Source organism: Notamacropus eugenii, chromosome 2 (assembly GCF_028372415.1).
Source record: "Notamacropus eugenii isolate mMacEug1 chromosome 2, mMacEug1.pri_v2, whole genome shotgun sequence".
In the NCBI taxonomy this organism is placed as follows: domain Eukaryota; kingdom Metazoa; phylum Chordata; class Mammalia; order Diprotodontia; family Macropodidae; genus Notamacropus; species Notamacropus eugenii.
The window spans coordinates 204,861,567-205,005,745 of record NC_092873.1 but is presented as its reverse complement, the minus strand read 5'-3'; the positions used below and the strand labels follow the sequence as shown (position 1 = coordinate 205,005,745).

General features: G+C 36.9%; 1 long non-coding RNA gene across 1 annotated transcript; it reads left to right on the top strand.

Moving 5' to 3' along the window:
- Window positions 1-71,295: 71,295 nt before the first annotated feature.
- LOC140523797 (uncharacterized) lies at window positions 71,296-117,277 on the top strand. Its single transcript, XR_011973476.1, has 3 exons — window positions 71,296-71,380; window positions 73,881-73,942; window positions 117,215-117,277. It is a non-coding gene; the product is annotated as an uncharacterized lncRNA (long non-coding RNA).
- The last annotated feature ends 26,902 nt before the right edge of the window (window positions 117,278-144,179 follow it).

The window sequence follows — 144,179 nt, the reverse complement described above, 5'->3', positions numbered from 1 at the left end:
TCCCACTTTCCCTTGGCTCTTTCCAGTATGATATGAAAGGATTCTATGCCTGGTAATATTTTTTGTACTTGACTGTAGATTTTTGTAAAATGTTTTGACTAGAAAAGCGTCTAGCTATACAGAGCAGATCTTAAGTCTCTGAATCATGGCATGATTATTGGGATATGTAAAATAAGACATTCTGGCATTTTCTCCCCCTCCTTCCTCCAACATTTTGATCTGGAAATATAGCATCCAAATTGACAGGAGATATCTAGTCCACAAGAAGGATGAAGTTTTTTGAGGTCTGATATGTCTGTTCATGGCTGTTCCCTCTCCTTTCCTTTCCTACAGAGACAAATGCTAAGCCTGTGTATTTGGATTACAGTAGATTCACAAAAATAAACAGTGCTATTCAAAGGGTTTGAGGATAAATAGGCAGTTGTCATACAAAACATGGGGAGTGCAAATAAATGCCATATACTTTTCTTCTCCTTTGGCTTCATTTTATTGGACATGAGTATCAGTACAACTTTGTAGTATTTGCTTTAACCATCTGTGTTCTCTTAGCTCAAGAATATTGGGAAACAATGGAGGTAGGGGTATGTTGAAGAGTGGAAAGGACTTTGAGAAATGTGGGCAACATATCAAAATAATGTGGGCTATTATGAACTTTTTTTTGAAAATCTAATGATTTTAAAAAAAGAGTGATTGCAATTCTATGCTAATGAAAACACAAGTCCCATTCTTAGGAATAGTAATTGGCATTTATATTGCACTTTAAGATTTACAAGTATGCTATTACATACATTATTCATTTCATCTTCACAACAATCCCATCAGTATTTCATAAACTAATAATATGTTGCTATCAAATATTTGTACTTATATCTATATACAAGTATATATATATGTATATGTATATATATTATGGGTTAATCAGAGAGATTCTGCCCTGATTGTGAGTGTTAGATCCTCTAGCCTTAAAGAGTAGGGCAAGAGTAGGTATTTGAACCAGTTTTGTACAGCATTAAGTGCTGATGTAGCCTGGTCAGGCAAGCCCAACTCTTGTGGAAGTTGTGGCATGATAGGAGGGGATGTTGTATTTTGGCATATAGGGAAATGAAGGCCTCAAGAAATTTGCAGCATCTCATATGGTAAACTCAGAGCTGTTATATTTCTTTTTTAAAAAAACTTAATAAACAATTTCAATTTATGAAATAAAACAAGCATTTCCATAGCATAGTATAATAAAAAAGATTGCACAAGAAACTGCAAATCTATTTTGTACAACTTGCTGTTTCTTTTAAATATATAATGAAGTTATCATCTAAAATTCCCTCACCCTTTTTTGTCTTCCCTTCCTTCCTCCCTAGAGATGCTACCATTAGACACAAATTCTATTTATCAGTTTTTTTTCCCTTGGAATGCAGATAATGTCTTTCTTCATATGTCCTTTATAGTTAATTTGGGTATTTATACTTTTCTAAATGACTTATTCTCTCAAAATCATTCTTAAGATAATATTGCTGACACTGCATACAATATTCTTTTGTTATAGTTCCATGGAAGGCTCATGTCTCATTCCTGGGAAGTCTTGAACAATGTACATTTTCATGGCAGAGTCAGAGAAGCTTCCAGTTGTGGGGGTTCTGAAACTTCTTTCTGTTTCCCTGTCGTTGTGTGTATGTGAGAGAGATCTTTGCCCCCCCAGATCCTCCCCTGTTTTGAACTTTCCTATTGTTGTCAAGGGCACCACCAACTTTGTAGTCATCCAGGCTCACAGTCTTGGTGTCATCCTTAACTCCTGACTGCCATTCACCCCATATATTCATCCTACTGACAGACTATTTTTACTTTCACTACAGATTCTGTCACACAGCAAACACTCTAGTACAGGTCCTCATCACCTCGTGTGTAGACATTACAATAGCTTTCTAATTGATCTTGCTCTCCAGACTCTCCTCATTCCAGTTCATCTTCTATTATTGTTGTTTAGTTGGCTTCAGTTATGTCCAGCTCTTTTGGGGGATTTTCTTCACACAGATAATGGAATAGTTTGTCATTTCCTTCTCTAGCTCTTTTTACAGGTGAGGAAATTGAGGCAAACAGGGTTAAGTAACTTTCCCAGGGTCACACAGCTAGTAAGTGTCTGAAGTTGGATTTGAACTTGGGTCTTCCTGACTCCAGGCTCAGCAGTCTATCCACTATGGTGCCTAGCTGTCCTAATCCATCTTCTACTCAGTTACAAAAGTTATTTTCCTAAAGTGCAGGAAATGGTGGGTGCACGTGCATGTGTGTGTATGTGTGTGTGTGTGTGTGTGTGTCTTCCTGGCTAGTAGGGAATCGCAATCAGGAGATCATGTAACATGTCTGTATCCTGTATTCCCCTGGTGTCTGCATGTGTTTCAGTGGTCAGATCTTGTGCATCAGGAGAACCAGAAAGTACATCATGTCAAACTTGTATATTACACCCCCTTCCCTTCTACTCAATAAACTCCAGAACTATATCCCTGTTACAAACTCCTTATTATGCCAGAATCAAATATACAATCCTCCGTTAAAGCCCCTTGCAATACGTTCCCTTCTTTCCTGCCTTGTCTTACCTCTTATCCCTTTCACATACTTTACAGTTCTGCTACCCTGGCTTATTTCTGTTCCTCACACAAAGACACTCCAACTCCTGACTCAGTGCTTTTTCTCTGGCTCTCCCAAATGCCTAGAATGCCCTCTTTCATCATTTCCATCTCTTAGATTTCCTGGTTTCTTTCAAGACAGCTCAAATACCAGTTTCTATAGATAGGCTTTCTTGATTCCCACTTTGCCTCATTGCCTTGCCTCTCGGAGTTACCTTCCATTGACACTTTGTCCTGTGTAAACATAGTTATTTTTATTTGGTTGCTAACCTACCTGTATCCTTAGTGCTTATCATAGTACCTGGAATGTAGAAAATGCTTAGTAGATGCCTGTTGATAGATTCTGTGTATGTGTGTGTGCGTATGTGTGTGTGTATGTGAGTGTGTCCCTGGATGCTGGGGAAGGCAGTCAGGAGATCATGTGGCACATCTGTTTTCACCTCATTTCTGTGTATGTTACTATGGTCAGATCCTGTTTGATGAGAGCAAGTTTACAGAATACATTGAACAAGAGCTCTGACTAATGATGATGTGTCTTGCTGATTGGGCCCAAGAGTTGCCTATCTGTTTCTCTGTGAACAAACTTCATTCTCCATCTCCTGCAAGTTGGCATCACACATGACAGTTGCTCCTTGTTGTCTGTTGACTGTTTAATGGCAAACTATTGCAATCTTCCTGTCCTGTGTCCCATCCTCTAAGTTTGTTTTCAGATTATGTACCATTAAAAACTAATTTGATAAATTTATTTGTGTTTTAGTGATTATTAATAGTTCAATGTACTTGTTTTTAGAATGACAACTTGGCAGAAATCCTGAAGACTTAGTGTCTTAAAACAAAGTAATAGGCCATTAATAGTGTAATTTCATAAATCAGAGATAAATTTGAGGCAAATGCCTGAGAGAGAGTCATTATTGGTGACAGCTAGATAGCACAGTGAACAGAGTGCTAAGACCTGGAGTCAGGAAAACCTGAGTTCAAAACTAGCTTTGGATACTTACTAGTTGTGTTAACCTTGAACTCCCTCTGCCTTAGTTCCCTCAACTGCACTATGGGGATAATAACAAGATATACCCTGAAGGGTGGTTGTTTTGAGAATTTTCTTCCCTTTCCTGCCCTTCCTTTCCCTGAGGATATTTCTTTCACATGATGTCAGTTGTTCTGCCCAGCACAAGACCAGAACCCATTGAAATTTTCCTTTATTGAAGGATATATTGAAAGAATTGGTAAATGTGATAATTGAGCCACTGCGTTAAAAGATTGTGGTGAACCACAGAGGTGCTACAGGACTGGAGATGAGTAAATATTGTCCTGATTTTTCCAAAAAGGTGAAAGAGTTGAATGGGTAAACTATAAACTAGAGAGCTTGTCTTTGTTTCCTGAAGAAATTCTAGAACCTATAATTAAAGGGGTAGTTACTGAACAACTAGAAAATGGAGGAGTGATCACAAAGAACTAGTATGACTTTGTCAAGAACAGGTGAGGTTGGACTAGGCGCCTTTCTTTTTTTCTTTAACAAGGCTATTCAACTGGTCAATCAGGGGAGTGGTAAAATATAATTTGCTAGAGTACTTTCTAATGTTATCTTAAAAGAGATCTCTAATGGAGTGTTCCAGAAAACTATACTTAGTCCTATTGTTTGACACAGAATCATATCTTACAGATGAATGTCAAGACAAATTAATCCAATTATCTCATTGTACAGGTAAAGAAAATGAAGTTCAGAGATATGTGCTGTCACACATATAAGTGACAGAATCAGTTCGAACTCAACTCCTCTGACTCCAAATCCACATTAATCAATTATTTAAGCAAAGACATAGAAAATATATTTGTCAAATTTGCCATTGGTACAATATTAGGACGTGCAGCTAGCAATTTAATGACAAAGTCATCGGACTTTTAAAAGGCTAAGATGTCAGGTTGAATAAAAAAATGCTATTTCATAGGAATAAGTGTAAAGTCACAGTTCGGTTAAAACATCAAAATCATGAGTATAAGTTGGTGGAGAATAGGCAACAGTTCATCTGAAAAATCCTTGGTGTTTTGGTAGAGTGTTAGTTAAGTCACTGCGAAATTCTGGGTCAATTTTATGATATGACAAACACAAAACATAATAGAATCTTGGAGTACAACAAGAGTTATTAGCTCTGGGCACCATTTTAAGATGAACATTAGTGATCTAGAGTATGCCCAGAAGAGAGTGTCCAGGATAATAAGAGGACTGGACATTAGGACGTATGAGAATCAGCTGAAGGAACTAAGGTGGTGACTACTCTTATGGTGTGTATATGTGTGTGTGTGTGTATGTGCGTGTGTGCGCATGTGTGTGTGATGATTATTTTCAAGTATTTGAAGGGTTCACATATAGAATAGGACATGACTTAATTTTATTTGGCCCTGAGGGTCAAAAATAGAAATAATGGGTGGAAATGTTGAAGAGTCTGCTTTTGACTCAATGTAAGCAAAAATTTGCTAACAGACCTCTGTATAAGTCGATTAGGGTGATGTAGTTGTTTCTTCTTTATTTCAAGTGAAGGTTAAATGATTCCTTTGAATATATGCTGTAAAAATGACTTACACTCACCTATGTATTAGAATAAATGGCAACCTGAGATCATGGAGAGTCTGTGATACTGTGATTTTCCTTTGAAATGTTCACTATCACTTTAGGAAATCTATGGCTTTGGAAAAACAGTGTTTTCAATTTGTGTTCCCAGTACTTAGCATAGTCTGTTGCACATAGTAGTGCAGCATATATACTTTTCCATTTATTTATTTGTTCATAGTGGTGTTTGGAACTCTCTAATGATGCTCTTTCTCCTGTTTTATCTCCTTCCATTCTTCCACATTAAGACATATGGAAGAACACTTCCTGTGCCCTTACTTTGGAGCTGTTCCCAAAGGTCAGGATCAAGCTTGTGAGGATAAGAGAAGAGTAAATATTTTATGTTGTATACAATCTCGCAGAATCCCTAATTTCCCTTACATTGTCTTTCAGGAGTGAAGACAAAAAACTTTACAGAAAGCTTTTACAATGGTTTAAAAAGTGGAATAACCTTAGGCAGTGGATTCCAGGGCTAAGAACAACATTTCTCCCCTCACTTTCGCTTGTTCTGCTCTGACAATGGAAATATTCCCAACACGGAGGGCCATGCTCTTTGTCTTTTTAGTCTAGGTAAAATATTGTTACAGCAATTCATATACCCACATAAATATTATAGCAGATGAATTCATCCCTTCCTTTGAGGTCATCTGCAACAGTAAACGGAACCAAACAAAAGATATTGGCATGCTTTTACTTAAACATATTTGACATATTAAAATCATAAATCTGAAAAAAAGTCAACTTCATTCCAGTGAGGAAAAACTGAACCTCCATTCTGGACTTAAATGATTGAAATCAAGCAAAAGAAATTACAAAACTCACATTATTGACCTTTTCTCAGTTAACTGAGTTCTGTAATATAAATGGCAGACATATGAAGTTCTGTTCCGGGAAGATGTTTCCCAACACATGACATTTAGTCACCTGGAAAAAAATTACATGATGTGAAACTTTCCTGTGAAGTAAATTGATGGTCACTCTACTGGATCTTCAGGAAATGGTAAAGCTAGCATAGAAATGGTCATTAATGATAGTATTACCTCAAAATGATAGTAGTACTTCAAAAAGTGATAGCTATATGCCCAATCAGACAGCACTATACTTGTCACCATACAAAAGAAACTGCAAAGATCCAGTTTCTGTCCTTTCTTAGGCTTATAATTTTTTTTAAAAATTTATTTATTTAACTTTTAACATTCATTTTCACAAAATTTTGGGCTCCAAATTTTCTCCCCCTCCCCCCACCCCAAAACACTGAGAATTCTAATTGGCCCTATCACCAATCTGCTCTCTCTTCTATCATCCCTTTCTGCCCTTGTCTCCATCTTCTCTTTTGTCCTGTAGGGCCAAATAACTTTCTATACCCCTTTACCTGTATTTCTTATTTCCTAGTAGCAAGAACAGTATTCGACAGTTGCTCCTAAAACTTTGAGTTCCAACTTCTCTTCCTCCCTCCCTCCTCACCCCTTCCCTTTGGAAGGCAAGCAATTCAATATAGGCCAAATCTGTGTAGTTTTGCAAATGACTTCCATAATAGTCGTGTTGTATAAGACTAACTATATTTCCCTCCATCCTATCCTGTCCCCCATTACTTCTATTCTCTCTTTTGATCCTGTCCCTCCCCATGAGTGCTGATCTCAAATTGCTCCCTCCTCCCCATGCCCTCCCTTCCATCATCCCCCCCCCCCCGCTTATCCCCTTATCCCCCACTTTCCTGTATTGTAAGATAGGTTTTCATACCAAAATGACTGTGCATTTTATTCCTTCCTTTAGTGGAATGTGATGAGAGTAAACATCATGTTTTTCTCTCACCTCCCCTCTTTTGCCCTCCACTAAAAAGTCTTTTGCTTGCCTCTTTTATGAGAGATAATTTGTTAGGCTTATAATTTAAGACCAAAGGCACTGATATGAACACACATCTATAGGATAGCATGTCTGTTTGGTTTTTGTTTTTTTTTTGTTTTCTTTGGTCTTAGTTCATTTTCATATCTTGGTTTCCTCATCACTTAAATAGAATAGGTGGCATTGACTGATAGTATTCTAGATTGTGAAAATTAACTAGTGAATGCTGAGAATTTGGAAAATTTATCATGATTTTCATTGTTTTACTGATAATATTATTGTGAACGCTCATCATAAGAAAGTCAGTCACTGGGTAATATATTGTTTCAGCCACCATAGCTTATGGAATTATCTACTGAGGCATGAGAAGTTTGTGATCTACACAAATGAAGTCACAATTATTGAAATGTTTAAGTAACATATACTCCAAATAGTATGGTCAGGTCACATATCAATGGACAACCCATGTGCTCCATTGGCATATTGTTTTAAAAAGAATAAAAGAATGATTCTAATATAATGGATGGACCCTATGTAGGCATGTGAATCATGGATGATTGCATGTGTTGGATAGTCATGGATGGACTTTAAAGGGAATATTTGCATTGGTACAGTAATTTAAGTATTGCTCATATTATTCCATTATTACACCACAAAACACTCCAATGGAGTAGTACTTCAAATATTTTAAAGTGAGGTTGAAATTATTCTATTTCCTTTTGCCATGATATAGGGTATCCCAAAAGTCTTAGTGTAGTTTTAGGCTGTTAAAATTTAATTAGCTTTAAGCCTAATAGCATAAGGTAGCAGTAAAGCTTTCAGGACACCGTATGTATTAAATGTTATATCTTATTAACAGCATGTAATATTTTTTTCTTAATTTCAGTTAAATTCAATAATATTTAGTAAACTAGGCACTTGGAATATAAGGATGAAGAATATGTGGTCTCTGTCCCCAAGGAGTTTAGAATCTAAAAAAAATATGTGATATGTGTAATTGTAAAGAATGTGTTCAGGAGGTAGTCTTCTCATTTTTTTCCTCCTTAATAAAGTGTTACTACTTTGAGAAAGTTAACTCTTTAATTAGATATAAATTTGCTTGGATGTGGGCATTCCCTTTGCCCCCTTACTATTACATTAAGAGTTATCAAATCTCACCTAGCTTGTATATCTGGGTTTATCCAGTCCTATCAAACACACAGAGACTCAGACTAGGTTCTCCAGAAGAGAAGTCTGTGTTTCAGTGAGGCCTTTCCACGGAGTTGTGTGTCCCCAGAGGTGGAAGCAGATGGAGGTCATGGCAGTGGAGCAACGGTTTCAGAGCTAGGTTGGGAGCTATAGAAATTCTTGGAATTCTTAGGCAAACAGAAGAATTTCTGGTCTAAGCCTCTCTGACCCAAATGAAGAGTTTGGGGACAACACTACATTTTTGGACCAACTGGAAATTAGATCTTTGGAGCAGGAAGAAAAAGAACTATGATTAGACACAGCAAGTACAAAACTTGTCTTCCACTGGTACTTTGAAAATTTGGATGAAAGGGCCCAACTCTCTGGCAACCCTCACTGCTTCTTCCATGTCTGGAGGACTGTATGATCTCTGGGAGAGGTAGGCAGCTAGGAGGCATGATGGATAAAGAGCTGGACTTGGAGTCAGGAAGACTGGAATTCAATCCTGCCTCAGACACTGTTTGCCTCAGTTTCTTCATCTGTAAAATTGGAATAATAATAGCACCTACCTCCCAGGGTTGGTGAGGGGAATCAAATGGTCCTTAAAGGAAAAAAAAGATCTTAACAGATGGAGATGAGGTAGGGGTGAATTTCTAAAAACCTCACTCTGGAGGATAACATCGATTCCAACCTTTAATTACAGTGGGTACCCATATGTACAAAAATATTTATAGCAGCTCTTTTTATGCAGCTTTTTTTTTTATGGTATTAAAGAACTGGAAACTGAAGGGAAGAGAGTCCTATCACTTGTGGAGCAAAATTGTGGCATGCACATGTAATGGAATGCTATTAAACTATAAGAAATGATGAAGGGGATGGTTTCAGAGAAACCTGGGAAGGCTTGTGTGAATTGATGCAGAATGAAGTGAATAGAAACAGAAAAATTTATGTAAGAACTTATATCTTATAAAAACAAACAACTGAAAATTTTTGATAAATTCTGTTGTCATTTGGAATGAATTTGCTATCCTAGTCCTATCATGTCCAGGGCTACTGGGATATTAGTTTACATCCTGATGGATGGAATCCACAGGGGTCTGTGAATTCTTTTCAGCACTGTCTCTCATTTATCTTGTGATGTCTTTTTCAAAGTGACCTATGTATTCCTTTTTACCTATAAAGTGATCTGCCAGGTTTGCGTCCTTTGTAATCACTCAATAGGAGAGCCCTACTTGGCCGAATCACTTGTTTTTTAATGCCTTAGTAGCCTTCAAGATGAAATTATAGGAAGTTTCTTTAGTAAGAAATCATTTTGGAGGAACATTAATTCAGTGAAAAATATATACATATGGTCTGTATCAGATTTCTGTTATGTAACAACTGTTTCCTGTTGACACACTTTATGGATTAAACTCTGACTTAAATATTAATGCAATTTTCAATGAGATTGCATTTCTGAGGATTCCTTGAAGATGTAGAGCACAATATTATTTGGTTTAAGCTTCAGCTTTGATAAGGTCTTCATAGTTATAGTTCATAAACGTCGAGTTGAAAGGTATCTCAGAGATCATTTGGTCTAATACCCTCATTTTTTAAAAAATATATTCATTTTATTTATTTTTAATGTTCTATAATCACTACCATAAAACTTAGATTTTTTCCCCCTACCTACCCAACACAATCCCACCCCCTCCCTGAGACGGCATACAATCTATATAGGATCTACACATACATTCCTATTGAATACATTTTCATTATAGTCATGCTGTGTAGAAGAACTAAAATAAATGGGAGAAATCATGTAACAAACCAAAACATAATACACACACACACACACACACACACACACACACACAATGATGTGCTACATTATGTGATTGAATTCCATAGTTCCTTCTCTGAATGTGGAAGACATTTTGCCTTAGAAGACCATTGGGAATTTTTTTTTTTTATGTCCTTGTATTGCTATGAAGATCCAAGTCTACCAGAAAAAAGCTCTTGCACGCTGTGGTCGTTGCTGTGCACAAGGTTCTCCTGGTTCTGCTCCTTTTGCTCAGCATCAGATCATATAAGTCCTTCCAGGCCTCTCTGAAGTTCTCCTGTTCATCATTTCTTATGGCACAATAGTACTCCATTACATTCATATACCACAACTTGTTCAGCCATTCCCCAATTAATGGGCATCCCCTTGATTTCCAGTTTTTGGCAACAACAAACAGTGCTGCTATAAATCTTTTTGTACATGTGGGACCTTTTCCCATTTTTATGATCTCTTTGGGATACAGTCCTAGAAGAGACATTGCTGGGTCGAAGGGTATGCACATTTTTGTAGCCTAATACCCTCATTTTACATATTGGTTATGGAACCTGAACTAAACTGACATGGTTTCTTCCACTGGCCTTATGTAGCCCAATACTGAACGATTTGATCACTTTGGGATGAAACAGTAAACTGTGATGACTGAAGTGGAGGGGCTATATAAAATCTGTGTTAGAGATAATTGTCCTTTAAATGGGGTGGGGTTGCCTACTCAGTGGGTCTTAATGGAAATGATCCCCCCTTCCCCTGCCCCTTTCTCTCTTTCTTCCCATTTGCCAACCATGTTGGACCTTTTCATTCTGTTCCTTGAGGGGTGAAGGAATTGCTGCTGCCCTCCCTCATTCAGGCAAAATGACAGCTTTGAGCAAATGGTGGCCAAACTTGTACCGGCCTGGAAACTGAACATCAAAGCCCTGGCCAACGCTTATGCCTCATACTTCTTGCCTGAGCATAAGTGATTAAGTAGCAACCCTGAACGGAAAGGAGGGGAGGCAACCTTGTAAATCTGAGAGCTCCTTTGTCTTCCCTTGGTATTGCTTATACTTCCAGAGATTTCTCCCTGTCCTCCCCCTTCCCATCCCCAAATACCATGTGTTTCTTGGAGAAGATGACCCCAGACTGGAGGAGGAGGAGGCCAGCTTTTGGCTTGGCTTGTCAGAAGACATGGACCTATAGGGAATTGTTTAGACAGTACTGAATTATACAAAACCTTTCTTGATGTTTTAAAACTCAAAGAGAAAAAAGAATACTAGCAATCACAAGTTATTACTGTTCCTCATTTAAGTATTTGTTAATTCATTCTTGGGTTAAGCACTTCTTAGATCTGATTAATATTTGTATTGTCTCTTTTTTGCGGAGTCTGTGGACATGAGCTAAACCTAAATTTTAATTGATTTTTTTCTCAAGGTTCTAGAGTGGGAATGTTCAAGAAAAAGAGTTTGACCCCTTGGTGTAAAGGACAAACTCCCCCAGGACTGACTGGTTCATATATTTGAATCTAGAGATAAGATGGGTCCTTTAGTTTCAAAGGAGAGGCTGAGATTACTGGGCTCAACAGTGGAGGTTATAATTATTACATACAAATAAGAAAAAAACCTGAGCTTAGAGAAGGAATAGCTAACACTTACCATGTGCCAAGTACTGTGCTAAGTACTTTACAAATAATATCTTACTGATATCCACAATAATTCTGGGAGGTACATGCTATTATTATCTGCATTTCCTCAGTAAGAAAACTAAGGCTTGTGACTTGTTCAAGGTCACACAGATAAGAAGTGTCTGAAGCCAGATTTGAACTCAGGTCTTCCTTGACTCAAGGTTCAGCTTTCTATCCACTGTGTCACCTAGCTGCCTCTGACACCTTCATTTGCCTCGGACAAATGATTTGCCCAAAAGCGCACTAAGGAATGGAGGCATTATTTCACCTCAGATTCTTTTACTTCAAATCCAGTATTCTTTCCACTGTGCCATGCTATGTTTATAATTCCCCTCCTTTCCTAGAAGCATTTTCTATTGATGTCAATAGCTCAGAAAATAAAGAATGCCCAAGTTGGGAATCTGGGAAGGACATCTCTGAGTAGTTGGAGGAAAACATCTGAAACACCTGGGACCACTAATAAATTGTATAAGTCTGGATGAATAATTTGACCTCAGAGTATCTCAGTTCTCTAATTTTCAAGTGGAACAGCTAGACTACAAAATCTCTAAGGTCCTTTCCAGCTTTGAACTTCTGTAATTACTGCTCCAGAGCCTGAGAAGATGGAGGTTTTCTCTTTTTTTTCTGAAAGAGCTGGAGAATTGTGGTGCGGATCATGTGGGCATCCAAAATCATATTTATCTTGACCATTCTTCCTGATTGGACAACCATTCTTGTCTCTGGAAGTGAACAAGGTATATATAGCAGAGAGAACTCATTTAGGTGACAAAGACTATTATGTACTTATCATGTATAAGTAATAATAACAATAAAAGTTGGTATTAACATGGAGGAGGCATCTAGGTGACTCAGTGAACACAGCAGTGGGTCTGGAGTCAGGAAGACCAGAGTTCAAATACGGCCTCAGACATTTGAAAGGTATATGACCTTGGATAAGTCACTTAAGCTCTGCCTTAATCCATTAGAGAAGGAAATGGTAAACTGCTCCAGTATCTTTGTTAAGAAAATCTCATGGACAATATGATCCATGAGATCACAAAAAGTTGGACATAACTGAACAACGATTGACATAGGGCTTTAAGGTTTCTAAAGTGATGTACGTCTTATCTCATTTGATCATGGATTATTTTGTAGTCTGGTCATTTTTGCATACATTATCTCCTAATGGAATAAATTTCATGAAAGCAGGGACTTAATCTTCCCTTTTGTCTCTCACAGCACATGGTAGGCACTCGGATATTTGTGGAATTTGATTGAATGTGTTGCTATACTCAACACCTAACTCTAATTAGATCTATGTGAGTGACCTAGAGTAAAGTAGGTATCTGATAATTATCTTGTAAATTTGACCAATAAGAGATAATGAAGGGAAGCATAACTATATTTTGCTAAAATTAATTAAGCAAAACTTTTTGTTATTGTTTGTCTTTCATTCTCAAAGAAGACCATGACATCAGGGAGGTGACGCCATGATGTACAAGTGAATTGGATTTAAGTGAGTGAGGACTGTGCAAAGTCACTTTCTCTTCTGGAACTATCTAAGTCCAGTGGCAAGATATAAATCAGGACAACTGGAGATGGCAAACCTCTTTACACTTTAAAGAAGGAGGAGGATTCTTTCATTTTCATTTTCATTTTTCAGTCTAAGTTTTCCTATCTGGAGATTAGGCCAGCAGTGAAACAGCCATTGTCAGACCTGATCCTACTACTTCTCAGCAATGAAGTTCTGATTTGCTTTGTTTCTGACCTGGGCCAGTTTGCCCTTCTTAAGCAGCTTATTGAGTCCCCTGATTCCAGGGGCTCACCTTATGTCGTCAGCCTTAGCCCACTGAGGGGCAGAATTATTGGGCTCAAAAGATCCATTAGCCTCAGCTTCTTTGATAACAAATTATAAGCATGTTCTTACCAGAATATTAGAATTTATTTATAAAATCTTAGTTTTTATTAAGATAGAGTTAAATCTTTTTCATTGTTAGTGGGATTACAAACCTACAGAATCTATAGGTATGAAAGATATGAGGAAATTTGACAAGACCTTTATGAAATAAGGTGAAATGAAGAAGATTTCAGTTGGTTCAGTTGTTTTTCAGTTGTGTCCAACTTTTTGTGATCCTATTTGGTTTTTTTTTTGGCAAAGATACTGGAGTAGTTTGCCATTTCTTTCAACAGCTTAAAAGGGAAACTGAGGCAAACAGGGTTAAGTGACTTATCCAGGCTCACACAGCTAATAAATGTCTGAGGCCTGGTGTGAATTCATGAAAATGAGTCTTCCTGATTCCAAGGCCAATGCTGTATCTACTGCACTGTCTAGCTACCCTTTTATGAAATAAGGTGAAATAAAAATGATAAGACCAGAAAAAAGTGTCAACTTGCCTCCATCACTGGATGGCTGGATGAGTAATTACTGGGACTTTGTGATGCATATTCTCATCTAGATATGGGTTGGACTGAATGGCCTCCCTATCAATGCCTAACTTGGAGATTCTGTGCTTCTGTAATTCCAACAGATCAGCAGTAGCAGGAAGCAATGGTGTGCCTCCTTTGGAGCCAATGGATTTGGTGATACCTCAGTGTTTGCCCACAGTGGTTGTGGTGGCATGCCACAAAATAGCCTGTGTGCAATGAGTGAAAACAAATTTCAGTCATTCCTATATACCTAGATAGCAAAAATGTCAAGCAGGCTTTTCTTTTTAAACAATGTCTTTTTTAATACATCATTTGAATCTTTCCAATATATCCATCCTATACCAAAGACTAAAAAAAGGGATTTTAAAAAGCATCTAAGTAAAATAGTCAATGCGGAAATTAAGTCTGACAGTATCTTGTGTTCCACCTTCATAGTATTCCCCTTTTGAAAAGTCAGAAATGATTCCATTCTCTCACCTATTCCTTGGGGCCAGTGTTGATTATTATAATTACACAGTGTTTAGTTTTAATTTTTGTTTTTATTTCCATTAAAGATGTTTAAGTCTTTAAGTAGTTTGTTTCCTTGGTTCTGCTTACTTCACTTTGCATTAGTTCTGTAATAAAATTCTTCTTAACACTTGCAGTTGTTTCATGCAATCCCCTATTTTTGGGTCATCTGTAAGAACAAAGTAATGTTTGTTCTTATAGTGACACAAACAAAGTGACTCTTGGCAAGAACTTGGAACTCTGTTCTACCAACTTGGCAACAGAATCAGTTTACAACCTTAAACAAGCTGCTCCAATGACCCCTGCATCTTTTCTTCTGTTGTGAAATCCAGATAATAATATTGTTTAGCCCCAGGATGTTTTGTGACAAATTAGGCATTTAGATCATCACAGATCCTTGTAAATGCTGTGGTTAAAATTTGTTTTTTTGTCAGAGTTGAGAGTAGAAGACCTTATTTCTAAATGAGTCTCTGGTGTCTTCTCTTTCCAACACATTTATTTCAGGGCTACCCCCACAGTATATAGGACTGTGTTTGCATTAGTACGGGCAAGTCCTGACCTTTCCTATGTGGTTTGTGTCCCAGAGCTGGGTAAAACTTTGCAGCTGGAGTGAGCTTGCAGAGGAAAATCAACATCAAAATGATTGTTCATTCATCCAAAAACAAGAGCTTCCAGCAGAAAGGGGTGGAAACAGCCAGGCTTATGAGAAGAAAGGTGACTGCTGACATCTGATAAAAGACATTTGGGGGAGGGGAGGATTTTCTGCTGATATAAGTTTAAAAAATTAATACTTTTTGTTTTGTGCTTACTTTTCTTTTTATTAACAAAAGGCTTCTTGTTTTCCTTGGGGGTAGGGGAAAGGATTTTTATTTCTTAAGAGCTAATCTCCTGCTGTTTGTTCCCTACCTGAAGTTATCATCTCTGATATCCCAGCAGGCTACTCTGGAAATGTTGTATGAAGTTTCTTAGCTTGAGATCACAATTCTGTGTTTGAAAAGCAGGAAAGTAATTCTTAAGGATTAAATATCATGTTTTCAGGCAAATGTTCCCAGTTATTAAATAAAAAGGAGAGATAAACACAAGGAAGTATGTCAACAGATATATTTCTGCAATTAAATACTTTCCCAAGGTTAACTAAAACTTTTTCTATATATCCCAAACATAGAAGACAATTCAAATAATTCGTTCAATTATCAGATATTAACCAAATATTCAGATGGTTAGATGAAAGGTGTAAAAATGTCTACATAATTAAATGTTCGGTTTTTATCTATTGAGTTAGCATAATGGAGACATAGTCTGGGTTTGATTTTCCATACAAAGATATTACTAACTTTCACCGTATTTTCTTGCATTGAGACATTTATGAGAGCTGAGAATTGCTAGAAGGAGAATAGAGTAGAGAGGAGATCACTGGATTTACAAACAGAAACGTCTGAATTTGAATCATGCCTCAGATTCTTAGAAGCTCTGTGATTATTGATGGGAGTCACTTCACCTCCTCGAACCTTAGTGTCTTCATCTCTGAAATGGGCATATTAAAACTTGCAGTATGTACCTCACAGGGTAGTTGAGAGAATCACATAAGATAATGTCAGAAAAGTACCTTGCAAACTTTTAAAAAGCACTATAAAAATGTCAACTATGATTATTGTTTTAGAGATCTCTAAATACCTGGCACTGTAGCTAACCATATTCCAAATACTTAAATTCTAAATATGTGAAAGTGAAAGAACTTTTATCTTGGAGACTCTCCTTTCCTATCCTTCTTAGTCACTGGAATAAAAATGACCTCAGAAAAGAAGGAAAAGAAAGCAAGGAATGAAAAAAAAACACAGAAGAGAATAGAAAGAAGTTTAGGAGATGCATGGAAAATCAGGGCAGTGTTGACACTACTGTATTTAATTTATTGCCTTTTAAAAAAGAAAAATTTAGAATGAGATTCACTTTAAACATAATTTTTTCCCTTTCTTTATTGAACATGCAAATGTTCATGTTTATTGACATTTGTCAAATTCATGATTTAAAGAAAATTTGAAGAAAAAATTCAAAATAAATCTCTTTTTAGAAAAAAAAAGGCTGTATTTTTTTTTTTTCATTTGTATTTTCTTTACATCCTGTGGTTCTAAGCAAAGAGAAACTGAGAATAGAACTTTTACCTAATTGTTCTTAAAAGCAAAGGGGTGAAAACCAAGAATAAATCCAAACCCTCAGGATAAAAAAGAGGATTTTTTTCCTAAATCCAGTAAATAGATACTTTTGAGGTTATTAAGACACACATACCTAAAGGATCTGTGATTTCCTTGGCATAAAAATTCCCTCTATTAATGCAGGTTGCAATCTAAGTTAGCAGGGAATTGCCTATGCCAGCAAGGGTGGGGGAAACTACAGCCTTGAGGCCACACTGCAGGTTCCCCACCTCTGGAGGTTTAGAGAAGTGAAGTGACATAGCTAGCATTGTCAGAAGCCTAGGTCTTACTGATTCCAAGCCTGTAGGCTATCTTTCCATGAAAAGCAACCTTTCTCTATGTGAATGTATTCTGACAAAATATTAGCATAGCAACAATTTGCTTTATGTAAGACCACAGAATTATAGCTGGAAAAGAATGTAAAGAACATTTGGTCTAACTGCCTCATTTTATAGATTAATGAAATGACTTATGGTAAGAGAGGAAGAATTTGAATCTTAGAGTAGCCTCTAAATTCAACAATCATTTGCACCATTTGCCATACAGCTTTGTAATTCATATCTTGCAAATATACATTATATTCTTCTCCAAAGAAAAGAAGCATTCAGAATGGGAATTAGAAAGCTTCTAAAGCAGAAATACTTGGATTGTTTGCATTTAAAAGGTCCTCATTTTCTGTCACCTCACTTAGCAAATCAGTTGGCAAATTTTGCCATGTCTTCCTTCACATCTCTTGCATACGGCCCCTTTGTTCCATTCACACAGATACCACCTTCATTAGGGACCTCATCACTTCTTGCCTAGATTATTGCAAGTCTCAAAATTGGTCTCCCTGCCTCAAATCTCACTTTACTTCAGTCTTTCCTACGCACAGTTACCAAAGTAATTTTCCTTTAGTGCAGATCTGACCACATGATGCCCTGCACAAACAACTATAGGGATTCTGATGCCTCTAGAATAAAATTTAAACTCCAGTGCTTTGGTTTTAAAGCCCTACACACCAGGCCCTGATGCTTTCCAGCCCCATTGGACATCACTCACCATCATGCATTCTATAGAACAACCAAATGGGCCTTTTCACTTTTCCTCACTCATGACACCGTGGCTAACCATGTTCCATAGACTCGAATTACAAGTATGTAGAGTCTACCATCTCCATGCTTTTGCACTGGCCCCTCTCCATTCTTCCCAAATCACTTCTATTTCACAGAGTTCCTCTTTTCATTTAAGATTCTACTCAAATACCATGTTCTGTATAAGTCGTTTCCTGATTCCTTCCATCCCTTTTAGTGCCATTTACTTCCAAGCTATTTTGTAGTTAACTACTGTGTGTGGGTATGTGATATACACACACATATATAATGTATAATACACACATATATATTTGCTAATTTTGTACATATGTTGCATATAGTTTTATGTGCACTTATTTCCTCCATTAGAAGGTATGATCATTAAAAGTAGGGATTATTTCATTCTCTACATTTGCATCCTTGCAGCAGCCAAAAGTCAGGAAAGGCTCATCTTCCTGAGTTCAAATCTGGCCTCAGACACTTCCTAGCTGTGTGACCTTGGGCCAGTCACTTAATCCTGTGACTCAGGATTGCCTCAGTTCCTCATCTGTAAAATGAGCTGGAGAAGGAAATGGCAAACCACTCCAGAATTTTTGTCAGGTCAGACACGACTGAAATGATGAACACTAAAAAATGTGTATTCCTAGTACTTAGCCCTTGGATACAATCTGTTAAGCAGTGTGACCTGAAGCCTTTCACTCTATAAAGGCTACTACTTTCGAAACAGTAAACTCATGTTAAAAAAGGAAGCTGATTAAAACATAAAATGATCAGGTGAGCCTACAAATTCAGGAGAAAAAGAAGACAAAATCCCAAGGTGATTAAAGTTAAAACTCCTGTTGAGTTTCCATACATATAGATTTTGAAAGAAAGTGAGGCCCAGAGAAATGACTAATGGGTTGAGATGAACAGAGCAAGGAATCCCAGCCTCGGCTCCATTATTGCCAGATTTTTCTATAACCTCCCTTTGCCCTGGTTCCCTTCATCTGTCATGTAGTATTAACCATATGGATTTCCCACCCGTGCAGTGGTGATGAGTAAAGCGAGACTTTCCCGAGTGTTCCTCACCTCTCTGTCATCTCCAGCTTTCACCCGCTGCCCTCAAATATGGAAATAAAGTAAGGCAACAATAAGTTCAAGCCCTGCCCTAAGTCTTTGCCGCTGTCATTGTTGGCTCATTAAAGGGAAATAATTTTTGTTTAAGTCATTGGCTATTTATCCAAGAAACATGATTTTTCTAAATAATCACATCATATCAATGAAAGGATATGATATAAATGTAATTGAAGTCACATGAAAGCATTATGTGCGTAGTAATTTGGCCACCGACAGCGCCATTCTGTCCTGTAGTGTGAACAAGTGCATTGTGTTAGGATAGGCATGTGTCCTTGAGCCATAACAGCATAGGGGCTTGGAGCTGGAAGGCACCTTAGGGGTCATTGAGTCTAATCCTTTTATATTCTACATGAGGAAACTGAAGGAAGGAGAGGTTGCACAAGCATAGGCACAAGGGAAGACCAGGATGTGAACCCAGGTCATCGAATTCCAAATCCAGTACTGTATCATGCTGCTTAGTGTCAACTACCAGTTGAGTGATATAGGATGCTAAAGTGTTCTAAATAGAAATCTATGGCTTCTACAGCAACACACTGATAGAGTATTCTTTAAATCTGATATTTATTGGTTTCTTGCTTTGAGCCTTGGAGTACATGAGCTTTCAGGGAGACAATACAACGCCTTTGTTCCTCCACTGAGAGAATGTTAGTGAAACTCTTTCAGCTGGTCCTTGTACTATTTTGATACAATGACATGATGGATGTGGACTTCCCCTCTACTGTGGTGAAGAGAGAGAGAGAGAGAGAGAGAGAGAGAGACAGAGAGAGAGAGAGAGAGAGAGAGAGAGAGAGAGAGAGAGAGAGAGACAGAGAGAGAGAGAGACAGAGAGAGAGACAGAGAGAGAGACAGAGAGAGACAGAGAGAGAGACAGAGAGAGACAGAGACAGAGAGAGACAGAGAGAGAGACAGAGAGAGAGAGAGACAGACAGACAGAGAGAGAGAGACAGAGAGAGACAGAGAGAGACATAGAGAGACAGAGACAGAGACAGACACACAGAGAGAGAGAGAGACAGAGACAGGGAGAGACAGAGAGGGAGAGAGAAAGACAGACAGACAGACAGAGACAGAGATAGAGCACAATTGGGTACAACTGCCTTTAAGCTCAGTGTTCCATTTTGTCCTGCTCGGATTAGGTTTGCTGACTTTACATTTGGTGTAAAAAGCCACGACCAGATTAGGCTGGAATTTCTTAAGGATCTATCTTATTCTTTATGCTTCTTTGTGGCCACTATGAGCTGTTCTTTTTCTCCTAATAGTTTACAAATGTCTGACCTCAGAAAAATTTTCTTTGAGAGCAGAGAGATATTCATGAGGCCAAATGAAACAAACAAAAATCTGAAAAGCAGATCAGGTGTCTCTGAGCACCACATACAGGGGTTTGAGTGCTTTTATACATTGGTTTTCCTAATAGTGTTACCCTGCCCCCCTCCTCCCCCTGAGAGAAAGACAGACAGTGAGAGATACAGACAGAGACAGAGACAGAGACACAGAGAGATATAGACAGAGACAGAAAGATAGACACAAAGACTGAGTCAGAGACAGAGAGACAGGAAGACCGAGTCAGAGACAGAGACACAGAGAGAGACAGACACAGAGACAGAGAGACAGACAGAGACAAAGGGAGAATAAAAGAAACACACACATGGACAATAATGTAAAGAAAGTGAGGACACAAAGTGATGAAGAGGAACACAGAATGAGAATACAGAGAAAGTATGAGAATATGCACAAAGAGAATGAGAACATATAGAAAATAAAAATACAAACCCAGAATGAGAACAGAGATGGTGGGAGAGAATAAGAACAGAGAGAGGAGGTGAAAATGTGAATAGGGACAGAGATCAAGGCAGGCAGAAACAGAGAGAGAGAGGAGAGACACCCAGAGATAGAGACCAGCTGCTGGTCCTCTGTCCACAAGAGCAGCACATCTATTCACTTGTACCCACAGACAATGGGAAGCCTTGATTCTTTTTGCTACTCTAGCCTTTGAAGATGGAGTGCAGAATCAAGAAGCTCTATACTATAATGACAGTGCTATATTTATTTTAAAAACAAAATCCTTAAAATTTCATTTGTAGCAACAGGAAAAAGAATCAAAATTGAATGGGCAAGTCAACAAGTACCTATTATTCCCTGTGTTTATTAAAATATTTATAGCAATATTTTTTTAAGAGAGCAAAGAATTAGAAACAAAGTCGATGCCTATTGATTGTGTTTTGGCTAGACAAATTGTGGTACATGTATTTAATGGAACATCACTCTGCTACAAGAAATGAATATGATAAATAAAGAGAAGTATGGAAAGATCTACATGAACTGATGCAGAGTGAAGTAAGCAGAGCCAAGAGAACAAAATACCCAATAAGTCCAACAATGGAAATGGAAAGAAGTACAAAGCAATCAAAAGCAAATGTTGCATGATTACAAAGAATAAATTACAAAGAAGAGATATGAGAAGACACCATGCAACACCCCTTTGCTGAGGTGGGAGGCTCACTAGTGTGGTACAATGCATATATTTTCAGTTTTTTTAATGTTGATCATTAGAGTTTTCCTCCTCTTTTTTTCTTTAAAAATATTATTTGTTATATGAGACGGCTGTCTCAGAATTGGGGAGAGGGACACTGGGGGAAACTATGACCATGTAGAAATAAAAGAAATGGCATCAATAAAAACTTATTTTAAAAACAGCAACCATACCCCCTAAGAAGTATTAATGAAGCACTTTATGATGTGCTAGGCATTGTGCTAGATTCTGGGGATATGAGTACAAAGAATGAAACAATCCCTATTCACAATGTACAGATCTTTCTATAGCCCAAATCTTTGAAAAGTGATGTGAGCTACCAATATATTCCTTTTAAACTGCTTAAGCCATACCCATTTTTTTTTTGAGCTAGGCAATTGTTTGAATTTCTTTTTAAAGTTCTATACTAAATGCCATTGCCACTGTTTCGGAATTTTCAATGTTAGTTCCTTCCCCAATATTATTCAACTAAAATACAGAAAATGTTCTCTCAGGGTTGAAATAGCAAACATTAATGGAAGCTTGTTGTAGCCCTCAGAGTTTATGATGTCAGGTGGGACTATAATTTGTAAATGCCTAATAAGAGAGATTTCAGTCTTGTTGCTACTTAATTGGTCCTTAAGGGCTATTTTATTTTGTTATTGAAATAGAACCATGTTCCTTGTTAAAGCTTGAGTTGGTCAACCATTAAAAGTTGTTTGGAGACTTAAAGATTTGCCTTATGTGTAAGTGAGTTATTAAGTTTACTACAACATAATTGCTAGTTATGATTTAATGTTATATATTTTTCCCCTTGAAACAGAGATAACTGACCAAAAAACTGTTAGAAGTGTTTTATTTTGTTGTCATAATCTTAGAGTTTATATACAACACATATTTAAGATTTACATCCCATGATTGTGTACTTGACAACTTGAAATTCGATATTTTTCACACAGAATGCTAAAGAGTAGCTCAGAATCTTTGGGAAAGGCCTAGAATTTTTGTATTCCTAAACTCTCCCAGACTTGGAGATGGCTTTTAATTGTATATGTCTTGAACTAATTTCTCCCCACCTCTCACCCTTAAGTCTGAATTTATACGCCCAGAACTTACCATGGGCCTTTTGGAACTTTCCCAAGAACCAGAATATTCACATTTAGCAGTGAGATTAGTAACTGCCAATGCCATGAAGCCCTACATTCTGGGGAAAAGAGATAATAACAGGGAGCTCCCTCTGACCAGGGGTTTTTATCCTTTTTTGTGTCCACAGACCTCATTGGCAGTCTGATGAGACCTCTGATCCCTTTCTCAGAATAATGCTTTAAATGTATAAAATTAGGCACATAAGATTATAAAAGAAACTATCTATATTGAAGTATAGTTATCAAAATATTAAAAAAAAAAAACTAGCTTACTATTGCAAGTTAAGAACCCTGATCTACATGCTCCCATTCTTCTTAGAACTCTGGAGTAAGGCCAGGTACCAAACCCTTTATTCCAAGGCCCTCTGCTGTTCTGTGATGATACTCTTTAGTCTGTATACTCCATGAAATTGGCTGGTAGGCTGTGGAGGTGACCACATCTGCTTTCTGGAGTGAGAGAATTATCTTGCTCTCCTTGAACTGCAATTTCTGCCTGTCTTTCTAACATCTTAAGATATTTAATAGTAGGACATAAAGTCCTTTATCTATGGGGCTTTTAAATATATTAATGAATTCTGTTGTTATTTGATTTCCAACATATTTCCTAGCAAGTAGATTCTCAGCTTTCCTCCTGAGAATTTTAATTCTAGAAACATTTTATTAAACCCTTAGGGTAGACAAAGCACAGTGCTAGGCTGAGAGCAAGGTAGGGTGGAACTCAAAGGCAAGAAGGGTTGTTTCTGCCATCATGCTAACTTATAACTTATTAGAAAGACAGAACACATGCACAAAGGACAATGGTGGGACTTGACCCTGTGATTTCAGTGATAAAGAATCCCACCCATCTTACCAATGTAGATTTTTTTCCCATAGCTCCTAGCTTTAGAGACTTGGCTGGAACACTGCCTGAGAGGTTAAATGTCTGGCTCAAAGTCACATAAGCAGTATGTTTCATGGCAAGACTCGAACCCACATCTTCATAGCTTCAAGGTCAGATTTCTTTCCACCATGTCATGCTTCCTTTCAACACAAACACAAATAAATGTGACCAAATAAATCATGATAAATACATAAGAGAAATATGAACAAAGTATTAAATGTCAGTCCAGGAGAAAAGTCTGTTTGTGATCAGGGCCATCCAGGGAGGCTTAATGGAAGAAGTAGCATTTGATTTGAATCCTAATAATAGTTTAACTTTATATAGTGTTTTAAGGTTTACAAAGCACTTTGCATGTATATTTGATCATTAAATAGCGTTAGGAAGTAGGTTCTAGTACTAGTCCCATTTTACAGGGAGAGAAACTGAGACTCAGATGCTTTAAGTGACATTCAGAATTAAACAGCTAGTAAGTGTCTGACAGGGAGTTAGAACTACAGTCTTGACTTCAAGTTCAGCACTCTAGCCATGATCCCATATCGAAGCATGAATGGGATATCAACAGGTAGAGATTAGAGGGAGAGGATAATTCAGCCAGAGGAAACGCCATAAGCAAAAGCACAGAGACCAGAGATGATGACTCACGTACAGAAATTATCGAAGCAATTAGAAGCTTTATGCATAAAGTGCTTTATTTTCTACTATTAAATGCCTTCAGATCTTAGGAACTCTGGCAGAAACTTGTACTTCAAGACTCTAAGTTAAAGACCAGATAAAGCTTTGGGCACAGTATGTAATCAAATTGGTATTGCCATTGTTTATCGAAAGGGCGTGCCAATGACGATGACTCTTCTCACTTGTGATTCTTGTGAATCTCCAGATTAAAACTCCTTTCCTGCTACTCTCCTATAGGTAGTTTCTTCTTATTAAAATATCAGTCCTTGAGAGAAGAAACTGTCTCATTTTTGTATTTGTAATTTTTGTAGTAACCATGCTGCCTGACACACAGTAAATGCTTAATAATATTTTTCCTCATTCATTAAGTAATCTGTTTTGCTTAGAACATAAAGCATCTTCATGGAGAGGAGTATAAAATAAGCTTTCAAAGATGGGCGGAGGCGGGATGTCAGATTGGAGTAGGTTTGAATGGAGGCTTTCTATAGAAAGGAAGCTAGAGAAACGATGGTCAGAACTACACAGCAGGAATAATAGTGGGGCAGCAACAAGTGTGGTTTGGAGTAGCCAAAAGGAGAGAGAGGAAGAGAAAGACATTAACCTTGAAAAACACTTTCCCTCCAAAGCTTTCTCCCCTGTCTTCTGATCTTAGGATGTTATGCCAAAGCATTTGGGACTTTATTCACTTGCTCATTTGTTTAACTTGACTGTTAATGATAAATATTGCTTGAGAATAGTTTAGCCATCATGGCTATAGCTTCTTTGAGATACCAAAGAAGGAAAAGATGAAAAGCAAAATAGAAGCAATTCTAATGTACATTTAATGTTCATCATCTGACAGAAGAAAATTGATATTTCATAAACATGAACAGAGCAGCAGGGCTATAATGTGCTGTTTATACAGAACCAATGTTTCAGCAAGAAATAGCATCTCGAGTTAATGATTGCAAAACTGAAAAAAAGTCTACTGAGAAAACTTGAGCTGAATGATATTGTACCCAACCCAGAGAATAACACAGTTGTACTTAAAATTCCCCAAAGTTGGATCAGTCGGTATAACAGTTGGTGAAATGACCAGAACTGAAGTGATTACACAGAATTGTGGGCAGACTGGAGAAATAAAATTAGAATGAAAGGACAATAAACAGTTGACTCTAAAGACTATGGTTCCAAGCATAAACCAGAAAGTACTGGGGGGGAGGGAAGTTGTGGGAGCGATAAAGGAAGAAAATCATTTTACAAAAATGTGGGCTTTTTTCTCAATTTGCACCGATTCCATAGTAATAGATGATTTTTATCATAACTGAAAGTGATCTGTCAATGGAGTGCTATTGACTAGGACAAAAATGATCTGTTCTTTATGACACATGCATATTACCAATGCAGATTTCCATAATGGAACTTACAGAGTCAGCATCAGACAGCCTTTGAACCCAGCCATTTCAGCTAATGGGTTGTAGATGACTTTTTCCCCATCTGGACCTGTGATTTTAATCAGTTTAGGAAGTCCTTGGTGTGAAAATTAGCTTGAACGATATAGATCAGCAATAGGCTTGTAACCTTCAATTTTAGAGTATTGCTAAAAGATTAAGTGACTTGCCCAAGGTCACACAGCTTGGAAGCATTAGAGACAGAATTTTAACCTTTCATCTTCTGGGCTTTAAGACTAGCTCTGTATCCACTACATCAGGGTGCATCTTATGGATCACTTATAACCTGTAAATTAAATGCAAGGGCAGAAAACAAGATGTTGGTATATTTCTGTTTATAAGAATGGGATGGTCAAAGACCTAGAAATTTGGAGAGTACTAATTTCCATTTAATTCACCTCAAAAATTCCCTTTTAGACGAGGAGGAAGAGTAATATAGTGGGACTATATTATGCTGGTACTCAGGAGACTTGGAATCCCCTATTCCTAGTCTTGTCATTTCTTAGCTGTGAGAACCACTCTGGATCTTTAATTTCTTTTCTGTTATTAAGAAGGGATTGATAATAAATTCCTTTCTACCACCAACATTCTTTCACTCATAAGGTAATTATATAATTATTGATATATAATATCTACTTACAGAATAATCTATTATATAGAATAAATTATTAATATATTATCTCATATAGTTATATAATTATGATTGCATAATATTATACAATACTGTAATATGTATTTATATACAACTTAATTGACTTGTGGTTAGAAATGACGTCCTTCTTTTGCCTTTTTTTGTCATTTCCATTTGAAGAATTTTTTTTTTGGTGCTAAAAACATTTAAAGTTATAGAAAATCTCCTTTGAAATTCCATGGACCAGACCTCATTATATTTCCCCCTTAAACTCATCCCTCTTCCAAACTTCCTTATTACCTTCTTCACTGTCCCCTACCCTCACAACCTAGGTGTCATTCTCAACTTCACACACTCCTCTCATCTCCCATAGCCAGTTTGTTGCCAAGATCTGTTGATTTCACCTTTGCAACATCTCTCAAATATGCCCCCTTTTCTCCTCCAATACTGCTACCACCCTGGTGCAGACCTTAATCTTTTCACACTTGGCTATTTCAATAGCTTGCTTGTTGGTCTGTCTACCACTAGTCTTTCCCCACCCCCGCCCCCGTTTGTCCTCCATTTAGCTGCCAAGTGACTTTTCCTAAAACACAGGCCAGACTGTGATACCTTTCCTAACTTACTTAATAGACCCATGTGGTTCTCTAGCCTGTGTTTGGCATTCGAAGACCTTCACGATCTCTCTAGTCTTCTTGCACCTGCCTCCTTCTCCTCTTTCCCCCACCATGTACTCTTTGATTCAGGGACACTGGCCTTCTCATTGTTATTTGAACAAAACACTTCATTTTTCTTCTCTGGGCATTTTGCTGGCTGTTTGTCTTTCCTAGAATGTTCTTCTTTTTCATCTCTCTCTCCTAGTTTCCTTCAATTCTCACCTAAAATCCCACCTTCTACAGGGAGAAACCCTTTCTAATCCCTCTTAATTCTAGAATCTTCCCTTTTACGATTATTTTCTATTTATCCTACATTTAGCTTGTTTGCACGTTGTCTCTCCCATTAGAGTGTGTGCTCCTCATGGTCAGGGAATCTCTTTTGCATTTCTTGGTATCACCACAGCTTATCAGAGTGCCTTACATAGTAGGTGTTTAATAAATGTGAATTGATTCCTGTATTTTAATTGGTAGAGGATACTTTCCTCTGTCAATGTAGTATAGGAAGTATTCTACTACTTATATAGTCTTAGAGAATTCCCTGGGGATACTAAGAACTTAGGTGACTTGCTCAGGGTTCCATAGGCAGAGGCATCTCTTAAACCTGGGTCTTCCATTCTCCGAGCCCAGCTGTCTATCCACTAAGCCATGTTCCCTCTCAGACATACTATGAGGCACTTATCAATTCATTTTAGCAATTATTTATTATGACATTATTTATCACGTTCTACCTTGTGATATAATTATTCATGTAAGTCACACCTCCCTTTGTAGATTGTAAACTGCTTGAAGGCAAGGTCTATGTCTTCGTCTTTGTACTCTTCTGGCATCTAGTACAGGGCCCTTGCAAACAGCTAGTGTTTAACCCATGTTGAATGAATAATGAAAATGAAAAGACATTTTATAGGCTCAACAGGTCTTGTCTTTTCTTTGATGCATGGGCCATGATGTTAAACTACAACCCAAATAGTAAGTTGAGGATAGAGTCTGTAATAGCTGGGTGATCTGTGCTCATGAAGAGTAGGGCTGTTCTGCTTTGTGTCATTTCTAGCCTCCAAACAGACTGGGTGGATAGGCATTTCACTAGCTAAGGCTAGATGTAGCAAGTTTATTCAGAAAGGTATCATGGTCTACATATCAAGACTAAATATAGTCCTGGGAATCAGGAGCTCTTACATTACATACTCATTTAGGTCTCTGATTTTCCATGCTGTTTGAAGAAAGGCATCTATCTGATTATTTTTGTTTGACATGGTGGTCCTCATAAATTAGAGTAAATGTCCTTTCATTTTCTCAAGATATTGAATATAACAACTACTTAGATGATAGAAAAAAGAAAGAAAAAAAGCCCAACTGAGTAGGAATAGAATTGTGACCAGGTAAAGAGAAGAAAAGAAGACTAAAAACTATTTTGGATGTAGTTCCTTGAGTATTAAGGGTCTGCCTTTATTGTAAGATTCTGACTCCAGTGGGACACAGGCTGAGCTCTGTGGTCAAACTTGGACGTAGTGATCAAGATAAAAGCAGGCCTTGTGTCACTGATTTACTGGCTGTTGAAACTTAAAAGATTGGTCAGTTGTTAGAAAGGAAAGAATAAGCAAGAAAAACCCCAAATTTCATAAATGTTGAAGTTGATATCCCAGTTGATCAACTGTGTAAGCATACAAAAGTAGCTATTTAGAAAGAATGTGAACCAAGTGGATCTTTACCCACAACGCCTTGGTCATCAAGGTTAGCCAAGAATGTCAGTGCTATGGAAATGAACAACCAAGACAAAAGTCCATTAAAACATGTGGAGAAACCACAGATACTTGCAAACCATAAAATAGCAACAAGAAGAAACCTGCTTCCAAGCCACAAGTAAGATATTTAAGTGGAAAGACTCAGACATGTAGGAGAGCAATGAATCACAAGATGTTCGATAGATAGATCTACTCATTTTTGTACTTGGAATGATCATTCTGTCATTCAGTAAGCATTTATTAGGTGCTTCTTATACACCAAGTACTGTGCTAGGCATTGAAAATATAAATACAGTAAATAAAACAATTTTTATTCTCAAGGAACTCATGTTAAAGTGGGTCTAAAGACAATGAAACATGCAGTCAAAGGCATATGACACTTAGAAAATGCATGATCCACTTTTTTTCCCCAGCATTGTAAAAAGTGTCACCTTAAATCCATCACTGGGCTAACCAACATTAGACACCTACATAGTATAGCTCTATCTAGTGTATGTGGCATGGTGGAAAGAACAATGGACGAGGTCCTGAAGATATGAATTAAAATCCTGTCTTTGATCCCTAGTAGCTGGGTGTGGCCATGGGCAAATGACCATTCTTCTGAGTTTCAAGCAACTCTGTAAGATTCATCTGCTATGTTGTAGATATGGCTTATTCTGTGTTGGTTGAAGAAATTCTCACACTCAAAGAAATTACAGATTTTTGACATAGTTTGGAGTAGAGGTGATTATGGTAGATGGTGGGGAGAAAGAATGGTTTCTTCCATTATTGAATATATAGTTTAGGAAGAGTATTAGACATAAGCAATGGTAAATGTATTACATAGTGATATACAACACACTTTATAGAAGGATTAATCAAAACGCTATTTGTGATCCAAAAGAAAATGACCAAGGAGGAATATCATCAATTGAGACTTTCTGAGAAGGGTCTGTGGAGGCAATGGCTTTTGAATTGGGATTTAAAGGATGAGTAGTAATTCAATGAGCTAGCTCTGGCAATGCATGCATCAACCTCATTGTCAATGTGTACATCCCTGGAAAGTACACTACCAAGGTAAGTGAACTTTTCCACAGCATTCAAAACTTCTCCATTTGTTGTAATTGATAGTTTCATGTGTGAATGGTGTGGTGGTGGCTGATGGAGCACATGTGTTTTTTTGGTGTTAATTATTAGACCAAAATTGGCACAGGCAGCAGAGGATTGATCCATACTTCGTCACATCTCAGCTTCAGAGGCTGCATTGAGTGCACAATCATCTGCAAACAGAAAACCATGCACCAATACTCCCTCCACTTTGGTCTTGGCTTGTAACCTTTTCAAACTGAAGAACTTGCCATCAGTATGGTAGTTGACCTTGATGCCATGTTCATCCTCATTGAAAGCATTTGTCAACATGGCCGAAAACATCATGCTAAAAAGCATGGGAGCAAGCACATAGCCCTGTTTCACTCCATTGGTGTCTGGGAAGGCACGAGAGCATAAAGTTTGGGAAAGAAGAGGTATTATACAATTAGGCTGATTACCAAACCGAAGGTCTACAAAGCTGTTATGCTGACCTTATTGTTATATGCTTGTGAAACATGGAAAATCTACCAGCACCATGCCAAGAAACCGAATCGTTTCCATTTGAACTGTCTTAGAAAGATTTTGAGGATCACCTGGCAGGATATGGTACCAGACACTGAAGTCCTTTCTCAAACTGAACTGCCAGGTATTCAGACAGTGCTTCAGAGAGTGCAACTCTGATGGGCTGGCCACGTTGTTCGAATGCAAAATATGTGCTTGCCAAAAAGATTATTTTATGGAGAATTCACATGGGGCAGGTGATCACATGGTGGACAGAAGAAACAATGCAAGGACACCCTCAACGTCTCTCTCAAGAACTTTGGATTTGATTATGCAACATGGGAGACACTGCCACAGGACCACTCAGCATGGTGTGCCCACATCAGAAAGGGTGCTATGCTCTATGAGCAAAGCAAAATTGAGACAGCACAAAGTAAATGCTGGATGCGCAAATTTGGGATATGCACCCCAAATATTCACACGGACTATCTGTGCCCAAGCTGTGGTAGAACATTCCGAGCTCATATGAGTCTGATCAGCCACAGTTGGACACACTGAAATTTCACTTTATCATGGTGATGTCATTTTGGTCCTCTTCTAGAACGAAGGACAACAACCAACCAGTAATTCAATGGGTAGTTAGGTAGTGCAGTAATAGAGTGCTGGGTCTGAATTCAGGAAGATTTATCTTCCTGAGTTTAAATCAGGTCTCAGATATTTACTAGCTGTGTGACCCTGGGCAAGTCCCTTAACCTTGTTTGCCTCAGTTTCTTCATATGTAAAAGGAGCTGGAGAGGAAATCATTCCGGAATCTTTGCCAAGAAAATCCCAAATAGAGTCACGAAGAATCAGACATGACTGAACAAAACAATTTGTAATTAAACAGTTGAAGAGCAGGAGAGAAGGAATTCTGGCTATTGAGAACAGTATGAAAGGACTGAGAAGCAGAAAAATGCAGCATGTATCCAGAGGTCAGAGTAGTCATATTTGACTAGGGCACAGAATGGGAAGGGAACAATGTGCAAATTCTATAAATAAAGGATGGCACCATATTGCAGAAGGACTTGAGATGCCAGGTGAAGAGTTTGAATTTTGAAATAGGGAGTCTTTGCAGATTTTTAAACAGATGTTAAGAAAGACAATTTTGGAAGCAGTATGAGGAACTGATCGAGGGGACAGAGAGTCAAAGTGGAAAGAACTGTTAGAAAATTGTTGAAATAGTGCAAATAGTAATGAGGGCTGGTCCTAATGTGATTTCAGTGAGAATGGAGAGGATAGGGATGGGTTTGGAAAATATAGATTTAGTAAGACTTGGTAATCAATTTGATATAAAAGGTAAGGGAGATGGGAGAGTCAGAGACAACTAAATGGTCGTACTAGAGATAGAAATGAGAATGTAGTTGTTGAGCTTAAGAGAGAGAACATTATTGTAGTTAGAGTTGGAGTCATTCACAAAGAGTTTAAAGTCTTAAACTTGCCATGGTGGTGAGTCTAGAAAAGGGGACAAAGCACAGACTCTTAAGGAGCATTCATATTAAGGACCCCAGTGAAGAACAAAGGGAAGGAATGGTCTTTGAAGCCCAGGGAAGAGACAATACAGTAGGAGTGTCTAACACTGTCAAAAGATTTAGAGAGGTCAAGGAAGGCTGATAAAAAGCCCTTTGAATTTGGAAATTAGATTGTTGGTGACTTTGAGGGGTTTTTTTCAAGAGAGTTTTGGGAGCAGAGACTAGACTGCAAGATACTGAGGAGACAGTGGGGAGTGAGGAATTGGAAGCAATACTTTCAAGAAATTATCCTTGAAAAGGAGATATATACATAGCTCGATGGCACAGTTTTTATTTTTTTAAAGGACTGAAGAAATAGCATTAAAAAAATTTTTTTTTGGCAGATGGGACAGAGTCAATGGAGAGTGATTTCAAATGTATGAAAGAGAGGAATTGGCTATGGGTCCTGGAGGAGGCAAGAGGTAATTTCCAAGGGTACAAGTAGAGGAAATGGCATTAATGAGGAGCAGGGATTGTTCTTCTGTGACTAGAGAAAAGATTCTTAATCTAGTTTTTTGGTGTAATCAATCCCTTTGGCAGTCTAGTGACACCTATGGGCCTCTCCTCAGAGTAATGCTTTTAAATAATGGAAGGAAATGAGAAATTTCAGCTAGACATAGAGAAAATACACATGTAATTTTTTTCCTCTTCAAGTTCATGGTGTTGTTGTTGAGTTGTTTCAGTTACTCTTGGTAACCCCATTTGAGATTTTCTTGGTAAAGATACTGGAATAGTTTGCCATTTCCTTCTCCAGATCATTTTACAGATGAGGAAACTGAGGTAAATAGGGTTAAATGACTTGCCCAGGGTTACACAGTTAGTATCTGAGACCAGATTTGAACTTATGAAGATGAGTCTTCCTGGTTCCAGGTCTAGCACTATTCACCATACTAAGTTCATGGACATCAATCCACAGACCTCTGTGGACCACAGGTTAAGAACACCCAGACCAGAAGAAGGAAGTGAGAATGGTGGATGCCCTGAGAATTTTTGAAGAATGGCCTGGCAAGTCTAAAGGATTTCATATCAGATCATTCCCCATTTTATCAATGAAGTAAGAAGCTACTTCATCACATGATGTTGTGAGGTAGGTGTGTGGATTCTCTGGAGATCAAAGGAGAAAAAATTTGAAAGAAATGCTCTGGAGAATGAGACAGGGAGTCAATAAAAGTTAGAGTAGGAGAATTGTTGAGAAGTAGCAAGGGCTCTAGGGGAGTAGCTAGGTGGTGCAGTGGATAGAATTCTGGACCTGGAGTCAAAAGACTCATCTTTGTGAATTCAAATCTGATTTCAGACAGTTGCTAATTGTGTGACCCTGGACAAGTCACTTAACTCTGTTTGCCTCAGTTTCCTCATTTGTAAAATGAACTGGAGAAGGAAATGACAAACCACTCCCATATCTTTGCCCAAAAAAACCCCAAATGGGGTCATGAAGAGCTGGGCACAACTGAAACAACAAAAGTGCTTTCTATATATTATCTCATTTGGTCCTCGTCATATACCTGAGAGGAAGGTAATATCCATATGATTATCCTTTCTCCTGGATATTGTCTTCTCCATGGCTTTTGTGATACTGTGCTGTCTGTTCCCCTTTGTTGTAGGTAGTCACAGCTTACAATCTGGGTGAGATCAGAGGCAACTTTACTCAGGAATATGAAGTTATTCAATGTGAAGCTGAAGCAGCAATTCAGAAGGAAGAATCCTCTGCTGAGCACACAGTAGACTTTTGTACTCTAAGACAAACAAGTCGTTTTTGTCTTTAGTTAGCTTTGCCGATGGAATAGAGCAACTTGCTTCACTCTGTGGTTGACCCTGCAAGCAGAACAGGTCTAACTTTCTTTACTCTGGTATGGGGTGAGGTAAACTCAAATTCTAAGCAATAAACATGACTGTTTTATAAGTGGATGCTGGCTCCAGTCAAGAGAGTAGGGAGATATGGGGACCTTCTTTTTGGGTGTACGTACTTCCTACCAGCCTTGCTGTTCCTTAGCCTCCTTTGAAAGCTGTGACATCCATATTTGTTTATAGAAGGAAAGGTAAGGTTAATCTAATTCATTTCCTTCAGTAGTTTGTCCATTTTTTAGTAACTGAATTAAAATCTCCCATTAGGATACCATCTGCTTAAGTTAAATTTATAAATGATTCTTTAGTCCTTCTGCTCTCTTCTTTTTTGCTTCTCTAACATCCCTGAAGAAATGGAAGGGGATTACATAGAACTGTGAACTTTTTTATATTTGTCTTTGTTTTATGGTTGCCTTCACCCAAAAATTCATCCCCAAGTAGCCTATTACTATGATATGCCTCTCTGTATTTAGCTAGGGTGGTCTGGGAAAAGCACACTCAATCTGTTACTGGGACCTTGCCAGCATAGAACCTGCCAGATTTTGGATTCCTTTGAGAATCCAGAGGCATTTCTTTATCACAATGCAACATTAGAATAGGACTTAGCCGAGAAAATGTTTGTTGAAGAAAATAAATGATCATTTTCTTCAATTATTCTTTGTGAGACAATAGATAGGTAATCTGTGTGGTGTATTGGTAGTCCCAAGATAGTCAAAGTAACAAAGGAAGGTCCTCAGTACTTTAGGCGGCTTCTTTGTGGAGGACTGAGGTAGAATGGTGGCTGTGAAAGGAAAGATAATAAAGGGCATTCGTAGAGGAAACACACAACTAATGAAAGCACAGATCTATTGATTCCCTGTATCTCAAGTATTCCTTGTTGAATTAATGATATATGGATGCCTGTCTCATAATGGCTTTCAGTTGTCATTTTTTAGTCATGTCTGACTCTTTCTGACACCATTTGTGGTTTTCTTGGCAAAGATATAGGAGTGGTTTGTCATTTCCATCTCCAGCTTATTTTACAGATGAAGAAACTGAGGCAAACAGGATTAAGATACTTACCTAGGATCACACAGCTAGCAAGTGTCTGAGGCCACATTTAAATTCAGGAAGATGAGTTTTCCTGACTCCAGACTGGGTACTCCATCCACTGTGCCACCTGGCTGCCCCCTACATTGGCTACTTGTGATCATTTGGTCTACCTCTCAGAGGGACTTCTGTGAATGATTTGCTTGAGACCTCTTCCTTTCTGTTTCAAACATAGATTCCAGAAAATGCGTACAATGAATGTTGAATCTGATACAATGCTCACTTCGACTATGTACCCAATAGACAAGTCAACCTTTATAAGGCTTAAGTTTCAAGAAGTCAACCAGGACGTCACAGCAACAATGACATCACTAATCCAGTAAAGGTCACCTGCAGAAAATTATGTTAGACTTTCTAACTTCCAGGTATTGATCCAGGCCATTTTGCAAGCTTTCTGATACACAACATCTTTGTAAATCATTTAAGTGGTTACTCCTTCCAAAAGTGCTGATAGCCACCTGCTGTTTATGTCCTTCTGCCCATACTCTCCTATAGAGAAATCTCTTGAAATTGCATTGGTGTCTTTAGGAAATTTTTCTTCAATTTGAAGTTTGTTTTAAATATTTTTCATGACAATAGCAAACACCTTTGGCAAGCATGTGCCTTCTTTTATTCCTTGCTTAGTAGTTATAATAAGAGGGTTACTGGGTTAGACCCAGGTAACTGAAGGACAGCAGGACATAATGACTAGGGTGGGGGTGGAGCCAGGAAGCTCTCAGTTTAGATCTGCCCTCTGATACTAGATGTGTGACCATGAATCAGTCACCCAAGCTCTATGAACCTTGGTTTCTGTATTGACAACATTGGGAAAATAACCTATTGTATCTTCTTTGCCATATGTTATGACGCTCAAACAAGGGGAAAAAGATGTAAAGCTCAAATGGTGATTTTTTTATTACCCTCTTCCTATTCTGCCATTTTATTGCTTAAGGCAGAGGCAGGTCATAAGATTGAAGGACAATTTATATTTTTTTCTTCATTTCTTGAGTTGAGAAATTCATCACCTAGTAGTCAGTCTAGTGGTGATAAGCCTTGTGGTATTTAGCTAGACTGGTCCTTGGAAAATAGACACAGTACACTGCCAATACTGTTCTCAAACCTTTCCAGCACAGAATCTGGCAGAATTTTTGCCCTTCTGGCATTGCCTTTGAGAGCCAAGAATCATCTTCACTACTTTCATTCTTAATGAAAATGTAAAAACTGGGCAATTCACACTGCTAAAGGGATTAAAAATAAAACAATGACTGGCAGTCTACATTGGAAAAAACTGACTGGACAACTGCTAGATCTCTGTTTCTCTTTATTCCATGTCCACATAGCCCATCATCACAGCTTTGGGAACATGTAACTAGGGCCAATGGAGATCATCTGATAAACCAACAGGTGTTAGTGCTATCATAGCCATACAGTGGAAAAAATAACATAATAATAAAATGCTGCTTCAAAGACAGAAAATAAGTCTAGGAAATCCTTCTCATTTTCACAGCAGATTCACAATTTACATGCCCTTTCTGTTCTGTCCCTTGGCAGCCCCAGGGGAATCTATACCATCTCCATTCCCCATCCTTCTGGTACTTGGTCTTAGTCTGGCCCTTTCATTTATAGGCAGACCTTCACTGGAGGACTCTCTTCAGGAAGCAAAGCTTTCCATAACCAGAACTACATAGAGGAAGAGACTTGATCCTTGCTCAACTTTGGATCAGTTTAATGGCATCTTATGGGGTTGCAATTGGACAGACCACACCAGACATAGATCAGTTCATGGTTGGGAGTGGGGAAAAGTAAAGTAAAGAAATCAAACCAAATGAGTGACTCTCCCCCTAGAGATTTTTCTGAGTCTTCTTTAGTAATCTTGGAGACCTCTGAATTTTGGTTTTTCATTCTGATTCTTATTAGTCCTGCTTGAGAATGAATGTAGAGAACGGCACAGTGTTCACAGATTCTTCTAGATTGTCCAGACTTAGTCCTTAGCAATAGTGTGGGTGGTCGTTAAGGTCATTTTAATGCCACAAAATGTTCCCTTTTCTAATGGGATGGTAACTACTGGCAATCATATTTAACCGCACAGAGTGGTTAAAATAAAGGACTTCAGGATTATTTCACTCAGGATGGGTCAGAAGTGCAAGGTTAAATGGAAAGGTATTTTAGCAGGACATTGAAAGGAAGAATTCTTTCAAATAATTACTAGCCGACAATATTATTGCTTGGTTATAGGGTTTTCTCCTTTTGTTAAGTTTCCCAAGCTAGATTTTACTGACATAGAGGACATAATTCAGTGTTTACCAGTAAACACAGGGAAACAAGGAGGTTTATGCGTTCTTGTTCTGACTATAAACTATTTTCATCATAAGAAAATTGGTTGGATCATTAATCTTATCATGGTAATGAACATGTGCAAATAATGCATTTTTCTCCTATGTATTCCCATGGCTCTGTTTCCCAAGAGTATGGTGATAGGAGCTAGTTGCCCTTGGGTTTTTCCCCCAAATTGCAGCTCATCTTTCAGTAAAATGAAGTTGGAGTGATACTGAGTCATATGTGATTAGGTTTCAAGACCATTTAGAGGTGGTTTTGGCAATGCTGACAATGGTGTGGAAAGCTGACCAGGGCAGTCTCTTAAGGGAAACAGGAAGACAGGACTGACCTCTGTACCAGGCACAAAAACATATATGGGTTGGTAAAGGGCTTGAGGATTGTTTTGGGCTCTTTGTGAAACTTAAGCCTCCCTTGTTTTCCATGATATTCAGTGCAGAGGTCAGAGAACTGGGCTTAGAGTCAGTGTATCTGGGCTCAAATCCCAGCCTCGATAATTCCTGTGGACAAGTCACTTAACTTCTCTGAGGTTTAGTTTCATCATTGGCAAAATATGAATGATGAAGATATTGGCAATGATAATAATACATATACTCAATGTTATTGTCTCCTTCAAATAGACTATAAGCTTCTTGAGGGCAGAGGCAGTTTTTAGTTGTTTTGTTGTGTTGTTTTTTTCTTTTTGTATCCTCTATCCCCATCAATCACTTGTACATAGCAAAAATTTAATAAATACCTTTTGGATTGGGTTGTTTTACCTCTCTCACAAGGTTATTGTGAAGACAGTGTTTCTTTAACCCTACAATACCATGTAAGTGTTGCCAGAGTATTTTATCATTCACCCAAAGGCAACAAAAACATAATTTCATGAGACATTAGGTCATTTTTGTCTTTTGGGGCTCATGATGCATGATGTTTAACAATTGCCATACAGATAATTTCCACTAATGAGCCAATATTTGATATGTTGAGATTTGAACTCGGGTTCTTTCTACTCTAAATCCTTTCCACCCTACACTGTTACCCCGAAAGCATCCATTTCATTGATCTTTTCTCTCCATAAGTCTTCATTATTTATTTTCTTTTGTTTACATGACTTTGAATTTCTATTTTCTTCAAAGATATTATGTGGTTACTATTATTTCTAGAAGAATATATATTTAAAGAGAAGGGATTACTAAAAGAATGACAGAAGCTTAGAAGTTACACAGTAATCCTGAATTGGAAGGAGCTTCCAGAGGAAATCTTTCATTACCAGGTACAAACTAAGATCATATTAGCTTCTGATAGCCCTACTTTCAAAGGTTCTGAAGAAGAGATGTACTATCTTCTCTGGTTAGTCTATCCTAAGAAGGGGCAACATTAAGAACGTGTCAATATTGCATGAAAGCCAGTGTGATTTAGAGAAGAAAGGATGGCTAGACTTTTTGTCAAAAGCCCTAGATTCAGAGTTCTAGGATTGCCATGTCCTGGTCACGAGGGCAAAGCAAATCTCTCTGTAATCATCTGTAAAATGGGGATAATAGTCATTGTACTCCATTTCTTACAAGATTGTTTGGAGGAAAGTTCTTAAAAAACCTGAAGATTGCCATACAAATGTAAACTATTACTATTTAGCATTTTTGTCTGTTTCATGAATCTTGTGACTAAAATAAAAAAATCCACCATGAGCTGTCAACTTTCTGTGATGACCTTCGTTTTACTTAGCTAGTCTGGTGCTCAGCTAGCAGACAGGCTAGTTGGTCGCTTTTTTCCTGGGCCTGTTCTTGAAGCTTTTCTAGTTTGATGAAAAATGACAAGAGTTTATGCTTCACTGGCATAGGTTCCAGGAACCTGAGGTCTTCTCCTTGCTACAGTGAGGCACCAGAGTAGGTCTTCTGGGAATCAAAATAATACATAATCCAAATAGATCAATCAATCAATCGATATTTGAGCATTAATTTAGTGCCTGCTGTGTGTAAGTAAAATGCTAGGCCTAAGATAGGGACAGGAACAGCAACTGGACCTAAGATTTCATTAGTAAGGGGAACTCTCAAGTGAGGAATTCCCCCTACCAACGCAGGTCAATACCTCCTCTGTTAATTATAATCTTATGGAGTTACCTAAAGACACTACGATATTGACTGAATTGCCCAGGGTTGAATAGCCAATTTGGGTCACAGGCAGGATTTGAACCTTCTTGCCTTTAAAGAAAGCTCTCTGGGGATACAAAGAAAAAAATGAAAGTCATTCACTCAAGAAGCTCTTACTCTGTCCAAAGTAAATATAATCAAAATAAATATAGGAATTATTAATCCAGGACAAAGTGCAACAGAAATTTGATAATTCATTATGCAGTTAATCTGTTGGCTTTAGCAGAGATTAATACTGCATAGATTATATCCTGTTAATGTATGGAAAAATTCTTTTCCAGGCTTCAACAAAGAGACTTGGTCCACAGGAAGCTCTTTCTGTGACATAACACAGTTCAAACTCTTTTTCTCTAATTTTCTTCTCAGTGGAGATGGAAAACACCTGGCTGCTATCTTCCTAAAGAGTAGTTTTCTTACCTCAAAAAACTGGGTGTGATACATATATTGAACTCAACAAGAGAGAAAAGAGAAAATAGATACATTTCAGGAAAATAATAAATGACAGGCATCTGATTTTATGGTTGCAAACAAATGGGGTTATACTTACTATGGAAAGTGATAGTTCCCACTGTATTTTATTTTGTTTTGCTCTGAAGATTAAGTGAACTGATTTTAAAATGGATACAATTGCTAGTAGTCTTAAGTTTAGAGCTATAAGAAGTCATCTGATACCAACCAATTTACAGATGAGGAAACTGAGGTCTAAAGAGGTTAAGGTCGTATGGGTACTAAGTGTCAGATCAAGGATTTAATCCCCAGTCAGCTGACACCTAATTTAGCCCTCTTTCCACTGTACTATCCAGCCTCCTAAGGTTATTAGTTATTCTACAGTTGAATGTTTATTTTTTATGCCAAATTTAATAAAAAAATATGAAATTATTTCCCAACAAAGTACTTTTCTAGCAGCAACAACAAAAAGCTAATACTATTCTCATTATTTCATTCCCTAAATAATATTCTTTGGTTATTTATTGACTGTTCTCTGGATTTTACATGTAAAATAGGGGTAACAATCTCTGCAGTACCTACTTCATAGGGTTGTCATGGGAATTGTACGACTTAATATATTAGAGAGTTTTGAAAACTTTAAATACTTGACAAGTGCTAGTTGCTATTACATCTCTAAAATCCATGCTTTCTCTATTTTTACTATTACCATCTCAATGCAAGCACTGACAGTCACTCATATTGTTCCAGTAGTCTCCTAACTTGTCTTCCAGGCTTTCTCCCCTCTAATTCTTTCTTCGAATCAATGATACAACAATACTTCTTAGTCACACATTGAATTATATCACTCCTTTAAAAATGCAGTGTCTTTCTATTGTCTGCATTGAAATAAAAATCCATAACTGCTTCCACCTCTCTTTACCAGCCCTACTTGATATTACTATCCATCAGGTACTCTGTTTTGCAGCCAAAGTGAATTATTCTTTACCCCCAGAAATGTATTCTGTTCTTTCCTGTTTCCATGCTATTGCTCATACTGTTCTCTGTGTCTGTAATATCCTCCCTTTTCCTCATTGCCTGTTGAATTTCTATCCATTCTTTAAAACTTAATCCCTTCTTCCCCAGAAAGTGTTCCCTGATATGCTGATTAACTCTAATGGGAAAAGTATAAAGTCCTTCATTTGAGTTAAAAATAAAAACAAAAACAAAGCTACTTAAGTCTAGGATTGGGGTGATGTGACTTATCCACATTTGATTTGAAAAAGAGTCAAGGGATGCAGTCTTATTATATAAGTATGAGTGTTAAGTGACAACCTAAAAATTCCTAGTCTGGCATAAAGTGAGAAAGTGGAACGGTGGTTTGAGTGTTAGACTTGGACTAAGGAAAACCTGAGTTCAAATCCTGCCTCAGACATTTAATTGTGGGACCTTTGGAGAGCTAATTAAATTCTTTCAGCCACAGTTTCCTCAACTGTAAAATGGGGAGAGTAATAGCACCTACCTCACAGGCTGTTGTGAGGACAAAAATGAAATAATATATGTAAATCATTTCGCAATTCTGAAAGTGAAATGTGAATATATAGAATGTAAAATTATTAGCTATGATAACTGTATTGCCATAAATTTATGCCAACTTAAAGACAGGTTGCACTCCTGGTATAGTTATCTTTGAAGGGGAGATATTACACATACATAGTATGTATGCAGATATATATGTATATATGTGTTTATATGTCTGTGGGGGTGTAGGGTGCATTCAGGGAAGACTAATACCTCTGGTGTGAAGGTTGCTGAGCCCTTTGCAGGGCTTTTTTCACCTTTGGTGTCCACCTGATCCACCTAATGCTTACCTGTGGCTCAAAGAAGCTATAGCATGTACAATGGTCACACCCAAGTAAACCATTTCAGCAGATGGGCTAAACCAGGTTGAGGGTAAAGAGTCTCAAACCCATTGGTGAGTTAGGGGGGTGTCTACAAGCATGTGAAAACTTCCCCTGGTGGAGTGGATGGATGAGAAAAATTTGTTCCAATGGCTATGAAGGCAGCTGAAGCAGGTGCTGTGGAGCACTTAGAACTTGGTCAGACATCCAAGACACCGAGGTCATCCATTGCATCTTGAGCCATTACAAGTCATCTTGGCTTTGTCCTGCCACTAGACTATGATGACTGTGGAAGAGAGAGTGAGGCTGAGGACTTCTTGCAACTCTGTCTCACAAATCCAAGTTATGCATTAATCAAAAGACATTATGCATACCATTTTATCATTTTTATCTATATCAAAGTCCTGTGGTGACAGGCAAGAGATGAAGCGACAGGTGTAGATATACTGGGAGCTGTTGTAACATAGGCAGCCCAGGTCACAAGGTCTTCTCACTACAAGCAGTAGTGGGATTCGGCAGCCCACTGGGTTTTTGAGTAGCCTTTTAAGGATCCCACTTCTCACCTCCTGGTGTGAGGAAGGGGTGTGAAAAGGTGCCCTAAAAATTGTCTGCTTATATAACCCTGGCCTGATTACTGTAGCAGGTGGGCATCCCACCCTGTGGTTCGAAACACAAAAAATTGTACAAAAACTTCTGCAAAGATGATTCCATTCACCATTGGTAAATGTAAGGTGTTCATACTCCTAGACAACACAAAATTCAGGAGGCCTGAAAGATGAACAGCTTTTGTTGACAGAAAACTCAGCTGGTCTCACATCCAAGTAGCAGCCCTGAGTGAAACAAGGCTGGCAAATGAAGGCTAGTTAATTGCAGTCAGAGCTGGATATACATTTTTCTGGAGTGGCCACAGTGAAGTGGAGCATCATGAAGGTGGTGTAAGTTTTACAATCAAAACTAATCTAGTCCACAAAACTTGTGTGCCCACCAAAACAAGTGAACAACAAGCTCATGTCAATGTGATTGCTACTTGCAAGAAAATGACACACCACCATCATCACCACACTACTATCATTAGTGTATGTGCTCCCACAATGACAAATTCTTTTTATGAAGACCTGGAAACCCTTATCATCAATGTGCCAAAAGAGAACAAGCTTATAATTTTGGGAGACTTTAATGCTAGCGTAGGCTCAGACTACCAAACTTGGGAGGAATGGAGTTGGAAACAGCAACAGCAATGATAACTTACTACTGAAGACTTGTGCATCTCATGACCAGATTCTCATCAACAACGCTGTTTTCTATTTACCTAAACACAAAACTTTGTGGATGCACACTGTCAGCAAACATTGGCATTTAATAGACTATGTGATTGTAAAGAGATGAGACAGACAAGATGTAAAAGTGACGAAGACAATGTATGGTGCAGAGTGCTGGACTGATCATGGACTTATCCTCTCCAAGCTAAATATTCACATTCAACAAAAACAGAGGTGCCAAGGCAAAATGACTACAGAAGAATTAACGTCAACAGATTAGAGTGCTTCTCTGAGCAGGAACAGTTTGGAGGGAAAGTTAAGCCAATACATAGTTGGCAACAGTGGAGTGGAAAAGGAGTGAGCAGCTCTCAGAAATTTGGTATGCAGTACTACATTTGCTTATCTGGGTCAGAACACTTGCAAACATCAAGATTGGTTTGATGAAAATGATGGAAGCTGCTAAATGAAAAATGAGAACTCCACGGGATTTACCAGCAGGATAGTTCATCCATTTCTAAGAAGGCAGTATTTAATTGAATCAAAAGTAAAGTATAAGCAAAACTTAGAGAGATGCAGGATTCTTGATTCAGTAAGAAAGAAGATGAAATTCAGTTTTATGCTGATAGTAACAATCCAAAGCACTTTCATGATTCCTTGATGCCTATTTATGAGCCAAAGACCTATGGTGCATTTCAACTGCTTGATGCTGATGGAGCTACATTATTTAGTGATAAAGATGTTATCCTTGAGAGATGAGTTGAACACTTTCATAGTGTTCTCAATAAACCATCATCCATCAGTGCTGAAGCCATTGACCCTTTACCTCATGTTGAAGCCAATCCCTCCCTAGTGGAAGTTCCATCTGAAGAAGAGGTTTTGAATGCCATTGGCTCCTTTTGTGTGGCAAAGCCCCTGGTGCTGATTCTATTCCAGCTGAGATTTACAAGGTAGGAGGTCCATTACTCATACAAAAGGTGACTGAAATTTTCCAGGTTATATGGCAAGAGAAGGTTATTCCCCAAGAGTTCAAGGATGCTTCCCTTGTCCTTCTCTATAAAGGCAAAGGAAATAGATTGTCCTTTGACAATCACAGGGGGTTGTCTCCCTTAATCATTGCTAGCAAGATTCTTTCTAACTCATCCTTCACCTGGAAGATGAGTCAGTGTAGCTTCAGAAAGGGCTAAGGAATGATTGGTAAGATGTTTGCTGCCCAACAACTCCAGGAGAAATGCCAGTAGCAGAAGAGAGATCTGTGCACAACATTTGTAGATCTGACCAAGACCTTTGATACTGTCAGGTGAGAGGACTTATGGGAAATTATGTCAAAATTTTGTTGCCTAGAGAAGTTCCACGGTATCATATGTCAATTTCAGGACAGCATGTGTGCTCTGGATGTGTATAATACACCCTGCTCTCATGCTTTCACATTCACCAATGGAGTGAAACAAAGTTATGTGCTTGCTTCCATGCTTTTTAGCATGGTGTTTTCAGTCATGTTGTCAAACTCTTTCAGTGAAGATGAACATGGCATCAAGGTCAGCTACTCTCACTGCTCATAAATTCTTCAACTTAAAAAGGATACAAGCCAAAACTAAAGTGGAGGGAGTGTTGGTGCATGATTTTTTGTTTGCAGATGATCATGCACGCAGTGTAGCCTCTGAAGCTGAGATGCAACAAAGTATGGATCTATTCTCTGCTACTTGTTCTAATTTTGGCCTAACAGTTAACACCAAGAAAGCAGAGGTGCTGCATCAGCCAGCACCACCCATCCAGATGTGAAAACATCAGTTACAGTAAATGGAGAAGTTGTGAATATTGTGGATACGTTCATTTTCCTTGGCAATGTACTTTCTAGGGATACACACATTGATACTGAGGTTGACACATACATTGCCAGAGCTAGCTCAGTGTTTGGGGGCTCCGAAGGAAAGTGTGGGAGAGAAGAGGTGTTAGACTGACTATGAAACTGAAGGTATACAGAGTTGTTGTGTTGACCTCATTGTTGCATGCCTGTGAAACCTGGACAGTGTACGAACACCATGAAAGGAAACTGAATGACTTCTATTTGAATTGTCTTAAAATCATTCTGAAGATCACCTGGCAGGAAAAGACACCAGATACTGAAGTTTTTTCTCAAATTAAACTGCCAAGCATTTATACTCTACTACAGAGAGCACAACTCTGATGGCCTAGCCATATTGTTTGAATGACAAATGTATCTTGCCAAAAAGATTATTTTATGGAAAACTCACACAGGGCAAGAGCTCACATAGTGGTAAAAAAAAATACAAGGACACTCCCAAAGTTTTTCTTAAGAACTTTGGAACTGATTGTGTGACATGGAAGACACTGGCACAGGACCACGCAGCATGGCGTGCCCACATCAGAGAAGGTGCTGTGGTCTATGAGCAAAGCAGAATTGAAGTAGCTCAAAAGAAAGGAAAAGGTGAGCAAATTTAGAGAATCCACCACAAATGTTCACATGGACTTGTTGTGCCAGACCTATAGTAGAGCATTCTGAGCTTATGTTGGTCTGATCAGCCAATCTGACACACTGTAACTTGACTCTATCATCGTACTGTCATTTTGATCCTCTTCAAGAATGAAGGACAATAACCATGTATATGTGACTGTTAAATATGCAAAGTACATATAAAATGTAGATTTTTGAACTTTTAAATTAAATCAAAGATATTTCATTCACTTTTATATTTTTGATCTCAATCATCACTTTCATTATTTTCTTCTCACTTTTTATATCTATCACTTTCCTGCATTATGCCCCCTTTACTACCCAACAATTCACTGAAAGAGCAGACATTATTTCCCTGTTAGTTAAAATCCAGTAAAGAGCTTCTTTTTTTTATCTGTTTTGGGGACTTTTCCTCCTGAGAAATACTCCAAACGAAGGTCTGCTTCCAGAAGCTGTCTTTGAAAGGCTTATTGACAATCATGTCATGAACTATGAAATCATTCTACCAAGAATTGCTACTAGATCTTATTTTGATGACCTATTCCTAATTCATGGTGTAAGATACCCTGTATCTAATGTTTCACATGAATATTGTCCTCTTTTGAGTTGTAGCTCTTCATCCCTGAAGTTCCCCCCAGACCTGGAACTCATACATTGGAAGTCTTCTCTCCCTCTCTGGCTTTTCCCTCTGATTACATGGCTCCTTCCAGAACCCCCATTTAAGAAGGATGCCTTGGCTAGCCATGTCTTCTTCCTTTCCAATTCTCTCACTCTGAACTTCCCTAGCATTTCCTGGCTTATCTCTCCCCCTCCTCCTTGTTGTTGTTCAATGATTTCAGTTCTGTCCCATGATCTTTACAGATTCCTTTAAATATTGTCCTCTTCTATTAGAATGTAAACTCCTTGAAGATAGAGATTGTCTTTCTTTTTGCTTGTATTTGTATTGCTAATATAACTTATTGATGTTGTACCTTATTCCCTGTCATTTGTCCATTGCTATGCCAGAATATAAATAAAATTTCATTTTAATGAAGAATCATCAATAATATATTAAATCATCAATAATATATTAAATTATATTTTGGCTCAAAACTCGACCCTCAGCAATAGACTCCTTCTCTTTGTCTCTTCCTCATGCTGTTCCCCCAAATAAATGAAAGCCGTCTTAAGGAATGGGAGGATCATAGGATAGAATCCTAGGAATTAGAGATAGAAGGGACCTTGGAAATTATTTAGATCAATCATTTCATTTTATATGTGTGGATAAAGAACTTTCAAAGTTAGAGCTTCTACTTCATTTTATGTCTTCAACATTGTGTCCAACAATTATTTGTAAAACTTTCACTAAGTCATTTTTTTGTGCAGATCCTATCAGCTTTTGGACCATGTAGAACTACTCAATATATCTGAAAACCTAACGACACAAATGTAATTAAACATGCCTTCACTCTTAAATTGGCCATAAGTATCTCAAACACCCATTTTGTTTGCTTTTATAGCTCCGTGACAAAATCCAGACATCTATTTGCTCATTACATTACTTGATAGGCCATCTGATGGTGATTTAAAAGGTCTGAGACACTAAGTGCTTAAGTGGGGTTTTAATTAGTAACTGGCAAACTTCAAAAAGCTTCCATGTTTGGTTTGGATAAATCCTGATTAGCTTGAAGGCTTGGCTAGCATTTCACCATTTCCCTACTCAGCATCACATTAGTCCACCAATCTCTCCAGAGAGTGAAAGTTGTATGTTAATATACCCACCAGGTAAACCATTTTGGAAGCATGTCTCTGCAAAGTCAGATGCACTATCTGACTTTCCAGTTATTTTTCCAGTCCTTTTGCATCTAAGCTTCTTGTTCATTCATATACATATCTGTGGCTTTTAGCACAGAAATTGAATTGGAACTTGGAAATTATATAGTTCAGCACTTTCATTTCACAGACAAGGAAACTGAGGCCCCAAGAGATGAAGTGATTTGCTTAAGGTTACATAGCTAGGAAGTTGGCAGTCAGCCAATAAACATTTATTAAATGCCTACTATGTGCCAAGCACTGCAGTAAGTACAGATGATACAAATAAAGACAAAAGACAGTCTCTTCTCTCAACAATCTCATAGTCTAATGGGAGAGCAAACATGGAAACAACTATGCATGAACAAACAATATACAGAATAAATTGGAAATAATCAATGCACTAAAATTAAGGGGGATCAGGAAAGGCTTATTGTGGAAGGTGGAAGGTGATATTTTGGCTGGGACTTGAAGAAAGTCAGTGAAGCTAGGAGGCAAAAGGGAGGAAGGAGGACGTCCAGCTTCAGCCCTTTCTGCTCATACCAACAGAAAGGAAATTAAAAGCTCTTATGACACTTCTTTGCCCCCTTAACCTTGCCTCCTCCCTGCCTCTCTCCGTTTATCTACCTCTCTCAGACTGTCTACCTCTGTCCTTCTCCCTGTCTCTGTCCCTCTCTCTGTCTCTGTCTCACCTTGCCTCTCTCTGTTTCTTTGTGTCTGTCCACTCTGTTTCTGCCTGTCTCTGTGTCTGTCTCTTCTCCCTCTGTCCACTTTTCTTTTTCTGTCTTGTTAAAGGGGATTTTTTTCCTTCATTTTCCACAAACTTCACCCTTCTGGGGTTTCTTACTAGAATTCCAATAGTTCTATTTTTATAACATTTCAGAAAGATGCTGCATACATAATATCTCACAGAATCATAGAATCTCATTTGCAAGGGAAACTAGTATCTGTCTAATCCAACTCATACAGAATCTCCTCTTTTTCACTTGTTCAAAGATCCTGCTCTAATGGAGATTCTGTTCGGGTGTTTCAATGATTGGATATGGGACCAGCAATTCTTTTAGTATTGTATCTTAAGCAATTATCATTTATTAAACATGTATGTTCCTGGAACTCCTAACCACAGGAGACAAACATGTGCACATTTATAAAAGTAAATAAAAAGTATATTACAAAGTTATTACATTTATAGTGTATACAAGACAGTTTTAGGGGTTGTGGGTGGAGACACTAGCAGCTGGGGAAGGAATCAGCAAAGGTCTCGTGTGATTATGATTCTCTGGTTTATGTCTGCAGCTGCTGCTATACATCCACCATTGCCTCTTTGCTTGGGTTTTTCGTCAAAAAGAGCCACACCCTCACTCTGGCTGTGTTCATTAAGATACTGACTCAAATATTTTAGGCAAACACTTATGTTTGGTGCCTATTGCCAAAGCAGCAACTCAAACATCCACTATTTTAAGACACTAGAAAAAAAAGCTTTCAAGAAACTTAATATGAAATAGCTGATAATTGGAATAATAAATTATGAAGCCTCACTATCTTTTCCAGTAGATTGTAAGATCTTTGAGGGCAGGATTTTCTTTTTGTCTTTATATTCCTCAAACCTAGCACAGTCCCTGATACTTAATGGTAGGTATTTAATAAATGCTTATTAATTGATTGATTTATGTGGGGCTTTAAAAGTATTTTTCTCAGAGGAAATTCCTTGGCTGGAAACCCTATCTACAGCTGAGGAAAATTAGGTTTACAAAAATTATGTGACTTGCCCAGGATCACGGAGTTAGTAAGTGCTTGAGTGAGAATGCAAAGCAAGGTCTCCTGACTCTAAAACCAGTGAGTATAAGAATTTGGAGTTGAAATCCTCCTCAGATACTTTGGCATGCTGGGTGTCTTAGGGTTCTTGAAGGCAATACTGACAGAATGAAAACCATTAAATATCCTGCCAAGTTAGAAAGGTGTTCAAGTATGGATCTGACAGTGGATCACTTTCTGGAAGGTCACTTGTCATCAGATTTGCATGGTAATGACAGGGGAGATGGCATGTCACTTAATTCTGAAGTAGTTAATAATGATAAAGTTGAAGACCAGGTGATGAATTTTGGGATTTAAGCAACATATAAATGAAACTCTTCTACAAAGGTTGAGTATTTTGATCACCTTCAGCAGAAATCTACATTGATGAATTCATGTATCTTTAAAAGTCCTGAGACATGTCTGTAACAGATTTCTTTCCTTACTAAATAGGTAACTGGAAAGCTTTCTTTTTTCCTCTCTCTTGTTCATTCTGGGGTATATTAGTCTGGCCAGGTTTTGGACCCCTGTGGTTCCCATCTGTACATTTAGTACTTTGTGAGTTACAAAAGCTCTCATTGTTTCAGTGCCAATATAGTCAAGGACTTTTATACTTATATATGGGTCACAACATAAATTAAAATCTCTTTAATGTTCAAATAAATGTAAAGTTTATGCATATTGGGTACGTGTAAAAGAATTCCTGGAGTTTTTTTGTGACATTAGAAAGTATGTTTTCTGTACTATTGGTTTGACCATTCCAACATTATGAATTCAGCTTTCTCTGGCTGTCAATATTTACAATAATATTTGTGACCCAAGTCTAGCTAAAATTCCATCTTCTATAGGAAGCTATTTCTGGTCCCTCTTAGTTTTAGTTACTTTCCTCTGCTGATTATTTTCAATTTATCCTGTACGTAGCTTGATTGTATATAGTCCCTTGCATGCTCTCCCCTCCATTTAATTGTGAGTTTCTTTAGAATAGGAATTTTTATTTTTGGCCTTATTTTGTATTCCCAGCACTTAGCACAGTTCCTGGCACATAAGAAGCACTTAATAATGTTTATTCACCATCTGGAATGCAGTCATACATTTATAGGAGGGGACAGGATATAAAAAGATTCTCTAATTTTACTATGAAATAAAAAACAGAAGCAACTTATACCTGTCTTCTAAAATAATTTTAAACTAAATATTCTTTGATCATTTTGCCTAATCTTTTTTGTTAAACAAAAATCACTTCCAAGAGTCACTTAATTCCCAAGAGTTTGTAATGTGGATATAAGAGAGATGATATATAAAGACTTACTTGGCAAGGAAGAATATATAAAAATTACTTATAGATAGTGTAGTGCTTGGGAGAATGCTCCCTCCTCCAACCACAGCTCATATGGCAGGCTCTCTAGAGAAGACTATTCCAGTTTCAAAGTGGTCTGTGGGTCCACATCCACAAAAACTATAGCTCATGAGCCTCTACTTGAGTGTTTACCTTTAATAGTCATTCAGTGGACCCAACTATTTCAAAAGCAAAAGTATTTAATGAAATTGCATAGCAACAAAAATAGTTTTAGGGTAGCCCCAGAGGGGGTAAGACAGTAGCAATAAAACATTTTCTCCACAAACTTGGGGCATGCTTCCACAAAATACAAACAAAAATAACAGCTAATATTTATATAGTGCTTACTGTGTGCCAGGCACTAAGTGCTAAGTGCTTTACAATTTTTATCTTATATGATCTTCACAACAACCTTGAGAGGTAGGTTCTATTAGCATCATCATTTTACAGTTGAAGAAACTGAGACAAATAGAGGTTATGTGACTTGCCCAGAGCCACATAACCAGTTGATGTCTGAGGTTGGATCTGTATTCAGGTCTTCCTGACTCCTATCCCAACGCTCTATCCACTGCTCCATCTAGCTGCCTTATGTACCATGGGGGTGGAGGGAGAAAAGTGGACAGACACATGTAGTAAGCACGACAGAGAAACAACAAATAGGGAAGGTGAGTAGCCAAGTTGCACAGATGGAGGAAGTAATTCATTTCTCTGCTGCAATAGATCTGCTGATGTTTTCTTGTGATTTGCTCCATCTTGATCTTCTCTCTGCTGGTTTCTACTATACTGAGAGTATACTATCCTGATAGCCTCTGCTGGACATTATTTTTCTGGACCTTCTCTTTGCTTCCAGCTTCTAGCATCAGCTGAGGTCCTTGGTTAGTTCCTCCTTAAGAGAAGAGAGGGCTTTGCAATACTTTTTAGAAAGAACCAGAGACTTTTTCAGAAGCTCTTTTAAGAAAACAAGATGCCATCAACCCTAGGACTTGTAACAGTCTTAGAGGGAAGAAATAGCACAACCTTCTCAATCTTCTTTTTCCTGCCTTGTTCCTTTCATAAACTCGGTTACTGTCACTGATTTCCAGTAGGACAGTCTCAGTCGGATGTGCCAAGCTCTTTAAAAGAAAGAATAAAAATATCCTCTAGTTACTGCTAATACACTCAGGTTCAAGTCTATCTTTTCTTTGGAGTAAACTTTTGGTTGCTAGATTCAGAATATCTCTGGGCTACTCATTCTAGCACATGATGAGCATTCTAATTTTAATCTTTTTGTCCATTAACTAATAAACACTTCTGGGTTTGGGGTTTTCCTTTGTCTTTTGTATTTTTTTCTCATATCCAAACACTTTCCGATCTTCAATGTAGGAGAAAAATACGGACAAAGCTAAACCCAGGAGGTGAGGTCTATTCTTTCAATTCACATTCCCGGTCTAATTTAATGACGAATGAATCCTGAAAAGAATTTGAACTCTGTTTTACATTCCTCCCAAAGTTGAACCATTTGCATTGAGGATCTGAGTTGAAGTCCAGTCTTTGCCAGCTATTTATTGTCTCTGTGACCCTGGGGAAGTCAGGGACCTCTGTGTCCCAAATGGCTTTCTAATTCTCTGAGTTGCAAAGAAATTGCTGATCAATTTAGTAGAGGGATTTTCCTCACCAAGGAGTGCCCTACACCAATAAAATCATAGATTGGGACATCCCCCATCCCAAAGTAGCTGACTTTGTATAGTGCCTTAAGACTTCCAAGGCACTTTACAAGCAAAGTGATGACTTTAATCAACCTTATTCACATTATGTAGGTTAAAAAATAAGTTCTCTGTTTTCCAGGGATTGGGGGAGGGTGATGTGCTTCAAGTAGAAACTTGACTAAAATCTTTTTAAAAATTATTTAAAATATCAAATTTTAAAATGGTCAAGGAAAAGATTAAATCTTGTTATGAATGAAACTTGGAAAGTTTTTTAACAAAGAGGAGAATGACTGTAATGGAGTTAAATTCACCTTTCTCCCCCTTTCCTTCTCTAATGTCTCTTGAAAGATGGCTCTGGGTCTGGAGAAAGTTAGGCAAGAAAAACATTTTAGTATGTAGTATTAGGCTCCCCTCCTTGCACAATCTGTAGTCACTGATAAGTAAACTTTGGGGAGGATGGAAAGTTGAGATGATGCAGTTGACCTAGGTTAGCATTCACATAAATAACAATTGAAGGCTACTTTAGGGTAGAGGAACGGTCATAGGAAATTAAAGGGCAGAAGGTTGGAAAGAGGTTCTACTATAATGATCAAGATACTCAAAGCCCAGGAAATTTGGTGAATTTTGATCATTAAAAAGGTTATGTGAAACTCTAATGGGAGCACATTTATGTCCCAGCTTGATGATTAAAGTGTTGTGAAGCTTTTTTGCAAAAGCTTAATGATATATTATTTCCAATTTTTTAGAAAAGAATTCAAGTGGAATTCCTGGGATGTGGAAATAAAAGTTACAGAAACTCGGAGTCAGAAAGGAATTCTGAGGTCCCTTAGTCCAATTTGCACCTAAATCATTAATCCCTTGTACAGCATTACAAACCAGAAATGAGTAATTCAGTACTTCTTGAGGCAACACATCTGTGTTTGAATGGTTTTGATTGCTGGAAAGTGTTTTTCTCCCTCATATTCAGTCAACATTTCTTTGTAGTCTCCACCTAACATGTCAGATCTTTAAGTTTTTAGGATGGTAGGATCTGGAGGTAGAAGGAACTTCATAGTTGCTTATTTTACAGAGGGAGAAACTCTAACTGAAACAGGTTAGATGATATTCTCAAGGTCACTTAGATAATGATGGCAGAGGTAGGATTTGAATCATGCCATCCAATCCAACTATTGAATTCTTCCTGTGTCTTCTAGACTCTAAGTTCCTTCAGTTCTTCCACACGATTTCTCATTCTCTTACTATCCTGATTACCTTTGTGCTTAATGTATGTTGGTTTGCCAATATCTTCCTGAAATGTGTTGTTCAGAACTGAACAGAATATTGCAGAGTATGAGAGAACTATTACCTCTCGCTAAACTTTATTTCTGTTAATTCTGCTATTTAGTTGCCTCATTACATTATTGACTTATATGGATCTTGTGGCCCACTGAGGTCCACTCATAGGACAAGCAATCTAGACAAGCTAAAATAACAAGATGGCCTGAGGGAGAGAGAGGATATATGTACAAGAGAAGACAGACCACCACCATTGCTATGACTACTACTGTTTCTCAGATCCTGATGGAGACAGCCTAGCACCCTGAACCTAAGAGCATTGGGAAAAACACTGCTCTTTCCTGCCCTTGACTTCTGGTTCTGCTTTCTACCCAGTCCTCACAGCCATCTTCCTGAAAGCAACCTACATAATGATAAGGCCTGTCAACTCCTTCTGTAGGTTCTATAGCCACAGTGATTATAGGGCCAGAAAAGAAAGTTTTTATCTCCAAAATCTTTGAAACTGTCAACTGTTTCAATATCAGAAACTAACATTAAAGGTAATACGTTACTGTATATTTTGATGCTGTACCCTAAGGACCATGGGATCTTTTCATCTAACTTTGAGCTGAAACCTTCTATGACACGCGTTGTCCCTCTTATGAGAATGTGTTTCTTGAGAACTGAGACTGTCTTTTCCTATTTCTGTCCCTAGAGCTTAGTATAAGACTTTGCAGATAGTAAACACTTAATAAATTTTCATTCGTTCATTTGACCTGCTGACCTTTATTCATGAATTTTTATGTAGCCATGCCTCCCTCATTTTATACTTGCACACATAAGTTTTTGAAACCATACATGATTTTACATTTGTCCCTATTCTATCTCTTCTTATTAGATTTGTCAGATTTTTGCCATTTTCCATTTAACAACACATGGCTACAAACATTTATTAAGCACCCTCTCTAGGCTTTTCTAGCTGTTTAGATATTTTTGGATTCTGACTCTATCATCCAACTTGTTAATTTTTCCTTTGAGTTTTGTGTCATCCATAGATTTGATGAACATGCTTTTAGTGCACTAGAATAAACCACTGGCCAAGATGTGGAACAGAACAGGGTCAAGGACACTTGAGACCTTTCATTAGATACCTCCCTCTAGTTTGACGTAGATATATGAATCATTAGACCATTTAGGGGATCTAATCATTCAACCAATTGTCAATCTATTTAAATGTACTGTCACCAAGTCCATTTTCCCCCATCTTGTTCACAAGGATATTATAAGAGATTTTGTCAAATACTGTGATGAACTTCCAGGTCTATGATAGTCCCATGATCTACTAGTATTGTAACCCCATCAAAGGAGAAAATGAGATTAGTCAGGTATCACTTGTTCTTGAACTCATACTGGTTTCCTCTTCATGTTTTTGTTTATGGGATTAATTACATTAATTTAAACTTTGTTATGAGTCTTCTTATCTGAGCTAACAACATTGGCATTTCCAAAAATAATGCTAAGGAAAATTTAATTATTTCAATTTTATAAAAAATTTCAAAATAGTGATTTTTACATATTTGTGCAGTCAATGGTAATATTTATGGTTAATCTCCATGATCAGTGTTGGTCTTCTACAGTGCTGTTTTACTGTAAATGAGTGGTTGTGATTTGTCTAAGTGGAACAAAGTCCTTGGTTCCAGTACTTAAATGATAATAAATAGACTTGCAGTCATTTTAATAGCAATGTGCTTATGGAAGTTGCCTGTTAGGTGCTTGGAGAAAATAGCAGCAATGCCAGTAAAAGAAATCTTTTCCATTTGTCTCTTAATGCATGCATACTTGAATGGTCGCCAAGTTCACTTTGTTTACAGGAGCTTTAAAACAGCTTCTGTAGCTTATATGGAATGGATGATTTGAAAGAACATTAATAATGTGGCAGAAGGAATTTCCAGGTTATCTAGGGGATGCATTTGTTAAAGCTGTAGTTAACACAAAGAGAAATTACTTTACCTTCTAAAGTATTTGTCTGAGTCATTCTGGAAAGTTCTATTTCAGAAATAGACCTTAATATATAGAAATACAGACTTTCCTTAAAAAACATAATATTTGCATTTATATCTAAATCCCTCTAAGGACAGCAAACATACATTGAACCAGAACATCCTAGTGTAGGAATCACTACTTGTTCAGCAGGAAGTTATCTTGGGAAATTCACAAATAGGATACTATAATATGATAACTTGAAAGAGTTAATGGAGCTACCAGGGGTGTTGAAGCATAGAAAAAAAGTCTGGCTTAGTATATTAACCCTCTTTTCCTTTAGTCTCAGAGGATGCATTGTATGTTTTCCTTTCCAAAGCTAACTTCTCCATGTGTGATTCCTTTTCTCCTGAAAGCCAGCAACTGGGCTTAACTTTCACAGTTTCTTAATCTCTTTTAATAACAATCCCTTTTCTTTTATAGGAAAAAACCCCAACACATTCAGATCTCTTATGCATTAGCAAAGAAACAACAAAACGAACAAATAAAATTTCTCTTAACCTTAGCATTCCTTTAGGCTACATTCATCCTATATTCCTCTTCTCTCCATTCATTCTGAAACCCTGGAAAGAAAAGTTTACACTTGCTGCTTCTACTTCCTTACAGTTTATTGATATACTCCTCAATCCCTTGCAATCTGGTCTTACTGAAACTGCCCTTTTATAGGTCCAGTGACATCCTAATTGGTAAAGTCAGATCTTGTCTTAATTCTTATTCTCTTTGAATTTTTTTTTGGAGGGGTAATATTTGGTGCTTCTGATCCTCCATCTTCTTGGATATTTCCTCTCAGCTTCTCTGATACTATTCTCTTCTTTTTCTCCTCCTACCTTTGTCCCCCTATCTACTATATAAGCATCTCTCTGGTATTTGTTTTCATTCTTCTTTTCTCTCTATACTCTGTATTGGTAATCTGATATAATTCTATAGATTCAAGTATTACCCCTATGCAGATGACTTTCAATATATGAATATTGTTTTTATTTGTAAAAAATAAAAATATCTCTAGAAAATGTGAAGACCTTTAATGAAGTACTAATGAGTGAATTTCTATTTTAACCCTAACAATCCAAGAATCCTAGGACTGTTGCTGAGGGTAAATGACTGTTTTTTCATTCCCATTAGGCATAACTAAATAACTAAAGTTGGTTTCTCTCATTAAGTACAATTTGGCCATGATAGAGAAGGGAATGTCAAGAGATGCAACTTTTCATATTGTTTGAATGAAAGTCAGGGGAAATGTCTGAACTAGTTGGTGCCATCATTCTTCCTCTTCAAGTAAATTTTCTTTACCCTTTTCTACTTTCTCTAGTACTTTGTCCAGGTGAATTCCCTTTGGCTCAAGATTTGCTCCAACTGATTCTCTCCAGTCCCTTACCTTCCTCTACCTCCAAACAATTCTATATCTGTTATTTTTCTCCTTCCCTTCCCTTCCCTTCCTTCCTTCCTTCCTTCCTTCCTTCCTTCCTTCCTTCCTTCCTTCCTTCCTTCCTTCCTTCCATCCTTCCTTCTCTTTTCTCATGATTTTCTTGCATCACTCTCATTTCTCTTCCTAATTTTTCCTCTCTCTTACCTGATTTTCAAAATCCTTTTTGAGCTCTTCCATGGTCTGACACCAATTCACATTTTTCTTGGAGGCTTTGGATATAGGAATTTTGATTTTGCTATCTTCTTCTGAGTGTGTATTTTGATCTTATTTGTCACCATAATAACTTTCTACAGTCAGAGGTTTTTTTCCTGTTGTTTGCTCATTTCCCCAACCCATGACTGGACTTTCAACTGTTTGTTAAAATAGGGCTCTGCTTCCAGGGTGAAGGGAGAATTGTCCCAAACTTCACGGGTTTTGTGCAGCTGCTTTCAGAGATACTTCTAGGGACTTGTAAGTTTTCAGTTCTTTCAAGGTTGCATGATCAAAGGAAAAGTGTTTACTCCTCTCCTGGCTCATGCTCTGGTCTGTGAGTGACCACAAGGACTCTTTTCTGCCCTGGACCTGTGAGGAGGGTTCTCTCTCCTCTGCTGCCACAAGCTCTGCTATGCTAATGCTCGTTCTCTCCCTGGAACTGCCCAGGACTGGGACCTGGATCCGAGTGTGGGCAAAGCAACGAGGCCTGCCTCAGTGCTAGCAAAGAGACTCTTATAGTCTCCTTCTGATTAGTTGTTTGACCCCTTACTATCTCTGGGTTGGGAGCCCTCAAAGCAGCTGTTGCTGCCACCTCTGCTGATTCAGTCACTCCCAAGGCCTATCCTACTGGCAGGGCCCATGCTGGACTGAGCACCACTCCTATCATGGTGTGACAGATCTTCCTGCTGATCTTCTAAGTTGTCCCTGGTATCCATGGACTGAGAGATCCTGAAACTGCTGTAGCTGCCAGTAATTCAGTCATCCTGAGGCCTCCTTCAGGATTGCTGGGGTTGGTTCTGAGGGATCTGGTCTCAACTTGCACTGGACTGCACTCCTCTCTCAGCCTGGTGCAATAGACTTTTCCTGCCAACCTTGAAAGTTGTCTTAGGCTGGAAATTTGTTTCACTCTCTCTATTCATGGGTTTTGCCGTTATGGAATTTGTTTGAGTCATTTCTTTAAAGGTATTTGGAAGATTTTGGAGGGGAACTTAGGTGAGTCCCAGACTTTACTCTGCTATCTTGGTTCTGTCCCCTACCTTCCTTCCTTCCCTTTCTTCCCTCCCTTTCCCTTCCCCTTCTCTCTTTGTCTTCCTCCCCTCCCTCTCCATCCCCTTCTTCCTTCTCTTCCTTCTTTTCTTACTTCCCCTCCCTCCCTTTCCTCCTCTTCCTCTCTCCTTCCTTCTTTTCCCTTCTTTCTTTCCTTCCTTCCTTCCCTTTCTTCTCTCTTACTTTACCCTTTTTCCTCCCTCCTTTCCCTTCCTTCCCTCCATCTTTCTCTTTCCCATTTCCCTCCTTCTTCTTCTTTCCTCCTTCCCTTCCTCCCTCCATCCTTCCTTCTTCCCCTCCTTCCTTCCTTCTTTCCTTCTCCCTTCTCTATTCTGATCTTACAAAACCCCAGATCAAATGATATTTCCATATATGTTGTAGAATAGAGGAACGAATTATACATAAAACTGTAATTTTGTATTATGTAAATCTTGCTTTCTTTTTTATTTATATAATAAATTCAAAATGTAATAAAAAAAAAACCAAATCATATGTGATTGAGGATAAATTGGATAGATAGAAGGTGGGTCAGGAGAGAGCAGTATCCTGAAAATGCATTGCCCCCCCCCACAAATATCTAGGAAGTGATCAAATGCTGCAGAAAGATAAAAAAGAATGAGAACTGAGAAAAAATAATTAGATTGGGCCATTAATAGATCAATCTCAAATAGATTTGAGAGTGCTGTTTCAATTGAGTGGTAAGGTAAGAAACTAAGAAAAGAAGTGGCAGACCCAGGTTAACTTTTTCAAAGAGTTTCACTGGGTAGAGAAGGCAAGATTATAGCTGGCCAAGATGGTAAGATCAAGTGAAACCTTTTTAAGCGTGGAGGTATATCACCAATGTGATACCCACAGCAGCCACTATGCATATGAATGCATATTTCCAGGGTAAGTTCACAAAATAAAAACTCTCTTCTTCAAAGACAAAATCAAGTCATTTATTCAAACACAAGAAAACCAAATTCATATAGTAATAAAGAAATCTATACACATTATTGATTCTGAGAGCAGGGCCATCCCCAAGCCTTCTCTCAGTCAGATCTCTGCACAAAACAAGCTCCCTTAGACAAAATCACTCCCTCTGCCACTCATACTAGCTGCTCTGCTCTGCTCTGCCCTGCTTGCTCTCTCTCAGCTCTACTTCACTCTCTCCTCCTGCCCCACCCATTCAGTTAGGTGCTCCTACTATCAGCTCCATGTGACTTAAACTGCGGCTGTGCCAAAGCTCAAAGCAGGTCCCATGTGTCTATTAAGAAGTAGGGAAGATCTTCAAATTCCCTTAAGATTACAGGAGGAGATTTTGCATACTTGTAGGCAACGGGAAAGGAGCTAATAGATGGATTGAAGATTAAAAAGTGGAGATTAAATTATCAAAGTTGTAATCAGTGGTGTATGTAGAGGGCTTGGCTTAGCAAGGAGAAGGATCACCTCAGCATCATGGACTGGAGTGAAGGAAGAGATAGCAAAGAATATGTGTGAGGGATATGAGATGAGAAGGAAAAAAGAAAGAGTTCTCAGAATGACATTTAAAAAAAAAGTATGAGGTGAGGGTATGAGAGACTGAGAACTGACAGGATAGGGAAGGGTACCATGTGAGAGGCTTAAAGAGATAAGCAGGTTTGGAATAGCCTCTGAGGTTAGGGGATAAAGATTATGGAGGCTTAACAGGATTTCCCTGCTTCATAGAGGGTCCATTTGAGATTAAATCACATATGTTTATAGTAGACCCAATAAACATGATGTTTAAAATTTCTTTTAGCTCTGCTTAGCAGCACATAATGGTGCCAAAGGTAGGTGGTAGAAATAATACAGGGTTGGAGTTTAGCAAGGTGTGAATGACAATAGGAAATAGAGAAAGAGGTTTGAGAATATAGTGTTAAGTTGAACTGGTCCAACAAAAGGTAGATACCTATTGGGAAAAGAGTTTTGCCAGTGCAGGGATGATAACCTGGGAAAGTTTTGAGAGATGGAGGGATTAGAGATTCTGGTGAGGATAATACACAGGGTCAGGTGTCACAAGACATAGAGAAATATAGAATAATAAAAGACTATTATCAGATAAAAGAATATCAGACTTTGTAAACATGGAAGTGGATTATTTGCGTGTTGCAAGTGATGTTAAGATCAAAACTCTGACCATCTGTGTGGCTGATGTGGCATGAAGGAATAGGTCATAGAAATTGAATAGACTGAGAAACTGGAAAGTTAGGTATTTGAGGGAACACACACACACACACACACACACACACACACACACACACACATTATCTCCCCTAATAGGAGATAGGAGTTGAGGTAGAGAGAAAGACAATGAACTAGGAATTGAGCTCATTGACGAATAAGTGACAATGAGCTAAGACTTGAGGGATAACATCTAAAATTCTGGACTGGGTGATAAATTTGGTTATCCTGAACCTCAAAGGAAGAGCGGTTGCTGAGTATTGGTGGTAGACTGGGAATTTGGTAGTGTCAACAATAGCAAAGAATATTCTGAATATAGAGGAATTTGGGCAGAGGGTGGGGTGAGAGACATGTCAGGGGACAAACAGGTAGAAGAGTCTAAGCTAGGATACAAGTCCAGGTAATCTTACTCCAAATCCAGAATTAGTTCTACTATGCCAAACTACTTCCTTAAAAGAATTTTTAGTTATATTATAAACCTACACCCTGATTTTGATTTTTTTTTTTTTGCCTTTTCTCTTCCTTTTGTTCTTTCCTTAGCTTAAGCTCATTGCTTTCCCCCTCCTTTCTTCTTGCAGATGACTTTTATGAACGGCCTAATTCTGATGTTCAGTTCACACTGTGCTCTTTAGAAAGGTTAGATTAATGGGTGGCTCATACCCCTACTTGTTCTCCACCCCTTTTCCTGGTGAAAGTGGATATTTCAAAAGCTTTGGCAGCTAGAATCTTCAGATGAATCACCTTGTTTATAAGAAGAGTCTAGCAGTAGCTGACTGCTAATAATAACCCATTTGCTTTATTAGCAAGGAAAGCATGCAGCATATACTTAAGCTGCTTGAAGAGGATGCTGAGATGGCACGTATTTTTAAGATGATGCCATGGAATGAGGAGTGTAGGATAGACAGTAATACCATAAGAGGAGATGCTTTGAAGGCAACCGAGTTTCTGAGGTAGGCTAAAAGGCTTGCCATTTTTAATTATTAACCACTTGAATTGCTATTCAAGTGAATTAAATCTGCTAGCATAACAGAGCTGCCAAAAATTACTAAAAACTCAATGAAATCAGGATTTACATTGCCAGAAGAATTCTCTTAACCACTGCCTATTGCAAATCTTTCATTTTAAATGTCAAAATATTTGAACAGAGCAAGTGTAAAATCACAGATGAAGGATTTTTACCGAAGAAAAGAAAAGCCAAAATCACAATTTATGGCTATCCTAAGCACTAATGCAGTAAAAACAAAACAAAACAAAACCCAAACATAGAACAAAGACAACACAGACATGGTCTCTCTTAACAGCATTAAGATTGTCATTTTTTTATAGGGTAGGCAGGGAAATTCTATTGGAAACTGACTCAAAAGCAGCAAAATTGGCTCATTTTTTTATAGCCTTTAGAAATCACAGACTCTTTGGAATAAAATAAAACAAAGTGGTTCTTCTCTTCAGTTAAACCCCTGAAACTCAAAGGTATGAGATGGAATGAAACTTATTACAATCTAATGAGGATTTTATGAAGGTTATTATTCAATTTTTATATTTTTTGGAACACGTAAGTAAAGCTTGAAAGTGCTTTGACAAATCAGGCAATGTTTATAGGAAATATTATTTTTCAGTTCGGGTCAGAGAATGTTATATACATACATACATACATACATACATACATACATACATACATATATACATATATATATACATATATATATATATATATATATATATATATATATATATATATATATAGAGAGAGAGAGAGAGAGAGAGAGAGAGAGAGAGAGAGAGAGAGCAGGAGAGGGAGAGGAAGAGAGAGAGAGAGAGAGACAGCGTTCAGAAATTATGTGTTCCAATCACTTCATGTCACAAACAGGGAATTTAGAAGTTCTTGACTTTTTTTCCTCCTTAAACATAGTTTGTTTTTTTCCCTTGATAGCAGAATTTTCAAAGTAGCTTATTTTAGACACATAATATACACAATGGATGAGACACCACCAATTTTGACTTTTCCCAACTTTTTCTTCATTGATGTAGAATATAAGCTCCTTGAGGACAGGAACTGTTTGTTTCCTTTTGTCTTTGTAATCATATTGTCCAGCACAGTGCCAAGCGCATAATAGTAATTGATGCCAATGATAACAAGAAAAATCGTATGCCAGATAATTCATTTAAATTTAAATGAATTTTAAAAATATGAAAGTGAAAATCTCTTTAAAATATGAAAGTGAAAATCTCTATTATATGCAGCTTGATTTTTGAAAGTACATAATACATTCAGCATTTTAGTTTCAAAGCTGTCTTGTTTGGCTATATCTCCCTCTAAATTTCCTTCTGCTTTCTTCCATGTGTTAAAAAAAAATGCTTAATTGGCTCATTAGTGCTTTTTCATTTCTTCTGTTATTTTTTTTTTTTGTATTCTATCACTAGCTCCACTTTTTATCTAATTTCTTCCCCACCTCAAAAAAATTCTCTTATAATAATTAAATATAGTCAAGCAAAACAAGCCCACATATTATATAAGTCGGTACCTGGAGAGTTTCATCTTTCCATCTGGAGGTAGCAAGTATGCTTTATCATCAATCATCTAGAGATCTGATTGGTCAATATATTGATCCGAGTTTCTTCAGTTTTTCAAAGCTGGTTTTCTTTTCACCTTTGCAGTCATTCACTGTATAAATTGTTTTATTTCCTTCATTATCAGTTCATGCAAATTTTCTCAGGTTCTTTGAATTTAAATATAATATTGATATTATTTCTTTGTATATAGTACCTTTAAAATGATATGTTTCCCTGGTTTACTTTTTTCAACCATTTCTATTTTCACTGTTGTCTTGTGTGAGATAATGATTACTACCCCTATTCTTTTGAGTTTACCCTAAACAAACCAGCTTTTGCTTCAGCACTTCATTTTAACACCATGTGAATCTTTATGTTTCAAGGACAATTCTTTTCAACAAACTATTGATGGATTTTGTTTTTTTAAATCCATTCTGCCACCCTCCTCTATTTTATGACTGTGTTCAATACAAAAATTTCATGATATGATTATTTATTATGGATTTTCTCCTTCTTATCTTCTTATACTTTTTCCTCTCTTTGTCCCTACCCCCTTTTTACAAAGAAGATAGTAAAGGTGAAGAAATACTTGTGATCAAAAGTGAAAAATACTTATCTGTAATTGTGATCTGCTTCCATATCACTGCCCCTCTTTTCTTCCTTCCCCACCTCTCTGAATTTCATTATTGATTCTTCCACGTTAATTTTTTCAGACCCCCCCCCCCCATGTTATAATCCAGCCTCTGCAGCAGAAGTGTGTTTTGCTTGTGATTATTCCCTATGTGGCTCTACTACACCTCTTAAATTTCCCCTTCCCTTCTTGGTGTCCTCCCCCTTGTTTCCTTGTTGAGTTTATTGTTTTTCTAAATGAAAAGTTAACTCTCTCTCTCTTTCCCCCTCTCCAATTTTATTTTGTCTAGTTCAGATTTATGATTAATTAATTAATTAATGATATTCATTAGATAGCCACCCCCTACCATTCTTTCCTCCACATTTATATACTCTCCCTGAATACTGCAATGAGGAGAAATAGTAAGTTCCATCAGTTCTTTCTCATTTTTTTCCTCATGTATGCACCTTCTCATTCCTTTTCTTTCCTCTCTTCAGATTATTAAAACAAAACAAAAACACATAACCAGGTAATCTGTATTATTTGACTTTGTCACTTTTGTGGCCTTTGAAGAAATTAGAATTCTAGAGGAACTCATGTCCCTTCTCTTATTAGAAGGTAAGCACTGTATCATAATTTATACCCTTCCAATTGCTCAAATTATTCACTTTTCTAGGTTTCTATTGCATCTGGCATTTGCATTTCAAATTTCTCCTCAAATCTGATGTTTTCATCAAGAATGCTATACTTGAAAGTGCTCTTCTCCATTAAAGGTCCATTTCCTTCTCCTGCAGGATTATGCTTCATCTTCCAGGGTAAGTTATTTTTGGTTGTAAGACTTTCTCTTTTGCCTTGAATATATTGTATCTCCAGATCTTCTTTCTTTATCATAATGGGTGCTAAGTATTGTGTAATCCTGACTGTATTTACTTGGTATTTTTAAAAAGGTTTTATTGATGTAATTTGGTTTTATATTATTAATTGTAGTTACTTGGTATTTGAACTTTTTCTTTTTCCTTGCTTGTATCATTTTTCACTGACCAGGAAGTTCTGGATTTTTCCTATGGTATTCCTGGAAGTTTTAATTTGGAGGATTTTTTTCAAGTTGCCACCCATGGTTTCTTTTTATTTTAATTTTGTCTTCTGCTTCTAACTGTGCTGCAAAGTTTTTAGGATTTCTTGAAACCATAAGTTTTCTTGATTGGTGATTTTTTCAGGGTCTCTAATGATTCTTAAATTATATCTCCTTGACCTATTTTTCAGGTTAATTATTTTGAAGAATATATATTTAACAATTTCTTCTATTTTTTTAATTATTGTATTTTATTCCAATATCTCTTTATATCATGGAATCATTGAATTCTGTCTGGTCTCTTCTAATTTTCTGTTACTTGCATAATGTTTTCTACCTTTTATTCTAAGTTATTTATTTTCCTTCCATTTCTTTCTTCTAGATGTCGTATTTCTCTCTTTATTTCTTCTAAGTACTTGTTAGTCCTTTTGAGACATTTTTTTTCTATGAGGCTATGCTTATACTTGGACATGTACATGCTTCTGCTTTTTTCTTTTCAGCATATATTTACCTATAATAGTTCTTCATAGTATTTGGTGTCATCTTTTGTTTATTCATATCTGTAGTCTCAGGTTCCTTATCTGGGACTCGGAGCTCCTTTCAGTCTGTGTCTTTTCCTTATCTCTTGGATACTGCAATCATGACCTGTTTCATCCTGACCTCAATTTCATGGCCTCTGTTAATTCTACCTCCTCTGGTGTATGTGTAGTCAGAGTAGTCCTGTGCTAACAATGAGAGTAGTGGAAGTATCTCATCCCTCTGAAACTTCCCTTTCTAAGCACTATGGGTTTCCTTCCTCTGCCCTGTAACAGAGTTCTCTAGGCTTCAGGTATCACTGGACCATCTCTAGGCAGAATACTGTCATGGTTTATTTACTTCTGCTCATTCTGGTTTCTCTTACAGGACGACTTTCCCTATGTCTTCAGCATTTTGGCAATACATACACACACACATACATATACATATACAACAGGAATAATATATAATATATATTATTCTTGTTTTTCTTTGAACTTCATTATTATTTGATCTGGTTCTCTTTATATGTCTTTGCTAGGGAATATGTGGGAGAGTTTGATATATCATACAACCACTTAACAGAAAGTCCTATGCTGTGATTTTTTTTTTTAAGGAATTCTCAACTGATTGTGAACAATCCCATGATTGTTAAATAGATCAGCTAATTTTTATTCTTAGGTTGGTTCTCTATTAAATGAGAAAAGTCATGCTACATGGGGCATCTCATTCACTAAATTAGGAATGTGTTATTGTTGTGGGTTTACAAGGGGCAGATAGGAGGCACAGTTGATAGTGCAGTGAATCCGGAAGACCTAAGTTCAAAACTGGCCTCAGATACTTATTAGCTGTGTGATCTTTGGCAAGTATTATGACCTCAGTTTCCTTATCTATAAAATGGAGATACTAATATGCACCTACCCCCCCCCCCCAGGTTGTTGTGAAGATAAAATGAGATAATATTTTAAAAGTGCTTTGCACAGTGACTGGCTCATAGTAGGTGCTATTTAAATGATAGCTATCATTATTATTGTCATTGGGCAGTAAGTAATTATGCACAGCATAATGATTCCAAAGAATTGCTGACCACTGAAGCCATATGTGTAATATGTGTGTGTGTGTGTGTGAGACACCTAGAAAATAAAAAAAAAAAAACCAACCATTTTTGTATTTTGATGAAACTTTCATGTTATCAATATGTGTACTTGCTCCATTGATGCAGATTTCCAAGCCGTCCATGTTGACCCATTCTCTGCTACTCTTGTCTATCCCTTCTCCAAATCTGCCATGAGGAGTGCAGCAAACATGCTGAGCTTTCTATGAGCTTTTTTTTTTTTTTTAATATTTCAAGGATGCTCATGGAGAAGCAGAACTGTTCATCAGTGATTCCTCACTCTTGTTACTAAATTATCATTTTTCAGATCATCCATTTATATGATGATCCATTTATCTGGTGGGTCTCAACCTGTCAAATTTTTCCCCACTGCAACGCATCCTCTGTTCAGTCTCTAAAGTGATTTTCCAAAAGTGCAGGTATGATCATGTCACCCCCAACTCAATAAATTCAATAAATTCTATTTTTGCTAGGACCAAATACAAATTCTGCTTGGCATTCAATGTTCTTTATAACCTAGCTCCCACCTACCTTTCCATTCTTCTTCTACCTTATTCCCTAATATATTCTTTTCAGTTCAGTTCTAGTGGAAATACACTCCATCTCTCAGCTCTAGGCATGTTCTCTGACTGTCCTCCATGCCTGGAACACTATCCCACCTCCACTCTGACTACTAATCCTTCTTAATTCCACTGCCTTCTCTCTGTTATTAATTTTCTATTGATCCCCTATATAGCTTGCTTTGTATATATTTGTTTGCATCTTGTCTCTTCCATGAGATTGTAAGCTCCTTGAGGTTAGGGACTGTCTTTTGCCTCTTTTTGTATCCCTAGTTCTTTGCACAGTGCCTGGCACATAGCAGACAACAAGTGTTTATTGTTTGTTTCTATTTTGATGACATCCTTTATGATATTTCTCTTGGACAGCTCCTCATTTATGATACATTGTAGCTTTACAGCTTTCACCATGTGACTTTTCATTGGCTTTTAAATAATCCTCAACTTCACCTTTTCAGAGACTATGACATTTCAGGACTCATGGCCAAAAAAGACATTCTTCCTCAAGCAAATTGAAGGGAGAACTCATTTTCCAAGGAAATTCAGCTTGCTCTCCTCTTCTTCAGTTCTGGAACCAGTGCGTCATCTATATAAATATATAATCAAGTGCTGGATTGTTTGGTATGACCTAGAGTGTTTGTTGAAATAATGGAAAGATCATGTGAAACTGGGATTAGTCAGGGAAGATATGAGACTGTATTGGAACCTTGGAAAACACCTGTGAAGAGTTTGGATTGGCTGAGAAGAGGTAGAAAAGCATTCCATGTGCCTCTTTTTCCTGTAGCCCACCTTCTGTAATCTCAATGTGTCAGTCTATATCGTTGGAGGATGTACAGTGACAATAAAAGAGGAAGCTCAAATCACATCAGTTCTTGTGTAATGAGAAGAGCACTGGGTTTGAATCTCAGATCTGACATTATCAGTGTCACTCCCTTGAACCTCAGTTTTCTCATTTATAAACTAAGGATAATGATAATACTTGCACTATTATCTCACATATTAGTTCTGAGGAAAGTGCGTATAGTACAGTATAATATAATCACACATTTTATCATTTTGTGGGTTTTTTTTCTCTTAAAGACCAACCTTAACCCCAAATCACTCTGGTCCCAGTCCAAGCCCTATCTGGTCATTGTTTGGGCGCTAATTAGCTCAGAATGAACTTAAATAGCATTTGTTTTTGTTTTGTCCAGAAACCCTGAGGGGCTTCCTCTCCCAGATCTATTTTTGTTTTTACAGAGGCCGTTCACTCTTTGCCTCATTTTTAAAGCCTTAGTCACTGAAAGGGTGCTGCCTTAGTCAAATTGAGACCTGTTAAAGATCTTAGCTTGAAAAGGCCAAGGTCCCCCATTGTATCGTGGGCCATGTCCAGTAGTCTTCATCTATATCTGACCACTGGACCCAGACAACTCTGGAGGAGAAAGTGAGGCTGGTGACTTTGCACAACCTTAAATCCAATTCGCTTGCATGTCATGGTATCAGCTCCCTGATGTCATGGTCCTCTTTGAGAATGAAGGACAAACAGCAAAACAGCAGCAGTCAGGACACTGAGTAAGAAAGTTCAGATGAAAAGGACTTGAAATAATTAATGGAATTAAATTTAAAGGATTACACACAGATTTTTAATGAAAATAATATCTCTGTACTGAATTCTATGCATAGTCCAAAATGGCAATATTTCAAAATATAACAAAATAAATATTCACCAATGTTTCATGTGGATTCATTTTTTCCTGATTAAATGTTTTAATGAGATTTCTATAATAGTTAATAATAACTAACAATTACATAGTGCTTTAAGATTTACAAATTGCCCTACATATTTTAACTCATTCAATCCAAAATACAACCCTGGGAGGTACATGCAATTATCCCCACTTTGCAGATGAAGAAACTGAAAGTGAGAGAGGTGAAGTGACTTGTCCTGGATCATACAGCTAAATAAGAATCTGAGGCAGAATTTGAACTCGGATCTTCTGATTTGAGGTCTAATGCTCTAGGCACTGCTCCATCTAACTGCCTCCTAATGAGAAAGGTTTGCATCGTACTTAAATATTTACAAAAATGCTTTTTTTTAAAAAAAAAAAATGAGCCAGGTAATATCAGTAGTATTGCTGTCATTTTAAAAATAAGTAAATGAAGGGCAAGGGACTTGTTCTGGATGTACCTGTGTACAGGTAAGAATTTGAAGCAGGATTTGAACTCATCTTCCTAATTCCAAATCTAACACTCTATCCATGGTTCCATCTAGCTGCCTGTCAGTGATAAAGGCAACATTCACATAGTACTTCAACGTTCAAAAAATGCTTTTTATTTGTAACCACAACAGTTTCATGAACCAGGTAATGTAAGTTGTTATTTAGCCATTACAGTCGTGTCCGACTCCTCATGATTCCATTTTGGGGCTTTCTTGGCAATAATACTGGAGTGGTTTGCCATTTCCTTCACCAGCTCTTTCTACAGATGAGGAAATTGAGGCAAACAGGGTTAAGTGACTTGCCCAGGGTCACACAGCTAGTAAGTGTCTGAGGTTGGATTTGAACTCAGGAAGATGAGTCTTCCTGACTCCAGGCCTACTGCTCTACTTAGCTGTTCCGTAAATAGTATTTTCCAAATAAGTAAAGCTCCCAGTAAAAAATTCAGTATATGTACAAGTCAGGATTAGAATTCAGGCCTCCTGACCCCAGGTCTGGCACTCTTTCTCCTGTATCACACTACTTTTCTCACTGGTGAAATGTCAGAAGGATTAGTATTTGATCTATGGCCTGTGTTCAGACCTTGCCACTTACATTCTTGGATCTGTTCCACAGAGATAATTTAGCCAGGGAGAGTGGCTGTTTGGTCGTTCAGGCTGCATAGGACTTGGCATTTCAGAAAAGGATCAGAATGCCAGAAGCTTTTCTTTCTGGTATATGTTAATATCATTTAACAGATGTCAAAAAAAGCAACAGGTGCAATACCTGCTCTGTGTTTCAGACCTTTGGAAAGTAACTATAAATCTCTGGAAAGCCAGATCACCTGATGGAAAGACCTAGCCTTTAAGCCAGAAAAGGAAATATAAAAGTTAAAATAGGACCAAGACTGGAGAAAGGAGAAGTGTGGCATATTTTTGTAAGTAAATTAGGCAATCATGATTTTTTTTAGTTCATTATTTATTACACTCTCCACTTTGGCAATCCCTGGTATATCTATAAATCCCAGTGGGCTTCACAGTGGGGGGAAACGGACTCCTACTGTTAAAGAATAAAAATATGATATAAACTCACTAAAGTATTTTAGTATGGAATAGAAATTCATGGTCTGGATGAATAATATGTTTTTACTTATACATGAAAAAAATAAAATGTAGATTTGGCATTTAATTAATAGCTTTAAATGAAAGCTCAAATTGATACCAGTTCATAAACTGCCTATTATTGATTTTGGATAATACTACCTATATGACTCTGGGCATGTCACATCCTCTGTGGACTTCAGTTTATTTATCTGTAAAATAAGGAGATTGGGCCAGATGATCCCTAAGGTTACTTCCAGTTCTAAATTCTATGAACCTATGTCTCAAAATGCCTTTCTTTAGGTTCACTAACATTTAACCTTGGGGTTCATAGCATGATGGCAAACTCCCAATCTTCATCTTTCCTGATGAAGAGACTGAGTTGTTTTCTTGGACCTGCTTAGGAGGACCTTGAGAAGAAAATAGCTTTTGTTATCTTGGTGGTATTTTTTTGGAAAGAGATATAATTAGTTGATTAGTTTCCATCATGCCTTATCAGTGCTATGCAGAATACACTAGAGTCAGTACATTCCTGACATCCTTTAAAGGTTTGTCTCTCAAAGGAAAAACAAAGTAAGTATCTATGTGAACAACCAAATAAATAATAGCCTGGAGATATGACCATTTTATATTACATTCAATTTACTTTTTAAGTCATTTTTTATAAGAAACATCAGGAAATTAAACACTGTGGTGGGTGCATAGCTGTCCTCCCCCCAAACATCAGTACTTCTTTGTAATTTTATTCCATAGCTTGAGGCTGAAGCAGCAAGAACATCCTGTAGGAGAGACAAGAGGTTAAATGTGCTGAGCAAATCAAATGATCATCCTCTCCCCTTACACTTCATGTAAAGGACCCAAGACCTTGAGCCCAGGAGCCCTAGGAAATGAAGTTCCTCTATCCCCACTGAACTTATTCTGAACCCAGTCCCTGTAGCCATCATCCAGGAGAACAATGCCTTTGAAGAAGGGGAACTAGCATCTCCATCAACTGCTGATCACCTACCACCAACAGGGTAGACAAGTCAGCCTAGACCTAGCAGAAGCAAAGAAGTTCTTTGAGGCAGAGATAGGAGGCAGGATATGTCAGACCAGTCAATGCCCACCACCATTTTGACCATTATTTCCCCTTAGACATCAAAGAATACAGCCCCTGAACCTAAGAGCCCTCAGAATAGCAGCACTCCCAGACCAATGGTCTTGTTTCTCACCTAGGCCCCAAATCACCTGGCAACTGATTCTGCTACTGCTGCAGCTACTGAAGACCCAGAAAAAAAAGTTCCCATAACCAAAGTCCTTGGTGCTGTCAAATGGTTTAGCTGAAATGGATATGATTCTGTTGGTAGAAATAAAGCTGAAGAATATAGTCCTCTGCTACTGTTCCATAAAAGCCATAACATCTTTCCAGTTTATTTGAAACTAAAATCTCCTAAATTTGTTTTTTACCCTTATAAGATTGTAAGTTACTTGAGAACAGGAACAGTTTTGCTTTTCCCCTTCTTCTTATTCTATTTCTATTTTTCTAATATTTTCTATTTTTCTAATTTTGATTTCATCTTAAAAATTATCTCCAGCTCTTAGCATAGTGCTTTACTCATAGTTCATTTAGATAAATGCTTTTTCATTTATTTATTCTTTTTTTTTACCTTACAGAAAATTTTCTTAAAACCACTCTAATATCAACACAATCAATTTATTGGTTAATGACTGAAAATCGTTAGCATTATCACTTCTCAAGGTAATCAATCAGCTAGTCTTTACCTATTTTTTTTTTACTCTTTAAATGACATCATTTGCATGAATACAGACCCCAACTCCTACTTCCTTTTCCCTCTCTTCATGCTAGTGCGGTGATGTTATTTGCCCCAGAGACTTTTAGTGAATTCACTGAGGGGAAATAATTCAGTTCTATTTAAAAGATATGTGTCAGATTTGCTATCAAACTCTATTTTACGCTACAGGAAAGTAGAGGAGAAGGGGATAAGGAGGGGAATAATAGAAGGGAGGGCAAATGGGAGGGGGGTGTAATTAGAAATAAATACTTTTGAGGGAGGTTAGGGTCAAAAGAGAGAATAGAATAAATGGGGGCAGGATAGGATGGAAGGAAATACAGTTAGTCTTCCACAACATGACTTTTATGGAAGTCTTTTTCATAACTACACATATACAACCTATGTCAAATTGCTTGCCTTCTCCGTGGGGATAGGTGGGGAGGGAGGAAGGGAGAGAAGTTGGAACTCAAAGTTTTAAAAACCAATGTTAAAAATTGTTTTTACGTGCAATTGGAAAATAAGATATACAGGCCATAGGGTATAGAAATCTATCTTGTTCTCAAAGAAAGTAGAGGGGATGGGGATAAGAGAAGGGAGGGGTATGATAGAAGGGAGGACAGATTGGGGGAAGAGGTAATTAGAATGCATGCTGCCTTGGGGTGGGAGGAGGGGAGAGATGGGGAGAAAATTTGGAACTCAAAATCTTATGGAAATGAATGTTGAAAACTAACAATAAATAAATAAATTAGAATTTTAAAAAAATGTGTCAGGTTACACTGTACCAGGCACTATGGATACAAAGTCAAGAATGAAAATGGATGAGGTTGCTTACAGAAAGCTTATACGACAATTAAAAAAACAAAAAACTTTGACCAGTCTGCCAAATCTTGTCATTTCTATCTTCATAGTATTTCTCCTATATTCCCCTTTCTCTCCCCCCATACAACCATCAGTCTGGGTAGTATAGGCCCTCATTGATTAATGTGCAAATTTAGAGACATCTCCACTTCAAATGTTCATGTGGAGTATTTGTGCCCAGCTGGTGATAGTCTTCCAAGCTTCTGTTGGTTTGATTTATTCATTCATTCTTAAAGGCTAGTGGCCCATTTTAGAACCACAATATTTTAGAATTCTAGTTTTGGAAGGAATCTCAGAGGTCATCTAGAACAATCTATACTTCAAGAAATATCTATATCTTCTCCAGCAAATGGTCATTTAGTCTCTGCTTGAAGACCTACAGAGATGGGGAGCTCATATCTTAATGAGTCAGCCCTCTCCATTTTTGAATTGTCCTAATGGTTGGGAAACTCTTCCTTATATTAAGTGGAAATCTGCTTCCCGTACCTACAGTAGGTGCATTTCATTAGCCCATGTCTGCACAGAGACAGCCAGAAGTCTGTAGGCACTAGTGAAGGGGTTGAGATAGCAAAGTTTGGCCAAGGCTGGAAGTTCAGCCTAGGGGTGAGCCAGGAAAGTCTAGAGCCTAAAGCTATGTAGTGGGGCTTTGTACCCTGTTGTCCTAGTTCTACTTTATGGCAGAATAAATCTAATCTCCTTTCCACAACTCTCCAAATATTTGAAGGAAATGGCTAAAATTATGTATGGCAAAGCTTTCATTAATAATTGTGCATATATAGAAAATGAATGATAAAGCTAGGATGTAAATCCAATAGCAATTTAAACGTCTCTTCTGTCTCACCATTTTTTTTTTTTACTCATACATTGAACCTCTAAAATAGTTTTCCAGTATTTTATCTTTATCAGTCTTTCTTTATTGTTAGGTTATTTTTCAGTTCTGTCTCACTCTTCATGACCAACCTCATTTGAGGTTTCTTAGCAAAGATACTGGAGTTGTTTGACATTTCCTTCTCCAGTTCATTTTACACATGAGAAAACAGAGGCAAGCAGGGTTAAGTGACTTGCCCAGGATCACACAACTAAGTCTGAGTCTGGATCTGAACTCAGGAAGATGAGTCTTTCTGATTCCAGGTCTTACACTCTGTCTGCTGGGCAACCTAGCTGCCCATTTGTTTCATTAGATATCATGACAGAGAAGTTTAGCTTTCCTTCTCATTACTTTCATCTTCTTTTTTGACTTTGGAATACTCAATGTGTTGGTATTTTGATTTATTTTTCACCCTTGAAATGATAGGTGTGGGTTGGATAGGATGCTATCTGCTCATGCAGAAGCAAAAGTGGATTAGAAGAGCAAGAGCTTGAGGAAAGGAAGGCAAAACAATGTGCTGACTAAAGCATTTTTATGCCTGATCTTGGCTTTCAGGATTTTCCATTATTTAGGTGCCAGGCTCAACCCAGGTTTTGAAGAATGTCTGGAACCTGGGTCACAATTAACTTTCACCTTCTCGTGATAACTTTATCTGATAGTGAAATAGGGAATATTTCAGTTTTAAGATGTACCCCAGAAAATGGCAAATAACTGATAAATTTAAATTTTGTTTTTATTAGGAGACACCTGGGAAGCTTCAGGGAGTAACTTTCATCAGAAAGGAGTGAACTTGAGGGCAAAGGTATTCCTTTTGTGTCATTTTATCACTGTAGTTTGGAAGGTGAAAAATAACCTTTCTCTGTTCCAGGCCTGTTTCTTCACTGTTGCTCAGTCACTTTTTGTCAAATTTTAGATGAATTTAAATGTGTGTTATTAAAAGGAGCCCATGTATCCGAACAAAGCAAAATAAAAATAACCTCCTCATCCCTAACAAATCCTTCTCATTTGTTTCCAAATACTAGCAAAGTTTGGGGGAGGAGGAGCAGAATAATATTTTTTGAGTTGTCCTCTCAAGATGGTGGAAGAAAATGGAAGATGCCTCCCCTTCTTCCTCTGAAAAAGGTCACCACTTTGCAGTGATGTTAAGTGCTGTTTCTGTTCAATTAGATGAGACAAGTAACGGGATAAATCCCTAGATCTTCAGGGAAAAAACTCTTAGGAACCTAACTGATTTCTATGTCCCCTAGCTGCCTTGTCTTGCTGGGAGAGCCAATAGAGTGCATATATGAATTTCACCTTTAAATGTGATATAAATACCTTTTTCTCATTCATTTTTCTTATCTGTTACATATTCGTGATAACAGATTCAAAACAGATTATATAACAGCTATATAATAGAACCATTTCTGTGACTCTAGTGTATTTTTCATTTTGATAATGTTTTAACATTTTGTTATTTTATTTTAATTTTTGTTGTGTTGTAAGTAATGCTTTTACAATATAACTGCTTTCTAATTATCTTTCCCCACAACATTCTCTCTTCTAGAAAAATGTAAGGCAAAACATTTTGATACACTGTCTCTTCACTAATCTGTAATCAGTATTGACTTTTGCATTTGATCTGATCTCTATTGTCCTCTATCATTATGTCCATATACATTATTGCAGTCATTGTATATTCTGTTTCTTGGTTCTGTTTTCCTAGCTATGCATTCCATATTTTTCTCAATTCCTTACAGTCATCATTCCTCATAACACAGTATAATCCAGTATAACACAGTAATAATCCATTGTATACATACATATTTTTTTATTCACACACACACATACGTGTGTGTGTGTGTGTGTGTGTGTGTGTGTGTGATTTGTTCATTCATTCCCCATTTGATGTATACTCAACTTTATTCCCCAGTTTTTGTTACTATGGAAAGTACTGCTAATAATACTTTGGTAAGAGTTCCTTTCTTTTTCTCCTCTCCAATCACCATCAGAGATACTGAACTGGTATCAAACAATTCATCCAGCTAGGATGAGAAAGATTGGATTAGTAGGAGATAATACATCCCACTAGAAGCAGAGTGACCCATGAAGGACAAACATGGAAAGATATTCCCCTGAGGAAGTGCGCAGCTTCTAGAAGCATCACTCTTTACATCAAAAAAGAATGCCAGATACATGTTCTTAAAAGGTTTTATAGGACATAAAGTATCAGGAGTTGTAAGTTATGTCTTCACCACACATATATCCAACACCTATAATTCTTTTTTATTGATAAATTTTCTGCATTTTAAATTTACAGCAGAAAGAATATAAAGCTTTCAGAAAACATTTTCCATATTTTAAGAGCAATTCAAAACATTTTGCAAGGTACAGCACATGATTCCAGCAGCTGAGTTCTGCAACAGATCCATTGATTCAGTGATGCTTTACATGCACAGTAAATAAAATAAAAAAAAAATAAAATAAAACTTACAAAAAGGAGACATCTAGACTAGTTTTACATGCAAGTCTTGGGAACCCACCTTTGGGTGCCAGTACTATGTGCAACTGTCATAAGTGACCATGTACCCATTGAGGAGGTTCATGTTATAGTCTTTATTTCATTCACACAGTGCAGCTGATTTCAAATGTGCAATAGCAATCAAATTTTCAGGAGACCAAATAATATTAGCTATTCATTTTTAGAATGAAATTCTACTTCTGGCACTTGGGAATTTAGATTATCCAACAAAATTGTACTTATCTATCATCTTATGCTCAAATGCATCTTATGCTCCATGATCCACAACCAAGAAAAGGGCAATCAGAAATGCATTATTTCAATGGAAGTGCATTTCTAACTAACTCAGTTGTCAATTTACATCTATGATTCTTGTGTTCCAAGTTTGAGCCCACTCTTCCCATAGACTTGTATGTATGTGTGGGAAAGGATGTCCCAGACTTCGGGGAAAATGTTTTATACCAATGATTCCCATACCATCTTAGTAAATACTACTGCTTAAAGTTACTGGCTCAATAAATACTATTGTTAAAAACTAAAAACTAGTGGAAGCATGCTGGTGGCTGTTCTTGATTGATAATTCTAGAATTTTAAGCCTTAAGGATTATTGCTAGAATCCTGAGAGTAGTAGTAGCTTCTCTCTGGAGACACCAACCTGTGAATAAGTATAAACTGGGAGAAAGTAACTCTTCAAAGGTTTGCCACATTTACAAGATGATTCTCTTTCTTCTGTTGAAAACTTCCTATCTTTTAATCTATTGGAAAATGGCATATAAAAGCATTGGGTTTTTGGAAAGTTGTCCCCTCCAGAGACTTAAAATAGTATTATTTCAGAATATCCAGCTAACTCTGCCAGCTATAACTTGAGTCAATGACTTAACTGATTTGGGAACCTCTTTTGTCACCTGTAAAGAGGAAGGATTGAACTTTGTGGCCTGGAATATCCCTTTCAGCTTAAAAAAACATATAACTTCAGGAATCAAATACCTTTCTTTACAAATATTTAGGGGAAAGCTCATAAACCAGATGGTTTGTGTATGAACACTAAAACTGGTAAAAGTAATTTTTGATAAATTCAGTATCTGAACAATGCCAAGAAATTATCAGTAAAGTAACTTTTAAAATTGTACCATGACTCTCTCTTTTCTTTCTATCACTACGTTCAACTAAATGCAAGTTTATTCAGTTTTAAATCATTTTATAATTTAACTGATATGTACCTAATGATTCAACAAATAATTATATAACTTATCCCTTTTGGTCATTGTCCAAGTCTGGATCTCCCTATATTTTCCAGGCTGGAAGTGACAGGGACGTTTGTTGGCTTGATCCCCCTACCAACTGGCACATAAGATTTGACTTTCTCTGTTTCTGACCTAAACAGTGGTTCTGTATTCCCAGGGGGCTCATCATATTGGAGCTGGACCTTGTGTGGACACTCATATGGCTTTGGCCCTACTGTAGCTCTGACTTCTCAAACTCAAGAGATCCATCAGTCTCAGCCTCCTCAGTAGCAAGAACTAGAGGTGTATGCCAGCATGCTAGGCTTGGTCATACTTTTGAAGATTCATAGCATATAGAGAGAGTTAGAAGATTAAATGGCTTCTGATATTTTCCTATTTAAAAAAAAACCATGCATCATTTTCAACAGCATGGCATAGTGGAGAGAAGGCCAGTTTTGAAGGAAGGAAATTTTAAGTTTGGGTCCTTCCATTGACACTAGCTATGCTGCTATGGGCAAGTCCGATAATTTATCATACCCCAGGAACAATCTAAGACAATAAATTTTAGAAGACACTCATCTACATAGAGGAGAAGTTTTCACATCACAAATACCTTGCACAAATATATTCACAGACCCAGATGGTGCCCATCCCTTAAATCCCCACTCTTCCCTTCCTTCCACCTTCTATTTTGTAATAAAATGATTTAAATCATGAAAAAATATTTCCATTCTAATAAATATAGTTCAAAATGAAATAACCTTTTTTTAAAAAAATTATCTGGTGGTGCTTGAGAGCCAAATTGGAAATGAAAAAACCCATTTCCCTCCAAAGTTTAATTCACCACAAATCCTTTAAGCAGTTGACAGTATTATTAGCTGATATGACGTGGGTATTTTTGCTTCATCCAAAGTTGCTTGAAAAAATTTATGATAATGTCTAGTCTACACTTGATCTCTAACTTCCTCTCTTGGAGGTTTAGGGTATGGTGAGAAAACAACATGGCATCCCTATACCTGCCAACTCAATTGATTGGGTGAAATGTTTGCCCTATGCTTTTGTGATGTTAGTGTTGTTATAGTCATTGTTGTTCAATTGTATCTGACTCTTAATGACTGACCTCATTTGGGGTTTTCTTGGCAAATATAATGGAGTGGTTTGCCATGTCCTTTTGCAGCTTATTTTAAAGATGAGGAAACTGAGGCAAATAGAGTTAAGTAATTTGCCCAAGGTCGCACGATTAGTAAGTGTCTAAGGCTGGATTTGAACTCAGGTCTTCCTGACTCTTGACATGGGACTCTATCTGCTCTGCCTCCTAGCTGCCCTATTATTATTATCTATCATCTAAACACCAGTGTTTTAAAATGTGTCTAAAATCAGAAATGATCCCCTTGAATACTGGTAATGTCATAAGGGGAATTATTTTCAAAACTTTTTTCAATGATATTTTCAGATTGAGTTTTCCAAGTTTTATTACCCAGGAAGTAGGTTGTTCCTTTTCTTGCTTACAGTGCATTTTAAAAGATGATTGCAGATGTCTTTTCAGTGGGTTTTGGTTTGGCCTGCTGATTGATCCCTTTCTGCTCTATTTCCATTTAATGCTCAAAGAAATTCTTATCCAATCGCTTATGTAACCAAATGGTTATAAAACTCATCAGGTTTGATTCTTCTCTCTTCCTATTATTCCCAAAACATTAGGAATCTCATTCTTTTCTTACACTATTTCTGGACAAAATTATTTTTGGGCAAATTAAAATGTTTGGAATGACAACAGTGTTTTTTGAAGATTGGGTTTTAAAAAACTTAATTTCTGTCACCTTGTAATAAATATTTCAAGATTTAAATTGTAAATTTAATTGACTGTTCTAATTTTTCCTCTTCTTTGTGTTCCATTTTCTGACCTGATTTCTGGGAGCTGTGGCTAGGGATGGTTCAATCATGTGGCCTGTTTTGAGGCTTTATTTGATTGCCTCAGTTTCTAGTTTGGCTGAGCTGGGCTTTGTTTTGGAGTGCTTCGAAGTGACTTTAAAACATTTGGGGTTCACTTAAGCCCCAAACATGTTTAGTCAAGCATTTTCCCCTTTATTTTTTAAAGGCATATGTAATTTGAGGAAAATGTATTCCATGTGTTTTGAACTCATTTGTCATCAAAAAAAGATTAATAGGAAAATATCTTCTTCTTTAAATAATTATTTACATTAAAAAAAATCTTTTCTGTGCATTATCTTGTTAACCCCAGTAGTATGCAAGTTTGTCAAAATGTGGTATTCAAAAAAGAACTCAAAAAAACAATGCCTTTTGAATGTGGGAATTTGCAGTGCAGAGGGTCCAGATACTCCACAGGGTATTTGGAATTAGAGGAACCGCATTAAAAAAATAGCTTAGTTGGTTACTACCTGTGTATACCCCCTTAACTTCGGTCAATTTCACTTTTCCCATTTACAAAATAAGGGGATGGGACTGGTTATCCTTGAAAGTCCATATTTTAGCTCCAAATCTATCAATCCCTTCGTTGTTCAGTGACTAAGTGTTCTGGTCATGTTTTATAGAATCTATGAACAGTTTTTTTAAAAAAATGAAGCAGCTAGAAGCATGTGTAGGTGAGATTTTATACACACACAAATGTATACGCAGTCTAGTGCATACACATGTACAGTCACATAAATGTATACATACATATATGTATATATATTTTAAAATTTATTTATGAAGCCACATTTTTAGTATGATCAGTCAAAAAGCAATTTGGATAATTGCATCAATACTATCCAGTTCTTTAGTTATATACACACAAATTAAAAGTGATTCAAAGTTCATAGTAATTTAGGATGTATGTTCTATTGTTCAGTGAAGGTGCATTAATTTAAGAAGATATAAAAGCTTTAAATACCAGTAATGCTTTATCTGCACAGGTAAAGTCAAATAAAGAAATGACTGCTCATCCAAAGAATTTGGGTTCTAAACTCTGCCATTTAAAGGAGAATTGTAACATGCATACATACACACATACACACAAAGAATATTCTCACTGACTACCACATTTATTCACTCATTTATTTAACTCAATAAATATTTATTGAATTTTTATCCTTCCTGCTATGGTAGTACTGAATAACAGTCATTTATGGTCTCTGAGTCTGAGTTGCTTCGTTTATAAAGTGGGAATACCAGTGGCACTGTGGTGTAGTGGATACAGAGCCCATTTTGGAGTTAGGAATATTCAGTTAAAACTCTGTCTCTAACATGTGAAGGCAGGGCAGAGATGGAGGATTGGGAGTCAAAGGACTTGGATTCAAATCCTGATTCTTTCACTTCTTGTGTGACCTTGGGCAAGTCACTTAACCTATGTGACCTTGGTTTAGTAATTTTGAAAATGAGGGCATTGAACTCGATGACTTCTAAGGTCCTTTCCAGATCTAAATCTATAAACTTCTCATCCTAGTGGCTATGGGTATACCTCTCAGTATTTTAAAAATATATTGCAAAAGGAAAAAGAAAAAAGCTGATCTTATTTTGCAGAGGGAATTCCTTATTGGATGCTTCTGACTGATGAAATCTCAGGTCTAATATATATATATATATATATATACACATATATATATAATATGTATATATGTGTATATGTGTGTGTATGTATATGTGTGTGTGTGTATGTATCCCCTAGCTCTCAAAGGTTGTTGTGAGGCTGAGATCAGATAATTCACATTAAGTACTTTATAAACCTTAATCAACTCCATATAAAAGTAAGATAGTATTAGTATTACCTTTTTACATTTTTATAGCATTCTTGTTTACAAAGTGCTGTCTCACACTTCCTCTACTTTTTCATGTGTGTTCGTTCATGTCTTCCTCTAATCACATAGCATGCTGCTTAAGGAAACAATTGTGTCTCAGACTGAGACAACGTGGTGGGGAAGTGAATAGGGTGTTGGACTTGAACTCAGGAAGACTCTGAGTTCAAATCCTACTTAAAGCTTACTAGCTTGGTGTCCTTGGGCAAGTCACTTAACTTGTATGTATCCCAGTTTCTTTATTTGTAATCTAAGTACAATAAATAGCATCTGCTTCCTACAGTGTGACAATCAAATGAAATATATGTAAAATGTTTCAGAAACCTTAAAGTACCATATAGATGCTAGCTGTTATATTTTTAATCATTATATTCCCCATAAAGAATCTAGCAAAGTACTAGGTAAAAGGTAAAGTGCTCAGTAAATATTTGTTGAGAAATTGAGTGAAGCTAGCTAGATAAACTTCAGCATTGTAGTGCCTGCTACTCCAGAATGTGACTTTTTTCTCTCTCTTCCTGTCTGAAGGCCAAAGGTTGCCATTTAGTTCTGAATGTGAGCTGCGTGACTTAATTCAAAGCTATGTGTTGTGAGCTGGCTAAAGCATACTTCAAGAGAATTTCAGCCTGTCAAGCAGTTTAACAAAAAATGCACATTACTGCCATGGACAGCCTCAGGGAGGAGCGGTCAGTCTCAATTAGCGTGAAGAGAGCCTAACCTTTCCAGGCTGAAGAACTGGAAAGGGTATTTGCTTGCTTTCTACCAAAATGCTGCCCTCAGGTAGACTCAATAAATAAAGGCATATTTTCCCTTATCATCATTGGCTATTGTCATTTGAGCCACACCTACTCATAGCAGGTAGGCTGATAAGACAGAAAGAAGAAAGATGTTAAGTTCCCATCCTCCAGTGCTGCAAGTTATTGAATCAAACATGGTAATAATGACTTTCTTTTTGCCAACATTATAACATTATAGACCCACTCACAACTTCAACCACTTGAGTTCTGGGTCCACTTACACTGTCCAAACCCTGACCTCTGTCTCCCATGAGAAATACATCAGAACTATGTCATTCAGATAAGCAACACTGAGACTTCCATCACTGCTTCCCAGATACAGTGACATTGGCCTCCTTGCTATCTAACAATCAAGACATTTAAGTCATTTTTTGGTTTCAGACCCCAGGCCTGGAACACTCTTCCTCTTTCACTTTGCCTGCTGACTTCCTTTGTGTCCTTTAAGTCCCAACTAGAATCCCATCTTTTACTGGAAGTCTTTCTCAATCCCTCTTAATTCTAGTGTTTTCCCTCTGTTAATTATTTCCTATTGATCCTGAAAATAGCTTGTTTCATATATATTTCTTTGCATGACATCTACCCCATCAGATGTGAGCTCTTTCAGGACAGACATTGTCTTTTGTCTCTTTTTGTATCCTAGCTCTTACCATGGTGCTTGGCATGTAATAGGTGCTTAATAAATGTTTTTTAATTGATTGATTGCTCTCAGTATATGTGTTTGAAGGCAGTATTTTTACAGGTGGGAGATTATGACTCAGAGTTTTATATAATAATAGGGCTAAAGCATGGTCAGCATGAGCCCAACATCTCTCTACTCTTCCAGTCCTCCAATAACTCCTGTCTCAAGTCCCTCAAGTTGTTCAAGTCACAAGGATTCCCACACCCAGATAACAAGGGTTTCAGATCCAAATGCACACTCACATTCAGGCTAGTTTATGATTAATACTTTTTTCTTGGCCCATGTCACAGATACGTAAAGTACAGATTATCTATCATCGTGCATTCTATTATCAGTATTAGGAGAATACCCTTATACTCTTTTATAACTCAGCAAGTAAATAACAATTACAGGTAACTGTAAGCCTTTCTTGTCTTCCATACTGGCTGTCACCATAGTCCAACATGTAGCAGAAGAGGTTCAAGTCTAAAATCTAATATTTTGCTGCTTAACTCAAAGATCTTTAATGCTTAAAACAACAAACGAAACCAAGAACCAGGTACCATGTAGTACAAGGCTGTAAATACCAACAAGTTGATATTAATGTTTTAGATTAAATTTCATTATGAATTTTGAGTTTTATTAATTAAGAACTATATTTTTGTTGAAAGAACTGCATTTGCTAGAAACATAATTCAATAGTTTAATAGATCTGGGATCTAATTGACATGTGCATGTCTTCCAATGACACATATTGGAAATCAGTCACATAATTTTCATCCATGTTCTCCATATATCTCCCAAAGAGGATCTGCCCAGTGTCCTGGAAGTCTACCTTTCTTTCTGTTTGTTAGATGACAGGTGCTAGCAAAGTCCTTGGATTAGCTAGCTGTTTGGCCATGGCAAACCATACTTTAGAGACATTTCAGGAACCTCAGTGGAAACCCATTTTCCTCACCAAAAAAGAAAACAAAACAAAGTCTACAATGTATCTTGTCTTTGTGTTACAACTTGTCTGTTTTATCTTGTTGTAAATAACATATTTGTAGTATGTCAGATCTGTTTGTGTCCTTTAATTGTATATAATAAAACTTAACCCTGGGAAGGAACAGCTTAGGTTATTGGAAATAATATTGGTCTTTTTTTGAACTTTCAATTTCAATAGCTGTCCTGTTTATACAAACAAGTTGACATGTTTAGAAAAGAAGCTACATTTATCTTCACATGCAGTACAAAGTAGCTGCCAGTACTCTGCAACACAGTAAAACTTAGAGGTGCTTCATGAGCGTTCCCATACTAGTTTGACATGCTCATTCCTGCCCAGCCCCTGATATTCTTACAAGAATTCAGAGGAAAGATTGAACTTTAACTTGATCGGTGACCTTAATTTTAAAGCTCAGAACTTAGAAACATTTGTGACTCATGGTTCACCACCTCCCAGTTCTGCCCCCATGCTTCCTTTCGCCATTTTTCTGAACATGCTGCAATGTTATCTTGTATAGCAGTTTGCATCCCATTGGCAGAGTCGTCTTGATAACACTTCATGACGGAGTAAAAATTTTGTTTTGCTCAATTAGAACTCTGATTTGAAATCAACACTTTATGATATTCATATTTCAACTCTAATGATTTTAACTCAGTGTCTAAGACTTGTACACACTACAATGGAAATATTCCCAACTTTACATTTCAACAGTAAAGGAACAAAGGCAAATCTGACAGGTAATTATTCATAAACTTAAGAAAAAAAAGGCATATTCACTTCCTCTCCTTGGCATGTTCACATCAGACAGTATTTGTTTTATTTCATTCACTTCTTTAAACTATGGCTGAATAGATAAATGAAACTGTCTTCTCTATTTTAAGGACTTTTCAAGTGTTTTTCAAGTGTTACTGTGAACACATTTAGACGGTTGTCCCTTTAGCTTTGGTTGCTTGAGAATTTCGCTAAGAGTCAGCATATAAGTTGTGCTCAGAGTTGGGATGCAAGGTTTTTCTGCCACTTAAGTGGTATGATTTTATTTCCTACTTATTAAAATAGAATTGGTGATAAGTCATTTGACCCATTTTCTTGCTGCTTCAAATTGACTTTTGGTGGTCTATTTAACAACTCAGACTTTTGAATCATATATTTTGCTATAATCGGAAATACAAGATAATTGATCTGTGGGAGAAAAGAGAGAAGCAGACGATACCAAAATGACCCACTTTTCCCCCTTAATTTGAGGTTGCCTGCAAAGTAGAATCAGGGAGAGTCAAAACCTCTGGATTGGTGTTTTGGTATAGGTTGGCCCATTATGCTATATTGTTAGACTGAAGTGACCTGAAAGGTAGGAGAGAAAGGGAACCAGATGATTTCATTTGATGGCAGAGCTGTATGGTTTTGTGGATCTGGCATTTGTGGTGTCTTCCCCTATATGTTTGCAGTTTTGATTTCCAATGTGGTATGTGCTCTGGAAAACTCGTGTTCTAAGCAATTCATATCCGATTTCATTTATATAATAGAGGACCTTAGAATTGGAAATAATCTTAATGGTTGTTTAGCACAGCACAACCCCTCATTTTAAAGTAAGGAAATAGGTACAGATTGGGGAAGTGATTTATCCAAGGTTCATAGAATTAGTAAAGGGCAAAAGTGGATTTGAATAAAGTCCCTTGACTCTGGGGCCAAGGCTCCTCCACTACATCATCTGTCTGAAAGTCTTGAAGATAAAGATAACACTGAAGGGGTAGGTCAGAATTATTTTATATTAAAAGCTATGCCCTTGAAACAAATCTTGTCTCTTTAACTATCTTTTAAGCAATTCCTGAGTCTGAAATTATAGGAGTATGTTAAACAGAGATTGAAGGACCTTGTTATTATAGACTAGTAATCAAGAAATGAGTTTTATCTATAGTTCCATGGGTAACTCATTTGTTTTCCATACCTACTTTAATAATATGGAATAATGAGTTGTTTAATCTGTTAGTATCTTATTTACCATTTTCATGAAATGAGATAGCACCTACTATTGATTTTTATGGTTTTGACTTGTTTGTGTACCTATGTGTATATATATATATATGTATGTATGTGTGTGTGTATGTGTGTGTACCATGTTATGCCTATGTATATGTATATATACACATATACAGAAAAAATACAAAATATATTTTAATGTAGCCAAAATGTACTTCTCATATATACTGAGGAAATTTAATTTATCTTATTCTGATCATCTTTATTCTATTGTTAGCAAAAAAAAGGTGCATCTGAAATTTATTACTGAATTTTTGAGTTTTTACAGATAATTCTAGAAGTTAAAGGCTTTTGAGTTATGTATGAATCATAGGGAAGAAATAATCCATTTTTTGCCCAAAGCTGGCTGTTTTTGATATCATAGCAATATCAATTTATCATAGGACTTCTATTACCCTGTCTTAAATTGACTCATTTTGATACTATGATCAATGTCTCCATAAAGAATTGACCAAGAAATTATCTTTGTTTTTTGCAAGCAGAGAAGGAACATGCTTGTTTTCTACTCTTTCCTCACTACCTGATTCAAAATCTGTCATATTCTCAGAAGGAATACATGTTCAGTTTGTGCTCTTTCCATAGTGGAGACTATTTCTCATTCATATGTATGCTTTTGTAAGATTGAATAATGCCTGCCCAGCATTATATATTCTTGATTTGCATTTTTACAATACACAACAATGATTCAATTGTCCATTTATTCATTCAACAAATATTTCTTAAACAGCCTGAATGAAAAAAATGAATGACCCTTCAATCTTCACTTTTGTGAAGTTGGATAACAACTTGATGAAGTTATTTTTATGTATAGGGAATTCCTATTCAGTTGCAGCTTGATTAAATGAACTCAGGTCCCTTCTGTTTCTGAAGTTTTGTGCTACGTTGCATCAGTGAAAGACAGCATAATCCATGATTCAGATTTTTGGTTAAACTGTTATAGAAAACACTTTACTAATAAAATGCTATTTAATTAGAATTATACACTGTGAATTAAAATTGTTAAAATTATCTTTAATGTTACGAACCAAGGAATAACAAATTGAACAAACAATAATCTATTCACTTTTGAGGTGCTTTATTTTCTTAAATCCATCAGTCAATCCACAAACATTCAATAAATGTCTACTGTGTACCAGGCATTATACTGCCAGAAAAATACAAAATAATTCTTGTCCTTAGGAAAACCTCCTGGTGTCCCTCCAAAACCAACGTTAAATTTTCTCTAAGGTTTCCCTTAATGATTTTAATTTATAGGATTGGCTATTGCTTTCAGTTCCTTCCAAAGTTGCTTTCTATTCTAACTGTACTAAGGCTACTCATTGTGGTGCTAGGGTGGAACACTATTAATTGACCAAATTTTTTACTCATTCTCATCCTCTTAGATGATCAGGAAATGAGGATAATTGATCTATGGGGGAAACAAGGAAACAAAGGTTACCCATAGTATTCACTTTCTTTTTTCATACTCTGAGGTCACCTGCCAAATATTTTGTTAGAGGTTGGCTCATGCCTCATGATACTATATTGTTAGACTGAAGTTCTTAGAGTAGGAGAAATAATTTTTATCACAGGTGTTGTTAGTGCAGAATTTCTATGTGTCTGTTCTCATTAGTCCAGTTACGAAGTTAAATAAATCCAAATAATAATAGCTAGGATTTAGATAAGATAGTACTTTAAGATTGGCAAAGCACTTCAAAAGTTTTCTCATTTGATCCTCATTGGAGTTTGGTGTTCTGATTGCTCTTGTTTTAGTATGTGTTGAAATTGCATCTTGTTTTGGTGTCCTCCCACCTCACTAGTTACTATAATAAGTAGGTATATATGTAGCCAGCATAAGGTAACAATAAATAATAAATAAGGACTGAGTCTAAAGGGGAACATAGAAGCTACTTTCCCAAACTGCCTCCTAAATTAAATTAAGGCCCCATCCAGAAACAATGTGCTAAATTAGAGAAAGCCAGTTAGGCCCCAGTAAGTGGCACTCAGCTAAGCTCCAGGCGTGTGTAGTAAAACCAGAAAAACAGTATACTAATAAGGGATCCCCAAGGTGCCTTATTAAAGTGTGGTTGATACATTGTTTCCTATTTCCTGTCTGTGTGATTTTTCTCACAGAGTATACAAAGAACTGGGCTTGTTCTCCCTGACCCAACCAGGGACCCTTTCGTGGTCTTTTTCCTTAAGGCATAAATCAGAAACACAGGTTGGGACTTAATTTGCTCCACAGGTATACCTCCCAGTAGGTGTGCATGACTCTGTGAATTCAAGGGCATACAAAGAAAACCCAGGAGTCCCTCTGCCCTTTTGAGGGGAATCTCCCCTCATGGTTGGGCTTAATAGAACAAGTAAGTTTGTAGTATTTATACTTCTAAAGTTATTAAAACTTAAAAATACACTAACTCTGTATACATCTCATTTAGTATGTTGAGGCCTTGGCCTCTCTGTCAGGAGGTGGGGAGTAGGGTTTAGCACTGGTCCTCTGGAATTGTAGCTCGTCTTTGCATTGATCAAAATTCTTAAATTCAAAATTGTTTGTCTTTATAATGTTATTATTGTACAAATTATTCTCCTGGTTCTGCTCCCTTCACTCTAGGTTAGTTCATATAAGTCTTCACAGTTTTCATCCATTTCATCACTTCTTATGGAATTCAATACAACTAAACATAAATATATTAAGTCCCCACTGTGTGTCACACATTTTACTAGCCTCTGGTGATACTAAGAAAAAAACGAAACAGCTTATGTCCTCAATAGGCTTATATTCTTATAACATTAATTGTATTTATTTCATCAAACTCAAGAAAAATGTAGGTTCCTAAGTGAGATATTCAATCAGTGAACAAAATTTGGCTTAACTGTTGACAAGAGAAAAATCAAGTATGTAAAGATTACTTGTTGTCCAGGATATGATATTCAAGATCAAATATTCAGCTTATACAGCTGGCCCATCCTGGATAGATTTTGTGAATTGACAATGAGCTGATCCCAGGATTAAATAGGTGGAGAAGTCTAAGCCAATTATATTTGAGAACCTGAATAATACTTTTAATGGCCCTCAATCTTTTCCACGAAACAAATGCGTATCTTTTTTAATATCTGTATTCTTCTGGGATATATGGATCTAGATTATGGACTATCTTAGTCTCTAACGAATTGGTGTTGTGGGTCGTATGAAAGGTTGTTGAGAGTCACAGCTGGTGATGAGTAGTAGGCAGCATGTTACTAATGAAGCATTATAAAGCAAAGCAAAATAAAGAGTAATGACTGGAAAATAACTTGGGCTATTCATATAGCCAGAGTGAGAGATAATGAATGCTCCATTGGTATCCATGCAATGGCAAGATAGGTAAAGGAACGTTGCAGGGTGTTGGGTTGACCCCCTTAACAGGAATTATAAATGAAGTTGACTGTGACCTTCCCATGTTCAAAAAGGATGAGATGAAATGGATATAGGAATATGCTGCTAAACTCTGAATAAACAAAAATGTACTCAGGACATACTTTTCAGTTTAATCTGAGTCATTAACATTTTCCCCATCACTTTTTAAAGTCTACACAATGAATAAAGCAATAAATCAAGCTCTAAATATTTTCTGATTTCCAAGGTATAAGTGCTCACCCTGAAAATTTAACAATGGCTTCTTGGGAGTCAATTATAACTGACTTCCACACAAACAAACCCTTGGATGGATGGATTCTGATCTGGACTCTTGCAGGGTACACTCATAGAACCAAATGAAATATCAATACAAGACATATTTACCACACCCTATTTTTCTTTTGAAGGTATTCGACAACTTTGAGGACAAAACAATCTATTTTCTGCTAACAGAGACAATGTCTCTAGTATAATGTCTGGAAGCTTGTATTTTTCCATCCTCATTTCAGCGAAAGGAAATTTACTAAAGTGTTTTTCTTATGAAGAACCAACATTCATTTGAGTTTCCAGGGGTAGCTCAGAAACTTGCCATTGGTGTTCAGTCATTTTTGGGTCACCCATTTGGGGTTTTCTTGGGAAATATGGTGGAGTAGTTTGCCATTTCCTTCTCCAGTTCATTTTATAGATGAGGAAACTGAAAAAAGGTTAAGTGGCTCATCCAGGGTCACACAGCTAGTAAGTGTCAGAGGCCACATTTGAACTCAGGAAGATGAGTTTTCTTGACTCTAGGCCCAGCACTCTGTCCATTGCAGTGCCACCTAGCTGCTCAACCTGCCCTTAGTGTTCTGAATAGTAAGACCATTAAATACATGAGGCACTGTTGTAATTTTTTTGCCTTTTGATGAGGCTATCAGGCTAGTTTTCTTCCAGCCAAACTGGTGCTTTGTTGATGGAAGTTGCTGTCTAAAGGGGCCAAAGCTCTTGACTCTCAGCACGACCTAATATGCTAGACATTTTTTTTTTGCATTACCATTCTATTTTTCCACATTGTACCATTTGTTGATAGGTTTCATTACTCAGCCCTGACTAAATAGTGGAGAAATATTTAAGGCCATTCCAAATAATTAGAATTGTTAGCTCTAACATCAGAGAAGTAGGATTAAACAAACAAACAAACCTGGAAGAGTGGGTTTATTATTTCTTTTATTTTCCCTTGCCTTACAAATTTCAAGCTAAATTCTCAGAAGGTCACATGTTGTTAACATCATTTTAGGATTAAAAAACAGTCATAACAACTGTAGCAAGAGTAGTCCTAATAATTTACGTAGCAATTTCAAATTTTACAAAGTATTTCCAACACAGTGTATTTGTGATGCTGTACATTATTATCTCTGTTTTATAGGTAATAATAGCTAGTATTTATGTGGTACTTTAGGGTTTGCTGAGGTACTAGCATAATCCCATTTTGCAAAGAAGGAAGCTGACACAGACGGCAACTAAGATTCTCGCCCAGGTCCCATAGCTGATAAGGTATTTGAAGCCACATTTGAACTCAGAACTTTCTGACATCAGGTTTAGCCCTCTATCTACTGATCACCTAGTTGTCTCATAGAACCAACCGAGACTTGAAAAGGTTAAGTCATATGTTAGCCTATAGTCTGTCACTTTGTAAAGTGCCATAATGTAGCAGCAAGAACCCTGACACATCCAGGATGACCTGCTAGCACAGGTTCTTAGATCTGCTTTTCTAAAAGGAAAGCAACTTTTGAAGTGTCAACAATCTTCTTTAATCACATATACCAACAGAGACAAGGCAAGCAGAAGAATAAAGACCAACAGGCAGGGCTTCTAACTGTCTGCCCACAAACAATACACAAATCAGACAGATCCAACTGTCTGACCGTTACAGAATACATAGTTACCAGAGAGAGAAGCACCAATATCTGGGTTTTCAAACTGGAGGTGGGAGGTGGGGGTGTGGGAGTTCCTTCATGGCCACCCAGAGTCTCATCTGGCCATATCACACAAACATTCATCCAAAGAATTAGCCCCCAAAGCAAAACTTCACCTCAGAGTACATATATACTTTTCAGAGTTGGAGGACATGACCTTGGTAAACCAATGCCTCCTTAATTAACAAAAGGTGTGGACCTTCGTACTAATCTTCTCCTAATCAACCTCCACTTAATGGACTTCAGATGAGGTCTATTAATGGGTGGAGAAAATCTTTAACTCTAATTAACATTGCAGTCAAGGCTGCCCATCCATCTCATGGATCACACAGCCCTGCTTATCCTAGAGCAGGGCTTCTTAACCTATGGTCCATGGTTAAGTATATGGACAGATTTGAAAGGATCTGTGAACTTGGATGGGAAAAAATACATCTTCATTTTCACTAACTTCTAACCAAAATTTAGCATCTTCTTCAATTATTTTCAAACAGTATTCTGAGGAATCCGTAAGTTTCACCAGTTAGCCAAAGGGATCCATGATATAAGGTTAAGAATTATGTTTTCCACATGTGTTGTAATATAGCTGCTTGTCCCAGAATGGCCCATGTTTGTTGATGCATTCCAAAGCCATTGTTTAATAGGAACCCTAGGCTCTGTCTGTCTGGAGGTTATTTTCACTAGGATTGTGGATGGGAGAAAATATTTTGGCTAGACCATACTTTCCAGTAAGTATTCTGTTCCACCTGTGTTGTGGTTGGCCTGTATACCCCCCGAGCAAGAATGGAGCCTGGAAAGACTGTGCCCAAGAAGGCCATAACCCACTTTCTAGGATCCCTGGGATTAGCATATACTTCTTTCTCATGATTGCCTGCTACTGAATCTGTTAAATACGGTATATATGGGTTTGTACACTGCCTATCTAGTACACTGTCAGAATTTCCTTTGTTAGTGATAGAGCAGAAAGAGGACTGATCCTAAAGTCAGGGGCTCTGGATTATCTGCTACTGCTGATGATACTCTCCATGTTCCCCTGTGTAAGTCATTTACCTCCCAGGTATTTGTTTTTTTAATCTGTAAAATGAGGCAGATGGACAAGGCAGCTTCTGTGATCCTCTTCCAGCTTGGAATCTATGATCCTATGAACCTATAATCTTAAATTCTTGTCACATTATCCCAATTAAAAATTTCAGAAGAGATAATGGAGAGAAAAGAAAGACTTTCCTCCTATTTATAAGCCAGAACAGGGGTTGTTTCAATACTGCAAACAGAAGCCCAGATACATAAAGTAATTGTGTGTAAATTTCAGGATATTTGAATCATAGCTGACAACTCCAGATGCTGTACAATGGTAGTACACATATAAATCATAATGAAGAGTTCTACAAAAATAGTTAATGACAAACTGGCGGTCTTTTCAGAGATAGCTACATTTTATGATGGGTCTATTAAAATTGCTAGGCAGACATTAATTTGAGTTCCAGACGTTCACTTCAGTTCACATGGGTACATAACTACTTACAGCACTGCAATTTTTCATAATGCTTGTGTATTTTACACGATATCAAAAGGATGGATTTTTATGTAAACCAATGTGGCTATATTGCAGCCAGCACACATAACATAACTCAAACTGGCTTCTCATGAAACTATTCATTCAGGGAACAAGTAATGAGAATATTTGAAAGCATTGGATATATTGTTTGGCAAGGGAAGATAAGGGATAAATCTCTTAACACACCTTGAGATTTCAAGCATTTCTCCCTCAGTATTCAGTTCTCAACTGGGCTTGGTTTTCCTTGCCAGTTGTAATCAAAGTTAATTGAATAAATGATCTCAGAATCACAGAATTTTAGGGCTGGAATAAACATTAAAGAGTTTCAGATTCAGGGGTACTTAATCTGAAATTCATAGATAGATTTTTTTGGGGGGAGAATCTGTGAACTTGAATAGGAAAAGCTACATCTTTATTTCAATATAATTAGTTTCCTTTGTAATCCCATGTATTTTATTTTATACATTCAAAAATATTGCAAGGGATCTGAGCAGGGATCCATAGACTTTACTGAAATGACAAAAGGTTCTGTGACAGAAAAAAACATTCAGAACCCTTGTCCTAATTCACCTGAATTAAAAGAGGATGATATAGATTTTGAGTTGAAAGGGACTACTTAAGTCATTTAATCCAAATCCTATCCACCAGTATTTTATTGTTAATGGGTTTTATCAATGCTTTCTGTATTTAAATCATACTCATTTCTGTTCCATCCCTTCCCACCTCATTGAAAAAGAAAACTAATTAAATAAAATATCTAATAACATGACTGTCCCAACCAATGTATTTGACTTTTTTCCCTTTGTAGTCACTCTCCTCTCTGCTGAGAGAGAAGTATACTTCATAATCTGCTCTCTGGGACCTTCATTGGTTTTTCTGTGACTCAGGGTTGGACTTCCTTTGAGTGCTGTTTTCATTGGTATTATATTAGTTTAGTCATTCTGTATGAGTGCATACAGATCTTCCTGTTTTTCTCCCGATTCTTTACATTCCTCATTTCTTACTATCTAATAACATCCTGTTACTTTCATATATCATACCTGTGTCTGAACAAATGGACACCCACTTTGTTTCTAGCAGTCTGCTCCTACAGAGTGCTGCTATGACTGTTTCAGTATATATTGAACCTTTGTTCAAAATCTTCAGAGTTGCTTACGTTTCTGCTATTATTAGTGATCTGGAGCATGTTTTCTATATTTGTAGTCTGTTTTATTTGTAGTCTGCATTTCTTCTTTAGGAAGCTGTTTGTTTAACATCTTTTGGACACTTATCTATTATCTGACTCCATCTTCCACATGATGAGTCTTGGGCCCAAAGAGCATAAATGATTTATTCAGGTTCACATAGGTAATGTGGCAGACCCTGGATTGGAAGCTAAATCTGATTCCAAATCTAGCATTCGCAGTATGATGATAATGAAATTGAGGCCCCCTTCCCCAAAGTTCTGACTTTCCTAAGTTTCTAGTTCTTTCTTGATAGCCAATACAAGCTATCAATACCCTAAATCACCTGATTCCCAGTTTTCATAAAATAATGTTGCCACTATGAAGCAGATGAGTTTGAAAGCATAAATTTAGATAGTGTAAAAAAATAGAACCAAATGGACCAGCATGGAGGTGCTGAGCTGAGACAAAAATGAACCACAAAGTATTCCAGATCTTCAGTCCTGCCAGGCAGAACTGATATAAACTAGTGATTAGGGGTCATTAGCAGAGTCTGAGGGCGAGAAACCTTCTGGGGAAAACCAGCATGGTCAAATTTGTGATCTAGGACAGTAAACAGAATAACTTGCTGGGTCAACAAGATTCAATGAATAACCAAATATGAGGGTTAGGCAGGGGTCCAGTTCCACTATGGAGCTTGTCTTGGTGTTGGAACAACTAGATTTTCTCCTCCTTCCATTCCCCACTACATAGGTACCTGTCTCCTGTTTCAGAAGTTTAAATACTGGGGGAAGTCTTCCATCCCTTTTCCGATGCCTTCTCCCTTCGGCAGGGTGCCAGGATGTTGGGACCTAAGGTAGCCTGAAGGAAGAGGATATGCTTGTCTTTGACTTCCTCATACCCTGTTAGAAGAATAGGGGTAGAAGAACCATATTTGATGGAGGAGTGTGGACTATTGATAGTCTTAGTGGAATCAGAGTACATTAGACTGAATCTTGGCCCTGCCACTTAGGCAGCTAGGGGATGCAATAAGGTCCAACCCATACCTAAAAATAATCCTTTCTAAAACATAACAAATGGCCATCTAGTCTTTGCTTGAAGTCTTCCAATCAAAGTGAGACTGCTGCCCACCATGGTTTTGTTATTATCGTTCAGTCATTTTCAGGTATGTCCAACTCTTAGTGAGCCTATTTGAGGTTTTCTTGGTAAAGATACTGAAATGGTTTGCCATTTTTATCTCTAAGTCATGTTCCAATGAAGAAATTGATGCAAATAGGGTTAAGTGACTTGCCTAGGGTCATACAGCTAGAAAGTGTGTGAGGCCAGATTTGAATTCAGGAATAGGAGTCATCCTTACTCCAGGCTCAGCATTCTGACCATAATATTACCTAGCTCCCAATATACCCCATTTTCTTTCTGGATAGTTTTAAATGTTAACAATTTACCCTTACAAGCAAGCCAAAATTTGTCTCTTTGCGACATATACTTAATTCTCCTAGGTCTGCCCTTTGTGTACAAGTAGAAAAGGTGAACGCATAAGAGTCCTTTCAACTACTTCAAGATGTCTATGATAGTCCCGCCAAGTCTTCTCTCATACAGACAAAAATGCCCAATTCATGCCTCCTCACTTGAGAAGATGATTTTTTTGAACCCAAGTATAAGATTTACATTTACTTTACTTTTTTACATTTCTTCCTTTAAATTTTAACATTCATTTTAGCTTAATGTTCTAGTCTAAGAAGATCTTTTAAAATCCTGCATTGTCATTTAGTGTGTTAACATCTTTCTCAGCTTTGTGGTATCTGCAAATTTCATAAGCTTGCCATTTTTACCTTGATTCAAGACATTAATAAAAATGTGAAAGAGCATAATACTTGAGGCACTTTACTAGAGCTAATTCCAGGTTGATTTCAAAACTTCAAAGGATCTTTGATCTTCTGGATGTGAGTATTTTCTCTAATAATACATATCACAACCTTTCCAGTCCTGTCCATCCTATTTTTATCATCCTTTTCCTAATTTATGGGCTCCCAATTTGTTTTTAGTTCTTTGCTACCACAATGTAGTGTCACTCTTACAAGGGTAAGGTAGACTTAGGTGAATAATGTGACCTTGATCCTTTTCTCCCATTAATTTGTGATAGAGCATCCATTCTGGGGAATCTTCCTCTGAACTTTCTAGAATCTTCTCTCATAATTTGAGGTGCATATTACATTATCCTATATTTCTTCTCCTCTATCTCAAAATTGCAAAATAGACTGATCACTTCTTGGAATATAGTTTCAAGTCCCTCACCAACTTGGTCATCCTCTTCCAGAGATGGTAAAATTGATCAAATGTTCCTCTTCCTAAAATGTAGTACCCAGAACTAAAAACAAAATCACAAAATATTATTATTGGAAAGACCTCAATGCTTATCTAATCCAACCTGTATCTGAATAACAATCTTGTTTACAAAATCTCTCTCAAGTGGTTAGTCAACCTCTACTAGAAGACTTCATGTAGTCAACCTTGTTAGGCAGCCCATTCCATTTCTGTACTATGTTTAGTTTACTGCTCTACAACGTCCACCAACTATTTCCAGATTTGCCCACTAGAAGTAAACAAGACAATCTAATCATTTTTTCTCACATATTTTCTTGTTGTCTATCTAAGTTTCTTGTGAATAGGAATTGTTTTATTTATTATATTTGTAACTCTAGCATCTAGTAGAGTTCCTGGTATATAATAGTTACTTGATATATACTTGTCGCTCCCACTTAACTCTTCATATACTTGAAGACAATGATTTATGCCTACTAAGATTTTTCTTCTCCAGGCTAGATGTTCCTAGTTCTTTTACTAAACCATCATCACAATACAGCCTCTAGTTCTCTCATCATTGTGCTTAACTTCCTTTGGATATGTTTCAGTTTACCTTTGCTCTTCCTGGAAGGCAGTACCCAGAACAGAACACATTACTTCATATTTCCAGGCATAAGTAGAATGGAGCCATTACGTATCTAAGCAGTACATACACCACAGGAGCCCTTGTTTTACACTGACATGAAGGAGGTTTTCTGGAATAGCTTCTAGAATTTTGGTTGTTTTTTTTTGTTTCATTGTATTTTATTGTTGTCTGCTAAGTGTGCAATCTTTTTAAATTTATTCAGTTTCCTATCTACACAAACAATCTTTGCAAATGTTACATAAACATTTAAAACAAATGTGTATTTTACCACATATCTCTCTTAGACATGAGAATTTCTATTTATTCGATAAAGTTGTCGATAAATTTGTCATACCTTTTTTGTTTGATTAGTTACATGTTTAAAAAAGTGGTGACATTTCAAATTATTAAGTAATAAAGAAATGCCGTGATACAAACTGTGATTTATACTCATATTTTTATCTTTATAGCTTACTTAGTTATTTGATGTATAAAACCTTAACATTGTTAAGATTTTTTGTACCTTACTGCTCCTTTTGCCATAACCTAATATTCTTATCTTTCTTGATGTTTCCATTTTAGATTTATTTGCTGTAGTCATTGCTACTCCCCCTTTTCCTGAAATGAACACTTCATGATAAATTTCAATCAAGTTTATAGTCTTGATCTTCGTATATTTTTGTTTTATATGTGTTTCTTGTAGGCAACTAGCCAATGAATCTATAATATTTATTGTTCAGTTTCTTTGATTTGGCTTATTTCCTTCTCCTTCCATCCCAACTTAGCTTCAATTTCAGTATCAAGACAAGGGTATCATTTGAAGTACACCCACTCCTTTCCTTCCTCGCCCTCTCTTTAAAAATTGTTTGGATACTTTTTGTTCTTACATCAGAGATATTACCAAATATATATTCTCCCCCCCATCTATTTACCTCATTTCAAATCTTTTACCATATTTCTTATTTTCAGAATTATTGACATAATTTTTCTTACCAGATTGTAATCAAAACCTTATCTGATCTAGTACACAGTTTTATGTACACAGTATTAATTAATTATTGAACTGAATTGACTTCAATACAACACTGTTAAATTTCTCTTTTAGAGGTTTGTAAATGTTAGTTTATAATCACAACTATAGTTCTGAATATGTTCTAAGAACCCTTTGTTCTATTTATCCACCTAAAGGAAATATTGCTGCACCTCTCTGACCTTAGTTCTTTTTCAATTGCAGTCTTTTGTCCTGGAATTCCTTGAGGGTTGTAAGTTTTCAGATATTATTCTTATGCCCTCAAAAAGAACGTTAAAGCTTTCTGGATAGCTGATTCTAGGAATCATTCTCATGTCTCTTAGTTTTAACTTCTCAATCAATTATCCTGTTCTTCCATCATCTTAACTATATGGTTTTATGAAATACTGCTTTTTTCTTTCTGATATATGATTTATTCTTTTTTTGTGGTTTGCGTGAATTTTTCTTAATCTCTATAGTTTTGGAGTTTAATGCACCTTAGAGATTTGAATTTTAGGTTTAGGAAATTTTAGGTTTTGTTTGAATTCTGAATTTTTCTTATTGCAACGTGTTATTTATTCTTGGAAATTTTCTTGAATTATTTGTCCAGGTCCCTTTCCTTATCATTGCCTGCTGGAGAGCTATTTATTATGAAGTTTGGTCTTTTAGATCCATCGTTAGGATTGGTCGCTTTTTCCTGCAATGCTATCAGCTGGCTTTCTGGATCTATATTATATTTTGGTTTTGCTTTTCCATTTCGTTTTTGTTATCCCTTTTTGGTCATATTATATTCTGTCTTGTTTTGGCTGTTTCCATCATCATTTTATGTATATGATGTTCATTTCTATATAATTTCCCTTATTTTATATAAGTTTTTTTACTGAAAATTTTTTTAGCTTCTTTAGACTATCTACTATCCAAAACAGTTGATCCCTTAGCATTTCTTATTTTTTTTCTGATTCCTCTCTTTTACTCTTTGTGAGGATTCATTTTCTTTTTTCTTAATTACATGTAAATGAAAATTTTTAATGTTCATTTAAAAACATTTTGAGTTACAAATTCTCTTCCTCCTTTTTTGTCCTCCTCTTCTTGAGAAGGCAAGCAATTTGATATTAACCATATTACAAAAGAAAACACAGACCAAAACAAAAAACAAACAAATAACTTTTAACAAAGTCTTCATTCCTTCATTCTGGATTCAGACTCCATCAGTTCTTTCCCTGGAGGTGGATAGCATTTTTCATCTAACTCTTAGTGTTGTCTTGGATCTTTGTATTGCTGAGAATAGCTAAGTCCCTCACAGCTGATCATCATACAATGTTGCTGTATAATGTTCTCCTGGTTCTGCTCATTTCCCTTTGCATCAATTCATGTAAGTCTTCCTGGGTTCTTCTGAAAACATCCTTCTCAACACAATAAAATTCCATCACAATCAAACCACAGCTTGTTTAACCATTTCCCGACTGATGGGCATCTTCTTAATTTGCAATTCTTTGCCACCACAGAGACAGCTGCTATAGATATTTTTGTACATGTAAGTCCTTTCACTTTTTCTTTGATCTCTTTAGGATACATACCTAGTAGTGGTTAAAGAATATGCACAATTTTATAGCCCTTTGGGCATAGTTCCAAATTGCTCTCCAAAATGATTAGATCAGTTCACAACTCCCTTTACATTTCTTGAGTTGCTATTGGCGATGCTTTGGTAGGAGTAAGGCACATCTTGGACAGATGTTGGAATCCAAATTAAACTCAGTCATAAACATTATTTAAGATGCTTTGTATTTCTTTGCGGTGGTATTTTCACTCTAACCACTTCTGTTGTATCCTCCTCCTCCTCTTTGCAGTTTGGGCTTGCCAGGAGTGCTACTGGGGCTTGAGAAAAATTGTAGGATCGCTTCATAGCTGATGGGGCACAAGCCTCAAGCTCAAGTTGCTCCCAGGCTGTAACATCTACATATGCCACAATAAATTGCTAAAAGTTCTGAACTAGTGGCTCAAATGGCTGAAAATGTGCATGAAGTTTTATGTCCTAAGTCCCTTTGCACGTATGTGAATAGAACACCTCTGGGTTCTGTGGACCCTCCAGTCTGGTGTTCATATCCAAGTCTAAGCATAGGAATAACTACAATAACTCATAAATATTGAATGATAGTCCTCATGTTATTGAAATTATAATTTCTTTACCAACTTTGTTTAATGCTCTTTCACTTGTAGGTTAAATAAAGTACTTTAATGAAAATGAAATGAACAATTTGGGTTTTAGAATTTTTTGAGTGCCAGGCAACCCACTGTTCATAGTGAAATCTGAAAGCTCAATTCTTGTACCTATTTCTTCTGCTTAGAATTTCCACAGGCACATCCATTGTATCGCATCACCCCTCAAATATTTTTATCTCATTGTTAAAGGATGTGGTACAGTGTCTGTCTTGGCTCATTATGCTCACTTGTTGTCTTTGGGTATCTTCTGGTATACCAGAGGGGAGGATGGCCTAATTGAATCAAAATATAAAGGATAAATAAATGCTTTTTCATTTATTCAATCAGACTGATTTCTTTCTCTTATTCAATCCTGGGTCCAACTAACTAATCATTTTTCGTCTTTAGGGCCTGTTCTAAGTGTATGTGTGGATAGAATATCTATTAGACTAGCCATCCAGCTGCAGGTCATAAGCTAGATAAGATATTATTCATCCACTAAGGTTTTTCTATATAGATTGATTGACCAATTTATTTTAAATTGCCCATAGATGTTACAAGAATAAGCTAGTGTTAGAGGCCAGAGGGGATAGATTGAGTAATTCCGGTTCTAATCAATAAAAAATGAATAAAAATCAAGAAGAAATAAATAATAAAAATATACAGAATTAGGAAATAGAGTAATTCGTGAAGTTTCCTGACTTGTACGTTCTGGAGGATATGCTGTTTGACGCTTCAAAGTGGGTCAAGTGTTTTTCCACATCACACAATGTGAAAAAAAGATCACCATTGTTATCTTGATTTCATTTCAAAATATAATTTGCTTTAGTGTTTCCATCTTTGAAAGAAGCAGTGATTTGCACTGGGCATGGTAAAGAATTATTCCACTTTGGATAACTAAAGTAATCTTATTATTCACAGATGTAAAATACTAACAGGTTGGACAGTTTCACTTTTGTGAAGGGTATATATTTTTATTAGAATCATATAAAGTTCCATGTAGAGCAGCAGAAAAAGTTTAACAAGTACAACTTTTAGAGCGAGGAAGGGTTTTACATGGATGGAAGTTAGATTGGTTTGACCATTTAAGATTGGAGAAGAGTTAATCTTCTAAGGAGAGTGGTGGAAATATCATTCTTTGAATTATTGAAAACTAGACAGGATAGAACATTACAAATTTAGTGGGAGAAAATAATCTTTGATAATCAAGGTTCTGGAACAGGGAACCCAAGAAACCTATTTCAGCCTTCAGAGAAATTTATAGCCTCTTATGCTTACAGGGAAGAAGATAAGGAGATACTGCATCTCTTGAAAAAAAACAAAACTTACTATTCATGTCTGTCTCTTATTGCAGACCTTTATGATTTAGAATGGTAGGGAAAGTTATCCAGTGACCCTAATGATGTCATATACTAATGTAGCATTTTGTCATCATTATTGATCATACATTGGAAGGGATGCCTAATCCGGCTTCATCTGTGGTCCATCGTTTCAAATGTTAGTCTTGATTGAGCCCAGCTTTCAAGGATTAGTCATGTTTGGACTTACAACAAATGGTTATGTCTCAATGCAGAGGTCTATACGGCCAAAGGGAAGCAGACATAGCCCTAACTCATAAAGCCCTTGGTGCTTTAGGAAGTAGAAGCAATCAAAAGGAGCACTTTTGGTTGAATGACTGGTCAGTTATCTTGGCATTGGTAATCAATTAGAACAAACCCTCAACATAATTTCCATTTGTGATCTATTGAAGGAGTAATTAGAAAAGTCATTCTCAATAGTATCATAAGATTGGGGCAAACATCTCAGAATGGAGGATGGAAAAAATGTCCTCCGTTGTAAGATGATTGGATGCCTCCTATAAACTCTATCTTATGAAAATAATGGATTTGTCATACATCAAAGAGGCAAGAATCAAAGAGATGCTATTAGAGGATCCTCTTGCTCTGATTCTGCATTGATGATGCAGTGAGGGAGTTTTCTTCATTTAGGACTTAGTAACCATTGAAGAGATTTAAAAAGCTGGCATTAATTATACTTTACTCCTCTCTCAGTACTCTACTGTCCATTGACACTGGCATCCTAGCTATTCATCAAACAAGACTGTCCATCTCCCACCTCTACGCATTTTATCTGTCTATTTCTCATGCCTGGAATTCTGTGCTCCCTTATCTCTACCTCCTTCATGAATGTTAGTAATACCTTCCACTCTGAGATGACTCTCAATTTATCTCATATATCTTGTTTGTAGTTTAGTTTTTGCATGTTATCTCCTTCATTAGTGAACTCTTAAGGGCAGTCTGTTTTTTTTTTCTCTAATAAGCTATAATAAATATTGATTGATTGATGTAAACTCTAAAAATAATCCATAGTACTGGGAAAAGAGTTGGGAAACTATGTTTGATTCAATCCAAAAAAACAAAACAAAAAGTGTAAAAAGATAAAAAAGAGACCTTTTATGATTTGAAACAGCCACACACTTGGAGAAGCAGACTTCTTTTTATTGTTGAGGGAATGAATAGCTCTCCAAATTATCTTTTATGCAACCTGTGTAGCCTTTAACAAAATTAGCTGAAAATCAATAAGCAAACTGCATGCTGCCACTGAGAAAGTGTCAAGGTGTGAAAACGGTAAGCAGCTCAAAAGGAAATGCAAAATAAAAAAAATCCATTTAAGTCCGTGATGAGCTTTGGTCCCCGGTTTCTTTTTGCAGTGGAATAACAAAGAATTCTAATTTTCTTGAATAGTCTGTTTTTCTCACTACACTGAAAATAAGGGAATAATTTTATTTTTATAAACACACCTGTTTTTTCCCAATTTGTGTTCTCTGAACAATTTTAAATAAACCTGAACAAAAAGAGGGAGAGAAAAAATTGGAGAGAAGAGGGAATATTTATATTTTCTTTCAGGGCTTGTGAAACACTGATGTTAATGTTATTTTCATCTTCTCTCACTGAACTACCCACATTATCACCTTCATTCCTCCCCAACACCAGGGAAGTAAAACATATCATAAATTTTATTTACAATTTAAGAGATAAGCAAATCTGTAGTCTTAGCCACAAAGTTTAGCGAACATACTGATTTCTCAAAGAAGTTCTGGGCAGCATAAGTTAGCTTCGAAGTTTACTTTATTGTCTATTTGTCATTGACTCCAGTCAACTGAAACATGATCGAAATGGATGAAAATTAAATCCTTTCTTCCCCAATTGATAAATGGTCAAAGGATATGAACAGGCAGTTTGCAGAGGAAGAAATTAAAGTTACCTATAGTCATATGAAAAAATGCTCTAAATCACTATTGATTAGAGAGATGCAAATCAAAACAACTCTGAGGTACCACATCACACCTATCAGATTGGTTAACATGACAAAACAGGAAGATGATAAATGTTGGAGAAGATGTGAGTTGGAACACTAATTCATTGTTGTTGGAGCTGTGAGATGATGCAACCATTCTGGAGAGCAATTTGGAACTATGCCCAAAGGGCTACAAAAATGAGCATACCCTTTGACTCAGCAATATCGCTTCTAGGACTATATCCTAAAGAGATCATAAAAATGGGAAAGGGTCCTACATGTACGCAAATATTTATGGCAGCTCTCTTTGTGGTGGCCAAAAACTGGAAATTAAGGGGATGCCCATCAATTGGGGAATGGCTGAATAAATCGTGGCATATGAATGTAATGGAATATTATTGTGCTATAAGAAATGATGAATAGGAAGACTTCAGAGAGGCCTGGAGAGGCTTATATGAACTGATGCTGAGTGAAAGGAGCAGAACCAGGAGAACTTTGTACAGAGCAACAACCACAGTGTGCAAGAAATTTTTCTTAGTACTTCATTGCAATGCAAGGACTTAAAAAAATTCCCAATGGACTCGAGGCAAAATGCCTTCCACATCCTGAGAAAGAACTATGGAATTTGATCACAGAATGAAGCAGACCATTTCCTTTTGTATTTTGTTTTGTTTTATGATTTCTCCCATTCATGTTAATTCTTCTATGCAACATAACTAAGGTGAATATGTATTTAATAGCAATGTATGTATAGAACCTATATAAAATTGTATGCCGTCTCAGTGAGGGAGTGGGGAAGGAGTGGAAGGGAGGAGAAAAAACATCTAACATATATGGAAGTGATTGTAGAACACTGAAAACAAATAAAATAACTTAATTAAAAAATAAAGTTATTGTCACATAAAAAAAGAAAATTAAATCCTTTCTAATTCTACAATTTTATTATTATGTAAGATTTTCATTGTTTTCACAGGTTTTAATACACACATAGTATGGGTCTGGCATTTTTCCCAAGTCTTCACGTAAAAGCTTGTATAAAACAATGAAAATCTCATATATTCAAAGAATTACAAAGTTAGATAGGCTCGCATGTTCCTTTAGTTCAATCAGAACTAAAGCTGGGATATTTTCTGCAGCATTCCTGACAAATGGTCAACCAGCATTTGCTTGAAGACCTTAAATGATGGGAAAAGGAGCAAATAAATGAAAAAGCCTATGTTAAGTACTTACAATGTGGCAGGCACTGCTAAACAGTGGTGATGCAAATATAAAAGTGAAACAGCAGCTGCCCTCAAGATGCTTGAGGGAACGATGGTCAAGTGACAAGGATTTGGTCTGGCAAATCACAGGAACAGTGAATAGAACAGCAGTCTAGTCTATTGATACATCTCTTCCAGAAGCAATTATATTGTTGATTAGATTATAGTATCTGGGGGTATGTAGCTCAACTTTGAAGTGCTTAAGGGGGCTCTCTAAGATTCTGGTTCTGGAGAAGAAGATCCTCACCTGAGCTCTGACACTGATGAAATAACGGAACTAATCTTTCTCTCTCCCAGAAAAAGAGGTGGGAAAGAATGGGGAGCTGGTAGGAAAGGAGAGGAGGAAGATATGCATGTGGTGGCAGGATGGAATATGTTTGATGTAGTCAGTCAGGTACTCAACAAGCATTGTTATACTCTCGCTATGTAAGAGACATTGTCCTAAGCACTGGAGGTACAAAAAAAGATGAAAAAGTGGTCTTTGCATTCAACAAGCTCACATTCTGTGGAGGAGACAACATGCAAAAAATTGTACATGTAACATATATGTGTGCATATACAATTACACGTGTATGTAGTATATTTCATATGTAATTTTATTTGTGTGTACATTTCACACATATAACATTTTATATATATTTACATATAGTGCATTTTATATGTATATATATGTTATGTATCTATATCTGGTACATGATATTGAAACTCAGTTCCTTCATTTTAATGTGGGCATACTTATAGCACCTGTCAGGGTTGTTTTGAGGATCAAATGAGATGACATATGTAAAGTGCTTTGCAAACCTTTAAAGTGTTTGATAAATTTTAGCCTTTATTATTATAATAACTATTATTATTAAGAATAACTATTAATATTAAGAATTAAGAATAATTATAATTAAGGGCTAACACATGGAAACTAACCTGAACACAGAAAATACCATACTATATCACAAAAAATAAAATTGACAGGGAATGCTCAGTTAAGTCATGTCTTTTCAAAATGTTTATTTTGAACATTTTTTCTTTTTAAATTTTGAATTCCAAATTCTCTCCCTCCATTCTACCTTTCCCTCCATCCATTGAGAAGCAATATGCCAATTATACATGTGAAATCATGCAAAACATATTTCCATATTAGCCCTATTGCAAAAGAAAGAAAAAAGAAAGAAATATATACTTAAATTTGTAATTAGAGTTCATCAGTTCTCCCTCTGGAGTTGGATATTATTTTTTCATGAGTCCTTGGGAATCATCTTATATCATTGTGTTGATCACAGTAGCTGAGTCTTTCAAAGTTGATCATCATTACAACATTGATGTTGCTGTGCACAGTGGTACACAATGATCTCCCAGTTCTTTTCCTTCACTTTGCATCCATTCATATAGGTCTTGCCATGTTTTTCTGAAACCTTCATCATTTCTTATAGTTAGTACTCCATCACAATCATATGCTAGAATTTGTTTAGCTATCTCCAATTGATGAATAGTCCATCAATTTCCAATTATTTGCCACCACAAAATGAGCTGATATAAATAATTTTGAATATATAGGTTCTTTTCATTTTTCTTTGAGCTCTTTGGGATATGGACATAATAGTGATATTGCAGGATCAAAGGGTACGTACAGTTTTATAGCCCTTTCGGCATAGTTCCACATTGTTCTCCAGAAGAATTGTACTAGTTGTACTATATTTCATTAGTGTACTTATTTTCCCTCATTCCTTAAAGCAATTGTCATTTCTGTTAGGTGTGTGTGGTGGTAAATCAGAGCTGTTTTAATTTGCATTTCTCTAATCAATAGTTATTTAGAGCATTTTTGAATAGCTTTGATTTCTTCTTCTGAAAACTGTCTGATTTTATATCTTTTGATATCAGTTGGGTAATGGGTCTTATTTTTATAAATTTGACTCAATTCTCTATATATTTGGGAAGTGTGGCCTTTATCAGAGAAATTTTCTGTAAATTTTTTTCATATTATTTCTTTATTATGGTACCTTTTAGCAAAACGTACCTCCCCTGATTATCTCTTTTAGAGATAGGTCTTTTGTCTGAGATTATGATTGCTACTACTGCCTTTTTGGATTCTGGTTTTTAATCCATTCTGCTATCTGCTTCTGTTTTATGGGTTAGCTTATCCCATTCGCATCCACAGTTATGATCATCAATTGTGTATTTCCCTTCATCTCATTTTCTTCTATTTATTCTTCTTTCTTTTTATTCTGTCCCTCCTCCACTGCCTCCCTTAAAATGCTTTCCCTTTTATCACCTCATTTTTTGTCATCTCTCCTACTGACTCTCTCTTGGGTAAGATGGATTTCTTACTGAGTGTGTGTATATTCACTCTTCACTCTTTGAACCAATTCTGATGAGAGGGAAGAACAAGCATTGCCTGCCACCTTCTTTCATTTCCCCCTCCTCTGTAAAAGTTCTCTGGACACCTCTATTATGTGAGAAAATTTTCCCCATTTTTCCTCTCTCTCTCCCCTTCTCTTAGTCTATCACTCTTTCATTTATGGGGGAGATCATTTTAATTTAATTGACTCACACATATATTCTCTTTGTCTATGTTTTAACTGCCCTAATAATGATAAAGCTCTTAGGCATTACACAAATCATCTTCCCATACAGGAATCTAAACAGTTCAGTCTTATGGAGTCTCTTATGAGTTCTCTTTCATGTTTACTTTTTATGCTTTTCTTAAGTCTTGTGTTTGAATGTCAGATTTTCTATTTAGCGCTGGTGCTTTCACTAGGAATGTTTGAAAGTCCAAAATTTCATTAAATGCCCATTTCTTCCTTTGACAGATTATAGTCATGCTGGGTAGGTTATATTTGGTTGTAATGTTAGCTGTTTTGCCTTTTGAAATATTATATTCCAAGACCTCTGCTACATAAATATGGAAGCGACTAAATCTTGGGTAATCCTGACTATTGCTACATGATATTTATATTGGTTTTTTCTGGCTGTTAGAAATATTTTCTCCTTGACCTGAGAGTTGTGTAATTTGACTATAATATTACTTAAAATTTTCATTTTGGTATCTGTATCTTAGGAGGTGATTGGTAGAGTCTTTCAATTTCCACTTTAACTTTTGAATCTAAGACATTGGGGCAGTTTTACTTGATGAATGATGTTTAGGATTTTAAAAAAAATCATTTCTGGTAGTACAATAATTTTAAATTATTTCTCCTTGTCTCATTTTTGAGGTCAGTTGTTTTTCTAATGAGATATCTCACATTATCTTCTATTTTCTCATTCTTTTGACTTTATTTTAGTTTCTTGATACTTCGTGGAGTCACTAGCTTCCAGTTGCTCAATTCTAATTCTTCAGTAAGCTTTTGTACCTTTCCCCCTATTTGGCTAATTCTACTTTTTTAAGGTGTTCTTTTCTTCAGAGATTTTTTGGTACCTCCTTATCCATTTTATCTATTCTGTTTTTTAGGGAGTTCCTTTCTTTAGTGAATTTATGTGTATCTTTCACCATTAGGCCAATTCTGTTACTTAAGGTGTCATTTTCTTAAATATTTTCTGTGCCTTTTTTGCTGAGCTGTTAATTCTCTTTTCATAATTTTCTTACATTACTCTCATTTCTTTTTCCAATTTGTCTTCTACCACCACTATCTATTTGTTTAACTCTTCCAGGAATTCTTGTTCAGCTTGTATAGTAATTAACATTTTTTTGAACCTTGCTTGTAGGTGTTTTAAAGTTATTGTCTTCTGGTTCTACTCATTTCACTTTGCATCAATTCATATAAGTCTTCCCAGGTTTGTTTGTTTGTTTTTAAAAACATCTAGCTTTTCATTTCTTATAACACAATAGTGTTTCATTACTCCCTTCCTGGATCACTGGTGAAGGGGCTTGTGTAGGTCAATGAAACTATAAGCTATATTGTGGAGGGTTGCCCAAGATGGTCGTGTCATAATGGAGAGTTCTAACTAAAGGTTATCCACTGGAGAAGGAAATGTCAAACAATCCTAGTACCTTTGCCAAGAAAACCCCATGGACAATATTAAATGATAAAGGCATGACCCTGGAAGATGAGATCCTCAGGTTGGAAGGTGTCCAACATGCTACTGGGGAAGAGCAGAGGACAGCTACAAGTAGTTCCAGTGCTAATGAAGTGGTTGGGCCAAGCCAAAAGGAAGCTTAGTTGTGAATGTATCTGGTAGCAAAAGGAAAGTCTGATGCTGCAATGATGAATATTGCATAGACCTCTGGAATGTAAGAGCTATGAACCAAGGCTGTATGAATAAAAAAATCAGAATTAAGGCTGTTGGGAGAAATATCAACAATCTCAGATATGCAGATGATACCACTTTGATGGTAGAAAGTGAAGAGGAATTAAGAAGTCTTTTGATGAGAGTGAAAGAGGAGGCTGTAAAAGCTGACTTGAAGTTTAACATCAAAAAAACTAAGAACATAGCAACTGGTTCCATCACTTCCTGGCAAATAGAGGGAAAAGAAAGGAAGCAGTGTCAGATTTTATAATCTTGGACCCAAAGATCACTGTAGATGGGGACTGTAACCATGAAATTAAAAGATACTTGCTCCTTGAAAGGAAAGCTGGCAAATCTGGACAATATACTACAAAGCACAGACATCACCTTGCAGACAAAAATTCATACAGTCAAAGCTTTTCTTTTTTTCCCCAGTAGCAATGCATTGCTGTGGGAGTTGGACTATAAGGAAAGCTGAACACCACAGAATTGACACTTTCAAACTGCTACTGGAGGACTTTTGAGAGTCTGTGGAACAATAAGGAGATCTAATAAGTCAAAACTTAAAGAAATTAATTCAGACTATTTATTCCTGGGAAGGTCAAATATTGAAACAAAAGCTTAAATACTTTGGCCATAGGATGAGAAGACAGGACTCATTGGAACAGACTGTGATGTTGGGAAAGATTGAAGGAAAAGGTAAAAAGGAAGAGCAAAGGATGAGATGGATAGATAGTGTCATGGAAGCAATGAAGCTGAGCTCGGGTAGACTTCCAGAGATAGTTGAAGATAGAAGAACCTGTTGTGCCACAGTCCATACGGTCATGAAGAGTTAGACATTATTGAATGATTGAGCAACAGCATTCCATAACAACATGTACTACACTACTTGTGTAGTCACCCCCCAGTTGATGGGCATCCCCTCACTGTCCAATTCTTTGCCACCACAAAAAGAGTTGCTATAAATATTTTTGCACATATAGGTCCTTTCCCTTTTCTTTTGATCTCTTTGGGACACAGACATAGTAGTGGTATTGCTGCATCAAAGTGTATTCAAAGTTTTATAGCCCTTAGGACATAGTTCCAAATTACTCTTCAGAATGGTTGTATCAGCTCACAACTCCTCCACCATTGCATTAGTGTCCCAATTTTCTCACATCCCCTCCAAAATTTGTTATTTTCCTTTTCTGTCAAATGAGTCAATTTGATAGATGTGAAGTGGTACCTCAGAGTTGTTTTTGTTTGCATTTATCTTATCAATAGTAATTTAGAACATTTTTTATATGACTATAGATAGTTTTGATTTCTTTGTCTGAAAACTGACTGTTCATATCCTTTGATTATTTGTTAATTGGACAAGGACTCATATTCTTATAAATGTGACAGAATTCTCTATATATTTGAGAAAAGAAGCTTTTACTAGAGAAATACTATAAATTTCCCCCAAAATTTTCTGCTTTTCATTTAAGTTTGTTTGCATTGGTTTTATATATAAAAAACCTGTTTTAATTTAATGTAATCAAAATTACCCATTTTATATACTGTAATCTCTTTATCTCTTGTTTGGTCATGGATTCTTCCCTTATTCATAGATCTGGCAGGTAAAATGTTTTATGCTCCACCTATTTACTTATGATGACCTTATCTTGGTATATGGTGTGTGATGTTGGTCTATACCTAGTTTCTGCTAAACTGCTTTCCAGTTTTCCCAGCAATTTTTGTCAAATAATGAGTTCTTGTGCCAAAAGTTTGGATCTCTGTGTTTATCAAATGCTAGATTACTGTAGTTATTTACTATTTTGTATTGTATACTTAATCTATTACACCGATCCACCACTCTATTTTTTAGCCAGTACTAGATTATTTTGATGATTACTATTTTATAATATGGTTTGAGATCTGGTAGTGTAAGGTTACCTTCCTTCACAGTTCTTCCATTGGTTCCCTTGAAGGAATTTTATCTTTTTTTCTTCTAGATGAATTTGATTATTATTCCTATCTCTAATCAAGAGAAAATCAGTTCCCTGTTCTTGGTAGATTCTCTGTTTTTTAAGATGACCTTATAAACACTTATAGAAGAGTGAGGAGAAAAAAATAAAAATTAAATAGGCAAAAGGAAGTAAGGTTGAGTAATCACTTCAGTCAGTTAACCATCAGATACTCAAATTGGATTATTTCATTAAAAGCTTGACCTGTATGTGGTGTGTTAAAGTTTGCAAAATGCTTTATATATTCTCTCTCATGTTGTGCCTCATAATAATCTGTGTGAAGTCAGTACTATAGGAATTATCTTTCCCTTTTTACAGATGGGAAAGCTGAGGCTAGAGGAGTGAAGCGATTTGTACATGGTCAACACAGTAAATATAAAAAATGGGATTTAAACCCAATTCTTTCTTGATTTCAAGTTCCGTGCTCTTTGTACTATTTGGCATTTCCTCTAAAATATTCCTAAATTGTGATTTTCCTTTGAGTAGGCTTTTGTTCTAAATTGTCTGTCCCAGCTATTCATGTTGCCAGTGTAAACAAAACTTAATACATTAAAGCCTTAATCCCACACATAATTATCACCTGTATGCCCCTTAGTAGCTTTTTCATAGAATTGAATTTATTTGACTTTCTCCAGTGACTGTATCAGTGAGAATGGTAAATGTGTTTCTGTTTTAAATTTGAGATTTTATTTCTATATACATATGTTTTATAATATAAGTAAGACAGGAATCAGTGCCACAATTCTCATTCCACCGATAACTCAATGTATTGTCCCATTAATGCACACAATCCAATACTTTTTAATACTTGCATTGGAACACATTACAAAAAGATTATGGCTTTTTTTGTCCTATTCACCAAATCTATTACTATACTCAAAATAACTCTAAAATAGAATCTTCTACCAAGAGTTGTGCTGCAAATGCTTAACAGCTCTGCAAAAAAGAAAGAAAGAAAGAAAAAATATATGTATGGCACATTTTAAAGTTTAACAAACATCATTAACATTTTCTCTATCACTTTCTTAAGTCTAGACAATCAACAAAACAATAAATCTAGCCCTGATTTATGGCATTTGCCAATTTCTGAAATATTTACCCTGAAAAATTGGACAGCTGGTTCTTGTGAGCCACTTTTTCTGGCTCCAGCTTACCCCTCTTTCCATCATCAAAGTAAACAGCATAATGCCCTCTAATAGAAATAATGCTGTTTATAAAGGATCTTATATAATAGGCATATTATTCATCATTAGAAAGCTCTTCTGAAGGGAATATTTTCATTTAGTTATAACTGATTTCATATCTTGCCCTCATACCAGTCTTATCCCAGTGGCTCCTTGTGGTGTAGAAGCACCTGTCAGCTTGGCAAAGTTTAGGCCAACAGAGTGAAATGATGTCTTGCATTTAAAGTCTCATCAAATGACCCAAATCTATTAAACTGTGCATTAAAACCCCATGAATATTACTATTAGACCTATATCTCAGGAGAAAAAAGAATGATGAAAAAGCTCCATATGTAAAAAGTATGTATAGTAGCTCTTCTTATGATGGCAAAGAATTGAAAACTTAGGCTATATCCATGAACTGGGGATGAGTAAGCACATTATGGTATATGAATGTGATGGAATACTATTATACTTTTGGAAATGATGAAGGAGATGATTTCAGAGAATTCTGGGAAACTCTACATGAAGTGAGGCAAAGTGAACTAAGCACAACCAAGAGAACAATTTATACAATACAACATTATTGTAAAGATAAGAATCTTGACTTAGGAACTCCAATCAACACACGCTAACTACAGTTCCAAAGAACTCACAATAAAAGAAACTATCCACATCTAAATAGAGAGCATTTGTAACGGGTTCTGTTTTTCTTGCTTTCTCAGTGGGAGATGAGAGGGAAGAGAGACCCTCTTTTCTCTGAAAATAAAATAAAATTGAATTTAAAAAAGAAAATCAATTAGCATAGAAAAATATGGTTGAAGACATCTATGACCAGAAAAGGAATTGGGTTTGTCAAGAAGCAGAAATAACAGAATGTCAGCATGAGCATTGGAAAGGTATTCACAAAATAAATAAAAGCCCTTTAATACATTCTTTACATCCTTTCCAGGGTATCTGTAGAGAGGCATAGATAAGAATCACACAGAATAAAATTACATGAAGAGGTTATAACCCCATCTGTATAGTACCAATGTTGATCCTACCTACCAACACTGATGGGATCAGATCCAAAGAAGTATGCATAACCACCAGGTGGTGCTATTGATCGTTAGGTGGTCCTCACCAGAAAGGATCGGCAGCTGGGCTTGTCCCACAATCATCTTCCCCATTGAATGAAAGTGCTAAGTTCTGCTAGGTTCTCAGAGAATGGTCCACCTAATACCCCCCAATTCTACCTATTTCTGGTTATCCTTGTTGAGGAAAGGGTGTCACTGGTCACTCAATAAACATTTATTTAGGGCATACCATGTGCTAGGCTCTGTGGTAAGCACTGAGGATACAAAGATAGGCAAAAATAGTACCTGCCCTTGAGGAGTTCACCATAAATAAAGTGAAATAAATTAATTTTTCAAATGTAAATAATCAAAGAGTATTAGGATTGAGCTATTAATCACTTTGGTCAGTGAACCACCAGACAGTCAAACTGGATCATCCCATTAAAATGTCTGACTTTTATATGGTGTGTTAAAGTTTGCAAAATGCTTTATATGTACTGTCTTGTTGTGTCTCATCATTGCCTATGTGTAGTCAATGCTATAAAATTTGAGAGTAGGAAGAGACTTCACTGTCTGCCTAATGTAACTCAACCCTCAGAAGAATCCCCACTACTGACAAACCCAACAAGCCATTATCCAGCTTTTGCCTGAAGACATCCAATAAAGAGGAACCAGTTACCCCCAGAGGGAGCCCAGGCCATTCTACTTTGGCATTGCTCTAGTTGCTAGGAAGGTTTTCCTTCAATTTGCTCCTCTTTAATTTCCTCCTATTGTTCCTTGGTCTCTCCTCTACAGCTAAACAGAACAAGTCTAATTTTTCCTCCATAGGCTAATCCTTCAAATACTGATTATGATAGATCAAGAGTTAAAGACTTCCAAAAGAAAAAAAGTTTCTAAATACAGGCAATAATACTAGGGGGTGGGGGTGGCAGGGGAGGCGACGGGGAGATACACTCAGAAGCCATTAAAAAAAACTATTCAATGGTCAACAGCAGGAATGGGGAAAATATTTGTACAACGGACACTTTAGGACTTCCTTTCTTTCCTTTTCTTGATACCTTAATAGCTTAAAGTATATTTAGAAAACTCCTTTTTGAATTCTGAAAGTACATTTTAATGGAAAGTTTTAATAATAAAAGCTTTTGGCTATTGAGGTTTTACTGAATGATTTAGCAGTGAGTTAATCTAATATGGTACTTCTGTGAAGAAACTGAGGTGTGAAGCTGAAACCCAGGGCAGACATCTCTCCCATGAATATCATGGGATCTGGGAGTTGGTTTTCTAGGTAAGATTTCAGTATACTATTTTAAAAGTTCAGTAGTTGCATATGTATTATGTTTGTATTGGTTGCATAGGTAGACCTCAGGTTGGTTGAATTGTTGTTTGGCCATAGTATGGTTGGTCCAGAAATCTTATTGTTTGAAGCAATGACTGGGATGTGGACAATGGATTCTCAGTGGTGGTAGCAGTAGTACCAGGACAGTTGTTATATTGTGTGGATTTAGTAATATTTTAAATCACTGGGTATGGTAGTACATGACTATAATCCCTGCTACCTGGAAAACTGAGGCTGGCAGATTACTTGAGTTTCAGTAGGCTGAGCTACTTGGATGTCTATACTCTGGTGAACCTCTGAAGGTGGCTTTGGAGGGGTTTGGAGGGAGGAGATACCAAGTTGCCTAAGGAAGATGAAATGACCCAGGTTGAAAACAGAATCAAAACTCCTGTGCTAGTCAGTAGTAGGATTAGATGTATGAATGATTGCTGCACTGACATATATCAGTGCTGGGTCTAAAGTCAGGAAGACTCTTCTTCATGAGTTCAAATCTGGCCTCAGACGCTTACTAGCTGTGTGATCCTAGGCAAGTCACTTAACCCTGTTTGCCTCAGTTTCCTCAACTGTAAAATGAGCTGGAGAAGAAAATAGCAAACAGCTCTACTACATTTGCAAGAAAATCCCAAATGGGGTCAAGAAGCGTCAGACACAACTGAAATAATTGAACAACAACAAATATTCACCCACATACATATAAATATATGTGATCATATATATGTGTATATCTATCTGTTACCAGTGTGTGGGAAAGATTATTGATTTCTTTAAATTTTATTTAAATTTCTTTAAATTAAATTTCTATAAAATTTAATGTATTTTTTGTTACATTTTAAGTTCTGAACTGTCTTGCTCCTTCCCTCCCCACCCCACACTAGAGAAAGCCACCATTTAACACACACACTCACACATACACATTTATGTATATGTATGTAAAACCACTCTATGCATTTCTTCTATTTATCAGTTCTTTCTCTGGAGGTAGACAGTTTATTCCTTCATAGGTCCTTTGTAGCTGATTTGAGTATTTGTAATACTCAGAATAACTTAGTTATTCACAGTGATTCTTCAAACAATATTGCTATTATTGTATACAACATTTGCTAGCTTCTGCTCATTTCACTTCTCATTATTTCATATGTCTTCCTATTTTTTCTATAATCAACCTGCTAATCATTTCTCATACCACAGTAGTGCTCCATCACAATCATATACCACATTTTGTTTCATCCATTCCCCAGTTAATGGACATCTCTTCAGTGTCTAGTTCTTTGCCACCATAAAAAGCTGCTATAAATATTTTAGAACAAAAGGGTTCTTTTCCTTTTCCCCTGATCACCTTGGAAAACAAACCTAATAGTGCTAATGCTGGGTCAAAAGGTTTATTCAGTTTCATAATTCTTTGGGCATAATTTCAGACTGCCCTCTAAAATGGTTAGATCACTTCACAGTTCTACCAAAAATGTATTAGAATACATTTTTCCGCATTAGTCATTTTACCCTTCTATCATTTTGGCCAATCTGATAGGCATGAGATGACATCTCAAAATTGTCTTAATTTGTATTTCTCTAATCAATAACGATTTAGAGAATTGTTTCATATGACTCTATATAGCCTTGGTTTCTTTATCCCAAAACTGCCTGTTCATCAAAAACTGCCTGGTCACATCCTTTGACCATTTATTAACTGGGGAATAACTCATATTCTTATAATTTGACCAAGTTCTCTATATTTGTGATGAGACCTTTATCTGACAAATTGTCCATAAAATTTTCCCCCAATTTTCTGCTTTCCTTCTAATTTTGGCTACATTGGTTTTATTTGTACAAAACTTTTTTAATTTTATGGAATCAAAATTATCCCTCACAATGCTCTCTACCTCTTGTTTATTCATAATTTCTTCTTGTATCCATAAGTCTGATAGATAACATGTTCCATGTTCTTCTAATTTTCTTATTATATCTCTCTTTAATTTAGGTCATATATCCATTTTGACCTTCTTTTGGTAAATGGTGTAGGATATTCTTCTATACCCAATTTCCTCCAGTCTGCTTTCTAGTTTTCCTAACAATGTTTTTTACCAAAATAGCGAATTTTTACCCCAGTGACTTTGCTGCTATATATTGTATGTCTGCTCTATTCCATTGATCCACCCTTCTGTTTCTTGGCTAATACCAGACAGTTTTGATAGTTATCACTTTATAATACATTTTAAGATCTGGCACTGCTGAGCTTCTTTCATACATGTTTTTCATAAATTGCTGTGATATTCTTTACCTTTTCTTCTTTCAAATGAAGTTTATTATTTTGTCTAGCTCAATAAAATATTTTTGTGGGTAATTTAATTGGAATGGTATTGAATAAATAGATTACTTTAGGTAGGTTGTCATTTTTGTTATATTGGCTTTGTCCCCCCACCCCGAACAATGAATATTTCTCCAATTATTTAAATCTGATTTTATTTGTATAAAAAGTGTTTTATTTTATTTTGGGTTTGTCTTGACAGGTATACCCCCAGGTATTTTATGCCATCTATGGTAATTTAAATGGGATAGTACTATTTCTTCTTCCAGGGTTTTGTTGGTGATAAAAAGAAATACTGATAATTTGTGTAGATTTATTTTATATCTTGCTACTTGGTTAAAATTATTAATTGTTTCAACTAGCTTTTTAGTTGAGTCTTTAGAATTTCTGAAGTATATCATCATGTCATCCGCAAAAGAGTTAGTTTTATTATCTCATTGCCCATTCTGATTTTCAATTTCTTTTTTTCCTCATTATTTTAATGAAAAATCCATTTATATTTATGCTTTGAAGTATTTTTAATATGAATGAGTTTTGTATTTTGTCAAAAACTTTTTTTATACATCTGCTGATCTGTTTTATTACTTTTGTTATTGATATAATCAATTATGTTAATAGTTTTGCTTATGTCAAACCATCCCTGCATTCCTGCTATAAATCCCACTTGGTCACAAGGTATGATCTTTGTAATATATTGTTACAGTCTTCTAGATAGTACTTTATTTAGGTTTTTTGCAACCATATTCATTACATTATGTATATATATATATATATATATATATATATATATATATATATATATATATATATATATACACACACACATATATACACATATATATATACAGTTGAAAAGGTCTGTAATTTTCTTTCTCTGTTTTTGCTCTTCCTGGGTTGGGTATCAGCATCATATTTGTTTCATAAAAGGTGTTTGGTAGGACTCCTTCTTTGCCTATTATTCCAAATAATTTATTTAATATTAGAACTAGCTGAAGAGGTAAAAGAGATTATTGTTTCCAAACTGACATCTTCCCCTCATCCATCCTCAGCTATTTATATGCGTTCCCATATGGGAAGAGAGATATTTATAATATTTGAAAAAACAAGAGCAATAAATATATAACATCTACTAAACAGTGTGTGTTTGGGGTTTGACTGAAAGGGAGTGACTAAATTAACCATAGCCTCTCTGTTTTGTTGCAGGTGACAGATGTGAAGCACAATGTAGACCTCTGACTTTAAAACTTATCTCTAAGTTCCTATTTCCTATTACTTTCTTGTGAAACAGGATGGCTGGGTAATGGATGTCTAGCCCTTGGGAAATGTCCTGGATTCTCTGCCTACTGCCAGGCAAGTAGTGGTTTGGGGGTTAGCGTAAGGGGAATGTGCTTGTAGAAGTGGTGATATATAATAGAGAGTCCCTGCTATCAATTCAGAGCATGCTTAGGTATTCTGTGTCTCATGGTAAAGAGCCTGGCAAAAAAGAAATCTTTTAACTGACTACTGTGCAAGAAATGAGTTAGCATAAAAAGGCACAAAGCAACCAAATTGTCTTCAACCTGAGGTTATGGGAAGGGGCAACCTCTTGATCTGTTCTGTTCTCCCCACTAGAGTTGGAACATGGCCATTAACATATGGTGCTTCTGTTTCTTTGTTTGTGCTTATCTCTGCCAGCATTTCAGTGAATGAATATCAAGGCAGAATAGATCAGGCTATCTATCTTATGAGCTCCAAAAGGAATGACTTGTATGATCTAGCCCAGCAATGGGACAGCCTGGCCACCAAAGTACTATTGTCTCAAAAATAAGGAAACAACTGATTTATTGGCTATTATGGACACTGTAACAGTTAAAATTAAGGTAAACTGAGGCACAAAATCCCAAGCACAATCACTTTAAAAGTAAAACATGAATTTACCAATAAATAGTATCTCAGCTTTCCCAGCAAAGCTAAGACTCCAATGAGGAGGCAACTCTTTTATAGTTTTGGGGGAGTACAGAAAACAGGAAGGCTAGCATCATAGATGGAAGAAAATATTATTAGATGGAAATTGAGAATGAGGTCTAACAACAACCTCCTTTTCTATGACTAAGAAATGTTCATTGTTTAAGTACAGTTGCATCTGCAAGTTCAGAGATAGCCAGCCAGACTCCGGATAACAAACCAGACATCCTTGGAGGATAGCTTGGTGGTGTAAAGATACTAGACCAGACTCCCTGGTGTCCACCTGTCTCCTTCAAGGGTAACAGATTTCCTTGACACAAGAATAGAACAGCGATTAACAGGAGAACTGGATTTCTAAACTTAACTCATTACAGGACAGTTGAATTTCTGAACTAAGTTCAGAAACAAAGAATGGTGACTTCGGCAACTATAGGACAAAAACTGTAAAGAAGATTTGTAAGAAAGACACATAATCAACCAGATTTTTCAAAATGAAGTGAACTTAGTGTTGGGATGATTTTTGGATCTAACTTTATATTTGAGCTTGATTTAGGCAGGGACTGATCGTTGAGTGGAAAATGTGCCCTAGTTTGGGAGAATGTTTTTGTATTTTGTTTTTTTGCTATCTTTTCAGTAAATATCCCTTCATAAAAAAAAAACCAAACAACTAATTGATATTAATTGGTTAATTGATATTGAGGTAAAACAACTGGCTAAATTGATGGTGGAGTTCTAATTACTAGTATAAGTACTGAGGAGATATTAGGTGGTAGATATTGGGGTGAGGGTAGGGGAGATGCATATTGTATAGACACTTGAGTCAGTGGCATTAGAAGAACCTACTGCCCTCTCATGGCTACATCTAGAATCCTCAGAGGAAAATATAGTCAGCAAAGCTCTGAGGACCCAAGCTATTAGTACGTGTGGGTTGGGAAAGTTGGTCCATAATCTAGTTGTGATTAAGTATTTAAGTTGTCAGAAGATCTGATTTTCTCAATGTGAGGATTTCCTTGAAACTTAACTTGTTACTTATTGGATAAGGCTTAGAGAGGCTTAGAGAGTTACTTATTAGATAAGGCTTAGAGATAAGGCTCAGAAAGGTTAAGAAACTTGCCTATGGCCACAGAGGTAGTAAGTAGACAGCTAGGTGGTGTAATACGTAGAGTGAAGGCCTGGAATAAAGAAGACCTAAAATTAAATCCAGACATTCACTAGTTGTGTGACTCTGAAGAAATCACATAAACTTTTTCTGACTCAATTTTCTCATCTTTAAAATGTAAAGAATAATAGAACCTGCCTCTCAGGGTTATTGGGAGTATAAAATAAAATAATATATTAACGTACTTTGCAAACCTTTAAGAGCTATACAGATGTTAATTATAATTAGAAATTTCAGGTGGAATCTGATCCCAAGTCTTCTTGACTTCAAGGATGGTTACTTACTGTAACATACTGACTCTCTACTTAAATAGTATCTTATTAAAAATGAAGCAAATAACTTATTCATTCCCAGATGATATCATCTCATGTAATTATGTTTTTTCGTATGTGTCCAAAGCAGGGTTGGGGAACCTGCAACCTTGAGGTCACATACAGCCTTCTAGGTCCTCAAGTGTGACCTTTTGACTAAATTCAAATAAAAGGATTTGTTCTGTAAAACTTGGACTCAGTCAAAAGGCCGTACTTGAAGACCTACAAGGCCATATGATGGCCCTGAGGTCATAGGTTCCCCACCCTAGTCCAAAGAATTGGAAAGAGTTTTGAGAGGAATCAATATTTTTGATAACAGTTTAATGAACATACTCCTTGATCTAGTGACAATCACCTCCTTTCTTTCTTTTCTGTTCTTCAAACAAGGCTCTCTGCTTCCTAATCCCAGGTATTTCTCCTCACTGCCCTCCATGGTTGAAACTCTTTCCTTTGTCATCTCATCTCCTGGATATGGCTTCCTGCAAGTCTCAGCTTAAGTTCCATCTCTGCAACAAGCCTTTCGTAGTTCTCCTTATTCTTAGGGCCTCCCCCACTTACTGCACCCCTATGCCCCCCTGAGCCCTTAATTTATCTATCATATATCTAGTTTCTTTATAGTTGTTTGCATGTAGTCTTCTCCATTAGACTGTGAGCTCCTTGAGGGCAGGTCTTTTTTTTTTTGTCTTTCTTTGTATCCCAGGCACACAGAATAGTTTCTGATAAATAGAAGGAGCTTAATAAATGCTTGTTGACTGATTGATTGGATCTAGCCAAGATGAATATTGTCCAAAGCACTGGGTTACATAGGATGTCAGAATTGGAAGATTATTAGAGAGGAATCATTTAGTCTGAAAAATTATTTCTTTAAAATATCATAAAAGTGGTTTCGAGTCTTTGAATGAAGACCTCCAGGCAGGTGGGGTGAGGTTTTTTTTTTTTTTTAAGGAACGGTTAAAAAAAAGTAATTTTAGAAATATTGGATATTTAAGTTTCTCTTAGAACTCTTTGCAAGTCTAAAAGGATGTTTAGAGTTAGATTTTAAAAACAGTGGGATTTAGTATAACAGGTTTGGCAACAAAACCAGCGCAGTTCATGAAGCTGATGAATTGATGTAGACCCAGCTGACTAACATGTACCATGTGTTTGCTTTGGCAGCCAATATGGAAAAATCATTTGGAGAAAAATTGTATTATTCAACAGATTTCTTTTGTTGTTGTTGTTTTGTGGTTTAATTTTTAAAAAATCTAATTTCCTAATTGGACTTACAAAGGTAAAGTTCGCAGAAACTCTCCTAGTGATTGGAAACATATTTGGGCCTTTTATGAAAGTAAAAAAAAGAAATATAATGGAATATAATTTTACTTGCCTGATGAATCTCAGTTACTCAACATACAAAGATAAAAGATTTCAGATTGGCAGTTTCTCAGCTATTTTTATATTTATAACTTTATTCTGTCTAATAAAAATATAAAACTTCCAAAATCTTCTCCTCAAAACCCTTAATGGAATCATGAGATAGAATGAGTCTCATCTAAATATGAACAGCCCAAAGCACCATCATTCTTTGCTGCTGTGACTAAATATGATGTTAACAGTGTTTGGAATTTATTTTTTTCATTCACAGACCTGTAAATTTTTGTCATATGTGACAAGAAATCTTATTTTCTTGTATGTAAGCAACCATGCAGTACATTTACCCATTGCTTTAAGGGTCCAGATAGCCTGCCTCATTCCTTGTGGTACAGAAATTTCGTTGCTTGCCAGAAATCTAGTCATATAAATGGTGATATAAATTGTTAGAGAAGATCTTTGCTTCCATTTTATGGGAGTTCTATGTTAGATCACTCTTATACAATATAGATGCTACAGGTGTATTGAAAACACTTCCATTTTGCTCTTAGAGGCCAGACATGCCTCTCTATCTACTCTAGATTAGTCAGAATTTCTGGGTAATTTTGCCAAACCATGAAATCCACGAGACTATGATACGTTTCCCTAAAGGAAGTAAAGAAAATCCCAAATTGGAAGCATATTATGGTAAAATGTACTGAATATGTGATATGATTATGTAAGAACACTGGCAGAGCATTGAGATGGCCTACTTGAGTTTCTAAAGGAAGTGGAAGGCACTTTAGAGCCTACCTGGCTCAACTCGGGCTTGATAAAAACATCCCTTCTACCTGTTAATAGAGAGCAGTGTGTGTGGAAGGTCGAGTGAAGCACTCTTTGTTCTTCCAAAATGCAAAATCTAACGTTGTCTAATCTATTCAACAGTTTAACAAGAATTTATTAAATAAGCCTGCCATCGGCAAGCTTTCCGATAGAAATTGGAAATATAGACAAAAATGAAGCAACCTTTGCTCTTAAAGGTGGGACCTTAAAGGAAAAACCTGTACCAAGACAGGAAAGTACAAAGTATATGCTAAGTAAATATTAAAACTCTTCATGGAGATTACTAACAACTGAAGGTATCAGGACTAGTCTTGTGTAAGAAATGGCATCTGAACTGAGTCTTGAAGAAAGCTAGAAATTCCAAGAAGCAGAAATGAGGAAGGGAGAGCCAGTTCAGATTATATAATGGAATAATATACATAGGGAACAATAAGTAGACCATTTTGATTGGTAAGGAATGTTGGAACCAGATTGTGATGGCCTTTAAATGCCAGTTTGAGGCATTTGTATGTTATTCTAGCAGTCATAAAGAGTTGTTGAAGCTTCTAGGGTATAGGAGTGAAATAATCAGATTTGTACTTCAGGAATATTAATTTGTAAACTGTAGGGAGGTAGGATTAGAGAGAGGAGGGAATGGGAGCAGGGAAATTAAATGGTAGTATCTGCAATAGTTCAAAAAGAAATGATCAAAGGCTGAACTAGGGTGATTCAGGTATGAATGGAGAGAAAGATATTTGGGAAGCAGAATCAATGACTCATGGCAACTGATTTTATGGGAAGTGGGAAGTGAGAATGAAAAGTTCAGAATGACTGGGATCTTGCAAACCTGGATGATTGGAAGGATGCTGGTACCTTCAAAAGAAATCGGAAAATTAAGAGGGGTAAGTAGAAGATGAAAGATAGGAATTCTGTTGAACATGAATCCATTTGCATCCTTATTTGAATATAGGCTCCTTGAAGACAGAGACTCTTTCACTTTTGCCTTTGTATACCTAGGCTTAGCTAGGTGGCACAGTGGATAGAATATGGGCCTGAAATCAGGAAATGTGGCCTCAGACACTTACTGTGCAAATTGCTTAAGCATTGCCTGCCTCAATTTCCTCAGCTGTAAAATGGGGATTATAATACCACCTTCTTTTCTAGGCTTGTTGTAAGGAGCAAATGAGATTAATATTTTTAAATTGTAGATTTAAATTTTAAATAATTTAAAGTGCCTGGTACATAGTAGGTACTTAATAAATCCATGTATCCTTTCTGGGCTCTCACAAATACCTGATATAATGTGATTAACGAAGGCTAGTTGGTTGATTGGTTGATTTATATGAAGGTGGTAGGGTAGCTGGATCAAGTGAAGTGCTTTTTTTGGTCTTTACCTAGTCCATGAAAATGATAAATTTATACAATATTCTGTCTCCTGTTTATAGTCTTCTACACCTCATTGATTATGATCATTTAGGTATGTATGGCATTGGTTAGTGACAAGAGAAAGAATTAGTTATGCAAATTTATATTGACCTATGATCCTCAGTCTCAAAGAAATTTCTCTGATAGTCTTGATCCCCTAGCAAAGATGACAAGGTTCAGATAGGTCCCATAAAACAATTAATATTCTTTAATTGTCGAAAGCTCCACTTGGCTACCAGCTCCACGTGGGTACTAGCCCCACATTTCTTGATGTAACCAATTATGTTGTCTCCCTCATGATGATGTCTACTCTGTAACCAATCACATTGTCATCTCCACCCTACCCAGCTCTGTACTTCACAAAACTATATGAAGGATAGTTAGCCCTATTTTGGGGTCTTTGGTTATTTACTGGTTACTGCTAGTCTAATAATAAAGTGATTATGCTTGGACTACTGTCTCTCAATTTACCTTAATTTTCAAACATAACAAAATAAAACAAAATTATTTGGGCAGTTTTGGAAGCAAACCTCAAAGTTTATCTTTCCCTAGATGAATTCCCTAGGGTGAATTTGGATAAGGATCTTGGCTTCTTCATTTGGAAAAAGGTTGACAGTTAAGGTTAAGTGACAGTTAAGGTACCTCTATACTTTTTCCCATTCAGCCAAAAAATAAAATAAAATAAAAACTTCCACTCCCCCCCCCACCCCAATACACCCTAGCACCTTCAGTCAAATATTAGGTGGGTTTCATGTGGGGGGAGGGGGAAGAGTTAAGTGATTTTGTCATTTCTTGGAACTCCAGATGAGAAAACTTTCTCTATGATGGGAAATCCTCCCACCCATGTGACTAGGACACCAATTTGTAATTTGTAGTTTTAAAGAGATGCTAATCTGTGCCAAAATCTGCATTTGAACTCAGGTCTTCCTCATTCCAAAGTAATTTCTCTTCCATTACACAGGTTAGCAACAACCATAACAAGTAAAAATCTAACCCAAAGCTAGACCACATCCTGAGGAATGAAGGAATTTTGTACCTTGGAGCTGTGTGAGTTTACTGTAAGAACTCCCAAGACTGGAACTAACCAGGCACTTGTGGAATTTCAGGGTAAGACCTGTGGTAAACATAATGGGCACTGCCAAATAAAGAATCAAGCCTTGTTTCCACGTGAAATTTCCTGTTTCGTGTGTATCTCTATTAACACCTTGCAATGACATCCTGTTTGAGGCAGTCACTACCTAGTTTAACCAATACTTTTCAGTTTTTAATTTCCAAAATTCTATAATATTTATGAAAACTTAAAAGATTAGAGACCACTTCTTCTCTGTGTTCCATGTCAAGTCTACAGAGAGCAGTAGATATTTTCAAGCTATTAATTTATAATAATTTTGATTAATTACACAGATGAAAGAAAGTAAAGCATCCTTAGCAAATTTAAAACAAAGTCAGAAGGGATAACTTACACACTAATACAATGGATGACAGGGGCCAAAACAAACAAACAAACAAACACCCCCACACACACACACCCAAGAAAATCCACTAAAACCTTGACAGGCTTGAACATTGGACTTAATCAGATAAAATGAAATGTAATTGGGACAAGTGCCTTATACTTTGGATAAAAATAGGTACACAAGTAAAAGTTGGTTAGAGTGGTTTCTCTAAAAAAAAAAAAAAAAGAAAATAGAAACAAAAACAAATAAAAATGCCCAACAACCAAAAAAAAAAATCTGGGATTTGCAGTGAACTGCAAGCTTGACATGAATTAGCATTGTAATTATGGTAGTAAACATACTCCTGTGATCCCAGGCTTCATTCAGAGAGACAGTTTCTAGGATTATGGAGGTTCTAGTCTCTCTGCCCTTGGCCAAATCTTGTATTGTCTACCTCTCTATTTTGTTATATGTCCTTTTCTCTTCACTCAAACAGGCACGCAGGGAAACCAGAATGACAAAGGGCCTTGAGTATACGTCAAAAGAGGATCCAATGAAGGAACTTGGGATGTTTACCCTAAGAAAAGAGAAGACTTGGGGGACATGATAACTGTGTTCAAGAATTTTCAAGGATTATCATGTGCAGGCTGGGACATTCAAGCAGAGGATCATTTGCCAATTAGGTTGCAGTAAGGATTCTTTTTTATATATGGGTTGAACTAATTGTCATTGAGGACACATATCACATCATAGATCTTAGATCTAGAGCTAAAAAGGAGATTGAAAATATGAATAGGAGATTTGTAGTTAAAGGACCTCAGTTCTTTAACGTCTTTGGGTTTAAACTTCTTATCTTTAAAATTAGGTGAAGGATCAAAATAGATGACCTAAGAGATCCTTCCAGCTCTAAATCTATGAACCTTTGACCTTAGTGATTATCTAGTCTAATTACCTCATGTTATAGCTGAGGAAATTGAAAAATAGGCAGATTGAGTAATTTATCAAGGTTTCACCAACCACAAGGCCAAGAGTGAGAACTAGAGTCTAAGTCTCTGGATTCCAAACCCAGCATCGTTTCCATTGTATCAATTCCCTTCTATTGGAAGATCCCTTCTAAAACCATACTTCTATCATCCTATGTATGTTGTCAGTTGAAATTATTTTTTTGGCTTCCCTACACTGTGTTTTATTATGAGCCTTATAAGGAAGGCAGTGTGGAGTAGTATACTATATGTATACTATATATAGTTATATAATAATTATATTATTATATTATAATTATATATAATATATACCATATAGTATGGTATATATAGTATAATATATTAGCATATTATACTAATGTAATATATATTACTAATATAATTAATATATAACATTATATATCATTAATATATTATAATAATATTATATTTATATTGTACTAATATCATATATTATACTCTGGCATAAGTCTACAGGGGTGGGAGACCTAAGATTTAACTCCCAGAACTGCCACTTTAGAGTTTCGTGTTCATAGTCGTGTCCCGTTCTCATTAAATTCGTTTCCCTTTCTGCAAAGGGCACTGCAACGGATAAAGCCTTAGGCTCGGAATCAGGAAGACTCATCTGCCTGAGTTCAAATTTGGCTTTAGATACTTACAAGCTGTGTGACCCTAGGCAAGTCACTTGATCCATGTTTGTCTCATCTGAAAAAATGAGCTGGAGAAGGAAATGACAAACAACTCCAGTATCTTTGCCAAGAAAAACCTAAAGGGGGTCATGAAGAGTTGGACACAATTGAAATGATTGAACAACAGTACCACTTGTGAATATCTTAGTGGGTTATTGTGAGGAAAGTGTGACCTTAAAACATTGTATGGGCTATTATTATAGGTGGAAAAGTAGATGCAGAGGCATTTTTATGGCTTGGGGAAAGTGATGCCCAGTACCCATGCTTAAGGTAGTAGCATAAAACATGTGCTGGATCAACTGGAATTGAGAGATATCCTGCATAATATTTTGTGGTAGACAGACAGAATCTCTGTGACACCCTGTGGGAGAGACTGTCTTTGGTTGGAGGTGCATTTAAACTTCTTACCCTTACTAATTAAGTGCTATGATCTATTGTTTCTGTGCTGCTGAAGGATTTAAATGCTGGCAGCACCCTCTGAACTGCATGACCTGGGCAAAAGTCTGTTCATCTTGACCTAATTATGTCTATGAGTAGTTTTACTATATTTAAAACATGTGAAATTTAATTTCTTATGATTTGTTCTTTCTTGACAATCAATCAATCATTGAACTTCCTTTGATACATAAGTAGGTCATGTTAAATCAAGAAAATAAAAGGACTTGGAATAGGAACAATGCGCTGTTGAGTCTATATCAAAAAACAAAAAACCAAAATGCCGAGGTAGCAATTATCTGGTAAATCTAGATTACTGAGGATAAGAAAAAAAGTGTTGTTTGGCCACTGTCAGATTCTCCAGCAAATTGCCAGTTCTGATTAAAGTGGAACATTGACTTATGGTTACCAAGAAAGCCCTATTAGAAGCATTAATATTTCTCTTTGAAATATAATTTGGGTCATGGTCTCATAGTTTCATGAACCTTAGAGCTAATGTTAAAAATTCAAGATTTTTTTATTGTAATTCTTGGTCAATTGTCAACACTTGGCTTAGGTACCAAAATCCTACAATATGGGTTTAGGCAGTTAACAAATGCCTCCAAGTCAGACTGTTTCAAAATGTGTACTTGGTCTGGCATTTCTGTCTTATTTGTTAAACCCACAAAATGTAGATTCTTATCTCCTACTTCTGTTCACTCACTTGTGGCTACTTTAGGAAGTAGTTATTCTTTTCTTGAACTTCCATAGTAAAAACTGCAAGATCACTGTTGGGACAATTTAGCAGCTCCTCCGTGGAAGCAGCTTGTTCATATTACTTACTAATTACTTTTTAAAAGACCAGTTTAGAATCCCATAATAAGGCCTATACAACAGTTCCCTTTGTTATTTGGGCAGTGGCTTTTTGGGGGGGAGAGGGTGGTAGAAAGGCGATTGCAACAACTCTCAACTAGGTCACTCATTTTCATCTATGAGTCCTAACCAACAAGATAATTCTTTATCTATAAATGGAAGGGATTTTAGAGAACGTTGAATTCCAGTCTCCTCATTTTACAGATGAGAAAACTGAGCCCTAATGAGATTAAATGACTAGGTTAAGGTGTCATAGCTAGCAAGTGTCAGAACTTGGACAAAAATATATTGACATTTAACACCCAACAGGAATCAGGAAGACTATCTTCCTGAGTTCAAATCTGGCCTCAGACACTTATTAGTTGTGGGACTATGGGATGGTCACTTAACCCCATTTGCCTCAGTTTCCTCATCTGTAAAATGATCTGGAAAAGAAAATGACAAACCACTCAGTATCTTTGCCAAGAAAACATCAAATGGGGTCACAACTAGTTGAATGTGATGGAAAACCACTAAACAACAATCAATCAAAATTGATGAAAAAATAAAGTTGAAGTACTTGAAAAGGTAAGCTGGCTTAATCCATAAAATTCATTTATGTAGGACGTGTTATTTCTCCTGATAAATTGGATCAAATATCAGCCCATCAAGATTAATGAGTAATTTGACAATAAGATGGCTGCCAAAATGTATGACCTTAGCATTAATCTTATTCTTCTCTCCTAAGGTGGCATTTCATTCTCTACCACCTCCCCCAAAGTAGTTCCTAAAACAATTCAACAGCAAACTACAACAACCTAACAGAAATCTTAGGTTCTAAGAAAGAACCACACAGTGTGTGTGTTGGGGAGGGGAATGGCTAGTCTGGACCTGTGAGCTCATTGATACAGAGATCCCCCTATGAGGAAAGACCCGCTATCAATGCAAATTAGCACTTCTTTTGCAACTTAAAGTCTTCGAGATTTGCCTGGGCCACTGAGAAGTTAAGTAACTTGCTCAGGGTCATGAAGCCAATATGTGTCAGAGGTAGAATTTGGATTCAGTCATTTTGATTCTGAGACTGGTTCTCTGTCCATCATATTAAAGTGTCTCCCATTTTTTAAATGAAAATAGGTATCTGTATTGTGAGACAATATTAGTTTGGAACTTGGTTCTCTTGTGTACACTGCATTCTAGTGACATTGGCATCTTATTCTCAATAGCCAGAATTCCTTCTCTCCTAATCTTCCCCTGTTTAATTACATACTGTTGCTTGGTCATATCTAACTCTGCACGATCCCATTTGGGGTTTACTTGGCAAAGATACTGCAGTGCTTTACCATTTCCTTCTCCAGCTCATTTTACAGATGAGCAAACTGAGGCAGAGTTACATGACTTGCCCAGGATCACACAACTAGTAAGTATCTGAAGCCATATTTGAACTCAGGAAGATGAGTCTTTCTTAACTCTAGACCCAGTACTCTATCTACTGCACCACATGGGTGGCATTTTAAAATTCATTTTTTCATATGTGTGACTTAGAATTACAGAATCTCAGAGAGGGAAAGAATCATAGGATTATAGATTTAGAGAGGCCTCAGAGGAAACTTAGCCCAACTACCTCAGTTAATTGAAGAAACCAAGGCCTAGGAAAATTGTGACTTGCCCAAGATCACATAGATTTTAATTGCATCTAATTTAATCTTTGCTTGAAAGATAATCCCCTCTACAACATAGAGCCTTTGCTTAAAGACCTCCATTGATGGTGGGAAACCCATCACCTCTTAGGAAGTTCATTCCTCCTAATTCTCAAAAGACTAAACTTTAAGCCCTCATTTTAAATCCTATAGGGTAGAGGAAGGTTCTCCCTTTCCCTTAAAAATGTGATTTGTCTTGTGTTGGCAATTGAGTAAGAGTAAGGCTTACAACAAAAGGCAGGGTCTTTAATAGCTCATTTATTTTCCAGAGAAGACAAGGGAGTAGGGAGTATAGTACCTGTCAGCTGCATAGCAAAAGAGCATTCCTATGTCATGTTTATGAACTTGGTATAACTTTGAGACATGGTTTGTTTTTTTTTTTATTGGTGACTTTTCTCATCTTTTTAGCCAGGATAAGGCACTGTGCAGAAATTGTATGTGCAGCTTAAGGCTTCTCTGTTTGAATGTTCCTAACTTATAAACAGGTCAGTACTTCTTCCCTCTTGACTTTTTTTATATTTTCATGATTTGGAAGAGTGGTAATGACTTCTAGACTTGACATTTCTATTATTCAGTGATTGGATGGCTATCTGGTCCTCCCTTAAGGATCCTGTCACCCTTTGCCTGGCAATGCCTTTCCTTAAAGAACTTTAAAGAGATTTTCTTTTTTTACATAGAGTAGAAACTGCCCTATATCTTTTCCTTTCAAAGTTATGATGGTCCCATTTGCTTCTCAATCACTCCTTCTGGGTACATGCTTGCCCAAAAGCAGGCTTCATGGAATACATTTTGAGAAAAACTGGAAATGGGACTGAACATAAGATCAGATCTGGATCCAAGTTCTAGTCCTGCAGTCTTACAGTATGGGTGTACCTGATTAATTTCAGTCTGATTGGAATCTTGTTGGGACTGGAAGCTCAATTCCGTGTGGACAGTCTCGGGCAGGTAAAAGTGGGACTTCTAAATCTTAGAGTCTTACGAGGCCCTCCATGAACAGTGGGGGTTCGAGAAGGTCAGACCGAGCTAGCTCGGCTAGCTCGGGTATTTCCGCCTCTCCCCCGGAGATACCTGATGGGTGGAGTCTCCCTGCCCTCGAGGTCGTCCCGGATTGGAGCACACCTAGTTACCTAACAGCACGGTATTGAGATGCAAACTGTGTGGCTGAAGATTAAGTAGGACTGAGGAAGCCTAAAAGCTCTCTTAGCACGTGTGGAGCCAAAGAGAAAAGTAGGGCTCCGCTTCTTTTCTTTCCTCTCTCCCCTCCTCCTCTCTCCCCGCTTGTACTTCTACTTCCAATCCCTTAAGCTTAGCCTCCTTAGGAAATCTCCCCCTCTTCGTCCTAAGAAAGAAGATCCCCTGCACTTGTAACCGAAACCCTGTAATAAAGCTCAACCCCTGTTTGACTCTGGAACGTCCTTTCTCTCTTACGTGCATCCGGCGTGGCCAGCCGAAGACCTCGGGAGGTGAGGTAAGGAAGACTCGGGTAGCCCAATACAGGCCTCTAGGCTTGGCAGAATCTCAGTTTCCTCATCTGTAAAATAGTAATGTTAAGTATTTATACACACATATATGTATTTTCATATATATATATGTATACATACTTATATTTATAGTTGTTTGGTTTTTTAAGTCATGTCCAACTTTTTGTGGCCCATTTTCTTGGCAAAGATAACTGGAGTATTTTGCCTTTTCTTTCATTAACTCATTTTACAGACAAAACAACTGAGGCAGATAGGGTTTAGTGACTTTGCTGGGGTCACTCAGCTAGTAAGTACCTGAGGCCAAATTTGAATTCAGGAAGATGAGTTGTATAAGAAGGCACTAGATAATGAGATGATTGGATTAGACTGGAGAGGTTGTCCTAAGAGGTAGTAAGTTCCCTGATACTGAAGGTGTTTAAATAGACACTTAGTAAGTACTAAATGAGTGTGCTATAGAGCTGATTTATACTTCAGGTAAAAAGCTGGAATATATGGACATTGACGGACTTTACAACTTGAAAATGCTAAGATTTTAGAACTATCATGCTCAAAATATCCGAAACTATGTCCATACTTATGTTTAACTTTCTGTCCCCACTCTCTCATTTCTTTTTTTCTTACCACTAACCCATAAATCTTCCTAATGGATGGATCTAGTCATACAGCTGTTCCCAAATTTTTAAGGGTGGCCCTATGACTGCTGGATTAGAGTAACACTCCTTGGCTTGATTTTCAAAGTTCTTCACAATCTTGGACTTTCCTGTCTTTACTTTCTTACCCACACTCTTACTTACTTACCCACACTGTTCTTCCTTGATACCAGCCAATCTGTATTTGTCTGCAAAATGCATCCTGTATTTCCCTTTCTTTATGCCTTTGATCATATTAATTCTTCTTCTTTCCTAACCTTTACCTGTTGAATTCCTAATCATTCATTGCCATACCATTTATCTGCTTTCTTCTCTAAGAAGCTTCCCTGGTGGCAATTACCTTGTCCTCCTCAGGACCTTGCATTGATTTCACACTCTATGATGTACACCACCATCTTCCTTAAATTGCCTTCCCCAAATTTATGTCCTATGGGGATAAATAAAAATCTTAAGCTTGATCTTTAACCTAACAAAATGAAATTCTAAGCTATTTAATTTGTATCAATGTAATTTTAGTTAGAATAGATTAAATAACAAATTTATCCTGTTTGAGATTGTTGCATTTTTATCTTTGTACTTCCAGAGGCTAGTAACATCTGTGGTCTTGCATATATTCAATGTCTGTTTGACATTGAAGTTAGTCAGCCTATATTTAGATAGGTTAGACAATCTGGTGTATAGTGGAGAGAAACATATTGCACTGAAAATCAGGAGATCTATGCTCTGGTTCTGGTTCTTCCATTGACTATGTGTGATGACTATGAGAATTTTGAATTCTTTGTGTTTTAGATTCTTTGATAAAAAACGAGAATGAGGTTGGAGTAAATGAACTCTAGTGTTTCTTAACTTTCAAACATTCTCTAACCTCCTTTAGATAAGGACCAGGTTTCTTGTACATCCTGAGAACAGTTTTCAGATGATATTCATTTAATAGGTATCCTTTATTGTTGCTTCTAAAAAATCATCACCAAGAATCTACTCTCTGGTCTTTTGCTCTTTGAAAATAATCTGTCTTTGCAGTTAGATGAACCAATTAAAAAAACCTTTAATATCAAGTTCCTCCATGTCTTCCAGTCTATTACAAACTCTCAGGTTTTTAGTATTTTGTAAGCTTTGTAGTGTTCATGATATTTGAAGTGGTTAAAATAAGAAACCTTTCCCTTCAGAGTTCTGGAATAAATTATGGTTAGAGCTTGTTTCTACATCTTCTGGTGCTTTCTCCCCATAATTCTTTTTTTCTCTTTGCCATGGTGAGTAATTCACATTCTTTCACAAATGATCTGATTACATTTTCAGCTAGGATAATTTCAATTTTAGTTAAAGGAAAGCTATCCTTACCAAAAAGGAATTAAATTTCTATTGTATTTATTCTATTTTATAGTTTTTACCATATAACTTTAAGATGAATCATAAACCAGATCCATTTGTATGAGAGGAATTAATTCTTCCTTGGGTAATAAAGTGTATCATCAAATCAGCCTAGTCTGGGTCCAGTTCTTCTGAGCAATGACTTTTTTCTTTTAATCTAGCCTCCTTTTTAAGTCTCTCCAGTTCATTTCAGCTATGCTCAGATAGATACAAATAGGTTCTCAGTCCAGGATTCTTGCTATTCTGGGGTAGTGGGGAATCTGCCCAAACTAAGAGATATGAGCATTAGAACCCAGACCTGGATGGACAGGTTTTGTGAGGGGTTCACAATGACACAAATGGATCTAAGTGGGAAGATTCCCAACACTTTGGGTACAATGACACCAAGATAGGCTGTGAGGATACAAATACAATAAATGAAGCAATCTCTAATTTCAAAGAATGGAAAAAAATGTAAAATAGTGGCTCACAAATAAATGATAAAAGGTCACCGCATTTCTTTGCTGTTTTTGAAATTACTGATTATTATTCAGGATTTACTTTATCAATGTCCAACTTTTAATTAATGATGTTATCATAAGGAAGTGAAGTTTTAATTACATTAACTAATACTATACCATGTGCCAAATGATCATCGCCCTCCTAAGGAAAGTGATGGAGAGTCTAATGAATGATAGTTTGTGATGACACATAAGAGAAGATTCATAAAGGACAAAATAAAATTTTGGGTACAAGAGTGATTTTTTTCCCCCCAGGCAGCAGAAAAATGAAGAGTAATAAGTCTAAGATTCTGGAGATTTAGAAGACAGGAGGAAAGTATATTAGAGCATGAATTTTAAAAAAGTATGGGTTTGGTTTAACTAGAATTCTAAATCCTATCTTATGTCCAACAAAAATGCAAAGGAGAAAATCTTATCCAAATTCTAATTCAGGAGCCATGGTCCCAGAGAGTCTCTGCTGCTGACAGCTCTCTAGATTTCTCTCTTAACTGCTAGGTAAAAGTTACAGCAATTTAGCTTTCAAATTGCCAGGCCACATGTAGCAAGAACAGATATTTTCTTGCTGAAGGCTTTTCAGTTTCACATCATTCTTTCTATCTCTTTGGATGACTGACCTTTTGAAAACTGGTCTGTCTTATTAGTTTTCAGGTCCAACTCCTCTATAGATTCCAAGACTTCTCCATCTTGTAAGGTGTCAATTAGTTAACTTGACAAGTTCACGGTCTAACTGTGCTAATGGGAGTTGGCTAATAGAGCCTGTTAGGGCCTTTTTTCTATCTCCTAAGTAAGTCAGACACGTACAGTATAAGGTGGGCCTTATACACACAATAAATAGTTACCATTTGGTCTTAATAAATGTATTAATTTGAATAAAAAAAGTCTAATAAAATGGATAAAACAAGACAGATGAAGATGGTTTAATTTCTGGCATCAACATATGAAAATATTAATGTCAGTCTTAAATTACATTCTAAGAACACTATAAAATTAGTTTTTGTTTCTTAAAGAGTGGGCAATAATCAGCCCATTCTCTCCCTTAGAATTGCAGAATCTCCTGTAGCAATTAGACAAGATAAAGATATTCAAGGAATAAGAATAGCCAAAGAAGAAACTAAGTTATCACTCTTTGCAGATGATATGATGATTTACCTAGAGAATCCCAGAGATTCAAGTAAAAAATTACTTGAATTAATAAACAACTTTGGCAAAGTTGCAGGTTACAAAATAAACCCACACAAATCTTCTGCATTTCTATATATTAGCAACAAAGTCCAACAGCAAGAGATAGAAAGAGAAATCCCATTTAAAGCTAGGGTAGACAGTATAAAATACTTAGGAGTCTACCTGCCAAAACAAACCCAGGGATTATATGAACACAATTACAAGACACTTTTTGCACAAATAAAGTCAGATTTAAGTAAGTGGAAAAACATTAGTTGCTCATGGGTAGGCCGTGCTAATATAATAAAAATGACAATTCTACCCAAATTAATATACTTATTTAGTGCCATACCAATTAAACTATCAGACAATTACTTTCTAGAGCTGGATAAAATAATATCAAAATTCATTTGGAAAAACAAAAGGTCCAGAATATAAAAGGGACTAATGAAAAGAAATGCTTGGGAAGGTGGCCTAGCGCTACCAGACCTCAAACTCTACTATAAAGCAGCAATTATCAAAACCACTTGGTATTGGCTAAGAAACAGAGAGGTAGACAAGTGGAATAGACTTGGCACTCAAGATGCAGTAGGCAAGGAATATAGCAACCTTCCGTTTGATAAACCCAAGGACCCCAGCTTCTGGGATAAGAACTCATTGTTTGACAAAAATTGCTGGGAAAACTGGAAAACAGTGTGGCGGAAATTAGGCATAGACCCATACCTGACACCGTACACAAGAATAAAGTCCAAATGGGTACATGATTTAGGTGTAAAGATTGATACCATGAATAAACTGGAGAAGCAAGGAATAGTGTATTTATCAGATCTATGGAGAAGGGAAGAATTCTTTACTAAAGGAGAGATAGAAAGCATTATGAAATGCAAAATGGATAACTTTGATTACATTAAACTGAGAAGTTTTTGCACAACCAAACCCAATGCAACCAAAATCCAGAGGGATGTAGTAAATTGGGAAAAAATTTTTACAGCTAAGCTCGGGGATAAAGGCCTCATTTCTAGAATATATAGAGAACTGACCCAAATGTATAATCATACAAGTCATTCCCCAATTGATAAATGGTCAAAGGATATGAACAGGCAATTTTCAGAGGAAGAAATTAAAGCTATCTATAATCATATGAAAAAATGCTCTAAATCACTATTGGTTAGAGAGATGCAAATCAAAACAACTCTGAGGTACCACATCACACCTATAAGATTGGCAAACATGACAGAAGAAGAAAATGATAAATGCTGGAGAGGATGTGGGAGAGTTGGAACACTAATTCATTGTTGGTGGAGCTGCGAGCGCATCCAACCATTCTGGAGAGCAATTTGGAACTATGCCCAAAGGGCTACAAAAATGTGCATACCCTTTGACCCAGCAATATAGCTACTAGGACTATATCCCCAAGAGATCATAAAAATGGGAAAGGGTCCCACATGTACAAAAATATTTGTAGCAGCACTCTATGTAGTTGCCAAAAACTGGAAGTCAAGGGGATGTCCATCAATTGGGGAATGGCTGAATAAATTATGGTATATGATTGTAATGGAGTACTATTGTGCCATAAGAAATGATGAACAAGAAGACTTCAGAGAGGCCTGGAAGGACTTATATGACCTGATGCTGAGTGAAAGGAGCAGAACCAGGAGAACTTTATGCACAGCAATGACCACAGTGTGTGAGAGTTTTTTCTGGTAGACTTAGATTTTTGTAATAACACAAGAACTTCTTACAAAAAAAAAAAAATCCCAATGGTGGATCTCAAGGCAAAATGCCTTCCACACTCAGAGAGAGAAATATGGAAGTCACTCACATAATGTAGCAGATCATGTTTGTGTATGTGTATGTGTTTGTGTATCATGTTCTGATTTGTTATACGATTTCTTTCATTTATCTTAGTTTGACTACATAGCATGACTATAGTGAAAATATACTCAATAGGAAAGTATATGTAGAATCTATACAGAATTGTATGCAGTCATGGGGAGGGAGGGGGGGAGTGGGGGGTAGGTGGGGGGGATAAAATTGCAATTGTGTGGCAGTGATTGTTAAACATTAAAAAATAAAAAAAAAAAAAAAGAATTGCAGAATCTCTGAGTTGATCAAGCAAAGGATACTGAGGAACAAGATATAATGGAAGAAAACCAGGAGAGAGAGATCTGTTGTAAAAATCCAGGAGGGAGAGATTATCCATAAGGAGGAGGTGATCAGCACTGAAAAAACCTTAAGAAAAAGTGCTGAGAAAAACAAATTAGAAATTCAAAGATCCATTGGAGACAGTAATTTCAGTTGAGTGATGGATCTGGGAGCCAGATTTTAAGAAGCCAAGAAGCAGGTGGGTGGTGAGGAAATAAATGCAATTGGAGCAAACTGATTTTCTAAAAGAAATAGTTTGGTAGAAAAAAGGTAGTGAGATTTAAAATGATAGTGTAAGTGAATGATATGGTCATTAAGGACTTTTTTAAAAATGGGAATTATCTAGGCATGATTATCAGTCAGATAAAGGAGCCAGTGAATAGAAGGATATTGAAAATTAGAAAATGGTATTGGGGGAACTCCTTGAAGGAGAGAAGTCCTAGAGAGAGAAATGGATGGGATCAAGGTACAGGGTTTGCCTTGGTGAGAAAAGGACCACCTCTTTCTCATAAATTGAAGCAAAAGAAGAGAGAAAGGCAAATGATTTTCAGGGTGGTAGAATTTGAGGCATAAAAGGGAGGAGGTACCTATCCCATACGTAGGTACATAATAGATGAATTCTTCTATTTTTTTTTTTTTTTGGTGTATACTCACACAATAAGTACCTAGATTTTTTTATGTTCAAATTATTTTCAAATCATTTGTCTGTTAACCTGATGAACAGGATGATTAGTGTTCAGATTGGAATTAGAAGTTGTACAAAGTAACTTCAAGAGAGAATTATTACAGAGTGAAACAAGGTCTGTTCCAAGGATATACAAAAACAGGTGTCAATCACAGTCTCTTTGCTAGTGAGGGCAGTACCTGAGATGCCCTAACAGGCAGGCATCATACTAGGTCCCAGATTCTTGATTTCCGAAGACATGTCAGCCCCGTCAATATATACTTCATGGAGTTCATGCTATTAGTTGAGACCATTGCCCTAAAATTGAGTGAACCTAAAGTCGCTTCTCTGGTGAGAAGTTTCAATATTCAAAAGGAAATCTAGAAGTGAAGATATTAGTAATGTCCTTATGACTCTGGCAAGGGCTTTTAGAAGTGTTTTACACTATGATATCCAGGACAAGTTTGTTGAGGCTATCCCCATGAGTTTTAAATGAGTGGTTCCTCCTTGCCCTATCTCTGGTGGGAACTAGGAGCAACTTCTGGGAGTCATAAACTTAGAGAAGCAAATCTAATGACATGATAAATTTATATCAGGTAGGATGAGCCCACTTGTGCCTACCATGCTGGTGGCTGATGGAGTCTGTAAAAGATTCAGCCTTTCCAATCAATTTTTCAAATCTACAGACTTGCGACAGCAAAGATCAAAAGCAAATGTCTACCCAAAGTTGGTGTGATACTGACTTAATCCTAATTGTCCCAATCACATATGTTGTTTATCCTTTGTTCTGGAAGACAACCAATGACATCAGAAGGGTGATGTCTTTCAAGTGAATTGGACTGAAGTAAGGCAGAGCTGCACAAAGTGGTCAGCCTCACTCTCTTTTCTAGTCATCAGAGCCCAGTGACAAGATGTAGGTCCCAGGATGCAGCTGGAGTCCTTGGCCTTTTTAAGTTTTTTAAGTTGCAGTTGGTCCGAGGCAATACTCATTCAGCAATTAAGGGCTAAGTAAGAATTGAGTCAAAAGATGGCCTAGTTTGCCATCACAAAAGAATCAATGTGGGAGAGTAAGATCCTTAGAGTTTCTGGCCAGAAGAGAAAACAATTGCTATTTATACTCACTCTGAGCTGTCAAAACCCAAAAAAGAAACAAGAGAGGCTTGGGCTGGGACCTATTATTGGTCAATCAATAGAAACCAGAGCAATTTGGGTTTAAAGGGATAGTCTAGCAGCTCCACTTGAAACCGGATAGACTTTTTCAAAGTCTGTTTTTTCAGAGCTATATTTCAAGAAATCATAAATGAAAACTAGATGAGATGAGATAGGGTTAATTGTCTCAGTTTTCTGAAAAATAAATAAATGGGGGGAAATATCTAGTCCCCCAAACCACAAGATATATTTTAAAGTGTAAGCAATCAAAAATCATATTCCTTTGGAGAGAACACCCACATGTGAGGGTATGACTACCCATGTGGACAGGTTGTGTTCATCCTTCGTTTTTGGAGAGGTCCATGACATCAGAGAAATGATGACATGACTTGCACTTGACTTTGTTTTGAGTGAGGGAGGGCTGTGCAGGTCACCAGGCTCACTTCTCCTCCAGAGCCATCTGAATGCAGTGACCAGATATTCATCAGGATGACTGGAGATGACCCAGGATGCAATGGGAGACCTTGGCCTTTTAGGCTAAGGCCTTTTCAGGTAACCTAGAGGGAGCTAATGCCCATTCAGTGAATAGGCCTCTTCATTTATTTATTTATTTTTAAATTTATTTATTTATTTAACTTTTAACATTCATTTTCACAAAATTTTGGGTTCCAAATTTTCTCCCCTTATGTCCCCTCCCCCCGCAAAACACCAAGCATTCTAATTGCCCCTGTCTGCCAATCTGCCCTCTCTTCTATCATCCCTCTCTGCCCTTGTCTCCATCCTATACCCCTTTACCTGTATTTCTTATTTCCTAGTGGCAAGAACAGTACTCGACAGTTGTTTCTAAAACTTTGAGTTCCAACTTTTCTTCCTCCCTCCCTCCCCACTCCTTCCCTTTGGAAGGCAAGCAATTCAATATAGGCCAAATCTGTGTAGTTTTGCAAATGACTTCCATAATAGTAGTGTTGTGTAAGAACTAATTATATTTCCCTCCATCCTATCCTGTCCCCCATTACTTCTGTTCTCTCTTTTGATCCTGTCCCTCCCCATGAGTGTTGACCTCAAATTGCTCCCTCCTCCCCATGCTCTCCCTTCCATCATCCCCCCACCCTGCTTATCCCCTTGTCCCCCACCTTCCTGTATTGTAAGATAGGTTTTCATACCAAAATGAGTGTGCATTTTATTCCTTCCTTTAGTGGAATGTGATGAGAGTAAACTTCATGTTTTTCTCTCACCTCCCCTCTTTATCCCTCCACTAATAAGTCTTTTGCTTGCCTCTTTTATGAGAGATAATTTGCCCCATTCCATTTCTCCCTTTCTCCTCCCAATATATTTCTCTCTCACTGCTTGATTTCATTTTTTTAAGATATGATCCCATGCTCTTCAATTCACTCTGTGCACTCTGTCTCTATGTGTGTATGCGTGTGCGTGTGCATGTGTGTGTGTTTAATCCCACCCAGTACCCAGATACTGAATAGTTTCAAGAGTTACAAATATTGTCTTTCCATGTAGGAATGTAAACAGTTCAACTTTAGTAAAGTCCCTTATGACTTCTCTTTGCTATTTACTTTTTCATGCTTCTCTTCATTCTTGTGTTTGAAAGTCAAATTTTCTTTTCAGTTCTGGTCTTTTCATCAAGAATGCTTGAAAATCCTCAATTTCATTGAAAGCCCAATTTTTCCCCTGAAGTATTATATTCAGTTTTGCTGGGTAGGTGATTCTTGGTTTTAGTCCTAGTTCCTTTGACTTCTGGAATATCCTATTCCATGCCCTTTGATCCCTTAATGTAGAAGCTGCTAGATCTTGTGTTATCCTGATTGTATTTCCACAATACTTGAATTGTTTCTTTCTAGCTGCTTGCAATATTTTCTCCTTGACCTGGGAACTCTGGAATTTGGCCACAATGTTCCTAGGAGTTTCTCTTTTTGGATCTCTTTCAGGCGGTGATCTGTGGATTCCTTGAATACTTATTTTGCCCTCTGGTTCTAGAATCTCAGGGCAGTTTTCCTTGATAATTTCATGAAAGATGATGTCTAGGCTCTTCTTTTGATGATGGCTTTCAGGTAGGCCCATAATTTTTAAATTGTCTCTCCTGAATCTATTTTCCAGGTCAGTTGTTTTTCCAATGAGATATTTCACATTATCTTCCATTTTTCCATTCTTTTGGTTTTGTTTTGTGATTTCTTGGTTTCTCATAAAGTCCTTAGCCTCCATCTGTGCCATTCTAGTTTTGAAAGAACTATTTTCTTCAGTGAGCTTTTGAATCTCCTTTTCCATTTGGCTAATTCTGCTTCTGAAAGCATTCTTCTCCTCATTGGCTTTTTGAACCTCTTTTGCCAATTGAGCTAGCCTATTTTTCAAGGTGTTATTTTCTTCAGCATTTTTTTGGGTCTCCTTTAGCAGGGTGCTGACCTGCTGTTCAAGCTTTACCTGCATGTCTCTCATTTCTCTTCCCAGTTTTTCCTCTACCTCTCTAACTTGATTTTCAAAATTCTTTTTGAGCTCTTCCATGGCCTGAGCCCATTGGGTGGGCTGGGATACAGACACCTTGACTTCTGTGTCTTTGCTTGATGGTAAGCATTGTTCTTCCTCATCAGAAAGGAAGGGAGGAAATGCCTATTCACCAATAAAGTAACCTTCTACAGTCTTATTTTATTTCCCTTTTCTGGGCATTTTCCCAGCCAGTGACTTGACTTCTGAATATTCTCTTCACACCCACTTCGACTCCAGATCCACCCAGCCAGCGTTTGGGGTCTGAGATTCAAATGTTGCTTCCCAGCCTCAGGGCTTTGGGTGGGGGCAAGGCTGCTATTCAGTGTGAGATTAAGTTCAGGTGCTCAGGTGGGGGCAGGGTCGCCTCTCAGGCTCAGTTCCCTCAGGGGGTTTATGCAGAGACCTTCAACAATGGATCCAGCTCCTGCCTGCTTGGGGAGCCCTTGTCTGCTCCTGCCTCTGCTGCTGCCTCCCAAGGGGGCCTGAGTTATGGGGGTACCCCACACCCCTGGCGACCCACTGAAGAGACCCTCTCACCGACCCTTTTCACCTGTGGGTGGGGGACCCGTGCGGCTGCTGGAGATTCTGTCCCTGAAGCCTGCTCGGATCCACTCCTTTCCGCGCCGCGCCACAGAGGCAGGGTTGGGCTCTGCTCCGGGTCGGGGGCCGGAGGGACCTTTTGCGAGAGGTTTTCAGGCTCTCTGGAGCAGAAATCTCTTCCGCTCTTTTGTTCTGTGGCTTCTGCTGCTCCAGAATTCGCTGGTGGTTCTTTTTTTACAGATATTTTATGGGCAGTGGGTTTGGAGGTAGCGTATGTGCGTCTTTCTACTCCGCCATCTTGGCTCTGCCCGAATAGGCCTCTTTAAAAGTAGTCAGGGGGATGGCCCCTTTAATAGAAAAGAAAAGAATAAATAGATAAATCGCACTGGGAGGGGCAGGACCCTCAGGGTGTGGACAGAGGGACTGATGGAGGAGGAGGAGAAAGGAGGGAAGAGGAGGGGAAAGAGTAAGAAGAGGAGAAAGAGCAGCAGCGTCTGCTGCAGCAGGAGAAGAAAGGTAATAGATACAAAGTGGAACAAATCTTGCCAACCTTTCTTCTTTTAAATTATTTTTTCTATGACAAGCCCTTTTCATAATCAATAGTACTCAATAGCAGTGGAACCACAACTTTCCATGTCTAATATCTCAGTTCAAATTTGAATTCTGCAATCTGCTCCCAGAGCTATCTTAGGAAATTAGCTTCTCTTTTCCTGGGCATCAGTCCTTGATATACTATATAAAGAAGTAGAAACATCACAGAAAAAGACAAAACTGGAGAGAAAAGTTGAATTAGAACCATAATTACAAAGAAAAAATGGTTTCGTGGGTAATATAATTTTGAAATAATTGAGGGTCCATGAGTAGATCAGAAGAATCATAGAATTAAAAGCTGAAAAAGTCTCTGGAGATCATCTAATCCAACAGAGTGAAACAAAGTCTATTCCAAGGATGTTCAAAAACAGGTATCAACCAGCAGTCTCTTTGCTAGTGAGGGCAGTACCTGAAATGACCCAATAGGCACGCATCATGCTAGGTCCCAGATTCTTGATTCCTGGAGACATGTCAGCCCTGTCAATATATACTGCATGGAGTTCATGTTATTATCATTGCCTAAAATGAGTGAACCTAAAGTCCCTCCTCTGGTGAGAAGTTTCAATATTCAAAAGGAAATCTAGAAGTGAAGATATTAGTAATGTCCTTATGACTCTGGCAAGGGCTTTCAGAAATGTTTTACATTGTGATATCCAAGACAAGTTTGTTGAGGCTATCCCCATGAGCTGTGAATGAGCGGTTCCTCCCAGCCCTATCTCGTTTTGCAAATGAGGAAAGGTTAAGCAATTTGCCCCAAGTTATATAGAGAGTAAATGACAGTAGGGATTGGAAGTCAGCTCCTTTTATCTCTAGATTCTCTACACATGCATTGAGGGTATCTTCAATGAAATTATGAGAAGGGAACAGATTGGTTTTTGTACACAATTTTCTGCTGAAGAACAAATCTTCTCACACATAGTTGACTGAAAAGTGCCAAGAATACAAGAACTCAATTATGTCCATTGTTTAATCATATTTTTTTAAAGCATTTGATTTGTTTGAGCTAATAATGCATTTAATTCAATAAGCCTTAATGCCTACTGTACATAACACTCTGCTCTGTTTTGAGCATGCAATAGCATCTGTCTTCAAGGATTTTATATGTTCTTGGAGGGCATGGAAAGATATTTACAAGTGCACAAGGGAAAAAATGAGGATGGAAGGAGAAAAAAGGGAGGGAAGAAGGAGAGAGAGAGAGAGAGAGAGAGAGAGAGAGAGAGAGAGAGAGAGAGAGAGAGAGAGAAAACGAACGTAACTGATGGGATTAGGAGAGATTTAATAGAGGTTACACCTGAGTAGAAAGATTCTGATGAGGAGGAGATAGATTCCCTGCATGATAAATGGCATAGATAGATTATCATCTGCTCCATTAATGGGTCTGTCTACATCATTTAGGTCACAGATCCATCAACATATTAAAGTCCTCATAAGTATAATCTAATAATAAAATAATAACAAAGGGTCGAAATGTTCTTTCTGTTTATGTCTATTGTAAAATATAATTTGAATTGCTGAATCAGTCTCTGTCTTTGCCCACTTCACTGACCTCAGGCATGGTACATATTTTTATAAATGTAGAACATTAAATGGCGCCACTTATATTTACCACTATAATTATTAGGGGGGAGGAGGCATAGGGCAGTGGATTAACTAAGTTATATTGGTTGAGCCAGGAACCTTCTCATCAAAGATAGGATTTTGTTTCACACAATTTAACTTTCCTCCCAAAGAAATTGTTCTCAAAATCATTCTATGCTTCATAGTGTGGTTTTTCTTTCTTTCCCTCCTCTTTTCTGAACTATAGAAGATATCTGAAGGAATTGCTTAACAGTGGCTGGATCAGTTAGACAGTGACTGTTACTTTTGCCAAGACATTCCTACTGGGCAATCAATCACTTAGCACCAAAGTCTTCTGCCAGTCAACAAGCTTGCAGAGAAAACAACAGAGAAAAAGCTGACTCACTCCTTCGTGTGACTTATCGACACTTTTAATACAGACAGAGAGCTGTTTTGAAGGCTAGGGTACTTTCTTTTTTTTTCTAGATTCATTTGTTCTTACACGGTGGTACTTCATCACTGATATGTCTCTCTTAGTAATATAAAGACACATTGAGTTTTTCTACCTTAAAGCAAGTGTTTTTTAAAAAAATTTTAAGGAAAAGTTTTAAAATTTCACTAGTATTTCTAATGTCTAATTTCTAATGTCAAGTGAACAGTATGTTCAGAAAGTGAACTTTCTTCAGTTGCCTCCCAACCATATGTCCTTCAAAATCTGTGCCATCAATTTATTAATCTACTATTCAAACAGTTGCTTATTTCTAATGTTTCATATCCTCTTTGTGCAGCCTTCCTTGACCAACTTTAAACAAGTTAGCCAATTGTCTTGTACCATCACATGCCTGAACCTGAAACTCCCATTACTCTTTCTGTTACCGTACATTGTAAATAAA